Consider the following 111,280-nt stretch of genomic DNA (forward strand, 5'->3'; position numbering starts at 1 on the left):
TGATGGTTTCAGTTGCTCCACACATCCTTAACCAAAAGTTGGTATTGTACAATCCAAATGTTAATTTTTAGAACATCTTCACAACCTTAAGAGTAGGCGATGATTTCTTAGGACACAAAAAGCATCTATCATAAAGGAAAAAATTAAAATCAGGCTTCATCAAAATTTAAAACATCTGCTTTGGAAGACACCATTAAGAAAACAAAAAGACAATTCACAGACAGAGGGAGTATGTTTGCAGTGCAAACATATAACAAAGGACTGGTATCCAAAATATATAAAGAATTCTTGCAATTCAATAATAAAAAGGTAAACAACCCAATTCATTTTTATTCTTTTTCTGATTGCACATCGCAGTTTTGGTTTTTTTTTTTTATTGAAAGACAATACAGAAATGATAAAATGATGTCTAAGGATCCTGGAAATGACAGAGGTCCCCGATGCAGTGACATAAAATCTGGCATCAGCACCTGCAATTTATGTTAGGTCTCCTTTCTTGATTGCTGCATACTCTTTCTGGTGTTCAACCAGCTTCAGGAATATTTGATATTTCGTGTCATAATACCTCTTACCCTCTCATCCAGGAAACACAACTTGCCCAACTTGGCTCATTCTTGCCATGGCCTCCTGTACAGAAGTGAGATCCCCTGAGGCACAGGCTCTCAGATGACCAGCATTCACAAGGACAGATTCCACCTCTTGTGACAGGACCACAGGCCTGCCAGTGATGTCTCCACACATTTGCACAGAAAGGGGATTCTTGCTCAGGCCGCCACACAGGACGAGAGTGATGACAGAGAGCCCGGCTTCCTCCCTGGCTTCTGGACAGAGGCAAGTTCCTGAAAGCAGGTAGAGAATGGCAAGATTATCAAGGTTCTGAGACCGTTTCAGTACAGTGGCCATGCTCTTTAGTATCAGATCTGCTAAGGGAGACCCATTGCCATGGAAATCTGACCAAACATGTAAATCAACAGCGAGGAACCCCATAGGCTGAGCCTTCTTAATCAGATCCACTCTGGTATCTGGCTGTAGCCTTGGCTCGTAGTTCAGGGAAGCTGGTGTGGCCCTGTCCCATGTGGTCTATCAATTTTCCAGTAATGCTCTGACCACCTTCATTCAGCCAAGACTTGGGGACCATGGCTGAAAAACAAGTGCCCCAGACGCCTGGTAGAAAAATCCGGTTTTGTGCCTATCCTCATGTGACAAGATGTTCCACAGATGACGGCCAGCCATGACGTCACTGGCTGTCCCTCACAGGCGTGGCGTTGCCCCCTCACATCTCTCCAATCACTCCCTGGGGACAGAGATGCTGGTGGCAGCCATTTGGGGAGCTCATTCCACCATGAGGACACTGGTGCTGACAGGCACCACCCCAGAATCCTCCCTCTACTAAACAACCCGATTTAAAAATGGGCAATAGATTTGGTCACCTTACCAAAGAAGATATATGAATAGCCAATAAGCCATTAAAGCCACAATGAGGTACATACTGATGTCCTAAAATGGCTAAATTGTACTGCTCTCTAGGTGTGTATTTATGTTTTGGTTGAAAAAGTAATTGAAAATAGTATTATTTTAAAACTCAAAACATCAAATCCTCTCTTCAGATCGTGTAGTGGACATTTGTGAGTGTTTGTTTTTGGCTACCCAAATTTTCTCTTCCTTTGGGGATTTTTTTCCCTTCCTGCCATGTAGAGGTGATATGTATATCTTTTTCCAATTAAGGCTGTGCAGAAGTTTTCCCTGTCACTAGAAGTAAAAGGGAAGCTCTTTCGACTGATAAAGGGTATCCACTAAACATCTACAAACTTTAGAAGAATTCCTACCAAAGTCAAGAATAAGGTATCTATTACCACTGTTATTTTTTTTTAAATTTTATTTATTTATTATTATTATTTTTTTTTGGCTGTGTTGGGTCTTCGTTTCTGTGCAAGGGCTTTCTCTCATTGTGGCAAGAGGGGGCCACTCTTCATCGCGGTGCGCGGGCCTCTCACTGTCGTGGCCTCTCTCATTGCAGAGCACAGGCTCCAGACGCACAGGCTCAGTAGTTGTGGCTCACGGGCCCAGTTGCTCTGCGGCATGTGGGATCTTCCCAGACCAGGGCTCGAACCCATGTGCCCTGCATTGGCAGGCAGATTCTCAACCACTGCGCCACCAGGGAAGCCCACCACTGTTATTAATCAACATTATATTAAAGGATATACTCAATTCGACAAGAAAATGAAATGACATAAAAGATAAAACTATCATAATATTCAGATAATACAAATAGCTACTTAGAAAATTCAAGAGGATTTGCAATCATATATTAAAAGTAGACCAGGGACTTCCCTGGTGGCGCAGTGATTGAGAATCCCCTGCCAATGTAGGGGACACAGGTTCGAGCCCTGCCAGGAGGATCCCACATGCCGCAGAACAACTGAGCCCACGTGCCACAACTACTGAGCCCGTACGCCTAGAGCCCGTGCTCCGCAACAACAGAAGCCACCGCAATGAGAAGCACGCGAACCACAACGAAGAGTAGGCGCTGCTCGTCGCAACTAGAGAAAGCCCTCACGCAGCAACGAAGACACAATGCAGCCAAAAATAAAGAAATATAATAAATTTATATTAAAAAAAAGTAGATCAGAAAGAGTCCTATACATCTTCAATTAGAAAATAGAATAGTAAAAAAAAAAAAAAATTCACAACGGCAACAAAATCTACAGGGTGCTACAATAAATGTAATGTGCATTGGACACAGATGTACATAACATCTATAACATTATAGATGAAAAGTAAGGTTGATTGGGCAAAATTTTACAGGCAGAATGGTCAGCAGTGCAGAGAGGTTCCCCAGACCTCTGAACTTCCTGTAAAAAGAATTGCTGGTCTAGGAGCAGCTGGATATACCAGGGAAAGTGTTTCAAAAAAACACTGTCCTTGTTATATGTGTTAATACAAAAGTTAGGAGGGGTCAGCTATTTAACAATGATGGATTCTTGGCTGGGTAAAGGGCCCTGTTGGACCAGAGCTTGGCTAGATGAGTTCACATGCCGACGAGGCTGGTAACAGCTAGAAGACTTGCTAACTCAGCAATTGGCTAAACTACCAAAATAGGGAGAGTATGAGCTTTCTGGGACACCTGGGTTTGCCTTTCCTTAATATCTAGGCTTTATGGCAGCCAAACACAGTGGTTAAAAGTGCAGACTCTGTTGCCAGACTGTCTGGTTAATCTGAACCCCTTTGTGCCTGGGTTTTCTCATCTGTAAATTGTAGGTAATAAAAATAGCTACTTCATTTGGACTGTTAAAGGGATTACATGGACATATCTAAGGTTTTTAGAACTGTGCCTGGCAAGTAGTAGGCTCTAAGCAAATTTTAGTTATTATTGGTAATAGTTACACAATATTATTGAAATGATTTTTAAAACTATAAACCCAGAAAAATTAAGAAAGCAGGAGGGGACCATCAGCATACAGAATATCTTAACAAATTTTTGGAAGGTGGAAACTCAAATGGAATACTAGTAACCAGTGAAACAGACCAAAGGAGCCCACAGCCTGAATACACATGTAACCCCTGGGAGACTGTACATTGTACAGAACCCTGGAGCAGCTGGGGGCCCAGAATGCTAGGTTGAAGGCAGACAGGAATGATGGGAAGGGCTGAAAATCAAGAGACTAAATTAAAGTCTCTGCATGAGACAGTTGGCTCCATCTACCCCACCATAAGACTATTTAATATTCAGGTGTTATTAACACTGAGGTAAAAAATCAGTGGATTCTTCTCTTCTAAAAAAATGGAATAAACTGTTTCAGCTGACTTAGAGGAGCTAGGGTGGGCCCTGGGCATCCCAAAAGGAAGAATACTTCAAGAACTGACCATTTTATGCTCAAGGAACACCCCAAATGAGCTTTCAGCTACTAGCTCTGACTTTACAGCTAACTTGAAATCATTTTCTGAGGTGTTTCTCTGACGTTGAGGGCTTCTCCAGGGTAAATCTTGGCTCCCCAATCTGTTCTCCATAAAGTAAAGGGCTTAGGTTCAGGTCACACTCATGTGGCTTTTAATCAGAATTTTTAGTCATAATTTTGATCAATCAGCTTTGAAATCGCCTAATTTTCAAACATGAATTGAAAACCGAGGATCATTACACATTTGAGGAAAGTTGGTAATGTGAAAAATGAACAAAAAGGTAACTGGTAATTAGCCTCGGAGGAAACATATCATTCAGGAGGCAGGTGAACTTTATTTGTATTAGTACTGATAAAGATAATTTGTATGTCGGGACCCACAAAATGGGGGCTGCCTCAGTGGCCCGGCCCAAGTCACAAATCTAAACCCAAGTCAGCCTGCACTTACAGGAAACACCTGTCAAGGAAACCTAATATAAACCAATCACAATCCTCCAACTCAGCTTTACCTAGTTTGCCTGACCCTAGAAAACAGGACCTGCTAGACGTTTAATGAATCCCCGACCTCCTAGCCAATCATGCCTCTTCTCTATAAAACCCACTCTTTCCCCCCATCCCTCTGGAGCAGCGCTGTGGGATACTGTGCTCCCCCCAGTCTATGGATTGCTTTCCCTTGACTAAAGGACAACAAACTCATTATTAAGTTGTTTTAATTTTGTCATTTGACAGTATAGGAGAGGTTCATAAAAAAAAAAGATAAGAACTTCAGTGATAAATTTCCATCTGAATAATGGGAATACCAGAAAGAGGGAAAAGAGAATAGTAGGCAGTAGGGAATTACCAAAGAAATTATAGAAGATAATTTCCCAGGGTTGATGGGAGGCCCACACGTTCAGCTTGAAACAAGTCCACTGGGTCCAATGAATGTAGAAAGACCCACACTGAGACACGATAACTTTGAAATTTTATAACCCACAGATAAAAGAGAAAATGCTAAAAGATACCAGAAAGATGGAAACTGCCGTCAAAGAAATAAGACTTATACTAGCACCAGAAACATTAACCAATCTTAAATTATTTAGAATAAAACACTTCTGCTGTGGGACTTTGTAGGTTTTGTGAGACCTTTTGGTTCCTGACTAAGCCCTGCTGACTCAGCACCCTAGACCATTTACTGGTGATTTCTCAGAAAACTGCAACTTGTTTTGAGTTTCAGTTCCTCAAATATGTTCTCACTGCTTCCCATTAAAAGACAAAGAGAGCATTCGTATTTACACTATGCATTCTCCTTCCATTTGACTGGGGCTCCGGATAAACCTCTAGGTAAGTAAATTACCATCTCTGGCAAAAGTGCTGTTCTTCCACACCTAAACTTATGACCCTCTTATTTCTCTTGCTCTTGTTTCTCTCTTTGGAGGCAAGAGGACAGGCACTGGAGTGATACAGATGTGGATTTAAATCCTTTGCACGACACAGCAGCATCACTGGTACTCTTAGCACTTGTAATTAATGAGCATGAAACCTGGAGAGGGCCTTGGAGATCTTCTCTCCTCCTGGAAATGCCCCGGGTACCAGCAAAACTGACCACTGAACTTCGCTGTAGAAGTGCAGGATTGATTCCAGCTGGTTTGTTGCTACCCTGTGCTTATTTATCTCCAGGGAGGCCTGGAGCCATGGTGTTGTCTGTCGGCCAAACCTAAGTGAAACATACTAACTAGCGATGAATGTAGCCCTGTGCTAGGATCTGAGAGACCAGGGGGCAGTCCGTACCAGCTTGTTTGAGACTGGTCAGGCATCCTACTTTGGGCCACGTGACTGGAGCGGCATAAAAGACCCCTCCTCAGGTGACAGTGTGGTTTCCCTGAGACCAAGGTACCTTGCACATATCTAGGTGGTTCATTACCTAAAATGAAGCATGTCCTGAACAACAGAGAAAGGGTCCTAGAAACTGGGGCTGGAGTCTGAGACCTCTCTGATGTTTGCCTGTATTTTTGGGTTTTATTTTTGTACCCGTATCCTCTACCTTTATTAAATTCTGAAGTAAGTATACTATGTAGAGGCTTGTGAGTTTTTTCAGTTATCTGACCCTGTGTACTTGCTGAAGTTGGCAGTGTGAATGGGATAATGGGAACAATTTTTTGTTATTTTTAAAAATTTATTTATTATTTATTTACTTATTTTGGTTGTGCTGGGTCTTAGTTGCGGCAGGCGGGATCCTTTTTTTTTTTTTTTTTTTTTTAGTTGTGGCATGCGGACTTGGAGCATGCATGCAGGATCTAGTTCCCCGAACAGGGACGGAACCTGGGCCCCCTGCATTGGGAGCACGGAGTCTCACCCACTGGACCACCAGGGAAGTCCCGGGAACCGTTTTTGACTTAATTTAAATGCTGGCTCCGGCTTTGTTTAGGAGAAGAAAAGATGAAAAGTGGGAGAAAGACGCAGAACCACTGATGCCAGGTTGGCTGCTGAGGCCATCCTGGTTTGAATTTGCCCTAGTACTATAATTACTCATGGGAAGAAAAGCACAGCAATGGAATTTTTTTTTTTTTTTACTATTTTTTTAAAATTTATTGAAGTATAGTTAGTTGATTCACAATGTTTCAGGTGTACAACACAGTGATTCAGTTATATATACATCTATCTTTTTTTTTAAGATTCTTTTCCCATTATAGGTTATTACAAGATATTGAATATAGTTTCCTGTGCTATATAGTAGATCCTTGTTGTTTATCTATTCTATATGTAGTAGTGGGTATCTGTTAATCCCAAATTCCCAATTTATCCCTCCCCCGCCACCAGCAATGGAATTTAAAGGTGATAGATCCAGAGCCAGAAGAAGCAGCTAAATGAGTTAAAACAGAAATATGGACAGAGGGGAAGTCAGCCAAGAATAGTGAGGCAAATAAGGAAGGCCTCAGCAGCCAGCCTGGCATCCCTGGTTCTAAATCTCTTCCCCACTTTTCATGGTTTGGGCTGCTTTGGCAAAATGAAAGTACTAAGAAAGAGCCCTAGGCTTCCAAGTCCACCAAGCTTTGGCTGGTTCCTTCTGTAAAAGGAAGGAACATGATACCAGAGGGAGAATTGGGCAGACATTTCTTTTGTTCAGAATGTGACCCTCATCTGATATCCACTAAAGGGACTCTACGGGAGAGGGCATGAAGAGACAACTGAAATGAAGGAGCTCTTCAGTCAAAAAGCCAAGTAACCTTGTGGGCTGATAGAGCTTCCTGAGGAACCATTGCTGAAATGTACTGAACATATTAGTGACAAAGGAGCTCTTTTCCTTGCATTAGGTACTGCCAAATGAAGGGCATGCTTGGGCTTAATCAAGATCTTCAATTAGCTGCAGCCGTTGCAGAAATGTGGGTAGATGGGCAAATTCTAAATCAGCTGAGCTGGATTAAGGCGGGGCACATAAAGCAAAGCTGGTAGAGTGGAAATATCCAACTCCACCTGTAGGTATTAAATGGAATACCTTGTTGATTCTTGAAATGTTGAGAATGCAAGCACGCATCTTTGAACTCGTTATATGATGATATGGGTATCCCCTATTTTATGCCTTTAACTTAAGTGACAATTGATGCTGTGATAAGGGGGCCTCCAACTGTTTGGACTCCATAGGTGACCTTACTGTTGAGGGCAGGATAAAGGTCTGCTGTCACAGACCTACTAGCATATTTGCTCTGAATTGGGCTAAATGATGAGCAGAAGATCAATGTTATTCAGAAGAAAAAACGGAAAGAATAAAGGGCTGAAACAAACCTCAGGACTAGTAAACCAGGTGGCGATGTTCATGAACATTTTCTTCCCCTTTTCAGAAAATGGCCACCCAGGAGAAAGCCCCTGATGAGAGGATTTCCCAGTTTGATTATGCTTTGCTCCCGGAGCTGTCTGGTCTTCTAGGCATAGATATGCTTCAATATGTAAAGGAAGTAGAAGAAGAGGAGCAGAAAGAACGAGAAAAAATGCAAAAAGGCTTTAATTCCCAAATGCGTAGTGAAGCAAAAAGGTTAAAGACTTTTGTGACCTATGATGACTACAGTGCATGGACACCCCAGGAGATGGCAGCGGCTGGGTTTTATTTCACTGGCATAAAATCTGGGGTTCAGTGCTTCTGCTGTAGCTTAATCCTCTTTGGTACCGGCCCCCAGAGACTCCCCATAGAAGACCATAAGAAGTTCCATCCGGATTGCGAGTTCCTTTTGGGCAAAGATGTTGGTAACATTGCCAAGTATGATATAAGAGTAAAGAATCCAGAGAACAAGTTGAGGAGGGACGACAAAGCAAGATACCAAGAAGAGAAGACCAGACTCAAATCCTACAAGAAATGGCCATTTTATGCCCAAGGGACAGCCCCAAGGGAGCTCTCAGCTGCTGGCTTTGTCTTTACAGGTAGTTTGAAGTCATTTTCTGAAATATTTTGCTGGAATTAAGTTTAGGTTCCATATTTCAGTTGCAATATTTTGTAAATCTTTCCTCACTTGGTCGATGTGTTATATTAGGTATAAGGTCTCTTTTATTAAAATTCAACTTCAGTAATTTCACTTTAGCTTTATTTTATGTGTAGTACAACACATCAATTTACCAAAAATATATAAAAAATAAGAAAGTGACTTTTCCTAAAATTTTGGACCTTAGACAATACTTGACTGGATTTCTAAGGCCCTGAAAATAAGCTGTGAGGTCAGCCTGACCCCAGTCTCCTTCTCACCCATCCTCCTTTTGCTGCTCTGAAATGATCTTTCTTTGATTCTTTTAATTGCAGCAGTATTGTAGGGTTTTTGTTTTTGTTTTTGTTTTAACCTTAAAGCTAACTCTAACATATAGGGCAAGTTGCATTTCAGAAAATTGTACTTTGTTTGAATTATCCTAGCCACGCCATAAATGTTATGACAGATCTGAGTGAGAATTGTGATAACAAAAACAGCTATCATTTACTGAGTACCTACTTGATGCTAGGCACGGATTAAGCACTAATACTAATCTGACAAACTTGCCCTTTTCCCCCATTTCACAGTTGACTTCATTGAGGCTCAAAGAGTTTAAGAAATGTGCCTAAGGATAACCAACATGGACCTACTGTATAGCACAGGGAACTCTGCTCAATGTTATGTGGCAGGCTGGATGGGAGGGGAGTTTGGGGGACAATGGATATATGCATATGTATGGCTGAGTAACTTTACTGTGCACCTGAAACTATCACAACATTGTTAATCAGCTGTACTCCAATATAAAATAAAAGTTTAAAAAAAAAGAAAATATTTCAATTCATCACAGGTACACTGCATAGTGCTTGGCACACAGTGTATGTTGGATATATGAAATGTTGTTACCATTGTTAATTAATTAATAGCAGAAGCTGAAGATATTCACCTTGATGGTGTTACCCAAGTTGGACCCAAGAAGAAAATTTAAGAGATTTCTGGTATAGAATTCCCCAGATGTCACAGTGTGCTTATCACTTATTTCTTCAAGATGTTATAGTTAATGTCCTAATTGACATAGAGACTGAAGCAGAGTAAAACACAGAAAAAACGGATCTTTCTGTCATGTTCAAAAAGGTTGGAGTCTGTAGTTTGATTGTAATTTGCCTCCCAGTTTGTGTACCATTTACATCTCAAAATGCCTTAAATCTCAAGTAAGTTTTCTTCTTAGTTTTGAAAGCTAGTGAGTTGATCCCTTTGTAGTTTCCCTAAAAACAATTGTCAGAAAAGAAAAATATACTTGTCAAATACAAATGTCAAATGTGAAGAAAAAAAAAAAGGAATGTGCCTAAGTTTCCACTGAAATTTCATAGCAAAGCTACAGCTTAGGTCTTCTAACTGCGCTTTACTTCATGAGTACGGGGATTCCTCTGCTTCCCCACTACTTCAGGGGTCATATTGAGTCCAACAGCTTAGAGTTCTGTGTGGGCCACATCTGAGAGGTGGGGTCCCAGGCTTCGGAAATGGTCACTTAGGGCAGTGGGGCTGTGGATGAGGATTCAGCCAGATGAGAGTGTGAGTGGGCAGATGGGATGGAGCGTGTCTCATTCATGCACAGAGCAGTCAACTTCTGGAGACACCCCTTCTGGACCATCCCATGGCGCTGTTGCCGGGCAATCTAAGTGTCTTCCTTCATATGCAGGTAAACGTGACACTGTACAGTGCTTTTCCTGTGGTGGCTGTTTAGGAAATTGGGAAGATGATGATGATCCCTGGAAGGAACATGCCAAGTGGTTCCCCAAGTAAGTAGATAAATATTTTTTGCTTGTAATTTTTTTTTAAGACAAAACAAAACTAAAGGCAAGAGTCACCTTCTCAGAGTAGAACCTTCAGTTTTGATCTTTCTCTCTCCTAAATTGGAACACTCCAGGATTTATTCAAGCAAGAAAGCCCTGATGATATTGTGAAAATTTTTAATTATATAATTTCAAAATAGTTTCTTACTGTTTTATTATCCAAAATACTAAGATATGTTTTGCCAAGTATAAGTTTCAGGATCTGCCTTAATAAACATGAATAATTTTCATAGGGATGATGTAAAATGGTACATAAAGGAAGTTGGAAAGTAAGACAATGTTTAAAACATTATTACAAATGGTTGCATGCACTGCTGAATATATACCAAATGAAAACATTGTATTTCAAAAACTCAGTAAGAGTTTTGATTATTACAATGGTCTTGAGTTCTCTGCTTAGAAAATGAAGTGTTTTTAAAAATTATTTCTAATGTTACGTTTACTAGTATTTTCTACGTGACTGTATCTACCAAATACAGATTCATTCCTTTAACAATTTTTAAAACTTTCATTTTGGAAAATTTCATATACAAGTAGAGAGAACACTTATCAACACATGGCCAAATCTTATTTCATCCATCTCTCACCCACTTCTTCCCCAGAAATAAAAATAACCAACTTATTTTAAAGCAAATCCCAGACATCATATAATGTCACTTGTTGATATTTTAGTATATAACTCTAAAATATAAGAATATTTTAAAGAAACATAACCACAGTATCATTCTGTCTTCTAAAGAGGATTATCAGTAATTCCTCAATAACATCAAATATCTGAGACAGTGTTCAAATGTCCACATCCCCCCAACTCACTTTCTCTTTGCCATTGGTTGATTTGAATCAGGATCCAAACAAGGTCCATACATTACATTTAGTTGATATATCTCAAGATTTTTAATTTATAGATTTCCTCCTCCCTGACTTTTTCTTGTCACTTACTCATGAAAGGAGCCATGTAGTCTGTCCTGTAAAACTGCCTACACTCTATGTTTGGCTGAATGTTTCTGTGGTGTCATTTAACATGTTTCTCTACTTCCTGTATTTCCTATAATCTAATAATTGGATCTAGCAGTGTGCTTCAGCTCATAGTTTTTTTCTTTAACATATTTGTCATACACCTACCACATGCAAAGAAGTTTCTGGTTGGATCGTAGGTCAACCACAAAACAACTGGGCTGTTCTTTAGGTTTATAAGTCATCTTTCACATGGACAGCCATGCTCACAAAAATGTGTCTGATATGTTAAGTGAAAAAAGCAATATGCAAAATAATGTGTAGTATAAGCCTTTAAAACCATTCAACCTATATATGGACTTGTTTGAAATATATATAGAAAAAGTTAAGAAAATATACAAACCAAACCATCGAACTCTTGAGGTTTGGGTTTGTCAGGAGATGAGGTGGAGAGGGATTTTCATATTTTACTTTGTTCACTTCTATCTTGTTTAAATTCTGGGAAACAAATGTGTATTTCTTTTATGGTTGAAAAGAAAGTGAGGGGGTGGGAGGGAGGAAGGGAACAAAGGAGAGAAGGAAGAGGGGGAGAGAGAGAGATGGATAGGGAGATTGGAAAGGGAGGGGAGCTCTTCCTGACAAGCAGATGAGACAGTTATAGGGATACAGGAAGCCAGATGGTTAAATACTTTGAATGTCATTCTGGTTCCTTGACCAATCAAGAATAGCCACCCAGCCAATCATACTGAGTGTTGGCAGTGAACTACATGGGTGTGTACCGAGTGAATATCAGCCCTGGCTCTTGGGTACCTGTCGTAGCTGTAGCCTTAGCCAATGCTTCACTTATTCTCATGGCCACAATGCTTAGTGTCACTGGGTTATACACTGGGCAACTCCCAGCAGCACCATTCACATCAACCATCATGTGATGGTCTAACACCAACAAGAGTTGCACATCCTGTCTTGGGTGGCCCTGGTACACCTTCTCTGACGTAGGACTGAGGGAAAGGTGAGAAGCATAGGGAGAAGATGTGAGTCCAGCACTCAGCTCCAGAGGTGGAAGAAGCTAAGGTCTGCTGCTATCAATACAAAGGGCAGGGCAGAGCACAGAGGCTCACAGATACACAGAGTCGGCCGCTTCCTGACCCCCCGACCCTAGCCACGTTACTGACCCTCTGAGTCTCGTGTGTAAAAATGAAAATGATAATCCATAGCTGGTAGGGTTGTTATAAGGGTGATAAGTAAAGTATATGGAGCAAATGCCTTGTAAAAACTCCTGTGTATTCCATGACCGTTTCACCTTCCACCTGTTTGTCATCATGAGCTTATGCTTAGCCAATACATTTCAGAGCTGGAATTAGAACTAAGAATTCCCCAGTTTCTTGTTGGTTGTGCTCTAACCTTAGCTGTTTGGGCATTAATTTTGGCTTTGTTTGCTGCTTTTATAAACTATGGACACAATGTCTGAGTCTACTCCTACTCTTTAAAACATAGTACTCAGTGTACTAAATAATTGTAAATAAATAAAATAAGCTGATCTTTATTGTATTTTTTTAAACATTATGTATATATTTGTAATTTATTTGTTATTTATTTTATTTTTGGCTGTGTTGGGTCTTCATTGCAGTGCACGGGCTTCTCATTGTGGTGGCTTCTCTTGCTGCAGAGCACGGGCTCTGGAGCACAGACTCAGTAGTTGTAGCTCGCGGGATCTAGAGCACAGGCTCAGTAGTTGTGGCGCAAGGGCTTAGTTGCTCCACGGCATGTGGGATCTTTGCGGATCAGGGCTCGAACCCGTGTCCCCTGCATTGGCAGGCGGATTCTTAACCACTGTGCCACCAGGGAAGCCCTTTGTTGTATTTTTTTAAAGAAGTAGTATCTATCGAGCACCTTCTCAATCCACACTAAGCATGTGGGGAGGGCCCCGTCCGTCGTGTGCTATGTGGATTGTGTACGGATTTGGGTTGCGTACAGGTTTGGGGCGCTCCTCAGAAGGATCTGTACACCTAAAACCTGGGGACCTTAGCTACCCAGAGTGGTGGCCCTGGAGCAATATATGACGCAACTAGTGGAGTTCACTTTCTCATGTCTGTACAAGAGAACAGTGGCAAGATTGATTACTTCCCGTTAGTGGCAGAACTGGGACTAACATTCTGGCCTCCTGACTCTCAGCCCTCATGTTACTATAACATCACTAGAAAGGAACCTTACATTTGAATGAGAGAGATTTTTTTTAAAGTTAACTTAAAAATTGCTTCTGTTTTGTGGAAAGGGATGTGTTTTTAAAATGTATTCCATATGCTCTTTTTAAAAAATTCAATTTTTTAATTTCCATTGTATTTTTTTACAGAGTAGTGATATATGTTTTTCAGTGGATGAAATTTATTATTGTTTGTTATCCTTACTGCCAGTAACTTTCATTTAACCACAGGAACTAGATATAGTCACCATAGTTTAATTTAACAAAAAAAAAAACCCCTCCAGTCTATATATTACTGTAAATCTGTCTCTTTGATTGAATTATATTTTGTTTCAAGAGAAAAGATAATCTGAAGATTTAGTTTTAAATTATTACACATGTTGTTAATGGAAATAATAATTATATGAGAATAATGATAATTGTCATAAGTTTTGGGGTAAATTTTTTGACAGTTTTATCAAAGTAAAATAAAATTGAGCAATTTAAAGCATACAATGCAGTAAGTTTTAACAAATGTTCATTGTGTCACTGCAGTTATATAAAGATACAGGACATCTCTATTACAGTATCAGGGTAAATTTTAATTCTGTTTATTAATTATAGATGTGAATTTCTTCAAAGTAAGAAATCCTCAGAGGAAATTACCCAGTATATTCAAAGCTACAAGGGATTTGTTGGTGTCACGGTAATTTACAACAGCAAATTTTTTCTCAAGTTGGCTTTTGAGTACCTAATATCTGAATGAGAAGGGGGCGGCATCACTCTTTTGTCATGGGCTCTCCTTCTTTCTTCTTCCCTTATTTCATTCCCCTACCTCTCATTGGGCAGTTTGAAGAAAAGCATGTTCTCTTGGTCAACTAGAGCCCTTAGAATTTTTTTTCAGGGCTGCCTTTTGATTGGTCTGTCTGCCTTCCTGGTAGTCTTCCCCTCTTTGACTGAGGTCACCTCCCCTAGCTTCCCTTGGCCACCCCAATCTGAGTGCCCGCATAAGACATTCAGACCACTGCACACTACCCACAGCGGGCCTCAGAGCTGGTTACTTTATGCTCTATCGGGAAGGCTTCCCTAGTGACAGGTGATGGGAAAACCCAGCTTAAATTGCTTAGGCAAAAATAGCGAATTTATTGGCTAACACGACTCAGATGAGAACCCTGCAGAAAACATGGCCTGAAAGTGGGGGAGGAGTGTTTCTTCAGAGAGCAATCTGGGTGCAATTTTCAGAGAAGAATCAGTTACTCAATACCTAACCACCCTTCTGAATCCAGTTTCCTTCCTATATCTCATACTTCTCATTAGTCAAAGGACCTCTGTGATATCTTGTAACTTAGCTCTTGAGTTGGATCTCTGGAAAAACCGACCCGGAGACGGCTTCCTGTTGAGTATAAATAAACATTCACAGTTTTTTTTCTTCCCTTTACACTGCATAAAAAATTACAACATTAATAGAAATAATAATTAAAGGAATAATTCTCTAACAACACTGCTACTCAATCCAATGAAACTCTTCATTTGGGGGCAGGGGGTGGAGGAGGGAGTTCTTTTAATTTTTATTCATAGATAGTTGTATGCTCCAAGTCGATAACTTGAATCTTTTAAAATTGAGGTATTGATGCATAATATTTGTTTCAGGTGTACAACACAATGATTCACAATTTTTAAAGGTTATACTCCATTTATAGTTACTATAAAATATTGGATATGTTCCCTGTGCTGTACATTAGATACTTGTAGCTTATTTGTTTTATACATAGTAGTTTGTAGGATAACTTGAGTTTTAATTTTCTTCAGGGAGAACATTTTGTGAATTCCTGGGTTAAGAGAGATTTACCTATGGCTTCAGGTAAAGATTCAGACGTATTTCAAAAAGCTTTGCTTGTTTATTTCTTCTTCTGCTTTTTTTTTTCAGCCTAATTTTTTTTTAACCCCTCCATTTTTCTTCTCATTTTATGGTGCCATAGTAATTTTTTTAAAAAACATTTCATTAGAGATTTCTGGTCTCCTGGAGTAACTTAGTTTTTTAACATAAATGAGCATAGGGAAATATGTCAGGGTTGGGTCCTTGACTGAATTTCCTTTAAAACAATTAAGGTTTCTGGATAAAATGGTTTTGAAAACATTCTTACACGGATCGGTGTCTGTTAAGAAATCAAATGTGAAATAACAGAAAATAAATATTGGTCTCTGCCCCTAGTTCCTGGCACAGAGCTCCTAAAATCCATGTAATTTCCTAAGTGATAACATCATGAGGTGCATCTCTTGTTCTAATACTGGATCTTCGACGCTGTCCCTGACACAGGGCTCCTAAAATCCTTGTAGACTCCTAAGTGATAAGAACACTGGGAGCATCTTTGATTTCTAATGAGGTGATTCTGGGTGAGCTCCTGGGTGGCTTCTGGATGGGAGCTGGTCACTGGAAGGAGCAAGCCAAGATTGGAAGCTTGGAAGTTTCAGCCCCGTCCCCTATTCTTCAGAGCAGGGAGGGGGGTATAAGTGGAGTTAGTGATCGGTCGTGCCTGTGTGAGGAAGCCTCCATAAAAACCCCAGCCGTACAGGTTTCCAGGAGCCTTCAGGTACGTGAACACACCCACACTGGGGGTGTGACACATCCCAGCTCCGCGAGGGTAGAAGCCCCCAGACCTCGCTCTGTGAGCCAGTTCATCTGGCTGTTCATCTGTACCCTTGATCGTATCCTTTACTAAACAAACCTAAGTGTTTCTCCGAGTTCTGTGATCCACTCTAACAAATGCAATGGGGTAGGAGCAGTGTTACGGGATTGAGCCTTTAACCTGTAGGATCTGACACTACTAAGCAGACAGTGTTGGAACAGAGTTAAATTGTAGGACACCCAGCTGGTGTTGCAGAGAATGGCTTACTGGGAGAAAACCCCCATACATCTTGTGTCAGAAGTATCGTGAATGGGACAGTAGTGTGAGAATAAAGGAGACACACAGGAGGAAAAGACTGAGGTTTTTCCAGTACATTAAGTCATGTTCCAATTAAAACTCAAGTGACAGCAGGAATCCTGGGGCTAAGTGGAATAATGAAGCAAGCTTTCATCTTAAGGAGTTTCGCAGTATCTAATTTTATTAACATATTTAATAAACATAAGTTGGTTTTCAAATCCTCAAAGGGTGCAGAAGACAGGAACCAAACCCCAGGGGCAGCCCAATGTGGAAAGTCTAATAGAAACCACCCCATAGAGTGGACACCCAAAGGGCAAGAAACAAATCTGCCTGCTCTTAAGGGAGCTGCAAGGCAAATTTGTCTTTCTCAAATCTGATACTAACTTGGGGTGGAAGGGAAGCTCCTCTAGCTTTTTCTTGCTTTATCCTGATGCTATATGATGAAAAGATAATTAGAAAATATTTTATTATAAAAAAATTTGAATCTATATAGAAATAAGACCATAGTAAATCCCTACCATGCATCCACCACTCTGCTTCAACATGTGGTCAGTCTGGCCTTGCCTGTTTCTTCTTTTCTAATTCCCTCCTTCAATTATATTGAAGCAAACGCCAAACATATCATTCTGTCTGTAAATGTGAAAGGATAACTCAAACACTGATACTTGCAATATCAAAGCTTGCTGGTCTCACCATATGCTTTTTATTCAAGTGTGTTGCAATGGCAACATCTTTGCTAACGAAGAACTCCGACTGGACTCTTTCAAGAACTGGCCCCAGGCATCCCCTGTGGGAGCTGCAGCTCTGGCCAACGCAGGTTTTTTCTACTTAGGTGAGTCAGCAGTTTGCCCCAAGCTCTTGCCTTGCTGCCCATTTAAACCCCACATACACTTCATGATCCTGGGCTCATATTTAACTAAGCTCAACAATCCCTACTTCTTTTCATTACTCCTTTTTTTAAAAAAAAACAATTATTTATTTATTTAGGCTGCACCGTGTCTCAGATGCAGCGCATGGGATCTTCATTGTGGCGTGCGGGATCTTTTTTTTTAGTTGTGGCAGGCGGGCTCCTTAGTTGTGGCATGTGAACTCTTAGTTGCGGCATGCGTGTGGGATCTAGTTCCCCGACCAGGGATTGAACCCGGGCCCCCTGCATTGGGAGCGCCGAGTCTTACCCACTGGACCGCCAGGGAATTCCCTCATTATTCCTTATATATTCCCTTTCCTTTCTGTGTCAGATGGCCATACCTACCTATAAGAGGAGCTGGGACGTTTAACTTTTTTTCTGGGTAGCAATGTGCCCAGCTGAAAATTGGGGTTTCTGTTACTATGGGAGAATGAGAGATAACTAGGAGTGTGGATAGCGGTTTTTGCCACACACTCCTTGGAAGAGAAAGTAAGGAAATTCCTTTTAATGATTCCTAAGCATGTAGAATCTTCCGTCGGTTCATAGTATTCTCTCTTGAGCTGCTGGTCATCAGGGAGTTCCACTCTGTAATACACAAAGAGCAGGCAGGTTCCCCTCAGCTAAACCTCTGCCAGAGGTACAATAAGGTGAAAGGATATTGTGTCCTTCCTGGGAACTTGCTGGCCTTCTTCAGACCAAACACACATGCTAAGTTACAGTGGAGGTCCATGTGGACCTTTTACAGAGGGGTCAAGTCAAGAATACCACAGAGCAGTACAGAGTAGGGGAATGTAGTGTTCACTCGAACTAACAGACATGTTCCATTGGTAGAAAAAAATCTTAATGCCTCACAGTCTTAAGCATTTGGAAAGGCGGTGTTCCACCCTTTCTTCCTGCTCTCTCCATTCTGTCTTCCTCTTGCCAGCCTTCCTCTAGGACCCTCTGTCCAGTGTCCTCACCCTCTTCCTTTTGAGCCTCCTCCTCTCCCCACAAATCCTAGGCATCTCACCCTTTCGGGGTCTTGCAAGCTCTAGGACCTCCTATTGTTATCCAGACACAAAGGGAGGTTTTCCTCTGCTCTGGCTTTACAATGCCTACAGGAGTCCAAGAAGAGAAGGAAGATGGTGCATGCTCCATTTCTAGTTCAGTCTTTCGGCAGATCCAAATGCCAATTTCCGTCCAAAGAAATAGAGTCTCACATGAAGACTTGATCCTACTTCTAGTGGGATAAACCTAGCAGTAATGTAGTAAGAGGCATTTGATTCTTCACGAACTTACTTACATGAGAGTTGCTATATTTGCTCATATATATTTTCCTGAGCTCCAAATATTTTCCTTCTGATTTATTCATTAAATAAATAACTTACTGAGTGCCTAGTAAGTCCTAGGCACTCTTCTAGGTCCATGAGATTCATTAGGGAGCAAAACAGGAAAAAATCTCTTCCTTCATGGAACTTCAATTCCACATTCTGATTTGCAAATCTCTTGCTCCATAGAATGAGGAGGGGACAGGGAGAGGGTGTTAATCAGTGCATGGTACAGGTACATAGAAACATTGAATGATACTTGTTCATGACCCCATTGGTGAGAGAAGAGCCCTAAATAGAATATTTCCTCACTGGTGACCCAGTTTGTGACTTTGTCACAAAATCTGATTGAAAGTGCAAGTAGGGTTTTGCTAATAAAGGCCTGGTAGTTATTATGTGTGTCACTTGACAAATACACTGGCCAGTGGCACTGATCAAATTTCCTTACTTCTAGGTAAAAGCGACACCGTCCAGTGTTTTTCCTGTGGAGGATGTTTGTATAAGTTCGAGGAAGGTGATGACCCATTAGAAGGACACACCAAATATTTTCCCAAGTGAGTGGAATGAATGTTTAGTGTCTATGAATCTGGATGTATTGATACTTTAGCAATTTTCCCCTCATTTTATATTCTGATTAAGTCTTTGCCCACCTCTCTGATTCTTACGATGAAGGATGAGTCTTTCTCTCTTTCATGCCCTTGCTTTCATGACCCCTTTCCCATCTAGCCTTCCTCTCACTATAGTCACAGCACAGTTTTGGTTCGATCATTATTTTCACATTACATGTTTACATTATCATGACTTCATAAAGGCGGAGCCTAGTAATAAATAATTTACCTTCCCTCCCTGTACCACTTCCAATTTTTGTAGTAAGTAACAATTGTCTTATTAGTATGTTTGCTTAGTTTTTTGGTTTTTGAGGTGAAATTCACACATACACTATTTAAAAGTGCACAGTCCAGTGGCATTTAGTACATGCACAATGTTATGCAAGCACCCACTGCTAATTCCAAAACATTTTCATTATCCCAAAAGAGAACTCTGTACCCATTAAGCAGTCATTCCCTATCTCCCCAGTGCACCCTAGCTCCTTAGAGCTACCAGTCGGCTTTCTGTCTCTATAGATTTACTGTTCTGGATATTTCATGTAAATGGAAGCATGTAATATGATCTTTTGTATTTGGCTTCACTTAGCACAATGTTTTGAGGTTCATCTGTCTTGTAGAATGTATCAGTACTTCATTCTTTTTTATGGCTGAGATATATGTAATCGTATATGTGTATATATATGTATGTATTTCAGTTTCTCCATCTCCTCGCCAACACTTGTTATTTTCCTTTTTAAAAAATATACCCATTTTCTTAGTTTTAAAATGTATTTAGCACCAGTTCATCTTCAAATTCTCCCAAATGTTTAAATCTTCTCTCCGGTCATTCAAACTTGTAAGATAGCCCACCATTTTCATTTTCTTAAAGGAGTCTGTTGTGAAGTCTCTGACCTGCTTCAATATGAACTATTTGTCCTGTAGTCACCCTAGGATCCTGGGATCATTCTTCACGGTCATTCTAGGGATTCCTATTGCCTCTCTCCTGTGTTGTAGCTCCTGTTTCCTGGATCTACTGTCATCCTCTTCTTGGTTTATTCACTCACTTTGTTGTTGTTTTGTTTTGTTTAATTGTGGAATTGGATTATGTCTTTTTATTTTTTTGATTAATTTTTATCAGAGTATGTTGCTTTACAATATTGTGTTAGTTTCTGCTGTACAGCAAAATGAATCAGCTATACATATACATATATCCCCTCTTTTTTGGATTTCCTTCCCATTTAGGTCATCACAGTGCATTCGATAGAGTTCCTTGTGCTATACAGTATGTTCTCATTAGTTATCTATTTTATACATAGTGTCAATAGTGTATGTGTGTCAATCCCAATCTCCCAATTCCTCCCACCCACCCCCCCTTCCCCCTTGGTATCCATACATTTGTTCTCTATTCCTTTTTCTGCTTTGCAAATAAAATCATCTATACCATTTTTCTAGATTCCACATGTATGTGTTAATATATGATATTTGTTTTTCTCTTTCTGACTTACTTCACTCTATTCATTCACCTTGGAACACTCCTCCACAGTTCCCTGGGAAAGACTGCATAAGCGATACATGTTTTTAGCTTCCATTTAATGCATATATCTGAATATTTATATATTTTTTCTCACACTCATTTGGTAGTTTAGCTAGTTATAGAATTCCAGGTTGGAAGTCATTCTAATTCTAAGTTGTACAGACATTGCTATATTTTCTAATAGCTTCCAATACTGCTGTTGAAATTCCATGTCTTTCTGATTCTTAATCCTTTTATTGCAAACTACTTTTTCCCATCCTGGATGCATTTAGGATTTTCTGTTTGTTTCTAGTGTTCTAAAATTTCATGAATAAATGGCTACTTTTTAATATTTATTTTCTGTAGCTCTTTAACCTTTTTTTTTTTTTTTGGCTTATTTTTCACTCACCAAACTCTTCAAAAATGTTCAACTGTAAGAGAACATTTTTTTGTTTTCACTTTGTAATTAGTAAGTGCTCTTCCAGAAATAAATATTAATACAAACAGGTCTTAAATACTTCCATCTAATTCTAAGATGCTAAAGAGGATACAGTTTTGAAGGTGTTTTGACAGAAGTAGTTGTGTTTTTTTCTTTCTTATTTGGATTTAGTATTTTGTAAATTTTTAAACAGTGGGGATATTCTTCTTAATTCTTGGAAAAATAAGCTAGGATGCAGTCTAATTTTATTTAGAACCTCTTTTGGACTCTATCAACTCCCTTTTTGTATGGCTTTTTATTTTTCCTCTGCCTTTTTTGTTTGTTTGTTTTCTGGTTTTTTTGTTGTTTTTGTCTTTTGGTGCTCCATGTGAGGCTCAAATCTTCTGCCTCTTTTTTAAAATCACAAATTACGATGCATTTAAAGGAGTACCTAAAATATTTATGTATGATTTAAAGGACAATTAACAAAGAAACAAATGAACCCAGCACTAAAGTTAAGAAATTGAATATTATCAAGTCCTTAGAATGCTACTGTGTGCCCACCTTCCCAATTCTGATTATATCCTTGTCCCTCCAATTCAGAGGTAAACATGATCCTGAAATTTGGGTTAATTGTTCCTTCTTCTCCTAATGGTTTCACCAACTACATGTGTATCATTAAACACATTTAACTTTGCCTATTCTTGAAGTTCAAATAAACGGAAGCATACTGCATGGTTTTTCTGTGATGACTGACTTATTTTACTCAAACTTTACACAAAGTTTTTGAGACTCATTCATAATTATGTATAGAGTTGTAGTTCACTTGTTCTCATTGCTATATAGTATATTGTTTTATGAATATATAATTTATCCATTCTATTCTCGATTCAACATCTGGGTTGTTTTCAGAGTGTTGCAATTCAAATAATGCCACTATGAACCCTCTTGTACATAATTCCCAGTACTCATATGTGTTTCTCCAGGATGCATAACCAACCATGGAATTGCAGTGTAATAGGGTTTGCACATATTCAACTTTACTAGATTATGCAAAACTTTTCTTAAAGTGGTTGTACTGATTTATATTCTCACTAGCATAGATGTTTCCATTCTGTCTGCTTCCTCACTAATTTAGTATTGCCCAAATTTTAATTTTGGTCAATCTAATTACTAGTAATGTTGAGCATATTTTCATATTTTCCCATACAGTTTCCGTGTTCTTTTTCTTCAGGACCATATCTTGGCTATTCTTTGCCCTTTCCTCTTTCATATTCAGAGAATATATGAAATGGCCCTCTTTATCTCTCATAGTACTCCTTATTCTTAAGTCTTTATCTGATATTAATATATGTAGCTACTCCAGCTTTTGTATAGTTTTTACATGATACTACCTTTTTTGAAAGTGTTTTACTTTTTTTTTTTTTTGGCCACGCTGCGTGGCTTGAGGGACCTTAGTTCCCCGACCAGGGATTGAACCCAGAGAGCATCGAGTCCTAACCACTGGACAACCATGGAATTCCCGAAATCATTTTACTTTTAATCTATGACTTTATATTTATGACTTTATATTTAAGGTGAGTTTCTTGTAGGCAACATAGTTGGGTCTTGCTTTTTTTTAACAGTCTGACAATATCTGCTTTCTTTTTTGTTGTTGTTGTTTGTTTTTGTTTGTTTGAGTTTTTTTGGCCGTATTGCCAGCTCATGGGATCTTAGTTCCCTGACCAGGGATCTAACCTGGGCCCCTGGCTGTGAGAGCTCAGAGTCCTAGCCACTGGACCCCCAAGAAATTCCCCAATATCTGTTTTCTAATGGGAGTGTTTAGAACATTTACATTTAATATAATTATTAATATGGTTGGATTTAAATCTACTATTTTGCTATTTGTCTTCTATTTATCCCATCTCTTCTTTGTTTCTTCTTCTTTTCCTGACTTGCATTTGAGTATTTTTTAGTATTCCATTTTATCTCTATTGTTGGCTTTTTAGATGTACATCTTTATCTTTTTAGTACCTGCTCTAGAATCTACATAATGCATATTTAACACATCACAGTCATGTTCAAATAATATTATCACAGTTGACATATAATGTATGAACCATATAACAGTATACTTCTATTTTCCCCCTCCTATTATGATTTTGTTTTCATATATTTTTACATCACATATATTCTAAATCTCACAATATAGTGTTATATCTTTGCTTTAAAAATTATCTTTTTTTTTTTTTTTTTAATTCTTTTTGTTGCAATGGTAAATGGGAGTGTTTCCATAATTTCTCTTTCAGATTTTTCATCATTAGTGTATAGGAATGCAAGAGATTTCTGTGCATTAATTTTGTATCCTGCAACTTTACCATATTCATTAATTAGCTCTAGCAGTTTTCTGGTGGCATCTTTAGGATTCTCTATGTATAGTATCATGTCATCCGCAAACAGTGACAGTTTTACTTCTTCTTTTCCAATTTGTATTCCTTTTATTCCTTTTTCTTCTCTGATTGCCGTGGCTAGGACTTCCAGAACTATGTTGAATAATAGTGGTGAGAGTGGACATCCTTGTCTCGTTCCTGATCTTAGAGGAAATGCTTTCAGTTTTTCACCATTGAGAATGATGTTTGCTGTGGGTTTGTCATATATGGCCTTTATTATGTTGAGGTAGGTTCCCTCTATGCCCACTTTCTGGAGAGTTTTTATCAGAAATGGGTGTTGAATTTTGTCAAAAGCTTTTTCTGCATCTATTGAGAGGATCATATGGTTTTTATTCTTCAATTTGTTAATATGGTGTATCACATTGATTGATTTGCGTATATTGAAGAATCCTTGCATCCCTGGGATAAATCCCACTTGATCGTGGTGTATGATCCTTTTAATGTGTTGTTGGATTCTGTTTGCTAGTATTTTGTTGAGGATTTTTGCATCTATATTCATCAGTGATATTGGTCTGTAATTTTCTTTTTTTGTAGTGTCTTTGTCTGGTTTTGGTATCAGGGTGATGGTGGCCTCATAGAATGAGTTTGGGAGTGTTCCTTCCTCTGCAATCTTTTGGAAGAGTTTGAGAAGGATGGGTGTTAGCTCTTCTCTAAATGTTTGATAGAATTCACCTGTGAAGCCATCTGGTCCTGGACTTTTGTTTGTTGGAAGATTTTTAATCACAGTTTCAATTTCATTACTTGTGATTGGTCTGTTCATATTTTCTGTTTCTTCCTGGTTCAGTCTTGGAAGGTTATACCTTTCTAAGAATTTGTCCATTTCTTCCAGGTTGTCCATTTTATTGGCATAAAGTTGCTTGTAGTAGTCTCTTAGGATGCTTTGTATTTCTGCGGTGTCTGTTGTAACTTCTCCTTTTTCATTTCTAATTTTATTGATTTGAGTCCTCTCCCTCTTTTTCTTGATGAGTCTGGCTAATGGCTTATCAATTTTGTTTATCTTCTCAAAGAACCAACTTTTAGTTTTATTGATCTTTGCTATTGTTTTCTTTGTTTCTATTTCATTTATTTCTGCTCTGATCTTTATGATTTCTTTCCTTCTGTTAACTTTGGGTTTTGTTTGTTCTTCTTTCTCTAGTTTCTTTAGGTGTAAGGTTAGATTGTTTACTTGAGATTTTTCTTGTTTCTTTAGGTAGGCTTGTATAGCTATAAACTTCCCTCTTAGAACTGCTTTTGCTGCATCCCATAGGTTTTGGGTCGTCGTGTTTTCATTGTCATTTGTCTCTAGGTATTTTTTTATTTCCTCTTTGATTTCTTCAGTGATCTCTTGGTTATTTAGTAACGTATTGTTTAGCCTCCATGTGTTTGTCTTTTTTACGTTTTTTTCCCTGTAATTCATTTCTAATCTCATAGTGTTGTGGTCAGAAAAGATGCTTGATATGATTTCAATTTTCTTAAATTTACCGAGGCTTGATTTGTGACCCAAGATGTGATCTATCCTGGAGAATGTTCCGTGCGCACTTGAGAAGAACGTGTAATCTGCTGTTTTTGGATGGAATGTCCTATATATATCAATTAAATCTATCTGGTCTATTGTGTCATTTAAAGCTTCTGTTTCCTTATTTATTTTCATTTTGGATGATCTGTCCATTGGTGTAAGTGAGGTGTTAAAGTCCCCCACTATTATTGTGTTACTGTTGATTTCCTCTTTTATAGCTGTTAGCAGTTGCCTTATGTATTGAGGTGCTCCTATGTTAGGTGCATATATATTTATAATTGCTATATCTTCTTCTTGGATTGATCCCTGGATCATTATGTAGTGTCCTTCCTTGTCTCTTGTAACATTCTTTATTTTAAAGTCTATTTTATCTGATATGAGTATAGCTACTCCAGCTTTCTTTTGATTTCCATTTGCATGGAATATCTTTTTCCATCCCCTCACTTTCAGTCTGTATGTGTCCCTAGGTCTAAAGTGGGTCTCTTCTAGACAGCATATATATGGGTCTTGTTTTTGTATCCATTCAGCCAGTCTATGTCTTTTGGTTGGGGCATTTAATCCATTCACGTTTAAGGTAATTATCGATATGTATGTTCCTATGACCATTTTCTTAATTGTTTTGGGTTTGTTTTTGTAGGTCCTTTTCTTCTCTTGTGTTTCCCACTTAGAGAAGTTCCTTTAGCATTTGTTGTAGAGCTGGTTTGGTGGTACTGAATTCTCTTAGCTTTTGCTTGTCTGTAAAGCTTTTGATTTCTCCATCAAATCTGAATGAGATCCTTGCCGGGTAGAGTAATCTTGGTTGTAGGTTCTTCCCTTTCATCACTTTAAGTATATCATGCCACTCCCTTCTGGCTTGCAGAGTTTCTGCTGAGAAATCAGCTGTTAACCTTATGGGAGTTCCCTTGTATGTTATTTGTCGTTTTTCCCTTGCTGCTTTCAATAATTTTTCTTTGTCTTTAATTTTTGCCACTTTGATTACTATGTGTCTTGGCGTGTTTCTCCTTGGGTTTATTCTGTATGGGACTCTCTGCGCTTCCTGGACTTGGGTGGCTATTTCCTTTCCCATGTTAGGGAAGTTTTCGACTCTAATCTCTTCAAATATTTTCTCTGGTCCTTTCTCTCTCTCTTCTCCTTCTGGGACCCCTATAATGCGAATGTTGTTGCGTTTAATGTTGTCCCAGAGGTCTCTTAGGCTGTCTTCATTTCTTTTCATTCTTTTTTCTTTAGTCTGTTCCGCAGCAGTGAATTCCACCATTCTGTCTTCCAGGTCACTTATCCGTTCTTCTGCCTCAGTTATTCTGCTATTGATTCCTTCTAGTGTAGTTTTCATTTCAGTTATTGTATTGGTGATCTCTGTTTGTTTGTTCTTTAATTCTTCTAGGTCTTTGTTAATCATTTCTTGCATCTTCTCAATCTTTGCCTCCATTCTTATTCCGAGGTCCTGGATCATCTTCACTATCATTATTCTGAATTCTTTTTCTGGAAGGTTGCCTATCTCCACTTCATTTAGTTGTTTTTCTGGGGTTTTTTCTTGTTCCTTCATCTGGTACATAGCCCTCTGCCTTTTCATCTTCTCTATCTTTCTGTAACTGTGGTTTTTGGTCCACAGGCTGCAGGATTGTAGTTTTTCTTGCTTCTGCTCTAAAAATTATCTTTTAAATACATTTTAAAAAGAGAAAAAATGTATTTCTTATTTACCCATTGAGTTACCATCCCTGGCACACTTCATTCCTTTGGGTAGAACCAAGTTTCCATCTGTTATCATTTTCCTTTTAACTGAAGAACTTCCTTTAACATTTCTTGTAGTGCTGATCTGCTGGCAACTAACTATACTGGCTTTACTTGTATGAAAATGCCTGTATGTTACCTTCCTTCAGAGTCCTTTTCCTTGATGGGTCTATCTGCATAGTGACCTTGGACAGAAGCATTTGAAGTCCTACTAGCTATTTTCCTGTAGCTACCCTTCTATTCCTGGGCTCATCTTCAAGTAGGAAGATAAAAATGATGTGTCCTCTTGCTTTATCTCCTGCTTTCCTGTAATTCAGCAGCATAAAAATAAACCAAGATAGTTGTTTCTAGTTTTATCATTTACCTACTGACATTTATAGTTCTCACCTATCCAAGTTAATGATTGTGGGTAGAGCTCTTTAGAATTTTCTTCCTTGGTTCTTCAGGCAGACATCATACCTGAATTTAGAAGGTATTTTATGTTCCAGTTTCATGATGTCTAGCAAATTGTTTTTAGAGAGTATGTTTATGGCCATTCTTTAGTCTTCATATTGATGGAGTTTTTTTCTAAAATAAACTTTTTTTTTTTTTAATATTTTATTTATTTATTTATTTATGGCTGTGTTGGGTCTTCGTTTCTGTGCGAGGGCTTTCTCCAGTTGTGGCAAGTGGGGGCCATTCTTCATCACGGTGCGCGGACCTCTCACTGTCGCAGCCTCTCTTGTGGAGCACAGGCTCCAGACGTGCAGGCTCAGTAATTGTGGCTCACGGGCCCAGTCGCTCCGCGGCATGTGGGATCCTCCCAGACCAGGGCGCGAACCCGTGTCCCCTGCATTGGCAGGCAGACTCTCAACCACTGCGCCACCAGGGAAGCCCAAATAAACTTTTTATTTGGGAATAATTTTCGACTTAGAGAAAAGGTGAAAAGATAATACAGAGAGTTCCTATATTCCCACACCCAGTTTCCTCTAATAGTAACACCTTATATTATCCTGGTATATTTGTTAAAATTTAAAAACCAACACTGGTACATTGCTACCAACTCCAGATGTTATACGTATTTCACCATTTTTTCTACTAATGTCCTTTTTGTTGTCATTATTCCAGAATCCATAGATAGAGCTGTCTTCTCTATTTTTTTTTCCTTTAGCTTCATTTTAGTTGGTTTCATGGATGAGTGTTAAATATGCTCCCATTCCACCAAATTGGCTGGTTATGCCCACCATTACTTTATGAACCATTTATATCTCTACTGCTGAGATTTACAGTCTACATGTCTTGTTTGATAAAGACACTGACAGAATCACTGGAAATGTTAATTTTATACTTAATTTTTGCCACTAAAACTCTAACAGTGTTTTTGAAAACCTAATGCAAATGCTTAATTGCATACAACTATTTTTTAAAATTAATTAATTAATTTATTTATTTTTGGCTGCATTGGGTCTTCGTTGCTACGTGCAGGCTTCTCATCGCAGTAGCTTCTCTTGTTGCGGAGCACAGGCTCTAGGTGCACAGGTTTCAGTAGTTGTGACATGTGGGCTCAGTAGTTGTGGCTCACAGACTCTAGGGCTCACAGGCTCAGTAGTTGTGGCGCATGGACTTAGTTGCTCCGCAGCATGTGGGATCTTCCCAGACCAGGGCTCAAACCCGTCCCCTGCATTGGCAGGCGGATTCTTAAACACTGCGCCACCAGGGAAGTCCCATACAATTATTTTTATAACTTTTAACTTTTGTGCTTAGTTGTCAGTTTCTCCAAAATATGAAGTGCTCTGCAGAAGTAATTCCAGACCTTCAGAGCCATGGTGAACTTTCTGACTTAACGGTATGAACACCACCTTGTTTATTTTCAGAGTGTGCGATCATGTGATTAAAAACTGTTTTTGAACAGGAACTGCTCATCATAAAAAAAATAAATAAATGAATTCTACAAATATCTGTTAAGCACCGATCATGTGCCAGTTGCAGATGGGGATGCTACAATAAACAAAACATAATACCTAGTTTCATGAAATGTAGAGTCAATCCCTTCTACTTTGAGGCCCAGACTCGTTTGGACCTAAAAGTTGATTAGCGTCCAGGCTACCTGGATTCCATCTGTGATCATCATTTGGAGGACAGTAAGGTCTGACTTGGTAGTTGGCCTTTCTCAAAGCTGGGAAGATATGTTTCTTTTACAACAGCAACCAACCAACCAACCAAATCAAAAATACAGATTAATAGGTTGACCCCTTTTTAAACTGAGAAATTCTACATAGTTCTCTAGGAGATTAGCCACTGCCAATTTAATACACACACACCCCTTATTTGAGGCTGTATGTTAGGTGTATTATGTTCATCATCCCCCAAAAAGAAAACAAGGTAATTTGTCGTTCACTTGATTCATCTTTGCTCATCCCCCCACCTCCTTTAAATAGCTTATTTTTTTTTTTTTTAATTTTATTTATTTATTTATTTATGGCTGTGTTGGGTCTTCGTTTCTGTGTGAGGGCTTTCTCCAGTTGTGGCAAGTGGGGGCCACTCCTCATCGCAGTGCGCGGGCCTCTCACTTATCGCAGCCTCTCTTGTTGCGGAGCACAGGCTCCAGACGCGCAGGCTCAGTCATTGTGGCTCACGGGCCCAGCTGCTCCGCGGCATATGGGATCTTCCGGGACCAGGGCTCGAACCCGTGTCCCCTGCATTGGCAGGCGGATTCTTAACCACTGCGCCACCAGGGAAGCCCCTAAATAGCTTATTTTTAAAAAATATTTATTTATTATTTATTTTTTATTTATTATGGCTGTGCTGGATCTTAGTTGTGGCATGTGGGATCTTTTAGTTGTGGCACGGAGGCTCATAGTTGTGGCATGTGGATTCTTAGTTGTGGCATGCATGCAGGATCTAGTTCCCTGACCAGGGATGGAACCCGGGCCCCCTGCACTGGAAGCTGGAGTCTTACCTACTGGACAACCAGGGGAGCCCCTTAAATAGCTTATTTTTAAAGGAAGAAACATAACCTTCCTATATCCCAGGTATGTAATATTTAAAAAACTGTTGATAACTAAGATCAGAAGTTGCACCTAATGATTTCTGGAGGGTCCGTCTTGCTCTAGACACTGTGATTCTAACCACCTGGACGGTAATCACGGCCCAAGTCACCCATGGAATGAACTGTTTGGATATCACCCAGGAGCACACGCTTGCGTGTGTTTGCAGATCACTTATTGTTTCATATTTGTAGCACTCCTCCCTGCAACTGGCATAAATACTTGAGGGTGGGTTGGGTTTAGAAAATGTCTGGTCCCTAATTGTAATTCAAAGCCCCACCCTCTTATACAAATGTTGATTTAATAGAGGATTTTCTTTTCAAAGGAAACTACAAGTGAAAGCAATCTTGAAGAGTCAGCAGTGAGTTCTGTAGTGCCAGGTAAGGATCTGGAAGTAGCACATGGGATTATATGAATGTGTACATATATTTCTACGTAGGGGATTTTTTTTTTTTTTTTTTTTTTTTACGTAGGGGATTTTAAAAGAGTATTTATAACTGTGCCTCCTTGCTTTTCTCCACAGAGGTGGCCCATGGTGAAGCCCAGTGGCTTCAGGAGGCAAAGAGTCTAAGTGAGCGCCTGAGAAAAGCCTACACCAGTGCCCCTTTCTCCCACATGTCTTTGCTTGAGGTCTCTTCCTGTCCAGCCACCGATCAGCTGCTGAGTTGTGATCTGTCCCTTGCTTCAAAACACATCATCAGTACTGTGCAGGAGCCTGTGGTGTTGCCTGAGGTCTTTGCTAACTTGAACTCTGTCGTGTGTGTGGAGGGTGAAGCTGGTAGTGGAAAGACGGTCCTCCTGAAGAAAGTAGCTCTTCTATGGGCATCAGGATGCTGTCCCTTGTTACACAGGTTCCAGCTGGTTTTCTACGTCTCCCTTGGCTCTACCAGACTGGACCAGGGGCTGGCCAATGTCATTTGTGACCAGCTCCTAGAGACAGAAGGATCTGTTACTGAAATGGGCCTGAGGAACATCATCCAGCAGTTAAAGAACCAGGTGTTATTCCTTTTGGATGACTACAAAGAGATGGGCTCAATCCCCCAAATCATACAGAGGATGATTCAAAAAAACCATTTGTCAAGGACCTGCTTATTGATTGCTGTCCATACAAACAGGGCCAAGGACATCCGCCGATACCTAGATACAATTCTAGAGATCAAAGCGTTTCCCTTCTGTAATACCATCTATATATTACGGAAGCTCTTTCCAGACAATTTGACCCGTCTGCGGAAGTTTATGATTGACTTTAGAATGAATGAAACATTGCTGGGAATTCAGAAAACTCCCTTCGTCGTAGCAGCAATCTGTGCTAATTGGCTTCGGTATCCTCTTTGTCAGTCCTTTGATGATGTGGCTGTTTTCAAGTCCTATATAGAATGCCTTTTCTTAAAGCACAAAACTGCAGCTGACCTTCTCAAAGCAACTGTGTCCTCCTGTGGCGAGCTGGCCTTGAAAGGGTTTTTTTCATCTTGCTTTGAGTTTAGTGATGATGATCTCATAGAAGTAGGGATTGGTGAAGATGAAGATCTAGCCATGTACCTGATGAGCAAATTCACAGCCCAGAGACTGAGGCCAGTCTATCAGTTTTTGAATGCTGCATTCCAAGAATTTCTTGCTGGGATGAGGCTGACTGAACTCCTGGATTCAGATAGGCAAGAGGATCAAGATTCGGGACTTCGCTATTTGAAACAAATTAACTCAACCATGATGGCTATAGGTCCCTATGAAAATTTTTTGAACTATGTCTCTTGCCACCCTTCAACAAAGGCAGGGCCAACAGTTGTATCCCAATTGCTTCTTTTGGTGGATAATCAAGAGACACTGGAGAATATATCTGAAAATGATGACTACCTGAAGCATCATCCAGAGATTTCAGAGAAGATGCAGTTTCTCAGGGTGTTGTGGCAATACTCTCCAGAAGATTACCTTTCACTGGTTTCAAAACATTTATTGGCTCTGGCTGTAAAAATTGCTTATCGAAGCAACACTGTTGCTGCCTGTTCTCCATTTATTTTGCAGTTCCTTCGAGGGAGAACCCTGTCTTTGAGTGTGCTTAAGTTACCGTATTTTTTTGACCACCCAGAAAGCCTGTTATTGTTGGGGAGCATCCGGGTCTCCATAAGAGGAAATAGGTTACCCAAATCAGATTTTTCATTCCTGGAAAAAAGTTTTGACAAATCCCAGGCACCAACTATAGATCAGGACTATGCTTCTGCCTTTGAACTTGAGAGTGAATGGAAGCAGAATTTAGTTGAAAAACAGGAAACCATGAACCGTTTTCTGAACATGCAACTCAAGGCACCAGCAGATATCAGCACTGGCTATTGGAACCTTTCTCCAAAGCAGTACAAGATTCCCCTTCTGGAAGTTGGTGTGACTGGTACTGACGCTGTGGATCAGGAGATGCTAAGATTTCTAATGAAAGTTTTCTCAGCTTCACAGCGCATTGAACTCCACTTGACCAGCAGCGGGGGTTTTATTGAAAGCATCCGCCCAGCTCTTGAGCAGTATAAGGCCTCGTTCACCAAGTGCTCCATAAGCCAATTTGAGCTGAGTGCAGTAGAACAGGAATTGCTTCTCACTCTGCCTTCCCTAGAATCTCTTGAAGTCTCAGAGACAACCCATCTACAAGGTAAACCTGCACCTGTTTTAGATGACTGTTAGGATGTGTACTTTTATCTTCTCACTCTTAGTTTTAGGTGGATGAAAACTTCTGGAAGTGTGAGACCATAAATCCTTGCTGATTGAACAGATATAAAATAAATCTTTACTAACTTATTTCTGTCAGTAATATGAATTAGTGAAAGGCTTCCAAATAACAGAATGGCTTTCAAACTCTGATAAAAATAATAAAATGACTAATGAAGTCTCTTAATAAACAAATGACTTGTTATTAGTAAAAGAATGATCTATATGTAAATGATGCTTGAGAATTACCCTCATCCCACCTGCTTCATGGAAGAAAGGGCTTGTACTCTGGGACATAAACAAGTGGGAAGTAGTATCTCCCAGTTATTTGTGTCTCCTTTCACTTGTCTAAGCAGTGTTTGAGAGTTTTCAGTGTAGACTTTATCATCTTTCATTAAATTTATTCCTAGGTACCTGTGTTTTTGATACTCTTGTAAATGGTATTTCAATTTTTTCATTTTCTGATTGTTGCTAGTATGGGTTTGATTTTCAGCAGTTTATTAAATGCCTAGATGTGCTTTGCTTTGTATCTATCTTACTTGAGGGTCACTGAACATTTTTTTGGATCTGTGGGTTGATATTTATCATCAAATTTAGAAAAATTTTGTTTTTTCAAATATTTTTTATCATGGTAAAACATACATGAAACTTTAAAAGCATTTTTCAGTATACAATTCAGTGGCATTAAGTACAATTACAGTGTTGTGCAACCATCACCACTGTCCACTTCCAGAACCTTTTCATCATCCCAAACTCTGTACCTATTAAACAATAACTCCTGCTTCTCCCCAGCTGCTGATGTCTCTACGAATTTGTCTATTCTATTTCACGTAAGTGAATCCGTACAATATTTTGTCCTCTTGTGTCTGGCTTCTTTCACGTTTTTAAGGTTCATCCATGTTGTAGCATGCGTCAGAACTTCACTACTTTTATAGCTGAATAATATTTCATTGTATGTATATATCACATTTTAAATCAATTCATCTGTTGATGGACACTTGCACTGTTTATTCTGGCTAAAGTTGCCATGAACATGGGTGCACAAATATTACTTTGAGACCCTACTTTCAATTCTTTTGGATATATACCCTGAAGTGGAATTATTGGATATTAATGATAGTAATTCTATTTTAATTTTCAAGGAAACTCCAAACTGTTTTCCACGCTGGCTGCAGCATTTTTCATTCCTACAAGCAATGTACAAGGGCTCCAGTTTCTTCACATCCTCAATGCTTTTTTGTTTTTTTTAAATCAGAGACATCCTAATAGGTGTGAAATTGTATCTCACGTTGGTTTTGATTTGCATTTTCCTAATGACTAATGCTGTTGAGCATCTTTTCATGTGCTATCGACTGTTAGTGTGTCTTTTTTGGAGACAGTCTATTAAATCCTTTTGCCCATTTAAAAAAATTGAAGTGTAGTTTATTTACAATTTTGTGTTAGTTTCTGGTGTACAGCAAAGTGATTCAGATAGTGTGTGTGTGTGTGTGTGTGTGTGTGTGTGTGTGTATATATATATATATATATATATAAACTTTTTCAGATTCTTTACCATTATAGATCATTACGAGATATTGAATATAGTTCCCTGTGCTATACTGTAGGCCCTTGTTTATTTTATACATAGTAGTCTATATCTGTTAATCTCAAACTCCTAATTTATCCCTCCCTCCCTCCCCTTTCCCCTTTGGTAACCATAAGTTTTTTTCTATGTCTGTGAGTCTATTTCTGTTTTGTAAATAAGTTCATTTGTATCATTTTTTTAGATTCCACGTAGAAGTGATATCATATGATATTTGTCTTTCTGTCTGACTTACTTCATTTAGTATGATAATCTCCAGGTCCATCCATGTAGCTGCAAATGGCATTATTTCATTCTTTTTTATGGCTGAGTAATATTCCGTTGTGTGTGTGCATCACATCCTCTTTATCCAGTCATCTGTTGATGGACATTTAGGTTGCTTCCATGTCTTGGCTATTGTAAATAGTACTGCTGTGAACACTGTGGTGCATGTACCCTTTCAAACCATGGTTTTCTCCTGATACATCCCCAGGAGTGGGATCGCTGGATCATATGGTAACTCTATTTTTAGTTTCTTTTTTTTTTTTTTTTTTTTTGGCTGCGTTGGGTCTTCATTGCCGCGTGCAGCCTTTCTCTATTTGCAGTGTGCGGGCCTCTCATTGTGGTGGCTTCTCTTGTTGTGGAGCATGGGCTCTAGGAGCGCGGGCTTCAGTAGTTGTGGCTCGCAGGCTCTAGAGCGCAGGCTCAGTAGTTGTGGTGCACAGGCTTAGTTGCTCCACAGCATGTGGGATCTTCCTGGACCAGGGATTGAACCCATGCCCCCTGCATTGTCAGGCGGATTCTTAACCACTGCGCCACCAGGGAAGTCCCTATTTTTAGTTTTTTAAAGAACCTCTTTACCGTTTTCCATAGTGGCTGCACCGATTTACATTCCCACCAACAGTGTAGGAGGGTTTCCTTTTTTCCACATCCTCTCCAGCATTTATTTTTGGAGACTTTTTTTTTTTTTAATTTTATTTATTTATTTATTTTTGGCTGCGTTGGGTCTTTGTTGCTGCGCGAGGGCTGCTCTTCATTGCGGTGTGTGGTCTTCTCATTGCGGTGGCTTCTCTTGTTGCAGAGCACAGGCTCTAGGTGTGCGGGCTTCAGTAGTTGTGGCTCGCAGGTTCAGTAGTTGTGGCTCGTGGGCTCTAGAGCACAGGCTCAGTAGTTGTGGTGCACGGGCTTAGTTGCTCTGTGGCATGAGGGATCTTCCTGGACCAAGGCTTGAACCCGTGTCCCCTGCATCGGCAGGCGGATTCTTAACCATTGCACCACCAGGGAAGTCCCTATTTGTAGACTTTTTGATGATGGCCATTCTGACCATTGTCAGGTGATACCTCATAGTTTTGATTTGCATTTCTCTAATAATTAGCAATGTTGAGCATCTTATGTGCTTGTTTGCCATCTGTATGTCTTCTTTGGAGAAATGTCTCTTTAGGTCTCCTGCCCATTTTGTGATTGGGTTGTTTGTTCCTTTGTCCACTTTTTAAATTGTCTTTTTGTTTTGAGTTATAGGAGTTCTTTGTATAATTAAATCTTTATTGGACACTTGGTTTTAAAATATTTTGTCCTGTAGATTGCCCTTTTCACTGTCTCAATAATGTACTTCAATCTGTAAAGTTTCAAATTTCAATGAAGTCCAATTTGTCTGTTTTTCTTTTGTGCTAGTGCTCTTGGTAGCATATCTAAGAATCTATTGTCAAATCCAAGGTCATGAAGATTTATTCCTGTTTTCTTCTAAGAGTTGTATGGTTTTAGCTCTTATATTTAGGTTGATTCATTCTGAGCCAATTCTGTATATGGTAGTGGGAGGTAAGGGTCCAACTTCTTTGCATGGAGAAATTCAGTTGTCCCACCCCCATTTGCTGAGATGTCTTTGTGAATCCAGAGTGTAGTACAGAGCTTCTCATATAGTAGATGAGAAATAAAATATTGCCTGCCATATCAGTAAACAAAGGATGTTGTAGCTATCAGCAATTGCAGCCACCCCCGCTAGTGAGCCCTGCGGAAACTCAGGAAGGAAACAAAGAATACCTGCCATCTAACAGTCATCAGACTGCAGCCACCCCAAAGGGTGCAGCTTGAAGAAACTCAGGATGTGAAAACACAGGATACTGGCCCCAGATAGCTGAGGTGCATATCAAAAGAATGATTTTAGTGACCCCAGACTCTTGCATCTTCCCATACATAGAAAAGTGCTAAATTCCTTAACTTGAGATATCTAGTTTTCTTTTACTAACAGTAATCTTTTGTTCTGACTACCTGCCTTTGTTGCAAAACGCCTATATATCCTAGCTCCCCGCCTCACCTCCTTGGAGCAGTTTTCTCAGGATTACTTGAGATGCTGCCTCCCAGACTTTAAGTCCTAAGAATGTCCACCGAATAAAACATAACTCAAAACTTTTAGGTTGTGCATATTTTTTTTTTAGTTGACATAGATAATCAGTAAATGCTGCAGAAAGCATTATCTTCATATATGTGCTTTCTAAAAAGGAAGTCTTATGGTATATGTGAAAGGTTTTCATTTGAAATATGAAAACAGTTTGATGAATCAAATGACAGTTTGAAATTTTCCATTTGGAACTCTTTAGATTAATAATGGGAAACTGTGTGCTACTTTCTAGATCAACTCTTTCTTAGTTTGGACAAGTTCTTGTGCCTGAAAGAACTGTCTGTGAATCTGGATGATAAACGAGATGTTTTTTCAGTCATTCCTGAAGAATTCCTAAATCTCCACCATATGGAGAAATTATTGGTCCGAATTTTAGCTGAATACGGTCCTTCCAAACTAGGTAAGTGTGGCACTTTGATTTACTTGTTTTTATATCACTTGGAAAACCTACTTGGCCAATAATTTATTTAAGTTAAAGCTTCTGTGGATCTGAGGGTGTAGCCTGTATCCAAGGTAAATTGTGGGACTAGCACTTCTTGTCATTAAAAAATGACAGCTATTTGTAATTATTGAGCCGTTACTACATGGTAGGAATTGTTCTAAGCACTTTATAAATATTAACTCACTTAACCTTCATACCCATTCTACAAGGTAAATACTGTTATATTCTCATTTTTACAGTTGGGGAAATGGAGTTATAGAGGTTAAGTATTGATAATTTGCTCAAGGTCACCCAGATAAGAAAATGGTAAATTTGCAATTAAACACAGGAATTCTGACTATTAAGTCTGACCTCTTAACCAGTGGTATATACTGCCTCTCCAAAAATAGTTTGTAGAGTTCTTTTATTTTGTTTTTGTTCAAGTTGCTCTTACATTGCAACTTAGAGATCTGCCAGATAAGAGGGAAGGAAATCTGATGATTGGTAGTAATCAGAAGCCTTTCCCTGTTTCTCATCAGCCTATTCTCATGGTTGATGAGCAACCTGTACAGCTATCTTTCTTAAATATATCATTTAGCAAAATGACTTAGGTATCATCAATTCCTTAGTTTAGTAAAGACTAAACACTAAAGACTAAAAAAAGGTAAATCTCTACTGAACTGACATGCAGAGCTGCATGCAAAAAAATTTGTAGCTGAAGCTGGAACTAGTAGTTTTCTTATATTTCTCATCAATTTTTTCATCAAATTTGAGTTTTGCTTCAGAGTTGTCACTGCCGTTATGTTTCTTTGCATAGTGTTTCTATAGTGTAAACATCATGTGCAAACTTAGAGACATAAGGATGTTAAAGCTGAAGGTTTTAGCTGAGTCAATGCCATCACTATATAGAGGAGAAAACTGATTCCCCAGAGAGGGTCAGTAATGAGGGTTCACGTAGCTCATCAATTAGTCACAGACCCTGAACCTAAGCCCAATTCATTACATCATGATGCTTTATTTTCATTCACTATTGTTGAAACAAGTTAATAAATTATATGACTAATTCTGATAGAAATTTTCAATCTCTGATGCCTTAAATCTGATATTTTACAGTCAAATTAATTCAGAATTCTCCAAACCTTCGTGTTTTCCATCTGCAATGTAATTTCTTTTCGGATCTTGAGTCTCTCATGACTGTACTTGCTTCCTGCAAGAAACTTGAAGAAATTAAGCTTACTGGACCATTTTTTAAAGCCGCCTCATTTGGTAAGAGCTATAATTGTAAAATTTTGGTTTAAGATGCTTCTGTGGACAGTCATTTTTTAACAGCCAAATTTAAAAAATGCAATTGATGTCAAAGAACAAAACTATTGCAATAAATATCTGATCTTACATGAATTTTCAAGTAAGGTATATTTGTTTCTAGATGTTTAAACATTTCTAGTTATGAGAATTGTTTCCTGAGCAAAGATTTGTGTTATCTACCTGTCATACTAATTAATTCAATCTGAATTATTATATTAATTTCTATCACTTTTAAAATACTCTTTAAACACATTACTTTTTGGTATAAGAAATGTAGCTGACATAACTAAATTTTTCTTTTCCCTTTTATAGTCGTTGTTTTACCAAATTTTATTTCTCTGAAGATATTAAATCTTGAGCACCAATATATTACTGATAAGGAAACACCTGAAAAATTTGGTATGTTTATAAAACAGTGCCTAAAGCTTGCTCTTTCTTCTTTCCCCCACAAAATCCTCCTATTTCGCGTTAGCTATAACAAATTACAACATGTATTAGCTACCCTTGCTCATTAGGAGGGACAGTGCTGCTCAACTTTTACCCTCCAAATGCCTTGATCTCACTTGATGTCTTTCAAAGCAATGTTCTCAGAGTGACTCATTTCTTTGAATACAGATTTGTTTGTTACCGCACTATGCAATTTCTTATTTATTTATTTATTTGGCTGCGCTGGGTCTTAGTTATGGCATGCGGGATCTTCGTTGCCACGTGCGAGATCTTCATTGCGGCATGCTGGATCTTTTAGTTGCAGCATGCGGGATCTTTAGTTGCAGCACTGGGATCTAGTTCCCTGACCAGGGATCGAACCTGGGCCCCCTGCATTGGGAGCGCAGAGTCTTAGCCACTGGACCACCAGAGAAGTCCCAGCACCATGCAATTTCATTGCCAGGTATCCATTCCAGACAAGTTAAATACCTGTTGTTTCAAAGGTTTCTAGAATATAGGTGAAACTATCTTTTAAGGTTATGAAAACTCAGTATATGAAAACCTAGATTTAACAAAATGATAACTATAGAGATTACTTTTTCAACTTATTTTTTTATGATTACAAAAGCAATGTATGCTCTGGAAAAAAGTTCTAACTTTTCTAACAGGTCTTAAAAGATAAACTGAAGCATATTAAAAATTAAGAATTTATTTGAACAAAAATGGGGACTTCCCTGGTGGTGCAGTGGTTAAGAATCTGCCTGCCAATGCAGGGGACACAAGTTGGAGCCCTGGTCCGGGAAGATAGCACGTGCTGCAGAGCAACTAAGCCCGTGTGCTACAACTACTGAGCCTGCGCTCTAGAGCCTGCGAGCCACAACTACTGAAGCCCGCGCTCCAAGAGCCCGTGCTCTGCAACAAGCGAAGCCATGCTAAGGAGGGATCAAAGTGAAAAGTCAAGTTATGAGAGTGGCGGATTGTGAGGATTTAGTGCTAGGAGGAAGAGGCAGAACTCACTAAGGATGACACCAGGCCAGAAAGGAAGGGGGCTGAAGGCATTGAGGAGCTAGGAGAGTATCCTGGAGGCCAGTAGAAGCTTCAGTCTAAAAGAGGAAATGGATAGGAATTCCCTGGTGGTCCAGTGGTTAGGACTGCACTCTTTCACTGCCGAGGGCCCAGGTTCAATCCCAGGTTGGGGAACTGCAAGCTATGTGGTGCAGCCAAAAAAAAAAAAAAAGGAAATGGAGATGTGATAGGCCTTTTGGACTTCAGTACAGGAGAGACTGGTTGGGGAAGGGTGGAGGAATGGTTGTCTAGAGGTAGCAATGAAGATCAAGGTGTAGGCTGACCCCTTTCTCTAGCCCTTGGAGAGAAAGAGGAATAGCCTCTATGCTACATGGGGACTCGTAGAATGTGCATGCTTTTGAGACTTTCAATTACAATTGTTTGGGAACACAGTACAGAGAATAGCTTTTTTATCTCTTCTGATATAGCCTACACTTTAGGTTCTTTAAATAACCTGGAAGAATTGATCCTTCCTACTGGGGATGGGATTCATCAAGTGGCCAAACTGATCATCCAGCAATGTCAGCATCTTCAATGTCTCCGCATTCTCTCATTTTTCCAGACTTTGGATGATGACAGCGTGGTGGAAATTGGTGAGATACCCTCAGATAAACTCTTTCAGCTCACATGAAAGCCAGTGGTATTACTCAAGCTTTCTGCTGCAAAATGTCTACAAAAACATTCGTCCCTCTAAAAATGTTCAACCCACTTCCTCATTTTTGCTATCATATTGTTCCCTCTAATGTTCTGTGGATTTTGGTTCATTCTGGTCAGATTTAGAAGTAAAAGACAGCCTCCCACTTGAGACTACACAAGCCCTCAAGTCCACTCTTAACACCTAGTGTTTCAGACACCTGGCCACATACCCACCATGTACTCATTTTTATAGTACTTTTTTAAAAATAGAAAATTAATACACATAAAGAAAAGTACAAAATCGTAAGTGTACAGCTCAATGAGTTTTCAAGTGAACATACTTAAATCTTGTTACTCATACTTGTGTAACAATTACTCGTTAGGTTACAATATAGAATATTACATCCCAGAAGCCGCCTTTGTGTCCCTTCTGACACTGCATTCCCCTCCTTCCCAAAGGTGACCACCATACTGCTTTCTTTCACCATAGATTAGTTTTACCTGTTTTAAAAATATATGTCACGGAATCCTCCACAGTATGTGCTCTTGTGCCTGCCTCTTCGGGCTCAACATACTTGTGATACTGATTCATACTGATGCGCGTGACTATAGAGTTCACTGATTTTCACTGCTGTATATTATCCCATGTATGACTATACGTACGCCAATTTATTTATCCATTCAACTGGATATGTGTTGGCTACTATGAATAATGCTGCTATGAACATTTTATACATGACTGTTGATGCATATACGGAGGTATTTCTAGGGTGGACTTTGAGTCATTTGGTAAATATTGTTTTCCATAGTTGTACCAACTTACATTCCTACCAGCAGTTGTTTCACATTCTGGCTACTGCTTGGTACTGTCAGACCTTTAAACTTTAGCCATTCTGATGAATCTGTCGTGATATCTCATTGTGGGTTTTCTATTGGTATACGTTTGTGTTATCATTGGTTCAGTTTGGGCAAGTTACATTTTTCTAAGGATTTAAAAACTTTTCTAAAATTGCCCATAATATTTATTTATAATTTTAAAAATATCTGTATGACCTGTGGTGATAGTCCCCTTTTCATTCCTGATATATTCAATACTTTTTTTTTTACCTGATTGGTTTTTCAATTTTATTAAATTTTTTTTCTCTACACATGTTTTTCATTTATTCTGCTTTTACCTCTATTATCCCCTGCTACTTTCTTTGGATATAATTTGCTTTTTTTGTCCTAATTTCTTTTTCTTTTTTTTTTTTTTGATATCCTAATTTTCTGAGATGGATAGTTAGAGCACTAACTTTGGCTTTAGCTCCCTCTCACAAGTTTTAGTGTCATATTTTCATTCTCATTCAGTTCAAAATATTTTCTAATTTCAGTTGTCATTTTATTGCCACACCAGTTATTTAGAGATGTATCCCTTTTACTTTTAATCTTTCTATGTCCTTATATTTAAAGTGTGTCTCTTGTAAAAATATACAGTTTGGTTTTTTTAAATGTAATTTATTAATCTTTAATATTCCAATTAGAAGTAAATCTATCTAATGTACTTATTGTTAAATTTATGTATCTTTATTAAAATTGGGCATTTTCTACTTTAAGTGATGGTGGTAGAAGAGGTTGGTTCAAATAACCTAGTCTACCAGTATTGAAAGAGAAGTCCTTATGATTCTGTTTTCATAAATATTTTGCTTTTATATTTATAGCCAAGGTAGCAATCAATGGAGGTTTCCAGAAACTCGAGAATCTTAATCTTTCAATCAACCACAAGATTACAGAGGAAGGATACAGAAACTTCTTTCAAACACTGGACAACATGCCCAACTTGCAAGAGTTAACTATTTCCAGGCATTTCAAAGAATGTATCAAAGCTCAGGCCACAACAGTCAAGTCTTTGAGTCAGTGTGTGTTACGACTGCGAAGACTCACTAGACTTAACATGTTAAGTTGGCTCCTGGATGCAGAAGACATCACACTGCTTACTGCCATGATAGAAAGGCATCCTCTATCTAAACACTTCACCCTTCACTGGAAATGGGTACTGCCATTCTCTCCAATCATTCAGAAATAGAAGATTTAGCTAAAAACTGCTAAATCAAGAAAAAATTTTGTCAACAATTTAAAAAACCTAATTATCCAAAAACTTGTTATTAAATACTGCATACAAAAGAATAAAATGCATAAGGCATGTAATAAAAAAAACCAAACTCGCTTACCCATTACTGAGCTTAAGAAACAGATTATTACCAGTAACTCTGAAGTCCCTAAATGATCCTCCCCAACCAAAGATCAGACCTTTAATCAAGCATCAGGGTCAGCATCAGGCTTTCAGGCTAACTATGGTAAACAGTAACAAACAAAGCCACAGGGAAGCGGGTAGGGAGAGGTGTACCAATCTATCTTAAAGCCACCGTATGAAAGGAGTATTCAAGTTATTAGAAAATGGCTAACTTAAGGACTGAATCACTTTCACACATAGGTGAAACAAGAGATATTCCTTAATGCTTGTAGGGTCTGTTTTGTACATTTAATTAACTTTGGTATAGTAGGGTTTACTTACACCTTCCCTTTACCAACTGTGTTGGATATGAAGAAATAGGATTTAGGGAAAATGCTTGTATTCTAGAGGCTTTTGATTCAATGCTTATTGTAGAAGCAAAAAAGTGTAGAATAGAATTTAGCATTATTGGAAATTAGCTAAATCTGTGTTTTCAAGAGTCTTGAGTATCAGTGTTTTTTTAGATAACCACATGTTTAAGAGTCCAACATATGCATTTATAATGGCCTTAAAACTTTCTTATGAATCCACTTTGCTCAGGGAGAACATATTTTTGTCAGTGACTTCATAATGTTCAAGGTATTACATTTGATGTGAATGTCTACATCTGTGCCTGTGTCCAAAATTTCATTCCTACCAGTTAATCTACAGTTTTCTGAATGGTTAGAAGGCCAATCCAAATTCATAATGCTAGTATAAGCTGGAAAACAACCATTCTTTTACCTTAATTTTTATTTTTACCATGAAACACAGGGACGGTATATATGGTATGATTCCATTTGTTTAAAAACTATACTCTCATGTTTCTAGATGCATTAAGAATTTCTGGAAGAATACACAAGAAAATGTTAATAGTGGTAACTATTTTAAGTGGGTAGAAAGGGGACAGGAAGGCATTCTTTTCTACTTTTGTCCTTTTTGTACCGCTTTCTGTTTTACAAGTAGCTGTTTTTATTTTTATATTTAAAGCATAAAACTAGTTTAGCATTACAACATTAATAGTTGCTCTGGAGGGTGAGATTACTAGAAGGTGAGATGGATTATCTTCTTGTCTGATTTTATATCTAATGCTTTTGTAATCAGAAAGGTTTTAAGTTTTGTATGAGTCCAATCAGGAGATAGAAACCACACAGTAATTTGGGGAAAGTTTACTATAGAGAGTTATTCACTGTAACAGGAAACTGGATAATGAGGATTGATTATGAAATTGAGAACTCTAAGCAGGTATAGGGAATAGCTTATGGCTCTTCATGCTAGGCTGAGACACAGCACCCAAAGAAAGTACCCCAGGGCTGAGATCTAGACTTCGACAGAGAAGGCACAGCCATGGACAACAGAGAGGTTGGCTTAATGAAAGAGGTGCAGCCCAAGAAGGTATAAGCTTGGAGCACTTTGCTTAGGAAGTGTTTTGGGGGTGCCAGGAAAAGCCATCCACGTGGGGCTGCTGAGTGCTGCTGGCCACTGGGCACTGCTGAAGCCAGGCACTGCACAAGGCTGTAGAAACCATGTGCTGCAGAAACCATGTGCTGTAGAAACCATGTGCTGCAGAAACCATGTGCTGCAGAAACCATGTGCTGCAGAAACCATGTGCTGCAGGTGTCTGCTAGAGAGGCACACTGGACCCAAGAAAAGTAGTCCCCTGCCCCTCCTGTGTCTCACCAGCACCCTCTACTGACAAAGCTTTACACTGTACCTGCTGACAAGGGAGGGGTAGTTACAGGGTCCAGATTCATTATTGCAGAGTAGGCAGTGAAGGCTGGATTTGGACATGAAGGCAATAACGTCATAAGCGGTACAAGTATTACTTACTACATTTCATAGTTCAGACCTAAAGGAAAAAGAATCTAGTTAAATTTAAGATTGACTGAGAGCATATATATACATGCATGTTCATACCTTCATAGAAAACTTCTTAAATAAGAAACTGGTTATGATGATAGATTCCAGAAAGGGGAGCAGGATAGCTAGTGGACACAGTAGGGAGGCTTACTTTATCCTGCATATAATCATCTGAATTCTGTACCGTATACATGTAGTATTAAAAATGATACTTTAAAAAATAACAGGACTCCATGCAAATTATTTGTCCAGAGCTTTTGCCAAGGGCTTCTAGTATAAAGCAGGGGGCAGTGGGAATTCCCTGGTGGTCCAGAGGTTAGGACTCTGTGCTTTCACTGCTGAGGGCCTGGGTTCAATCCCTGGTCTGGGAACTAAGATCCCATAAGCCACGTGGCATAGCCCAAAAAAAAAAAAAAAAAAAAAAAAAAAGCAGGGGGCAGCAAAGTATGACCACAGCCTATAAGCTAAGAATGTTTTTTTACATTTTTAGAGGCCCACAAAGCTAAATTAATTTACCCTGGCCCTTTACAGAGAATGGATTACTTCTGGATCATAAGATCACTATGCCCTTTATTCCAGTATACATCAATTTCCACAGGACTCCTAGATCATCCCTCATTGCCCTGACACTCATCCTTATGTTTCAAAACTTCTCCCTTTCTGATCACATATCCCAACCTTCTCCAACTCCCCAAATCCTTCCCCTGTGCTCACATGAGTAACATCTCCCATATCCTTTACCTCTTTTCTAAACATTCTCTTCACCTTCTTGTTCTAATTCCCATATTTTTTAAACCTTTTTTTCACCATGACCCACAGTAAGAAATCTTACATTAAAAAATTTACACACATACACATATATACAACACAAGATTCACAAAAAATTCTAAAGCTATGTCAAATATAATTTTACTAATACCCAAATATAACAAAAATTCAGAAATACAAAGATTCTTGAAAGAGTTATTTACATGTGCTGTCTTCATCTGTTCTTTTCCATTCTCTACCACCTCCTCCATTGCACCAAAACAGCCCTTATGAGGGTCACTGCTAAATTCAACAAATACTTCTTAGTCCTCATCCTATGTGACTTGCTAGCAGCATCTGACCTATTGGTAGCTTTGATATGGCCCATCACTCCTCGAAACACTTTCTCCATTTGGCTTCCAGGGCATCACTCTGGGTTTCCTCCTAATTAATTGCGAGCTCCCTCTCAGTCTGTTTTACTGCTTCTCGTATCTCATCTCTAAACATTGGGAGTACCCCAGAGTTCTCCTCTAACATCTCTATTGATATGCACTTCCTCGGCTATCTCATCCTGATGAACGGCTTTAAATTCTAGGTCTATGCTAACTTCTAAAATTTCATCTTTATCCCAGGTCTCTCCTTTGAACACTTTACTCATATCCAACTCCTCAGACTACACAGGTCCAAACCCAACTCCTTCTCCTTCCTTTCTACAAAAGTACTCTTTATGCAGACTTCTCCATCTCATTACTTTATATAAATTTATTTATTCTTGGCTGTGTTGGGTCTTCATTGCAGTGTGTGGGCTTCTCATTGTGGTGGCTTCTGTTGTTGCGGAGCACAGGCTCTAGGCATGCAGGCTCAGTAGTTGCGGCTCACGAGCTTAGTGGCTCCACGGCATGTGGGATCTTCCCAGACCAGTGCTCAAACCCGTGTCCCCTGCATTGGCAGGTGGATTCTTAACCACTGCGCCACCAGGGAAGTCCCCATCTCATTACTTTATTCTCCCACTTGCTCAGGCCAAAAACCTTGGGGGGTCATTCTTGACTCCTTTCTTTCATACTCCACATGGAATCTACTGGCAAATCCTGAGCTCCACTTGGAAAATACACTCAGATCCAAGCCCTACTCGGCCTGCTCTCTCTCCCTTGAAACTTATGGTCTATTTTCAACAAAGCAGTCAGAAGCCTCTTTTTTGTTTAAATTATTATTTTTTGGGGCCACGCTGCACGGCATGTGGGATCTTAGTTCCCCAACTAGGGATCAAACCCGTGCTCCCTGCAGTGGAAGTCCAGAGTCCTAACCACTGGACCCCCAGGGAATTCCCCCCAGACGCCTCTTTTTATGCATCCGATCATGCAACACCTTTGGTTCAAAACCTTCCAATGGATTCCCAAGAAACGCTGAAGACCTTGCAATGGCCTACATATGACCTTAATCTCTCCTCCTTGTTCACTTCCACTCCAGCCAAGCTGGTTTCTTTGCTGTTCCCTGAACATGCTAAACACACTCTTGTCTTAGGACCTTTGCACCTGTCATTTTCTTTGCTCGGGAGGTTCTTCACTTATGTGAATGGCTCTCATTTTCTGCAGATCTCTGCTCAAATGTCATCTCAATTAGGAGTTCCCTGTCCTTTTTTTAAAAAGCATCCCTGCTTCCAATCCCACTCTGCCAGCTCCCTTTCCTGTTTCCCTTTTCTCTGTGACATGAATCACTACATGACACCTTATAAATTTCACTTGTTTACTAGCTAGTTCCCACCACTTTAAGCAGGAACTTTCATCTGTTTTGTTCCCATGCACCTAGAACAGTGCCTAACCCAAAGTTGAATAAATATTTGCTGAACTGAATGACTTTCCTGAACCTACAACTACTCTCCAACTGTATTAGGTACAATACTAAGGGAGGTAACATCCAAAAATCTTAGAAAGCAAATAAGCTACCTTCATAACTAAATTTAACCTGGCATATTTTAGACAATTAATATAAAATATTAGCTAATTGTCATGAAAAATGATAAAACTCTACTTACCCTGTACAAAAAAGCTTAAGCCATAGAACATTCCATTCTGCGAAGCTTACTTACCAGGCACTTGAATATTCACTTATTCAAAAAATACTGGGCAGCTACTAATATGCTAGGCACATGCAGTTTGCCCAAGCAAAACCTCTGAAAGAAATAGCACTTACATATTAACATCTTCTCCCACAGCTAAATGGACTAGGGAGAATCTCAGGCGTATGAACACCAATCCTTTAGACTAAACTGAAACAGTACTATGTTCTACCTCTCCAGAGAATCTGAACTGAGACACACAGATATAGTCAAATGGATGGTAGATGGAACTGCAAGGTAATGATGAAGAGAGAATGGCCTGGGCAATCATGTTAGGCAGTGTGCATGAGGAGGGTGTGGAGGAGGCTAGAAGAGAGGCAGACAGATAAGAAAAGGTGCAGGAGGAGAATGACAATATGACATCCAAGCAACAGCACACAGCCTTGGTTCCTGACTGGCCAGGTCCAGTCCTCTGACATTCAGCTTCAGCTAGGCTTTGTTCCCTAACCTCGGATCATCAGCAACATTGTTTTACAATTGGTTGTATCTTTACAATACTACCCTTTACCCAAATAAGCCTGAGTAGTTTTCTCTACATCTTTAGACAGACTCCAACCTACCATATATATTCCAAAGAAAAATATTCAGATAGTCAAGGTTTAAAAAAAAAAAAAGTTATTTATTTTTAAAGGCATTAATAAAAATCTTAACATACTTACTAAGAAAGTTATAATATACAAACGGGTTCAGTTGTGATTTTGACAGATTGAATTTCTGCACTGTGTGTGACCTTGAATTTCTTTTAATCACTCACATTTCCATTGTTCAGTTATTCAAACTGATTATTCCCTCAAAATAGCTAACTGGTTATTTTAAGCATAAGTCACATGCAACAAGGGGAGATGAAGAGGACATGCACCCATCCAAGTGTTCGTGAAGAAAATGATGAAACTTCTGTTCACATTGACCAGGGCGCATCAATATACCATCCTCCTTGGGAGACAGCTGCACTGAATCTGAAAGATAAAAAGTCTACATACAATTATGAAATTTAAAAATCTATTTTCTTATAAAATCATAAAGAAGAAAACAGAAAGCAACACACTCATCATGGTAAATAAAACTAGAATAAAAATATGCCAGTGTAAAAAACAATACTAATTTCAATCTTTATGGGATAGTTAGATATTTAGACAAATTAATTGTGAAATTCATGTGAAGGAATAAATGGGCAAGAGTGTTTTTTTAAAAAATTCTTAAGGAGCACTGGTATTTGATCTGTCCTAACAGAATTTAAAACATATTAAAAACAATGATCAAAATTATGTGTTAAAAAAATAGTGATTAGAACAATACAAACAATATTCTATAACTACAATACAATAAAACTAGAAATTAAACCTAACTGAAATTAAAATTAACCTAAAAATTAATTAACTGAAATTAATTGAAATTAACTTGAAATTAAAACATTTCTAGAGTTAAAAACAAAATTTTGAAATTTGGAATATCTAGAAAATAAGAATTCTACAGAATACAACTAAATTGTCAGAGAAAAATTTATGGTCCTAAAATATCCATTTTAATAAACAACAGATAGGAAGAAAATTTTTAAAAACTTCTAAGGAAAGCAGAAAGTGGAAATTAATTCCGAGTATATCATCTGGACCCAATGAACCCAATTTTAATTTTTGAGTTTTTTTTTTTAGATCTTAGTTCCCCAACCAGGGATTGAACCTGGGCCACGGAAGTGAAAGCACCGAGTCCTAACCACTGGACTGCCAGGGAATTCCCAATTTTTGAGTTTCTTATTCGATCAGTTCTATTTGTCCTTACATTCATGACTCACTCTTAGAGGTCTGCCGAAGAACAAAGAGAAAATTTCTTTATTTAAAAAAATAAACAAATAAAACTCCTATCTAGCAATTATGCTGTAACTCTACTGGACTCTTTTATAAATCTACAATATAGAATCTTAGTGACTTTATTATCCCTTATCTTGAAACATTTTGTTATTCTTCATCTCAGGATATATTTTATTTTAACTCATTGTGGTAGCCAGTCTTCAAGATGGTCCCCAATGATTCCTGCCCTTGTCTAATCCCCTCCAGTTGGCTGTGGGCTGCACTTACGTCAAAAGGATAGAAAAAGGTGGAAGTGATGGTGTGTGATTCAGAGACTAAGTTATAAAAGTACGTGTGGTGTTGCTCATTCTGTACTGGATCACCCAGTCTGGAGAAGCCAACTATCAGTTTGTGAGGACTCTCAGGCTGCCTATGGAGAACCCCCGGTAGCAAGAGGGCCTCTTGACAACAACCATCTGGGTGAGCTTGAAGCAGATTCTCCAGCCCCAGCAGAACTCTGAGATGACTATTGCCTTGAGGCTGACAACCTGATTTGCAGCCTTAGGAGAACCACCCACCTCAGCTGCCCCTGCATTCCTGACCCACAGAAACTAAAGATAAATAAATAAATATTTGCTGTTTTAAGGTGCTAAATTTTAGGGTAATTTGTTACGTAGCAATAGATAATACATTCACCAGTGACCTCTAGCTATGCATAAGAAAAAAGACTAAAATAAGGACATGAAAGGATGGAATCACCTAAAACGATGATGAAATAAATCATTAGTAGTGAAATAAAGCATCACTATTACACCATCCTTCAGTTTTCTTTTCTGTTGTCCAAAGTACTGGATTATCTTTCAAGAAGTTTTAATGGAACTATGGAGACACAATCCTTGTAGTCTCTCTCTTTTTTTTTAAAGCTTTCCCTGAACACAGTTGAGAATTCAGACTTTTTCATTTTCTGTCCATAATAGCAAAGAGAACAAAATCGACAGAGAAAGTCATTTCAAAATTATTAAAGCAATTAGAAGATGAATGTAAAGGGATAGAGAGTAACATCTAGGCCAGCGGCTGGAAAACTATGGCCTAACATATTTACTACCTAACCCTTTAAGAAAAAAATTTTGATCTTTATTCTGGACCAATAATGGTGAAATTGTTCATATAAGTAAAGTCTCAGACGATGAGTCTTCAGATGACATATTCTACTTAGGTGAATTTTCCCAAACTCAAGAAATGATATACTTTTTTTTTAAACTTTTAATTTTATATTGGAGTATAGTTGATTAATAATGTTGTGATAGTTTCAGGTGTAAAGCAAAGTGACTCAGTTATACATATACAGGTATCTATTCTTTTTCAAATTCTTTTCCCATCTAGGTTGTTACATAATACTGAGCAGAGTTCCCTATGCTATACAGTAAGTCCTTGTTGGTTATCCATTTTAAATATAGCAGTGTGTACATGTCAATCCCAAACTCCCTAACTATCTGTTTCCCCCACCCTTCCCCCCTGGTAACCATAAGTTCGTTCTCTAAGTCTGTGAGTCTGTTTCTGTTTTGTAAATAAAGGAACTGATATATTTCTCAGGACAAAAAAGAAAATATGGTAGTATCATTTAGTTAGTCCTTCAACAGGAAGGACTTCATTATATAATATTTTATGATTAAAAACCTGAACCATCCCATTTTGCTAAAAGGACATGTGACAATATTCTTTCATCTTTTATAATGCTTGTACACTAAAATTTACTTACAGTTTGTGGACAGATATGGAAGACAGATGTGTAAACAAAGTAATTGGAAGGTAATAAATATGTAGAAATGAAAAACAATAAGATCATTCTAACTGGTATCTATAAAAAAAATGAAATGTTTTGCTATTAGGCAACAAAGAGGATAGCTATCATCTGTCTATCCAACAAATAGAAGCTTTCAAAAGTACTGTTTTGACGAACCAAGTGCATGAAGAATCAAGGTAACGATAAGCTAGAACACAGCAGAGTTGCATTTGAAATTTAGAGTCAGTCGTGGATGGATGTAGAGACTGTCATACAGAATGAAGTAAGTCAGAAAGAGAAAAACAAATATCGTATATTAACGCATATATGTGGAACCTAGAAACATGGTACAGATGAACCAGTTTGCAGGGCAGAAACAGAGACACAGATGTAGAGAACAAACGTATGGACACCACGGGGGGAAAGCGGCGGGGGGAGAGGGAGATGGTGGGATGAATTGGGAGATTGGGATTGACATGTATACACTAATATGTATAAAATGGATGACTAATAAGAACCTGCTCTATAAAAAAATAAATAGGGCTTCCCTGGTGGCGCAGTGGTTGAGAATCTGCCTGCCAATGCAGGGGACACGGTTTGAGCCCTGGTCTGGGAAGATCCCACATGCTGTGGAGCAACTAGGCCCGTGAGCCACAACTACTGAGCCTGTGCGTCTGGAGCTTGTGCTCCGCAGTAAGAGACGCCACGATAGTGAGAGGCCCGCGCACTGCAATGAAGAGTGGCCCCCGCTTGCCGCAACTGGAGAAAGCCCTCGCATAGAAATGAAGACCCAACACAGCCAAAAATAAATTAAATAAATAAATAAATAAAATAAAATTCAAAAATTCAAAAAAAAAGAAATTTATTAGAGTCAGTATTTATAAGATAAATATATTTCAGGTTCATGCATAACAGCCAATGAACAGTTAGTTGCATTCAAAGAATATTATCTGATTTGGAGATATACATAAACATTCAATACTAGGAAAATACATAATAAAAATTGGGGTTTGCTGTATTTAAATTCTCATTGAAATTGCTAACAAAACTATTTTCACTCTTTATTGTGTAAACTGTAAAATGACTTGAAATTACATAGAGTCAATTCTCATTATTCATGGCAGTTATATTTTTAAAAGTCACCACAAACAATGAATTTGTGAATACTGAGCCATTACTCCTAGAAGAAACACAGGGCTAGGTTCCTGCAAGCCTCTGGTCACATTACCAGCTGATCAGTACATAACCTTATGTGTGTTTCTGTTGAAAGACACACTATTTCATATATATTGTTGATTCAATAACACTGAACTCATAGCCAACAGCACTACAACTCATGCCTGAACACATCTAACACATGTATTCTCCCTGTAAGGCACATCACAGCCTTCTTGCACTTGGGAACATTAGATATCACTACAGCACAATACTTGGGGGCTATTTTAAAGAGTGAAGTCAAAAGGCGCAAAAGACAGAAAAATGTAAAAAGCGCAGAACTAAATAGATTGTGAAAATGACCTTTGTTTATAGTATGAAAGCTGAAACAAGAAAACAGGGCACTACATTTTCAGCTTTATCTCAGCTGAAAATGTCTGTCAGGTGACTCAAATTTTTCACCCTCTGCATGTGTCCATGAATGATGGTGAAAGCTCCACAAATAATGACTTCGGGATTACAGATAAATTTTAGCAAGCTAGCAAATTTGCAAATATAGAATCTATGAATAATGAGGATTATCTGCAGATAAAATTTTATAAGCAAAAGTTGAAAAGAGAAAGTAAGCACAAATATCTAAAATGATAATGGAAAAATTACCACATAGGTACAGGAAAAAAATTAAACAGCAGAAGCATTAGAAGAAAAGTCTGAAAAGGCAGGATGATTCTGACTATATGAAAATTAAGCACTATGACTACATAAAAAGCAAATATTTCTGTCAAAATGACAACCACTACAACCATAAGCAAGGCCAAAATAAATGACAAGCTAGGAAAAAAGTATTTGCAACTCATATCACAAAGAATTCTTGCAAATCAAAAAGGAAAAACACACATCCCAGTTGAAAAGTAGGCAAAGGTGATGTTTCTCAAGTTTTCAGAAAAGATACACAGTTCTCTTAAATACAAGAAAAGGTGAACTTCACAATAATAAGATAAATAAATTATAAATACAATGAGACAATCATTTCCAACTATTAGACTGACAAAGATCCAAAGGTCTGATAAATTATTGGCTAGACTGTGGGAAACAGCGACTCTCACACAATGTTGGTGGAAATGGAAATTAATACAATCTCTACTGAGAGCAATTTGGCAAAAATCTTTTAAAATTATAAATGTGTATCTTCTTCAATCCAGGAGTTCTAATTCTAGAATCTAATTCTTGATTCTAATTCAATCTATTTAGATAATCTTAAGGATGTATTCAGACAAAAAGAATTATGTAAAAGAACACAGACTGTAGTATTAAATAGCAAACAACTGGAAGCAACCTAAACTTCCATCCGTAAGAGCTCAATCAAATAAGTATGGTACAAATCTATATATAAGAATATCTTGCAAATGTTTAAAACAAGACAGTTTTACATACTGATATGAAGTGTTCTCCAAGAAATACTGAGGAAAGAGTACTTACCTATTATAAAGCACTATACGAATTACCTATAAAAATGGAAAAATAAAAAAGTTTAAAGGAGTTAGATGATAGATATAGCTTACCAAGTGTACCTTCATTACATATTATTTATTTTTTATCGTCAGTAAAACACAGCACAAAAATAGAATACAAAAGAGTATACTGTGAAGTTCATAATTCAAAAAGATACATGTACCCCTATGCTCACAGCAGCACTATTCACAGTAGCCAAGACATGGAAACAACCTAAATGTCCATCGACAGATGAATGGATAAAGATGATGTGGTACATATATACAATGGAATATTACTCAGCCATTAAAAAGAATGAAATCATGCCATTTGCAGCAACCTGTAAGGAGCCAGAGAGTATCATACTGAGTGAAGTAAGTCAGAGAGAGAAAGACAAATACCATATGATATCACTTATATGTGGAATCTAAAATACAGTAAGTCCCCTGCATAACGAATGAGTTCTGTTCCAAGAGCGTGTTCGTAAGTCCAATTTGTTTGTAAGTCCAACAAAGTTAGCCTAGGTACCCAACTAACACAATCGGCTATATAGTACTGTACTGTAATAGGTTTATAATACTTTTCATACAAATTATACATAAAAAACAAACAGGAAAAATAAAACTTAAAAAAATATTTATATTTATGTATGTATGTATGTATGGATGGATGGCTGGCTGGCTGTGTTGGGTCTTCGTTGCTGCCTGCGGGCTTTCTCTAGTTGCGGCAAGCAGGGGCTACTCTTCGTTGCAGTGCGCGGGCTTCTCGTTGCAGTGGCTTCTCTTGTTGCGGAGCATGGGCTCTAGGCACACGGGCTTCAGTAGTTGTGGCACGTGGCCTCAATAATTGTGGTGTGCAGGCTCAGAAGTTGTGGCTCGCGGGCTCTAGAGTGCAAGCTCAGTAGTTGTGGTGCACAGGCTTAGTTGCTCCGCAGCATGTGGGATCTTCCTGGACCAGGGTTCAAACCCATGTCCCCTGCATTGGCAGGTAGATGCTTAACCACTGTGCCACCAGGGAAGTCCCCCAAAATAAAACATTTTTAATCTTACAGTATAGTACTTTGAAAAGCACAGTAGTACAGTACAGCAGCTGGCAGAGAGGGGCACATTCACATCTTTGAAAGTCTGCAACTTGAAGGTTCGTATGTAGGGGACTTACTGTATGACACAAATGAACCTATCTATGAAACAGAAACAGAATCACGGACATAGAAACAGACTGGTGGTTGCCAAGGGGGAGGGGGTTGGGGGATGGATGGAGTGGGAGGTTGGGGTTAGCAGATGTAAGCTTTTATATATAGAATGGATACACAACAAGGTCCTACTGTATAGCACAGGGAACTATATTCAGTATCCTATGATAAACCATAATGGAAAAGAATTTAAAAAAAAAGACTATATCTATGTATAACTGAGTCACTTTGCTGTACAGCAGAAATTAACACAACACTGTAAATCAACTATACTTCAATAAAAAAATATTAAGAAAAATAATTTAAAGGAGTAAGATGATCTATCAATATCTTACCAAGTTTAACTTAATTACATATTTATTTTTTTACTGTCAGTAAATGTACACAGCACAAAAGTAGAAAAAATACAAAAAGGTACACTGTGAGGTTTCCCTCACCTCCCTGTGTCTTCCAGTCCCTCTTCAGTAGCAACTAGACTATCGCCGTGAGATGATAATCAACGCACATACATGCATACATGTAAATGCATATTGACACAAATGGCAGGTAGCATAATACACACTGTTCTGCACCTTACTTTTTTCATTTAAATATATTTTCCTATCAGATTGCTATACATAACAAGCAACAATGTAGTTTAAGAAAAACACACACACAGAAAGAATTAAAAGAATAAACTGAATAATGTTCAAAAACTGATTCAAACTATTTGAGAACTTTTATTTTATAACATGAATAACGATGGAGAAACAAATAATTTAAATAAACTATAACAAGTAGATACTCTAATAACGATAAGTGTAAAGGATGAGGGCTTTAGTAACTATTTATTCTTTTGGGGAAGCAATATGACAACATATGATGATCTACAGCACTATTTAGATTCTGAGGCCCAATACATGAAACTAATCAACAATTCACAAAAATAATTCTATGGAACTACAAACAAAAAAAGCCCAAAATAGACCTACTACTGTCACAGAGAAGTATATATATATACACACACACACACACACAGACACACACACATATACACACACACACACATACCAATAACCCCAAATTTGGCATATGAACCTTATGTACTTGAGAGATAGAGTGTAATATCATTGTTTAGCACATTTTGTTTTAACCATCACAACAGATTAATCTTTCAGAAATCATCCAACAACTGAAAATTAATTGTTCCAAAATGAAAAGGTGATGCGATGAACTGTGCCATCCAACCAAGTATTCAAGAAAATGATAGGGCTTCCCTGGTGGTGCAGTGGTTGAGAATCTGCCTGCCAATGCAGGGGACATGGGTTCGAGCCCTGGTCTGGGAAGATCCCACATGCCGCGGAGCAACTGGGCCCGTGAGCCACAACTGCTGAGCCTGCGCGTCTGGAGCCTGTGCTCCGCAATAGGAGAGGCCGCGACGATGAGAGGCCCGCGCACCGCGATTAAGAGTGGCCCCCACTTGCCGCAACTAGAGAAAGCCCTGGCACAGAAACGAAGACCCAACACAGCAATCAATCAATCAATCAATCAATAACCCCCCCCCAAAAAAGTTTAAAATCATAGCCATTGAGATGTTAAAAAAAAAAAAAAAAGATAAAATGTTTGTTTAAAAATAGGAGGAATAGCTGGTAGTGTACTTGTTTTCCTGTTATAGGTTATAAAACTGGGCACAATTTATGATGCAACTGTTTCCAGGCATTGGGCAACAGAGAGCACAGGGTGAGATTCTTGAGAAAGGGAAACAGGTGAGCTTTGCATTCACCTCCTTTGGCTGGACACAATTTCCAAACTGCAGCATGAAAGGTGGAGCCTGAGTAGAGAGTACTGTTCTTCCTGGGTGGGTGGAAGAAACGGAGATTGGAGTCTAGGCTCTGGAATAAGGCAGCTGGAATTTGAGGAGGTAAGGTCTAGAGAGGAGGGACTTAAAGAGAAGGAGCCCCAGAAATCTGTGTAGGATTTCCACTTAGGTCCTTGCCTAGATCCTAAATTATGCACATGTAGGACAAGACTCCACAGAGGCTGGCAGAAGCAGTTGCTGGGGGGCTAAGAGCTGGAGAGAGAGTTCTGAAGTCATACAGAGTTCTACCACTTACTATGTGGTCCAAAGCAAGTCATTTGGGAATAATAATAGTAACTAACTTGAGAGTGCTATTAAGATTCAATGAAATAACAATGCCTAGAAACACATAGTAATCATTCAAAAAATATAGCTATTATTACTTGTAAAGGGAAGAAAAATATGATGTGACAGTTTCTAGTTTCCTTTACAATAAAAACCCAACTAACACAGAGCTAAGAGTCTACTGAAACAAAGTTCTATAAAGTAAGATTTTTTTTTTCAAATTTAATTTAAATTTTTATTATAAATTTTACAGTAAAAGTAAAATGAACAACATCCTAGAAGTCAAAATTCTACCTACAGGTAAAGGCAAGAGTAGGGAAACTACAGAGTCCAAATTTTACCAAACAACGTACAATTTTCCAGATCAGCAGCTTAACTGGAAAAAACATGAAGTCTGTAAGCAAACAAATTTCAAATCAAATCCCTGCTCCCCTAACTAACAACTGAGTGGTATCAAACAAGGTAGCTATGCTATCTTTTTTTTTATATATATATATATAAAATAAGATTTTATTTACTCTTAACCAGAAGTATCTATCTAAACACAAAGACTCATTAATATTCAGCTACACTGCTTCACATCTTTCTTCTTCTGCCTAGAAACCAAGTTTTATTTAAAGTGGAATGCAGCTCAACTCTAAATTATATGCCATTTTAAAATGTAAAAGGTCAATTTACGTGTCACAATAACTAGTGATGAAAGGATCAGAACTTCTAAGCTCAGAAAATTACTTTCTCCTACAGTATGGAGGTTTCTTAAAAAACTAAAAATAGAGCTACCACATGATCCAGTAATCCCACTCCTGGGCATATATCCAGAGAAAACTCTAATTTGAAAAGATACATGCACCCCAATGTTCATAGCAGCACTATTTACAATAGCCATGACATGGAAGCAACCTAAATGTCTATTGAAAGATGAATGGATAAAGAAGATGTGATATATACATATACAATGGAATATTACTCAGGCATTAAAAAGAATGAAGCAATGCCATTTGCAGCAACATGGATGGACCTAGAGATTATCATACTGAGTGAAGTAAGTCAGACAGAGAAAGACAAACATCATATGACATCACTTACATGTGGAATCTAAAAAAATGATACAAATGAACTTATTTACAAAATAGAAATAGACTCACATAGAAAACAAACTTATGGTTACCAAAAAGGAAAGGGGGAACAGGGGTAAGTTTGGAATTTGGAATTAACAGATACACACTATTACATATAAAACAGATAAACAACAAGGACCTACTGTATAGCACTGGGAACTATATTCGATATCTTATAATAACATATAATGGAAAAGAATCTGAAAAAGAATGGGTATACATACATGTATATGTATAACTGAAATCACTTTACTGTACACCTAAAACACTGTAAATCCAACTATACTTCCATTAAAAAAAATTTAAAAAAAAAGAAAAAAAGAAATTAGTTTCTCCAAAAGCTTCTCCAACTATATTACTTGGTGTCTTCAAAATATGTTACATATATAATCTCAGGACAATAGCTGAACCCACAAGTAATAATAATTTAAAACATTCCTGTGCAAAAGAGTACATACTATATGATTGCAGTTCTAAACTAAGTAAAACTAATCTTTGTTCATAGAGGTCAGAATGGTGATTGCCAGGATAGGTAAGTGTGGTGAATGACTAGAAAGGGGTACAAAGGAACTTCTGGACTGAGGGAAATGTTCTTTTATCTTGATGTAGTAACAATGGTATACCTTCTCAAAACTGATCAAACTCTTCACTTTAAATCTGTGCATTTTTAAAAAAGGTTTATTTATTTATTTAATTTTTGGCTGTGTTGGGTCTTCATTGCTGCGTGCAGGCTTTTCTCTAGTTGAGGTGAGAGGGGGCTACTCTTCGTTGCGGTGCGCGGGCTTCTCACTGCGGTGTCTTCTCGTTGCGGAGCACGGGCTCTAGGCATGAGGGCTTCAGTAGTTGTGGCACGCAGGTTCTAGAGCGCAGGCTCAGTAGTTGTGGCGCACGGGCTTAGTTGCTCTGCAGCATGTGGGATCTTCCCAGACCAGGGCTTGAACCCATGTCCCCTGCATTGGCAGGCGGATTCTTAACCACTGTGCCACCAGGGAAGTCCCAATCTGTGCATTTTATTGCATATAAATTAACCTCGAAAGAAGTATTTGGAAAAAAAAATGAGAGCAATGTAAAAATGTTCTTGAATCCTCTTGAAAGGCCACAATTCATACATAAAAATGATAAAACGCCAAGTATTTTGTGAAATACCTGAATACTGAATGTCTTCTACTGATTGCTATATATAAACATGGATTTCTGCAGAAGCAGGAGTTGCTTTGGTTAAACTTTCAGAATTTTATTTCTGAACTGAATTCACTGTTTTCCATTCACCAAGAGCTTCAAACAACACATAACTTAAGTTCATAACCATTAACCCTGTAGTTTATTTCTGTTAATGGCAACCATACAGAAAAGCTAAACTTACAACATGACTGTGATAAAGTAATCTCTGGCTGCTCCTTTAATGAAGGTACTCTTCAAATATGACATCTCACCTTCTATTTGCCTATCTTCTGAATATAGGTACAGACCATGGAATTTTCCATCTAGGATTCTTCATAACCACAAGGACAATTACTACAGTGAAAGCCAGAAAACAAGCTGTTTTGACTTCATTTTCTCTCTTCTTTGACATTCCCTCCAATCTGTGCTCTAAGCCCATTCTAGACTTCAAAAAACTGTGCCAGATATGGTAGACATGATGAAGAATGAGATGTAGTGCCTTGCCTCTAATGACAGAGGAAAGACAGATATATAAACAATAAAGATAATATACTGTGAAAAACTATGTAATAGAAATAAGCAGAGAACAGATTCAAAGAGGGGAACTTACATGGATGGAGAACAGATAACAGTGGTATGACATTTGGGCTAGCCTTAGGCCTTGAAACACACTGCCTTAATGCTTCTAGCTTGTGCATTCTCTGCCTGGAATACTTCAGTCCAATTCATCCCCTGCCTAGTTTTTCTATTCTCTTTAGACTTAGCTGAATAACCTAGCTGAAGAACTTCAATTGAATAAAACCGACTTTAATCGAAGAATGAGATACAGGTAACTACACTTTTAAATGTGAGGATTTATATAATTTAAAAAATATCCCTCCCAGGAATGCATAGATTTTGAAAAGATGTTTTTTGAAATTTGCTTTTCAAGGCAACATGGAAACATCCACTAAGAATCATAATGTCCACAACCTTTTATTAAATAGTCACAACACATAAAGTTACCCTAACGTTATGACAGAATAGAATCGAGTACTACATATAAGAAGGTATTACTAATGTTATTGAGAATGCCAAAAGCTACTGAACTAAAGGAACAGCGGCATAACATACAGGCAAACAAGCTGATAGAAAGAATATGTAAAAATATTAAAAATGTGATATTAAGTGGGGATATATATACACACACACATGCACAAAATACTGATGACAAACATCAAAATATGGATGAATATGGACCAAAAGTGTAAAATAATATGTAAAAAGGGAATACAATAATAGACACATAGATCTTACTAATTTAGTTAAAAATACTGAACATTTTTCTTATGTACTTTTCAAACACACAGAAAATAGAAAAAAATAGTACAGTGAACACCCATATGAACACCACTTAGATTCAGTAACAGCCATATATGCTTCATGCACACACATATATACATTTTTCTAAATCATTTAGAAATGTATTACAAACACTGTAACACTTCACTTCTAAATACTTTAGTATGCAAATTTAAAGACATTCTCCAGAAACTACAACACCCTTATCACAGCTCATAAAATTAGCAATAGTTATCTAATATCATTTAAAATCCAGTCTATATTCAAATTTCCTCAACCCCCAAGTCTCTTATAAATAGCTTTTCAAAACCAGGGTCTAATGAATAATGAAGGATGCCACATTGTATTTGGCTGTTATATCTCGTCACTTTTAATCTGGAATAGTTAGTTACCCACTCCATGTGATTTTTTCTTTCATGACAGTGACTTTTTGAAGAAAGGAGGCCAGTTATCTTCTACAACATTCCACGTTCTGGACCTCTCTGATCATTTCTTTTGTGGTGTCATTTAACTTGTTGCTCTATCCCCAGTATTTCTGATAAATGGGAAAGTAGATCCTAAAGGTTTGTTTAAATTCCAGTTAAACTTTTTTGACCATAACACTTCATAGGTAATACAGTGTATTTCATACTGCATCTCAAATGAAAAAGCAAGTCTGACTGTCTGATTACAGTGACGCAAAATTTCACCTCTGATTCTAAGGATCTCTTTATTATAAAGGTATGTTTTCCTTTCAATACAACCAACCAACAAGTATTTGCTGAGATGATACTTTGACATCATGAGAATTCTAGAGGGGATTTAGATCAATCTTTCATCAAATAGTTTTTGCATCAAAACGTCTTTAATATTGTTTTACACTAACTTTTCTACTTTTCAGTATTTCAATTTTTAAACATATATTTTCTACAAACTACAAAATTTATAAAAAAGTAAGATTCTCTTTTATAATGATGGCAGACTTACTCCTTAATTGAAATGTGAGCACCTTCTTTCTTTTTGACTTTGTTTGAAACCCTGTAAGGAAAATAAAGGAATTTAGAAGCATAGAACACGGGAGAAAATATTTGCAAACGAAGCAACTGACAAAGGATTAATCTCCAAAATGTACAAGCAGCTCATGCAGCTCAATATCAAAAAAACAAACAACCCAATCCAAAAATGGGCAGAAGATCTAAATAGACGTTTCTCCAAAGATATACAGATTGCCAATAAACACATGAAAGGATGCTCAACATCACTAATCATTAGAGAAATGCAAATCAAAACTACAATGAGGTATCACCTCACACAGGTCAGAATGTCCATCATCAAAAAATCTACAAACAATAAATGCTGGAGAGGGTGTGGAGAAAAGGGAAACCTCTTGCAGTGTTGGTGGGAACGTAAATTGATACAGCCACTATGGAGAACAGTATGGAGGTTCCTTAAAAAACTAAAAATAGAATTACCAAATGACCCAGCAATCCCACCCTGAGAAAACCATAATTCAAAAAGAGTCACGTACCACAATGTTCATTGCAGCGCTATTTACAATAGCCGGGACATGGAAGCAACCTAAGTGTCCATTGACAGATGAATGGATAAAGAAGATGTGGCACATATATACAGTGTAATATTACTCAGCCATAAAAAGAAACGAAATTGAGTTATTTGTAGTGAGGTGGATGGACCCAGAGTCTGTCATACAGAGTGAAGTAAGTCAGAAAGAGAAAAACAAATACCGTATGCTAACACATAAAAAAAAGAAAAGGAAAAAAAAAGAAAAAATGGTTCTGATGAACTTAAGGGCAGGACAGGAATAAAGACGCAGACATAGAGAATGGACTTGAAGACACGGGGAGGGGGAAGGGTAAGCTGGGACAAAGTGAGAGAGTAGCATTGACATATATACACTACCAAGTGTAAAATAGCTAGCTAGTGGGAAGCAGCTGCATCGCACAGGGAGATCAGCTCGGTGCTTTGTGACAACCTAAGGGACAGGGAGGGTGGGAGGGAAACGCAAGAGGGAGGGGATATGGGGATATATTATACATATAGCTGATTCACTTTGTTATACAGCAGAAACTAACACAACATTATAAAGCAATTATACTCCAGTAAAGATGTTAAAAAAAAAAAGAACACACATTTTATACAGAAGTGAACATTTTGTTTCACATAAGACATTTCATTAATTCTCTTTAACAAAATATCATCAGAAAATAAGTCTACAGCCTTCAAATGTACTTTAAAAGTGACTCCAAAGTAAACAATTATTAGGCTGCAATTAAGAAAGTTTTCTTCTTTCACTAAGTCTGAAGATGTTCCTAAGCCAACTTATATCCTATTTTCTGTCAAATAAAATATATAATGTGTCATACTCATTTATTAAAATAAAACCATTAAAAACCAGTACTCACTAGACAAAAATACTTTAGAAGTTAAAAAAAAAAATCAAGACTCAAATATTTACTGTTTTTCCTGGTTATACTTAGCACAAATGTCCTACTCCTCTCTTCTCTCTTCCGGCCTCAATGCCTTCTATCCTTCCCTACATATATACTAGCTTTCGACTTCACTATGAATCTATATCTTTGAGGCCACAAGATGTATTAAAGGAGACTTGTTACTAACAAGTACCAAAGTTAGAGCCTGTGCTATGTTATTTCAATAACATTACTCTCATTCATCTGCATTCTGCTAGGACTTCTAGAAAAAGAAAAATGTATAGGTTAAGAGCTAGACCCAAATCCTGTCTGGCTGCTCTTATGGGAACAGGTTAGTAATGGAAAAGTTGTCAATCATGTATGCTTCTGTGGAGCAATGGTTAAGAATCGCTACCTGAAGGCAACGCTCTCTAAAACACACATAAGCTATTGGAAAACATGACAATGAACAGTAGCTTCTTCTTTTTAATGGTAAAAATTTCTAAGAGACAAAAATGCAAGATCTAGGAAATGGCAATTTGTTTACACATCTGAATATGAACATAGGTTTATATTTTAATTTATGCAGATATACAAATAATACTGCAAAAAGTAAAGATCATTTCTCTGGAACAAGTTAATCATAGCTTAGCCCTGAATTTGTGGCAAATATACTGGACAAGGCTGCTTTCCTAGGAACTGCTGCTTGAACTCACAAAAGAAACAGAAACATCTGCATTTTGTTGGTTAGGACTAGAGTTCAAAGTCTGTTGAAAATCTGCTAGGTTTTAATAACAGTACAATCAAGTATGTGAAATATGAATGTTTATGAGTACAATTAACCAACTTTAATTTTCATCCAGGTCATCCTTCAAATCAAATATATTCTGAAACGTTAGAACACTCATATTTTTTAACTGCTGCTAGAGTTATCAAAGAAGAAAGCAATAAGGTGTATAACTATTTAAGGCTGTGGTAAAACAAACATTTTCAAGTTGCGCCAGTGGCAATACACATGGAAAGAATTGTGGAAAGGCAGTCAACAGTATCAAAAGCTACTAAAATGTTTAAAAACTAAACTAAAATAAAATGTTTATACTTTCTGACCCAATAATGATAATTCCAGATGTCATAAGGAAATAATCTGCAAGAAGCTTTATATATAAGAATGGTTATCTAATTACCAGAGGAAAAACTTGCTAATGTTCAACATTTAGCAAATGATGAACTTATTCTGAACCAGACTTACTATGAACCAGGCACTATTCCAGATGCTAAAGATCCAAGGTTATAAGACAGACAAGGTCCCTGCTCCCGTGGAGCTCACATTCTACTAGAAGGAGACAGATAAACAGGTAAAGAAAATCATACCAAGAACGATAAATGCCACACAGAGAATCTAAGTGGGGTGATATAATAGAGAATGAGGGCGGATCACTTCTAGCTTAATCAGGAAGATGAAATTTCAGTTGAGATCTGAGTAAGAAGCCAGACAAGTGAAATACAGGGTAATAGCTTTCCAGACTAAAGAATAACGAGTGCAAAGGCCCAGAAGAAGGTATAAATCTGGACATGAGCAAGAAAAGAGGCCAGTGTTGCAGGAGTGTGCTGAGTAAGAAGAGTGTGGAGGAACTTCCCTGGTGGTCCAGTGGGTAAGCTCTACGCACCCAATGCCCGGGTTCGATCCCTGGTCGGGGAACTAGATCCTGCATGCATGCTGCAATTAAGAGTCCACATGCCGCAACTAAGAAGACTGCATGGTGCAACTAAAGATCCCGCATGGTGCAACTAAGACCCCATGCAAATAAATAAATAAATACTTGAAAAAATAAAATAAAATAAAATATCACTCTAGCTGCTGTATTCAGAATGGATTTGGCAGGATGGGACATGAAATTTCGTAAGCAAAAAGAATACTTGGGATCTGCTGCAGTAAGGTGAGAGATAATGATGTCTTATCCAGAATATATAAAGAGCTATTACAACTCATCAACAAAAAGACAAACAACCTATTTAAAAAAATAGGCAAAGGATGTGAATAGACAGTTCTCCAAAAAAAGATATATAAACGGCCAACAAGCACATGAAAAGATGCTCAACATCATTTAGTCATTAGGGAAGTGCAAATCAAAACCATAATAATGTATCACTTCATACCCACTAGGATGGCTATAATCAAACAAGGAGACAATAGTAAGTGTTGGTGACGATGTGGAGAAACAGAAACCCTCACACATCACTGGTGGTTATAATAAAATGGTGCAGTCACTTTATTTATTTACTTATTTATTTTTTAAAGACTTCTTTTTGATGTGTACCATTTTTTTAAAGTCTTTATTGAATTTGTTACAATATTGCTTCTGTTTTATGTTTTGGTTTTTTGGCCGAGAGGCATGTGGGATCTTAGCTCCCCGACCATGGTTCCGCTACAGTGATCTTTTGAGCCAGCAATTCTACGCCTAAATACATACCCAAGAAAACTGAAAACATATGTCCATACAAAATTTTACATACAAATGTTGGTAACAGAATTATTCATTGTAGCCAAAAAGACGAGACAACCCAAATGTCCATCAACTGATGAATGGATAAGCACAACGTGGTACATCCATGCAATTAAAAGAAATGGGGACCCGAACGAACTTTTTGGCCAACCCAATATATCCTGGTTAAAAAAAGAGATGATAGGGCTTCCCTGGTGGCGCAGTGGTTGGGAATCTGCCTGCCAGTGCGGGGGACATGGGTTCGAGCCCTGGTCCGGGAAGATTCCACATGCCGCGGAGCAAATGGGCCCATGAGCCACAATTACTGAGCCTGCCCGTCTGGAGCCTGTGCTCCGCAACGGGAGAGGCTGCAATGGTGAGAGGCCCGCGTACCGTGATGGGGAGTGGCCCCCGCTTGCCGCAACTGGAGAAAGCCCTTGCACAGAAACGAAGATCCAACACAGCCATAAATAAATAAATAAAATTAAAAAAAAAAAAAAAAAAAAGAGATGATAGTATCTTGAATGGGTATTAGTGGAGAAAAATCAAAGTGCACTGAGTTAGGATCTGTATGGAAATAGTCAACAGAACTTTCTTACAAATTGGTTATAAAAAGCGAAGGAAAGTGAGGAATCAATCAATGCTAATTCCACATTTGTGGCTTGAGAAACTGGTGCTGGCAGTGCATCAATGTCACTGCTTACTGAGATGGAAAGGCTGTGGGAATAGAGGTGTATGAAATAACACTGACAGTTCGGTTTTGGCTATATTTGGTTTGAGATGTACCTAACAGACATTCATGTGGTGAGGGAAAATAGGCAGTTGGATAAACAAGTCTCAAATTCAGAGCTAGACATCTGAGAACTTCCAGTACAGACATGCCATTTTAAGTCCTAGAGCAGATGAGGTCACCTAGTGAAAGTTTATAGTTAGAGAAGAGAAGGGGGCTATGGGTTGGGCATAAGGAATCCCACACAGATATTGGGTAGAGGAGGAAAAGCTGTTAAAGGAGTCTAAAAGGAGCAGCCAAGGAAGAAGGTATAAGACTAGTAGATTAAAACGTGTTACTGAAGGCAGGAGAAAAAAGTCTTTCAAAAGTGTAGTCAAATATATTAAAATGTTGCTGAGAGGTAAGAGACATAAAGCAGAGAACTGACCACTGAGTCAGCAATCTGGAGGTAAAATCTCAATACAGGGCTCCCCTGGTGGCACAGTGGTTAAGAATCCACCTGCCAATGCAGGGGACATGGGTTCGAGCCCTGGTCCGGGAAGATCCCACATGCTGTGGAGCAACTAAGCCCACATGCCACAACTACTGAAGCCTGCGTGCCTAGAGCCTGTGCTCCACAACAAGAGAAGCCACCACAACGGGAAGCCTGCGCACCGCAACGAAGAGTAGCCCCCGCTCACTGCAACTAGAGAAAGCCGGCACGCAGCAATGAAGACCCAACACAGCCAAAAATTAATTAATTAATTAATTAAAAAAAATCTTTAAAAACAAAAAAATCTCAATACAGTAGGAAAGACAGAAGTCTACGTGACAGGCCTGAAGAGAATGTGAGATAAGGGAGTAAAGAGGACAACTAGAGGTAATTTTTGGAAGAAGTTTGTCAATGAAGCGGAGGAGAGAAATGATGTGATCACCAGGGAAGTTAGAAAGAATATAGTTGAAGTAAATGGTCAGTAAATTTTTTTTTTTTTTTTTTTGGCTGCACAACGTGGCATGGGGGACCTTAGTTCCCCAACCAGGGATCGAACCTGTGCCCCCTGCAGTGGAAGTTTGGAGTCCTAACCACTGGACTGCCAGGGAAATCCTAAACTAAATTCTTATAGAATGTCTTTATATATAGAAAGATGAACATAAAAACAATACATTTCTTATGAGCACTCATATATACCTGAACACAGAGAAAGAGATTTTGATAGGCTATACGGCAAACTAGTATCAGTGGTGACCTCTGGAGAAGGGTAGAAACTGGGCCTGGCTTTTTTTTTTTTTTTTTTAATTTTTATTGGAGTACAGTTGATTTACAATGTTGTGTTAGTTTCTGCTCTAGAGCAAAGTGAATCAGGTTATACATATACATATATCCACTCTTTTTTAGATTCTATTCCCATATAGGTCATTACAGAGTACTGAATAAGAGTTCCCTGTGCTATATAGTAAGTTCTTATTAGTTATCTATTTTACACATAGTAGTGTGCATATGTCAATCTCAGTCTCCCAATTTATGGGCATGCCTTTGGTCACCAACAGGATTTTTGTCTCACCTTTAATTTTTGAAAATTTTACAAGGTTTTACGTTTATCACTTGTAATTAACAAATATATATTTTTAAAGGATACAAAACAATGTAAATGGTATGAGGACAAAACTATATTTAAAAAGTCAGTCATGTAAGACTAAAGAGATATGACAACAAAAGGTAACATGTGGCCCTGGACTGAATTCTAGATTAAAAAAACAACCTTCTTTTGTTGTAAAGGGCATTCATAAGACAACTGGCAAAATTTGAATAAGGCCAGTAGATAAGATCATAGTATCAGTATTAATCGATTTAAGTTCCTGATTTGATAACTATATGGTGATTATACAAAAGAATGTTCTTGCTTTCAGGAAATACATAGTGTATTTAAATGCTAGGGGCATCGTATCTGCAACTGATTCTGAATAGCTTCGGGGGGAAAAATATAGATAGATACAGAGAAAGAGAGAGAAAGAGAGAGGAGAGAGAAGGAAAAATGAAATGAATGAGAATGAGAAACCTAAAGGGGTAAAAAGTTGACATTTGGGGAACCTACACATGGAAATTCTTGTACTATTTTTGCAACTTTTCTGTAAGTCTGAAATCATTAAAACAACAACACACTTGTATTTTGTTTTGGTTACCTACCAAAGCTGAACCTTCACATACCATGTGATCCAGCAATTCCACTCCTAGGTATATACCCAAGAGAAATGAAAACGTACATCCACACAAAAACCTGTACACGAATGTACGTAGCAGCATTATTCATTACTGCCAAAAAGTGGAAACAACCCAAATGGATAAAATGTGGTATACACAACAGAGTATTATTTGGCAATAAAAAATGAAGTACTGATACATGCTACAACACAGATGGATCTAGAAAATATTATGCTGAGTGAAAAAGGATACACACAAAAGATCACATACAGTACGATTCTATTTATTCAAAATGTCCAGAATAGGCAAATCCAAAAGAAGATAGAAAGTAGTTTAGTCATTGCCTACTGCTGGGAGGTTGGGGAAAATGAGGGTTTGTGATTTTCTTGGGGTTGGGGGGTAGATAATGAAATTATTCTAAAATTGATTGTAGGGACTTCCCTGGCGGTCCAGTGGTTAAGACTCTGCACTTCCAATGCAGGGGGCGCAGGTTCAATCCCTAGTCAGGGAACTAAGATCCCACATGCCGTGCAGTGTGACCAAAAACAAATAAAATGAAATGAAACAAAATGAAATGAAACGAAATGAAATAAAATAAAATAAAATTGATTATAGTGATGGCTACATAATTGTGAATAAAAACTAAAACCACTGACCTGTGGTTTCATACACCTCTATTCCTGCACTTTAAATGGGTGACCTGTATACCATGTAAATTGTATCTTAATAAAGCTTAATTATTAAAAATATTTAATAGCCCCAAATTGGAAACAAACCAAATGTCCATCAACGGTTAAAATGAATAAACAGATTATGGTATATGTATACAATGGAATGAAATACAGCTACAACCACACACAACAATGTAGATTAATCTCACAAATGCTGAGCAAAATAAGCCAGCCATAAAGGAGTATATGTGTGATTCTATTCACAAAATTAAAAAAATTGATGACATTATAAGTCAGGAAAAGGGTTACCCTTAGGAAAGGGATTGGTAATGACTGGAAGGGGATAAAAGGAAACTTTAGGATTGTGGTCTTTTTCTTGATATTAGCGCTGATTACACAAATGTGGTCACTTTGTGAAAATTCATCAATCTGTAGACTTCTAATATGTGTACTCTTCTGCTTGCATATTTCAATAAAAAGTTTACACTAACAACAACAACCAAACAAAGCCATGAACGTTTGCGTAATATGAACCTGAAAACAAGGCAAAATATGGTGCATCTGGGTACTAGAACTATGGATGAATTTTGCCCCCTCTATCTTTCCTGTCTAAAAAGTTTAAAAATAAACATAACTTATGCCAATACTTTACATATAATTATTTTTCAAAATACAGTTGGCCTTCTGTATCCACAGATTCCACATCTGCAGATTCAACCAACTGCAGATCAAAAATATTAGAAAAAAGGAATTCCAGAAAGTTCCAAAAAGCAAAACTTTAATTTGCTACACACCAGCAACTACTTACATATCATTTACATTGTATTAGGTATTATAAGTAATCTAAAGATGATTCAAAGTAGACAGGAGAATGTGTGTAGGTTATATGCAAGCAGTATGCCATTTTCTATAAGGGATGTAAGCATCCCTGAATTTTGGTACCTGCAGGGATCCTGGAGCCAATCGCCTGCAGATACCGAGAAACGACTATATTTCATAATTTACAGAAAACATGCAGAGAAATTTGAAGTGCAGAAGGGGGAAGCTTAGAAAGTTATCAGATGACTGGTCTCAAAACACATTACGAACTATTAATTTAGTTTCCATTATCATTTCGGTCATTAAAAGGGGAACTTCATCATATCGTACAAATATATCAGGGTTATACAACAGCTGAAGAGTAGCTTTAAAGTAAGAATGTTGGTGGAGGAATGTACAGATGATATACTTATAAAATAATTACATCTTCAAGTCAGTTGTTTAGTTTCTTCTATATATTAGTTAACTAAAAATTCAAGTATCACATCATAATCTTAGCATGCCATATTAGTTTCATTTTTAAAAAACTTTAAAATTTCCTGCTAAATTACAATAGAACATGTCTGCAACAGATGGATGCATAAAACGAGAAGTTTGGAGCCTCAGTCCCTAAGGTCCAGTTTGGCATTTATCACACCAGACTTTCACTGTGCACAAAAATAACCTATTTTTTGGTCTTTCTTTTCCTTTTTTTTGGGGGGGGGGGGGCTGGGGGAGTGGGGGGTATTATCCTTTCTTTTTCCATCTCCTACAACCCATTTTATTTCAAATCAAAACAGAAAGACTAATGAGATTGGAAAATAATTTAGAAAAAGTTTCATTAAATTAGAAAATGTACACATTCGTCCCTTGATAGCCATGGGGGATGAGTTCCAGGATACACCCCCATCCCGCCCTGCCACTGAACACCAAAATCTGCAGATGCTCCAGTCCCTTATATAAAATGGCACAGTACTTGCAGGTAACCTATGCACATCCTCTCATATACTTTAAATCACCTCTAGGTTACTTATAATATCTAATACTATGTAAATAGTTGTCAGCATGCAGTAAATTCAAGTTTTGCTTTTTTGGAACTTTCTGGAATTTTTTTCCTTCGAACATTCACAGTTGGTTGAATGCATGGGTGCAGAACCCATGGATACAGAGGGCCAACTGTAATAAAAATAACCCAATAATATGAAAGGTTTTTAAATGCACTACAACTGTACTTAGTGGGGACAATACAAGAGTAATTTTAGCCTTAGATAGCTGTATTGTTTAAAACTGTAAGGTACAGACATACCTTGCTTTATTGTACTTTGCAGATACTGTATTCTGCACAAATTGAAGGCTGGGGCAACCCTGTGTTGTCAGATAGTAGCTAGCTTTTCTCAGCAATAAAATATTTTAAAATTAAGGTATGTACACTGTTTTTAAGACATAATGCTATTATATACGTACTAGAATACAGTATAGTGTAAACATAACGTTTATATGTACTAGGAAACCAAATAATTCATGACTTGCTTAATTGTGACACTCACTTCATTGCAGTGGTCTGGAACTGAACCTGCCTATAGTTTTCAACTCTTAGGATATACCTAACATAAGAAACCACTTTTTAGTCACAAACGAAACAAAGTCACAAAACCACAAAGTGACTGTCAGGAAAGATGCTGAGTGATCACTTACCATATAGTAACCAGTATGATAACCACTCATGTACCAAGAGATTAACATACTTCCCAAAGCATCAGCATCATCCAGAGAATCTGGACATATGGGAGGTGGTGGGGGAATTATCTGGAAAGAGAAAGATACACTTTAAAATCAGTAGACAAAAACATAAGGTCTGGAAACCTATTTTATGTACAGAATGCTGGATGTTAGTTGTATCTTTTCCTACATTCCATGTCATCTCCTAGTTAAAATTTTTTTAAAAATCTGGGATTTGGAGAAAGCCAACCAGTAACAACAACAAGAGACCAATAAAATTAAATTGAACAAGAATCAAAAGGCAACAGGTCACATAAAATATTTAAACATTTTGCTTTCATTAGACCTATTTTTCTGTGCCATTATGAAGCTATAGGTAAAAACCAAGGATAAATACTTCCATGGTTTTCCTCAAAAAACACCCACACAGCGTTTCAAGTAAAAGTTCTGGCTAGAACATCTGCACTGCCCCCACCCCAACGCAGTCTGCCGAAAAGTGTCTTTGTATTTTGCCTATTGTTGATATCTAAAAGTTTGCCATTAGATATCTGGACAGTCTACGTGATCAGACCATGCCTGGAAGGGTAAAACATTAATCTTAAGGTACGGTGTAATTAAATCCTTTTGGATAGGCGCTATCTCCCTTAGAATGAGATACTGCTGCCAGGAAGGAAGGATGAATAATATGGGCTATAAGAGGACTGAGTCTGGGTAGCAGAAGGTCATTAAAAACAAAAACCCTGGGACTTCCCTGGTGGCACAGTGGTTAAGAATCCCCCTGCCAATGCAGGGGACACGGGTTCAAGCCCTGGTCGGGGAAGATCCCACATGCCGCGGAGCAACTAAGCCCGTGTGCCACAACTACTGAGCCTGCGCTCTAAAGCCCGCGAGCCATAACTACTGAGCCCACGTGCCTAGAGCCCATGCTCCGCAACAAGAGAAGCCACCGCAATGAGAAACCCGGGCACCGCAAGGAAGAGCAGCCACTGCTCGCCGCAGCTAGCGAAAATCCGCGCACAGCAACGAAGACCCAACGCAGCCAAAAATAAACTTAAAAAAACCCAAAAAACAAAAACAAAACCCTGAAGTTTAGTCCAAATTTTTACCCATCAGAACTTGGCTGTGACATTTCCGAACTACCTATGTTCTGCTAAATCCCAAACTGTGTATGAAAGCAAAGTTTAATCTGAATTCTTTTGCACTTACTGGTGGTCCAGAAGGAAATGGAGGCGGCCAGCATGACGGGAAGGGTGGCGGCGGCGGTGGGCCACTGAATTTTAGACCTGGCTGTAAAGAACATTTCAAAGAAAGACCAATTTAACAGTTTCAATATGTAAAGAGCAAAAAAGAATTCAATGTCAAAAGAATCGAAATAATTGCCCAGAATAATATCTATATTATTCATATCAAAAAGGTTAAACAGAATTTCACGTACCAAATGCTGAAGTCATACAGACTCATAAATTTAGATTTTTCTCGTTTCCTTTCTATGTAGACATTCAGACAGTAAAGCCAAAGTAAGAAAAATTTAAAATTACCTAATAAATCAGAGACCGTACACTCAGCAAGACATTTCCATCATAAAAGACCGTATCTCCCGCAATTTCATTAACTAAATTGCATAATCTATTGGACGTCCTTTCACGTACATATGCTAATTTAGCGCATATATTATAAAAATTACTGTCTCTCACTTAACAAGAAAAATCAGCCCCCTGAGACCAATGAAGCATGTTCGTTATGTATATAAATTAAGAGGTCTGACCATTCTGAAAAATGTAATAGAATATAAACCTCAACAAGGAAGCTCTCAACAGGGAATTCTAAGGAAAAGTTTTAATGTCACGCTTGATTTTAAAAATCTTTATTATTATCACTGCCTGAAGAAATCAATGCTTTATACAAAACTACTGGACAGGGACTTGGATTCCATGATATAACCTAAACTAAAAATCCTTTTTGTTTAAGTTGATTTGCTACTGATAACCAAAAGAACCATGAATAAAAACAGTATTTACATTTTGCTCTACAAAACAGTCTGGGAGCTTCTTTGGATTTCACCTGTATCAGATGTAAATATTGTGTTCTCTTCCAATTTTTATATACCTTATACAAGTGACACAGGGAACTACAGCACAACATCCAGCTGATGATAAAATATTATACTTTCAAACTTAAGTTTGCTAAACTATTTTTTTTAAATTAATTTTTATTGGAGTATAGTTGCTTTACAATGTTATGTTAGTTTCTGCTGTACAGCAAAGTGAATCAGTTATACATGTACATATATCCCCTCTTTTTTCAATTTCCTTCCCATTTAGGTCACCACAGAGCATTGAGTAGAGTTCCCTGTGCTATACAGTAGGTTCTTATTAGTTATCTATTTTACACATAGTACAGTATATATGTCAATCTCCAAAAGTTGGTTAAGTTATTACTCTAATATACCTAATACTCTATAAAAATTGTTAGGAAAGGCTTTCATTATAAACTATTCTGCATTACTATCTTATTTCCTTTTCAAAGAATTCTCAGGTATGTATTTACAACATCTATGGAAAGCTACGAAAGCTTCATGAGGGAAATCCCTAGCGGTCCAGGTGGCCCGGGTTCAATCCCTGGTCCGGGAACTAAAATCCTGCAAGCTGCAGGGCGGGCGCAGCCAAAAAAAAAAGTTTCGTGAGAAAAGTTACAATTCACTTAATGGAGGGGCTGAATGTTCCAATACTATATTAACTATTTCCTGGAAAACCTTTTCTGGGTAGAAGTTTACCTTTCCTGGTCCCAGACCTGATCCTGGCATATGGGGTGGTGGAGGGAGAAAAGAGTTCCATGGAGCAGCTTTTGACTTGATGCTATTTGGTTTATTTACAGGAGACCTGGAGGAGTTCTCGCTTTCATCTGTTGAAATTTGACTTTCATTTTCATTCTTTTAAGAGAAAGAAATACATGTATTTTTGTTATAAAGGCATCATTAAGAAAAATATAATGCTTCAGTGGACCAAACTGACAACCAGTTTTACTGCTTAATTTCTCATCTAGTTTCTGCTTCCAAGAATTCCATTTTTTTATCCTTACCTCCCGAGCATTCTGTTCTATATTATTAGCTACTTCAGAGGTTGTGGAAAGTAGATCAGACAGATTTTGCTCCTCTCTATTTCCATATCCAGTGTAAATGACAACACAGGTTTCTCTCTTAAAGTCAATCGAGGCAATGGTAGCTGGGTAAACACAGCCATCTTCTGACCAAATGGCAGCACATTTGTCACCAACTTTCCACTATAAAAGAAACCAAAGATAGACACACACACACACACACACACGCACATTTCTTTAAAAGAGGGTAAACTATAATCTTGTTTCGGTGGGGTAGGGTTGGGGGTGGAGGGGATAGTCTCCAGTTAACTGTTCTGGGAGGCAGAATGTTATAGTGAAAAAACTTGGGGCCAAAACCACAGAAATCTGAATTCTAATATAAATATAACATGACGTAGTCCTGCCGTTTATATAATCATGGACCAGTTTCTTAATCTCCTTGAGTCTTATCTTCCTCATCTGTTAAGTGGGTGTAGTATAATCTGCCTCACATATTTGTTGTGAAGAACAGAAAGGAGGGGAAACATGTAAAGTGTCCAGTACGCTAGCCCAGCACATAGCACGTGCTTATCAAACATCAGCTCTCTTCCCCCTTGGTAATGATGAAACTAAAGCAACTAATGAGACACCAAAATAATTAGCCTCTATGTGGACTGTTTTAAATAGCAGAAATGACTCTACCCAGAATATCTGGTCCCCAGGTATTAACAGTTTTAGGATTTTTGAAGGAAAAAAAAGGATACCTCTCTCAGTTTTAGAAAAGTCAAACACTGCCAATTCAGTTTAAGCCTTCAGGTACTTCTTCCAAGTTGCACTGCCTTCCTCCCCTCTACCCCCAACACAAACACTGTCCTGAATTTAGTATTTATCATTTCCTCCTAATTCTTTATATTAACATGCATGTTCCTAAACAATAGAAAGTTTAATAGGTGCTTTAGAAATTTTATGATTATATGTCAATAGAAAACACTGTCCTAATAATTTAAAGGTATTTTATACTATTTAATAAGGACAGTAACAAGAAATTCTTTGAAGTTAAATCTCAAGGTTTTAAAATAACCTGCTTCAAGGGAGTTGTGGTATTCTTTCTTTGGCTTTTATTCTTCTTAGCAGGTTTTCTTTTAGGTGTGCCTTTTGGTTTTTCTGAAACTTCGGAAATGTCACCGTTCTTTAGAGCGTGCTATGAAAACATGAATAGAAACGTACATGTTACAGGGTGATATATTGAAAAAGTCACAATATAACTCAGTCACTATAAACTGGTCTCCAGGCCCCACTGTCTCAGATAGCTTCTATTTCCTCTTTTCACTATCCCACATGCTACAGAAACTGCTCTTGAAGGTACCATATATCTGATAATCAGCTCTAAGGACCCTTTTAAGCAAGTCTCCTCACTCTCAACCTTTCCATAACATTAGACTCTGTCAATCATTTTTCTTTTTGATAGTCACAACATTTTTGATGACATAGCAATGTTGGGTCCTAATGCTTTTATTACTTCTCTGATCAAGTCTAAAACTTGGGCACTCCCAACAAGAACTGGCCATCCTTCTTTACCAGCTTATGATCATCTATTCCTATTACTTCAATTATACTTTCTATGCAAACAAACTTCCAAAGCTATTATCCAGCTCTGACTTTTCTCCTTAGTTCAACACTTCCAATTACCAATTTCATATCTTCACATTTACCTCAAATGCAACACAATTAAAAGTAAACTCTCTCTTGCCCAAATCAGTTCTTTTTCTCTGCTCAGTCTACTTCCCCATGCAATATCACCAACCCCGTCCCACATCGAGCCCCATTTTAATCTGCGTTTTATAGAACTCTCTTGGTAACTCTGCATTAGTGTTATTTCTAGTCTAAATGTATGTTGGAAAGCATGTTATTGACAAATTTAGAGTTCAGCTTCAAGGATGACATACAGATCTGACCTTTACCTCATGCTACAGGAGTGACTAGGGGTGGAAGTGGACTCCATGCTTGGTGCTCTGTATGAGTGTATGCTCTGTGCCTGGACTACTGATGGCCCATGTATGATGATCAATAAGACTAAGCACCTTAGTGGGGAAAATGATGATATTGGACAACTGTGTAAATGTCTTGTTTGAGCCACAAAAAAACAGACTTTGCCCTGCAAAAGAAATGTATATTCCTTGACATTCATCACCATCAGGAACACTTGACTTGACACCTCATAGGATCTGGGGAGGATTACATTAATTTAATGTATGTAAAGCACGTGGAACAGTGCCTAGAACACTGTAAACAGTCTGCAAGTATTCATTACTGCACTAGGCTATTTATCCTCAATATTATTTCAATAAAGGCTTGTTAAATGTTTCAAAAGTATCATTCAGATTGTCCTTCCACTAATCTGAATTAGAAGACCACGATAGTTTGATACAGTCTAAACACATTAAAAATTATAAACGTTTAAAACTCTGCTTAAATTGCCTCTGTTAAAGGGATGACATATAGACTGGTTACCAACTTCTAAAGGGAGATAACTAATTTATCTAACCTGTTATCTTTTAATCTTCAAAATTAGACTGAGTAATATGTACTTTAACATTTTACTGTAAGTGTGCTATCATTTTTTTCCCCGAATGAGTACACGAGGAAATAAGGAAAAGAATAAATAAGCATTTCATACCTTAAATGAAGCTACAGCTTTATCATAAGCTTTTATCAATGCTGTATCATCCCAAATGTCAGAATCATCACTCTGGGAAGGGTAAAGAATAAAAACAATTCATGTTTGGTTGGGTTTCATCAAAAATGTGTGTTAGTAACAAGTAATAAGAGCTATCTTAATTCAGACATAATGAAATTACATTAAAGATGGGTATTTTAAATCCTAAATAAACCACAAGAAGCCTACCTGCTTAGAGATTATGGGACATTACCCCCAAAGCTAGACATACGTAAATGTTCTAAGAGTGCCATGAAGTAAACACTCCACAATTTAATTCCTATCCACCAACCATAAGTGGATCTGCTCAAGGGTAATCCACGTTTCAGTCTTTTCTAAGAGCAGATAAAGGGTTTAGTTTGGCAGAACGGGAAAACAACCGGCCACCAGGGATTTAAGACATACTGTCACACAAAAGAATAATATAAAATAAATATGATAAAATATTAAAACATGAAGTACAAACAAATGTTTTAATTCAAAAGTGGGAAGGAGAGGCTGAGAAACACTCTTGCCATAAACCCCTCTCCTGGTGTGGAGACCCACAGTCAGGAGTGAACTCAACCTGGAGCTTTTCCCTGAGGAGCAACGGGTCTGAACTCCAAATTGGGCACCCTAGGTTTTAAGACCAGCACCTGAGAGATGAGTTCCCAAAACATCTAACTTTAAAAACCAAGGGGATTCACGTCTGCGAAACCCACAAGGGAACAGTGACTGAAAGGGTTCCCATGCTTGGAATCACCCCTCCCCTCCAACGACCCAGCGCAGAAGCAGCTGATTGAGAGGCGCCCAGACTTGCTGTCAGAGGCTCATTTGCTTATCTTAAAGTGCTGACCTGCAGAGTAGGCATTTAATTTAACATACATCTAGGGACCTGCTGGGACACTAAGGACAGAGGCTAGCAGCACCATCGTTATGCTATCTGCCTCATCCAGCCAGCAAGGGCCATCTTTGCCCTCTGCTGCTCTCCACAGCAGCAGTAACTCCTAGAGGGGAGCTTTTATGCACATCTCATGTCCCAGTTTTTATGTCTGCTGTCCTGGTTTTTACAGCTGCAGCCCAGGGTGGGGCTTACTGTGTTCTTGGGGTCCCGTGGGACTGTTAACAATCAAAGAGAGTCCCAGTTTTTATGTCTGGTGTCTTGGTTTTTACAGCTGCAGCCCAGGGTGGGGCTTACTGTGTTCTTGGGTCCCATGGGGCTGTAACAATCAAAGAGACAGTCCTTGGCGGGCTACCACCCCCAGGAAACTGCACAGACAGCAGACTGAAACACACCCCATTCTTTCTGTGAAAAAGGCCTATTTGCTTGTAAAGGAAATTAGTCTTGAGGAGGAGGCTTCTAGTTTGGTGCATAGCTAGGGATCTACAGAGATGCTCAGAGGCTCCTGTATGCAACATCTGCACTCTCTCTCTGCCTGGCTCAAGCTCACTGCATCTCCCAGAAAGGAGCTTAATGTAATGTGACATCAAAGACAAAATGTGAAGGGGAGTAAAAATGTAGAGCTTTAGAATGAGTTCAAATTTAACTTATTATCAACTTAAAATAGATGGTAATAAATATAAGTTTTTATATGTAAGACTCATGGTAACCACAAGGCAAAAACCTATAGGAAATACACAAAAGATAAAGAGAAAAATATCTAAGCATACCATTAGAGAAAATGATCAAACCACAAATGAAGAGAGAGGAAAGAAGGAAACAGAAGAACTACAAAACCTCCAGAAGAAATTTAACAAAATGGCAATAAGTACATACCTATCAATAATTACTTAAAATGTAAATGGACTAAATTTAAATTCTCCAATCAAAAGACACAGACTGGTTGAATGGATAAAAAAACAAAACTCACCTATATGCTGCCTACAGGAGACTCACTTCAGATGTAAGAACACACACAGACTCAAAGTGAAGAGATGAAAAAGATGTTCCATGCAAATGGAAATGAAAAGAAGGCTGGGGTAGCAATACTCCTAAGACAAGTAGACTTTAAAACAAAGACTGAAATAAAAGGTAAAGAAGAGCACTACATAATAATAAAGGTGTCAATCCATGAAAAGGATACAACATTCAGCAATATTTATGCACCCAACACAGGCGCCCCTAAATATATAAAGCAAATATTAACAGACCTAAAGGGAGAGACAGACAATACAATAATGGCAGGGAACTTTAACACCCCAGCAACGGATATATCATTCAGATAAAAAATCAATAAGGAACCATCTGCCTTGAAAGATATGTCAATCAGATTAACTTAATGGATATATACAGAGCAACAGAAATACACATTCTTCTCAAGTGCAAAAGAACATTCTCCAGGATAGATCATATGTCAGGACACAAGTCTTAATAAATTTAAGAAAATGGAAATCATGTCAAGCATTTGTCTGACCACAGTGTATGAAAGCAGAAACCAATTATAAGAAAAAAACTGGAAAATTCACAAATACGTGGAAATTAAACAACATGCTACTGAACAACCAATAGGTTAAAGAAGGAATCAAAAGAGAAATAAAAAAATACCTTGATACAAATGAAAATAGAAACATAACGTACCAAACTTAGCAAAAGTAGTTCTAAGCAGCAAGTTCATAGTGATAAATGCCAATATCAAGAAACAAGAAGACTTCCCTGGAGGCACAGTGGTTAAGAATCCGCCTTCCAATGGGTTCGAGCCCTGGTCCGGGAAGATTCCACATGCCGTGGAGCAACTAAGCCCGTGCACCACAACTACTGAGCCTGTGCTCTGGAGCCCTCGAGCCACCAAATACTGAGCCCACGTGCCACAACTACTGAAGCCCGTGCGCCTAGAGCCCGTGCTCCACAAAAAGAGAAGCCACCGCAATGAGAAGGCTGCGCACAACGAAGAGTAGCCCCCGCTCGTCGCAGCTAGAGAAAGTCTGCGTGCAGCAACGAAGACCCAACACAGCCAAAAAGAAAGAAAGAAGAAAAAATCTCAAACAACCTAAGTTTCACCTAAGTATTAGAAAAAGAGGAACCCAATGAAACTCAAAGTTGGTAAAAGGAAGGAATTAACAAAGATCAGAGTGAAAATAAATGAAACAGAAACTAAAAGACAACAGAAAAGATCAATGAAACTAACAGTAGGTTCTTTAAAAAGATAAAATTGACAAACCTCTAGATGGACTCACAAAGAAAAAAACATAGGACTCAAATAAATATAATCGGAAATGGAAGTGGAGACATTACAACTGATACCACAGAAATACAAAGGATCTTAAGTAACTACAGTCATCCCTCAATATCCGCAGGGTACTGGTTCCAGGACCCACCATGGATACCAAAATTGATGCTTGCTCAAGTCCTTTATATAAAATGGCATAGTATTTACGTACAATCCTGCATGCTTTATTGTTAGTAATACCTAATATAACATAAATGCTATGTAAATAGTTGCTGGCATACAGCAAATTCAAGTTTTGTTTTTTGGAACTTTCTGGAAATTTTTTTTTACCCAAATATGATTGATCTGAAGTCGGTTGAATGTTCAAATGTGTAACCTTAGGATATGACTGTACTATGAACAATTATATGCCAACAAATCTGACAACCTAGAAGAAATGGACAAAATTCAAAGAAACATACACCCTACCAAGAGTGAATCACGAAGAAACAGAAAATCCCAATAGACCAATTACTAGTAAGAAGATTGTTAGAGGCCTTTGATTATTAATTGAAACAAAAGTTCAAGACCAGACAGCTTCACAGGTCAATTCTTTCAAACATTCAAATAAGAATTAATACTAATCCTTCTCAAACTTTTCCAAAAAAAAATAGAAGAGGAAGGAACACTTCCAAACTCATTTCATGAGGCCAACATTACCCTAATATCAAAACCAAACAAGGACACCACAAAAAAAGAAAACGACAGGCCAACATCCCTGATTAACACAGATGTAAAAATCCTCAACAAAATATTAGCAATCCAAATTCAACAACACATTTAAAAGAATCTTATACCATGATCAAGTGGGATTTATCACAGGGATGCAAGGACGGTTCAACAGTCACAAATTAATCTATGTGATACATCACATTGACAAAAAGAAGGATGAAAATCGTATGATCATCTCAATGGATGCAGAAAAAGCATTTGACAAAATTCAACATCCATTTATGATAAAAACTCTCAACAAAGTGGGTACAGAGGGAACATACCTCAACATCATAAAGACTATATACATGACAAACTCACAGCTAACATCATCCTAAATGATGAAAAGCTGAAAGCTTTTCCTCTAATATCAGGCACAAGACAAGGATGTCCATTCTTACCACTTTTATTCAACAAAGCATTAGAAATCCTAGCCAGAGCAATTAGGCAAGAGAAATAAATAAAAGGCATCCAATTTGTAAAGGAAGAAATAAAAATGTCATTATTTGCAGATAACGTGATATTATACATAGAAAGCCTTAAAGACCCCACCAAAACACTGTTAGAATAAACAAATTTGTAAAGTTGCAGGACACAAAATCAATACATAAAAACGTACTGAATTTCTATACCATAAAAACAAACTATCAGAAAGAGAAATTAATACAATCCCATTTACAACTGCATCAAAAAGAATAAAATACCTAGGAATAAACCTAACCAAGGAAAAGAAAGACTTGTACACTGATAACTATAAGATATTATTAAAGTAACTGAAGAAAATAGAAATAAATGGAAGGATATTCTGTACTCATGGATTGGAAATATTAATATTGTTAAGATGTCCATACTACCTAAAGCAACCTACAGATTCAATGCAACCCCTAGCAAAATCCCAAAATTTGTATGGAACCACAAAAGACCCCAAATAGCCAAAGCAATCTTGAGAAAGAACAACAAAGCTGGAGGCACCATGCTCCCTGATTTCAAACTATATTACAAAGCCACAGTAATCAAAACAGTATGGTACTGGTATAAAGACAGACAAATCAGTCGTACAGAATAGAGTGCCCAGAAATAAAGCCACACATATATGGTCAATTAATATATGACAAAAGAGCCAAGAATATATAATGGGGAAAAGACAGTCTCTTCAATAAATGATGCAAAAAAAAAACCTGGAGAGCCACATGCAAAAGAGTGAAACTGGACCATTGTCTTATACCACATATAAGAATTAACTCAAAATGCTACTGTAAAGGACAGGAAACTATTCAATATCCTGTGATAAAACATAATAGAAAAGAATATGAAAAAGAATGTATATATATATGTATAACTGAATCACTTTGTTGTACAGTATAAATTAACAACATTGTAAACCAATTATATTTCAATAAAATAAATTTTTTAAAAAAGAATTAACTAAAAATGGATTAAAAACTTAAATGTAAGGCCTAAAATCATAAAACTCCTAGAAGAAAACATAGGCGGTAAGCTCCTCGATATCAGTCTTGGCAATGATGTTTTTGGATTTGACACCAAAGCAAAAGCAACAGAAGCAAAAACTAACAAGTGGGAATACACCAAACTTAAAAGCTTCTGCATAGCAAAAAAAAAAAAAAAAAAAAAAATCAACAAAATGAAAAGGCAACCAACTCAATGGGAGAAAATATTTGCAAATCACTTATCTGATAAGGGGTTAATATCCAAGATTTGTAAAGAACTCATGCAACTCAAGAGCAAAACCCCAAACAATTCAACTAAAAATAGGCAAAAGGGACTTCCCTGGTGACACAGTGGTTAAGAATCTGCCTGCCGATGCTAGGGACATGGTTCAATCCCTGGTCCGGAAGATTCCACATGCTGTGGAGCAACTAAGCCTGTGCACCACAACTACTGAGTCCATGCACCATAACTACTGAAGTCCACGTGCCACAAATACTGAAGACCGTGCACCTAGAGCCCGTGCTCCGCAACAAGAGAAACCACCAGAATGAGAAGCACGTGCACCACAACGAACAGTAGCCCCCGCTCGCCACAACTAGAGAAAGCCCACGTGCAGCAAAGACCCAACACAGCCAAACATAAACAAAATAAAATAAATTTATTAAAAAAAAAAGGGCAGAAGATCTGAATAGACATTTTTCCAAAGAAGACATACAGACGGCTAACAGGTAAGTGAAAAGATGCTCAACATCACCAATCATTAGGAAAATGCAAATTAAAACCACAGTGATATATCGCCTCACACCTGTTAGAATGGCTATTATGAAAAAGACAATAACTGGGCTTCCCTGGTGGCACAGTGGTTAAGAATCTGCCTGCCAATGCAGGGGACACGGGTTTGAGCCCTGGTCTGGGAAGATCCCACATGCCGCGGAGCAACTAAGCCCATGTGCCACAACTACTGAGCCTGCGCTCTAGAGCCCACGAACCACAGCTACTGAGCCTGTGTGCCACACCTACTGAAGCCCGCGTGCCTAGAGCCTGAGTTCCGCAACAAGAGAGGCCACGCAATGAGAAGCCTGCACACCACAATGAAACAGTAGCCCCTGCTTGCCGCAACTGGAGAAAACCCTTGCACAGCAACGAAGATCCAACGCAGCCAAAAATAAATAAATAAATTTATTAAAAAAAAAGAAAAAAAAAAGACAATAACAAGTGTTGATGAGGATGTAGAGAAAAGGGACACTAGTACACTGTTGGTAGGAATGTAAACTGGTGCAGCCACTATGGAAAATAGTATGAACGTTCCCCCCAAAATTAAAAATTTTACAACAGACAAGATATGGAAACAACCTAAGTGTCCAACAATGGGTGAATGGATAAAGAAAATGTATACAGGGACTTCTCTGGTCGTCCAGTGGTAAAGAATCTGTCTTACAATGCAGGGGACGTGCGTTCAATCCCTGGTCAGGGAACTAAGATCCCACATGCCGGGGCAACTAAGCCCATGCGCCACAACTAGAGAAGAGAAACCCACATGCCACAACTAGAGAGAAGCCTGTGTGCTGCAACGAAAGATGCTGCATGCCTCAACGAAGATCCTGCATGCCACAACTAAGACCCTACACAGCTGAAAATAAATTAAATAAATAAATAAATAATAAATAAATCTTTAAAAAAGAAAATGTACACAGGTTTCCCCCACTATATGAAAGTAGTGTTCCTATGAAAGCTTTTGTAAATGGAAATGGAGTAAAGCAAAGAATCAATTATGTCAGAACACAACTTGCTAATGGATAAACAAAATAAATCAGGATAAAGTACAGATGCTCACAGGCACAGTTCAAAGCTATGGTGGCTTGATGCTGAGATGTTGAGTGTAGCTCCTGGGGAAGGAGCTTGGTGGTGCCACTCTCACTGCTTGGGTTGCCTGCTGCCTCTATAATGGCTTGCTGCAAAACAAAACACTGAATGTTATTTTTGCTTTTCACTTTTTTTTTTTTTTTTTTCCCTAAAAGCAAAAATCCTCTTTGGATTTCAGTTAGTGAAAATAGTTACTAATGTAGGTCTTTTACAAAAGTGAGGTGGTATAAAGCAAACTTTTAAAAAGCAGGGGATAACTGTTCATATACAATAGAATATTATTCAGCCATAAAAAAGAAATCTTGTCATTTGAGACAACATGAATGGATCTTGAGGTCATTACACTAAGTGAAGTAAGTAAGACAGAGAGACGAATACCATGTGATCTTACTTATTTGTGGAATTTAAAAACAAAAAACAGAAAAAACAAAAAAAACCCAACCTCATAAATACAAAGAAAAGATGGGTGGTTTCCAGAGGTGGGGGTGGAGGGGATGGGGGAGGGGACTGAAACAGGCAAAGGGGGTCAAAAAGTACCAACTTCCAGTTATCAAGTAAATAAGTCATGGGGATGTAATGTGCAACACGGTGCCTATAGTTAGTAACACTGTATTGCATATCTGAAAGTTGCAAAGACATAAAATTCTCAACACAAGGAAAAAAAATATTATAACTATGTATGGTGGCAGATATTAACTAGACTTATTGTGATCATTTTGCAATATGTATAAATAGCAAATCATTATGTCATACAACTAAAATTAATATAATGTTATATGTCAATTATACCTCAATTAAAAAAAGGAAAAAAAAAGGGAAAGGAATGTATGGTAGATGATCATGGAGGAAACAGGCTAGGAAATAAAAACTAAAAGGATCTGGATAGATAGAAAAGAAAATAGAAAGCACTCCAAGGACAACCATGAGCCAAAAGAGCATGTAAGCAAAAATAAACACACTGACTGTATGATTCCACTCATATGAGGCTCCTAGGTAGTCAAATTCACAGAAACAAAGTAGAATGGCAGTTACCAGGGGCTGTGGGAGAGCAGGAAATAAGGAACTGTTCAATGGGTAGAGTTTTGGTTTTGCAAGATTAAAAAGTTCTGGAGATCTATTGCACAACAGTGTGAATATACTTAACACTACTGAAGTGTACACTTAAAAGTGGTTAAGATGATAAATTTTATGGGTTTTTTTTTTTACCACAATTAAAAATAAAAATAAAACAAATTGTATTTGACAGATCAGTGAAGCAACAAGTCCAACTAGACTCATTCTTACGCTATAGAGTAGTTGAAGGTAAGTTTGGATACATAATGTTGGTGATGGGAAGACAGGTTATAAAACACCGTCAATTAGTATGTTGGATTTTGTACAATATTAGTCAATCAATGAGCTCCAAAGAAGTTTGCTATAAAACTCATTTAGTTGTAAAGTGAATTTTTGTCATTTTCTTGTTAATCTCCATTATACATAGAGAAATATGTTCTGATATAAAACTGTTAATCTTGCTATATGATAAAAAGTACTTAAAAATGATTAAGTCATTTTGCAGGTAAGGAAAGTAATCACAAACAGGTAATTGACTTGTTCAAGGTTATGCTGCCCCTTGGAATGGGAGATGTTTCTTAAAGCAGAAGATATATTAATTCTGCAAATGGAAAAGGTACTACTACTGTATCAATAGAAGTGGGCACTCTTAAAAGTAGGATACAAATACATAGGAACCCAAACTCATCACATACAACTGTTATAAGACATTTCAAAATGAACAGCAAACAAAGACATCCATACAAAGCTATTATGAGAAGAAACATTTTAGGTGATAAAACTTCTCAACTGACAATCACAAACAGAAGAAAATACAATAACCATCTGAAATTAAATTGTCTTAAACTAGCATTAGCAATATGGAAAAAAAACACCTTGAATCAAAATTTCTAAAAACTCAGATGAGAAAAGAAGGCAAAAGGGAAACAGTCAAATGAGGAGTTAAACAAAATCAAGAACGAAATGGAACAAAAAGTAATACTGACTGCAAGGTACCCAAAGAAGAATACATTTGACTGAAAATCTAATGGGTACCAAGGAAAAGACATGAAAAAAAAAAAAGAAAAAAAAAATAAGTGAAGTGGAGACTGGCAAAGAATATTTAACATACGTATAAATGGGGTCCCTGAAGAATAAAAGCTAAACAAATAAATAAACAAAAGTCTCTAAAAAGAATTCTCAGAGCCTCTAAGCAAAAAGATCAAGTCATTTACAAAATACAGAAAACTAGTCAGTATTAGACTTCCTCATAGAAATTTATGGGAAAAAAGTATGAGCCAAGGATTTTATATACACCCTAGCTGTCCTTCAAGACTAAGTTGTTGTGTTGTTTTTTTTTTTTTTGGCTGCACTGCACGGCTTGTAGGATCTTAGTTGCCCGACCAGGGATTGAACCCGGGCCCTTGGCGGTGAGAGGGTGGAGTCCTACCCACTGGACTGCCAGGGAATTCCCAAAAAGATACTGTTAAGAGAATGAAAAAATGAATGAAATCACAAACAGGTAGAAAATATTTGCAAATTACCTATCTGATAAAGGTTTTGTATCTAGCATACACAAAAAAACTCTCAAATCTCAACAAAAAATAAAATAATTCAATTTAAAAATGGGCAAAAGATTTGAACAGACACTTTGCCTAAGAAGATACATGGATGGCAAATAAACACATGAAATGACAATCAACATCATCAGTCATTAGGGAAATGCTAATTAAAACCACAACAACAAGACACCACTACACATTAGAATGTCTAAAATTAACAAGACTGACCATACCAAGTGTTAGCAAGGATGTGGAACAAATGGAACTTTTCATACATTGCTGGTTGAAACGTAAAATGGTACAATCACTTGGAAGAAAAGTTTGGCAGCTTCTTAAAGAATCAAAATAGTGGACTTGCCTGGTGGTGCAGTGGTTAAGAATGTGCCTGTGAATGCAGGGGACAGGGGTTCAATACCTGGTCCAGGAAGATCCCACATGCCTCGGAGCAACTAAGCCCGTGTGCCACAACTACTGAGCCTGCCCTCTAGAGCCCACAAGCCACAACTACTGAGCCCACATGCCACCGCAACTACTGAAGCCCGCACACTCTAGGGCCCGTGTGCCACAACTACTGAACCTGCATGCTGCAACTGCTGAAGCCCACGCACCTAGAGCCTGTGCTCCGCAACAAAGGAAGCCACTGCAATGAGAAGTCCGCGCACCACAATGAAGAGTAGCCCCCGCTCACCACAACTACAAAAAGCCCGTGCACAGCAACAGAGACCCAATGCAGCCAAAAATAAATAAATAGATAAAAATAAATAAAAACAATAAAATTCAACTTAAAAAAAAAACCAGAAGAATTAAAATAGGGAGTTCCCTGGTGGTCCAGTGGTTAGGACTCTGCACTCTCACTACCGTGGGCCTGGGTTCACTCTCTGGTCAGGGAACTAAGATCCCACAAGGCATGGGAAAAAAAGAAAAATAAAAAAAATTAAAATATATCTACTCCATGACCTAGGTGTTTGCCAAAGAGAAATGAAAGCATATGCCCATACAAAGTCTTCTGCACTAATACTCATGGTGGTTCTATTTGTAACAGCCCCAAACTGCAAGCAACCCAAATGTTCATGAACAAGTGAATGGATAAACAAATTGTAGTATATTCGTGCAACAGGATCCTACAGCAATGAAAAGAAATGAATGACTGATATACACAAGAAAATGGATGAAACTCAAAATAACTATGCTGAGTAAAAGAAGCCAGATAAAAAAGATTCCATATTTGTAAAATTCTAGAAAATGCAGACTAACCAATGGTGGCAGAAAGTGGATCGGCAGTTGTCTGGGGACAGGAGATGAGGAGGGACGAAAGGGAAGGATTACAAAGGGGTGTAAGGAAATTGAACCATCCCACACACTGGGACCACGTGGAGAAGCCGAGACAACGTGAAGAAAAGAGATGACCTGTCAATCCCTAGCAGCTCAGTCCCCAGCTACTGTAGCTCCGATTCCTATGTGGATGCAACTACACGAAATGTCTGAAGGAGAACTGCCCACCAAGGCCTTCACAAATTCCTGACCCACAGAAACTATGAGAGAGAATAAAAAATGATTACTGTTTCAAGCCACTAAGTTTTGGGTGATTTGTTACACAGCAATAGCAAAGAGAACAGACCATCAGGACTGCCTTTATATCTGTTTCTCAGTCACCAAAAGAAGCCCACCTCCTTCCTTGCAGGCATTTCAAAATGAAATGTTTTCTTCTCCATATCCCTCAAATTACTGTACCAGAGATGGGGAAGGAATCTTCCTTGTTCCTCACTTCCACTTCCAGATTATTCTTCCTCCCTAAAAACTCCCAGGTTTGAAAATCCTGTCACCAAACTCCACTGTCCACTATCCCTCCTCATTGCAATCATCTGTATCTTCCTGGGTCACTCTTCCTCATTCCTTGAGGTTTATATCCCAGTACTCCCTCCAACACTAATCCTGTCATAATTTTTGGTTATTTAAAAACCCATGTACAGGGACTTCCCTGGTGGCGCAGTGGTTAAGAATCCGCCTGCTAACGCAGGGTACAAGAGTTCAAGCCCTGGTGTGGGAAGATCCTACATGTCGTGGAGCAACTAAGCCCATGCACCACAACAACTGAGCCTGAGTTCTAGAGCCCGTGAGCCACAACTACTGAGGCTGTGCACCACAACTACTGAAGCCCGCGCACCTACAGCCTGTGCTCCGCAACAAGAGAAGCCACCAGAATGAGACGCCCTCGCACCACAACGAAGAGTAGCCCCCACTCGTCGCAACTAGAGAAAGCCCGTGCGCAGCAACAAAGACCCAACGCAGGCAAAAAAATAATTAAATAAATAACGATAAAAAAGTATTACTCAAAAATAAACCAAATAAATTAAGAGATAATTTAAAAAAAAAAACCCATGTACGTGATCCTTCCAATACCCTACCCTTACTACGTCTTTAAACGCTTCGCTACCCATGACCTTTTATAGTACCCAATCTCAGCTACTCACTTCTATGGTCTTTATTATAACCATTAATTATAATCTCTCCATAAACTCAACTGCAAGAATCCTACTCTCCAACTACCACCTTCTAGGCTCTGCAACTTATTCCTTCCAGTAGGTTGATGATGACAATCATTCCACTTCACTGGGACTGGTAAAACAGTGATCCTCAACTTTTTAAACTGTTTCTCACCATGGTAATGACCTCACTTCCTTTCTTAGCCAGCTTTAATTCCACCATCGGTCATTAAGACAACTCCCTGTACCGCCCCCTTCTCACTTCATACCAGGTAAAACTACAACCCTATTAATTTCACCTATTCATTTACTTTGTGTCTGCCTTCACACACCTGAATTTGAATTTAGCTAGCGAAAAATACTATCATGCTGCCTAGTCTCTCTTTTTTAAAAAATAAATTTATTTATTTATTTATTTCTGTCTGCATTGGGTCTTCGTTGTTGTGCACGGGATTTCTCTAGTTGTGGCGAGCAGGGGCTACTCTTCGTTGTGGTGCGAGGGCTTCTCATCGCGGTGGCTTCTCTTGTTGCAGAGCACAGGCTCTAGGCGTGCAGGCTCAGCAGTTGTGGAGCACAGGCTTAGTTGCTCCGCGGCGTGTGGGAATCTTCCCGGACCAGGGCTCGAACCCTTGTCCCCTGAATTGGCAGCGGATTCTTAATCACTGCGCCACCAGGGAAGTCCTATCTAGTCTCCTTTAAACTCATAACCACAAATCTGAAGTAGGCCTTTAATGTTGCCTAGCAACATTTCCACTACATTTCCCTAACGCAACACTCATCCACTCTCCTAGAGGTTTACTTCCTACCTTCTCTCTTCTCTAACCTCCGACACCTGCCTCCTACCCCCTCCTCACTAGCAGGCTGATGACCTTGCTTCTTTTACTGAGAGAACAGCAACAATCAAAACAGAATTTTCATAATCTCCTGTCACTATACCTGCCCATCCACACAAATCTGTACCCATATAACTGTCACCACATGAACTGTCAATATTTCTAACAAAGACTAAATCCATTCCCTCTTACTACGCTAGAATGTTGCTTGTGCAATTCTCTTCCTTCCTGCAACGTCAATTATACCGTCCTTACTGGATCTTTCCTATCAGCCCAGAAACATGCTGAAACATTTCTCCCAACTTAAAAACAAAAACACAATTAAGAATCCTCTTTATCTCACTTACCTCTCCATCCATTGGTCAATTTCTCTATCTTCCAGTACCCACAATAAAACTTGAAATATTTGCTCACATATGTTGCCTTGAATTTCTCCTCTCCGACTCTCTAACTCGCTCCAATCACATTTCAGCCAAGAATGAGTTCTAATCTTACCCCCTTATAAACCTGCCTTACTTGCAGTCTTCCTCATCTCAGTAAAAGGCAACTTCATCTTTTCAGCTGTTCAGAGCAATCCTGGAGTACTGACTTTCCTCTCTCAAGCCTGTATTATCGTATACCCGTGCACAACCTGTTGCCTCTGATTTCAAAATATATCCAGAAGCCAAGTAACCTGCTGTCCAAGTAACCTGCTGTCCACTGCTAACAGCGGGATTATTCCAAGAGACTCCTAACTGGTTTCCCTGCTTCGCCCTGGCCTGCCCCCGCACACCTCGCAGTCGGAGAGAGAGGTGGAAGACCAAGGCACAATCTAGTAGCAACAGGGCCTAGGCTCAAAGTCATTAGGGAGCTCAAAACTGGGCGAGGAACGAGCTTGCGGCTGAGGCTCCCAAGTGGGGAAACATGTAGAAACAGGCGGACCCACCGCCCCGCAGTGAGCCGACTGGCCGGGGAAAGAGCGCGGGGGGCTGGTCGGGGAGAATGCCGGCTGCGACCTCACCTGGCCTGTGCCGCGCCGGAACAGCACCGAGTCTTCCAGCTCTGGGACGCCGCTGCTGCTGCCGCCGCCGCCGCCACCCATCGCCATGGCTAACCTGCTGCCGGGTACGCAGCGTGGGCTAGGTCCCTCGGCGAGTGACGACTTCCGCCGCCCGGCCTCCTGAAGCGGAAGAGCATGGCGGCCCGAGGGCCGCCGGCCGGCGGGGAGGAGTCTCCGCGCTCTCCGCCCGCGGGCGCCGCCTACCCCTGTCGGCCGCATTGGTGTTTCTTCTCCGTATCCTCTCAATTCTTTGATTTCACTTTTTCGTCTGTTCCTAGAGTGACTCGACCAGAGTTTTTTTTTGTTTGTTTTAAACAATAAATCCTCTTAGGAAAATAGCGTTCGTTGCAGGTCACTTAGAAAATATGGGTAAGCAAGCAGTAAAATAAAAAGCAGTCCCTTGGTAACCAATAATAATATAGCTACCATTTTTAAAAAGTGCTTTTAAGAGTTTTATATACTTATTTTAATTTTATTTTCACAACCCTATGAATTAGGGGCTATTTTCTCATTTAAAGATGGGAAACAGAGGCACAGAGCGTTTACACAAATGCCTGGAATCCAGCATCTCTGTAACATTTCCCAGCCTTGGCATTAGGTTAATATCTCTTATCCCAAATCTTCTCTAGTAACTTTTTTTTTAAATTTATGTATTTATTTGTTTGTTTATATTTATGGCTGCATTGGGTCTTCGTTGCTGTGCGGGGGCTTCTCATTGCGGTGGCTTCTCGTGCTGCAGAGCACGGGCTCTAGGCACGCGGGCTTCAGTAGCTGTGGCTCGCAGGCTCTAGAGCTCAGGCTCAGTAGTTGTGGTGCACGGGCTCAGCCGCTCTGCGGCATGTGGGATATTCCCGGACCAGGGCTCGAACCCGTGTGCCTTGCATTGGCAGGCGGATTCTTAACCACTGCACCACCCGGGAAGCCCTCTAGTAACTTTCTGAATTTAAAAACATGAGATGAATTGTTGTATTCTGTTTAAGAATGTGCTTTTTGTTTGCTCATTTTTTCATGTTTGTCTTTACATGGGTCAAGCAGGCTTTTACTTCTTAGTACGAGCTTACCCTCTATTTTTCCAGTATTCTTTATTAAACATTTAGGATTGCTAAATGGCTTCCAAGTACCTATTGTAATTTTTTTTTTTTTAAAGGTCACCCAGGGAACTTTGATGGCTTCCTTTGGCTTCTGTAGATACCAGAAATAGATGTATTTTTTAAAAGCTCACTTAGATTTCTTCAATCATAATTCTCACAGTGGCATATGATGCAGAAATTTAAACAGTTTGGAACCAGGTTTCTTTTTATTTATTTATTTTTTAGATAGAATTTACATACCATAAAATTCATCATTTTAAAGCATGCAATTTAGTGGGTTTTGGTATGGTCACAAGATTGTGCAGCTACCACCACTATCTAATTCCAAAACATTTTCATCGCCCCCAAAAGAAACCTTGTATCCATTAGAAGTCACTCCACAGTCTCTCCTCCTTTCACAACCACTGTCTCTATAGATTTACTTGCTCTGGATATTTCATATAAATGGAATCTCATCACATGTGACCTTTTGTGTCTTTTTTCACTTAGTATAATGTTTTCAAGGAGGAATTCACTTTAATGAATTTTAAATGGCAAGTTCTTTGTTGAAAAAGTATTTCTACTTATCAGGAAGTAGATAAGTAGATTTCCACCTACCTTGTTCCTCAACAAAAATGAACCTATGGCATTTTTGTCCTCAAAGAAAACATGTTCTTTTTTTCTTGATGGTGACATCCAGATTTGAATCACTATACGTATTTTACAGTTATTCCATATGGTAGACAAAGCACTCAAAGCATAATGTAGAGGATTTCCAAAGGAAACCGTTTCATCAGATTTGAAGGCACTTAACGTAAACATTAAATTTAACTTTATGATCATGGGGGGTTGCCAATCTGAGTACCGTGCCTGGCACCTGGCAGGTTCCCCATACACATGGCTGAATGTGTAAATCCCCCAGCTGCAGGAACAGCTCCATTTTCTGAGGCCCCAGGATCCTCTTACAGGCTAGTCCTCATGGTTCTGCCTTGTACACACAACACTTTATTTTCGTATTCTGTTTTCCCTGCTAGCAGCCCCTGTGACCAGGCGTCTTCATGTTGTTATCTCTGTTCCTCCTACCAGGCCAATCCAGAGTAAGTGGTGCCAGAAAAGTTTGGTAAATCAATGAATTGTGGGAACCCAACCCAGCTCTGGCACTTTTGTCTGCAGGCTAGTCTACCAGATTCAAAAAGAGGAAGGTTATTCACAAGTGCATAAATTGCACTTGCATAAGAAAGAATCTCATTAAGTAGACCTCCATAAAATTCAAATTTTGATGATCTGGCCATATCCGAGGTGAAGCTTACCCAGCTTTATAAAGAATTTGCTGGAAAGTCACGTAGATAGTCCAGAATATTTTTTAGAAAGCACTTATCTGCCCCCAGGTGAGCAGGAAAGGAAGCTGGCAGGTACATGAGAGGCCCCAAAGAGGGTCTGTTGGGCCATTTCTTAGCATCTGATCCAATTGGTGAGGAAAGTGACAGCAGTCCAAAAAGGCTCAAAGAAACAGAACTCTTTCCTGGCAATAGCTCTTTTGCCTAAAGTAACCTTCCCACTGTCACATGGTGCAGTTTTAAAGTTATGGTGAAATGCTAACAGGCAGTTTGGATTAAAGTTAACAGCAAATCATGGCTTCACAGATTAATTGCTGCACAAATAAATTGATGTATAAGTATTTGCTTTTAAATCTTACATGGCAAGAAGTAAATTAGAAGTCAAACCATTTTTTTCTCTGAAGAACTAAAAGGACAGAATGTCTTTGATGACCTTGAGAACAGCATACTGGTTTCAAGGCAGACTGTTGTTGTGTAATCTAACCAACAATGATGTAGAACATTTTAAAAATTTATTTATTTTATTTTTGGCTGCGCTGGGTCTTCGTTGCGATGCGCAGGCTTCTCAGTGCGGTGGCTTCTCTTGTTAAGCACGGGCTCTAGAGCGCGGGCTTCAGTAGTTGTGGCACACGAGCTTAGTTGCTCTGTGGCCTGTGGGATCTTCCCGGACCAGGGCTCGAACCCGTGTCCCCTGCATTGGCAGGCGGATTCTTAACCACGGCGCCATGCTGTGAAGTCCCTGATGTAGAACTTTTCTTAACACGGTTATAAAATAAATCTTAGAAGAAAAAAAAATTTAACTTCATGAACTGGAACCAATCTTTGTGCATATGGAATTCTCATACCAAAAACCTACATTTGGTGACTCTTGGAACTTGCCGATGATAAAATAAAGGATTCAAATGACTAGTGATCAAGTTTCCAGTTAGGATAATATATATTGGTATTGTCATGTAGAATAGCGAATAAACAAAAGAGAAGGCCAAAATTAATTAGTTCCTTACCCTTACCTTACCTTCAGAGTCTAGGGTCAGGAGATCAGAGATGTGTCAGTGATTTGTGTACAAGAATGCTCACTGATTGGGATTGACATATATACACTACTGTGTATAAAATAGATAACTAATGAGAACCTACTGTATGGCACAGGGAACTCTACTCAATGCTCTGTGGTGACCTAAATGGGAAGGAAATCCAAAAAAGAGGGGATATACGTAAACGTATAGCTGATTCACTTTGCTGTACAGCAGAAACTAACACAACATTGTAAAGCAACTACACTCCAATAAAAAAAAAAAAAAAGACTGCTCACTGAACTATTACCGCAGCAGAAAGTTGAAAATTCCAAATGATGTTTTGGAAGAATATTTGAATGATATTATGGACAAATGGTAGTATAATTCATAAATGACACAGATCTAATTAGTCATCCAGTATGTAAGGCTTGGATTCATTACCCTCACATCATATACCAAAATACATTCTAGGTGACTTTTATAAACTTGGGATGGAGATTTTAAGATAGAAATAAGAAACTATGCAAGGATTGAAAACTCGAATACATTTTGGGGGTTGGGCAGGTAAAGGAGATGCATTAAAGAGGAGTAAGCAATAAGGGGTGGTGGGTACTGTAATCAGTTACCTCGAGACTATCCCTCCACCCCACCCCCCCACTCATTCCACCCACTCCCTGCCCAAAGGCATTCAAGTTCATATTAAAAATTTTGGGGGGGAGGGGATGGGGGAGGGATGGAGTGGGAGTTTGGGTTTAGCAGAAGCAAGCTATTATATATAGAATGGATAAACAACAAGGTCCTACTGTATAGCACAGGGAACTATATTCAGTATATTGTGATAGACCATAATGGAAAAGAATATGTATATATGTATAACTGAATCACTTTGCTGTACAGTAGAAATAAACACAACATTGTAAATCAAGTATACTTCAATGTAAGAAAAAGTGGAAAAAAAATTTTTTAACATGTCACGACAAGTCTGTGGGCTGTCAGTCTGCATCTTCAGTTAATAAAGAAACTAGGCATTTAATTAAAAATTACGATGAGGTATCACCTCACACCGGTCAGAATGGCAATTATCAAAGTCTACAAATAATAAATGCTGGAGAGGTTGTGGAAAAAGGGAACCCTCCTACACTGTTGGTGGGAATGTAAATTGGTACAGCCATTATGGAGAACAGTGTGGAGGTTTCTTAAAAAACTAAAAATAGAGCTACAACATGATCCTGCAATCCCACTCCTCATGGGCATATATCTGGAGAAAACCATAATTTGAAAAGATACATGCACCCCAAAGTTCATTGCAGCACTATTTACAATAACCAAAACATGGAAGCAACCTAAATGTCCATGGACAGATGAATGGATAGAGAAGACGTGGTATAGGGCTTCCCTGGTGGCACAGTGGTTGGGAATCCGCCTGCCAATGCAGGGGACACAGGTTCGAGCCCTGGTCCAGGAAGATCCCACATGCCGCAGAGCAACTAAGCCCGTGTGCCACAACTACTGAGCCTGCACTCTAGAGCCTGCGAGCCACAACTACTGAGACTGTGTGCCACAACAACTGGAGCCTGTGCTCCACAACAAGATAGGCCACCGCAGTGAGAAGCCTGCGCATGGCAACTAAGAGTAGCCCCCCCTCGCCACAACCAGAGAAAAGCCTGTGTGCAGCAATGAAGACCCAACACAGACAAAAATAAAATAAATAAAAAGAAAAAAATGATGTGGTATATATACACAATGGAATATTACTCAGCCATAAAAAAATGAAATAATGTCATTTGCAGCAACATGGATGGACCCAGAGATTAACATACTAAGTGAAGTAAGCCAGAGAAAGAAAAATATATTGCTTATATGTGGAATCTGAAAAAAAAAAAGATACAAATGAACGTATATGCAAAACAGAAATAGACCCACAGACATAGAAAGCAAACTTATGGTTACCAAAGGGGAAAGGGAGGGGATAAATTAGGAGTTTGGGATTACCATATACACACTATTATATATAAAACAGATAACCAACAAGGACCTATTGTATAGCACAGGGAACTATACTCAATATTTTGTAATAACCTATAAGGGAAAAGAATCTGAAAAAGATTAGGTATATATATGTATAACTGAATCACTTTGCTGTACACCTAACACAATACTGTAAATCAACTATACTTCAATTAAAAAAAAGAAACTAGGCATTTGATCATGTGAATAAAAATTGTGGCAAAAGCAACATAAATAAAATGAAAGGACAAACAATAGTTTAGAAAATATTTGTAACATAAGAGAAACGAATATTCTTTTATATTAAAGAAAAACTTTGTCAAATAAAAATAACAGCAAAGCAAGCTATTCATAGAAGAAAAAACCAAAAGGGCCAATAAATATGAACATATGCCCATACTCTGAAAGCTCTGTATTCTGTCTGCTTGGATTTATATCCTTAACCTGCCACTTACTAGCTGGGCGACCTTGGGTAAATTCTTTAACCAAAATCTCAATTTCTATGAAATCTATAAAAATGGACATAACCGTAGTACCTACATGTGAAGACTAAGTGAAACAAAAAGCATAAAGCAGAGAGAAAAAACATAGGTATTTCACAAAAAGGAAAATCCATGGGACTTTCCTGGTGGTGCAGTGGTTAAGAGTCTGCCCCCAATGCGGGGGGCCTGGGTTGGATCCCTGGGCAGGGAACTAGATCCCACATGCATACCCCAACTAAGGGTTTGCATGCCACAACTAAGGAGCCCACGTGCCGCAACTAAGACCCCATGCAACCAAATAAATAAATATTAAAATATACATATATAACACCCCCCCAAAAAAAGGGAAAATCCAGGGAATTAATTTCTCCGCAGTCCAGTGGTTAGGACTCAGTGCTTTCACTGAAAGGGCCCGGGTTCAATCCCTGGTTGGGGAACTAAGATTCTGCAAGCCACATGGCCAATCAATCTGATAATAAAAATAAATAAAAATTTAAAAAGAAAGAAAATCCAAATGTCCAATAAATATATGAAAAAATGCTCAACCTCTCTGGTCAGAGAACTGCAAATTAAAAACTAAGATACCAGGCGCGGAGAAGTCTGCAAAACAAGAGGCGGAGGATTGCGTTAGCGACGGACCAGTTCACGCCGGAGCCGCGGGCAGCAGCGTCACGGTCGGACCCGGCCACTGCGCGGTACTGTGAGAAAAAGCTACCGCCAGGTGGACGCGCCGCCGCCGCCGCCGCCACCGCCGCAGCATCATGGGGAAGGGCGACCCCAACAAGCCGCGGGGCAAGATGTCCTCGTACGCCTTCTTCGTGCAGACCTGGCGGGAGGAGCACAAGAAGAAACACCCCGACTCCTCGGCCAACTTCGCCCAGTTCTCCAAGAAATGTCCCGAGAGATGGAAGACCATGTCTGCCAAGGAAAAATCCAAGTTTGGAGATATGGCAAAAAGTGACAAAGCTCGCTGTGACAGGGAGATGAAAAATTATGTTCCTTCCAAAGGTGACAAGAAGGGAAAGAAAAAAGATCCCAATGCGCCTAAAAGGCCTCCATCTACCTTCTTCCGGTTTTGCTCCGAACATCGCCCAAAGATCAAAAGTGAACACCCTGGCTTATCCATTGGAGATACTGCAAAAAAAGTGGGTGAAATGTGGTCTGAGCAGTCAGCCAAAGGTAAACAACCCTATGAACAAAAAGCAGCTAAGCTAAAGGAGAAATATGAAAAGGATATTGCCGCATACCGTGCCAAGGGCGAGAGTGAAGCGGGAAAGAAGGGCCCTGGCAGGCCAACAGGCTCCAAGAAGAATGAACCAGAAGATGAGGAGGAAGAGGAAGATGAAGATGAGGAGGAAGAGGATGAAGATGGGGAATAAATGGCTATCCTGTAATGATGTGTGTGGAGTGTGCGTGTGTGCTTAGGCAGTTGTTTTGCTAAGAATGTGAATTCAAGTGCAGCTCAATATTAGCTTCAGTATAAAAACTGTACAGATTTTTGTATAGCTGATAAGATTCTTTGTATAGAAAATACTTTTTTAAAAATGCAGGCTGTAGCTTTTTGAGGGGTTACTACATACAGTTAGATTTTAAAGCTTCTGATGTTGAATGTTTCTGAATATTTAATGATTTCTTTAACTTCTTGACTTGTGTATGGTAGCACAGCAAACTCATAGAAATTAGTATCAATAGTAAATTTGGGGTTTTCTAGAATGAGAATGTTGCATTTTGTTTTTTAAAAAAAATTTTGTAATAAAATTATACTAAAAAAAACCTAAGATACCATTTTTCACTTGGGTCGGCAAAATTATTAGAGATTAATAATATCTAATGTTATTGAGGACATGGGGATATGAAGAACTAAACTCTTGTTGGACAATATCTGTTAAAATTACAAACAAGTATACCTTTGCCCTAGGGATCCTATCTTTAAGAATTGATTCTTAGAGAAATAAATGCACCAGTACATGGGGATAAGGATGCCGATATACATTACAGAACTGTTCATAGTGACAAAAGCTTCCAAACATCCTGATTGTCCACGAGTAAGCAAATGACTGGATAAATTACTGTACAACCATACCATGGTTAGACCTGTATGCACTGACCTGTAGCCATGGCTATTTTCAAAAAAGTACCAAGTTACAACTAAGTTTCCCATTTTTGTTTAAAAAAACTCCCCTGTACTGGGTTGAATGGTGGTCCCCAAAATGATATGTCCACCAGACACCTATGAATGTGACCTTATTTGGGAAAATGGTTTTGCTGATGTAATAAGGATCTTGAGGTGAGATCACCTGGATTAGACTGGGCCCTAAATCCAGTGACGAATGTCCTTAGAAGAGACAGGAAGAAGACAGAGAAAAGAAGACCACGTGAAGACAAAGGCAGAGATAGGAGTTATGCTGCCACAAGCCAAGTAAAGCCTGGAGCCTCTAGAAGCTAGAAGAGGCAAGCTAGGATTTTCCCCTAGAATCTTCAGAGGAAGTCTGGCCCTGCTGACACCTTGCTTTTAGACTTCTGGCCTCTAGAAGTGTGAGAGAATAAAGTTCTGTTGTTGCAAGCCACCAAGTTTGCGGTGATTTGTTATGGCAGCCCTAGGAAACTCCCCACCTCCCTTAATTTTATATATATATATATATATGTATGTATGTATGTATGTATATATGTATGTATATATATATATATATATATACACACACACACACGTTTACATGAGCAATGAGAGAAATACACAACTATTTTATATACCCCAAATATGACCAAGAATTCCACTCCTAGGCATATATTCAACAGAAATAAGTGCTTATGACCACCAAGAGATATCTATATAAATGTTATGGCAGAAATATTCATAATAGCCGCAAACTAAGAGCAATCCAAATGTCCATGAAAAGTAAATAACTAAATCATGGTATCTTCATGTAACAGAATGCTACACAGCAATGAAAGACTGAATTACTGCTACACACATGACAGAGGAGTCACAGAGATACAATGTCGAGCAAAGAAGTCAAACTCACAAGAGTACATACTAGATGGTTCCACTTATATGAAATTTAAAAACAGGCAGAACTAATCCATGGTGATAGGTATTATCTGATACAGGGTATAATCTAAAGTGGTCACAGAGAGCCTGTTAAGGTGCTAGAAATGTCTACATATCTTGATCTGGGTGGAATATTTATATGTAAAGGTCAATCAACATGTACATTTAAAATATATGCTCTTTATTATCATTTCACTGGAATAAATACCCAGGAGTGCAATTACTGGGTTAGATAGAAAGAGTATGTTTAGTTTTTTAAGTAACTGCCTAATTTATTGCTAAATTTCTTTTAGCCCTTTTGTTGCCTTTTCCCAATTTTCTATAACGAGTAGGCATTGGATTTTGGGGCTTTGAAAGTTGATAGAGATAAGAATGCTCTAAGCTTCGTCATAGTTTCCCACACCACACACAATCACTTACTACCTCCACGATTTGCCATATCATTTATCTGTATTTTTTAACTCCAGTCATAGCCTTGGAATAAGAGTATTGGACTGCTCAGCATCCATTCCCCTTTCCTTCTGGCAACAGAACCCCAGGTTTGTTTGGGGGACCAGCTAGTCCTCACTGGATAGTCTTAGTTATACCGTCAACTTAGGCAACCTGCACTCCTCTCACTGAGGAGTGTGAACATAACCCAAACTAGTCCATTTGGAGGCACTGTGTGTGACATAAATACTAAAAATGGTTGTCAGAATTTCAACCTGCTTTCAGCACTGTGGGAAAGAACTGTCTCATAGTACCTGGAGCTGTTCTAACTCTTGACCTTCCCAAAGCCTTGAGTCTTCAACTTTTCCTTGGACTCTGGAGTGTCTCATCCTTTCAAATAATTGTTGTAGTTATTAATAAGTTAACTAATGATTCTATTTGCAAACAGAAATTTCAATATACCATGAAATCACAAGTTAGATGTGGTTAAATTTCTTCAAACATACATTAAAATACATAACTCTACATTAAATGTCTATTCGTAAGCCAGCCTAATAGATACTTTGAGTGGTACAAGGCCAAATGAGCCTTGATGCCTTCCCCCACCCAAAAGTCCTTGACAAAAGCCTTTGTGACACAAGTTTATAAAAGGCAAGTATTCAATAGGATTGTGTCTTTTTTTCTTTTTTGGCCTCACTGAGCATCTTGCAGGATCTTAGTTCCCTGACCAGGGATTGAACCAAGGCCCCCCGCAGAAGTGCTGAGTCCTAACCACTGGACCGCCAGGGAATTCCCAATAGCACTGTGTCTTGATTGTAGCCAGGTTGGAAGGCAATTTCGTGCAACCACCAAACCATAGTGCCAGGAAATGTTCCTGTACTGATATACCAGCAAGCAAAGTCACATCCAACTGATAAAGGAGCAAGAGTAGTATGTCACATAGGAAGTATTTCTATAAAAGTTATGTTATTTTAAAATCAATTTTCCCAGGCAAATGCTCCAATAAAAGGCTACCTGTGATCTTTTGATGTGTATTAGCTAATTAGGGCTATCTAAAAGGTTTTTGTTTGGTTTTAAGGAGCAAAAGGAAAAGCCTGTAGTAGGTTTTAAATCTTTCTGGAATTTATAGGGAAGTGCATTTGAGCAACTTATAGTCATTCTTCTTTTCTCAGTGATATTTTCATGACTTGGCCATCTGTAAAGACAATATATTCCAATATGTGATTACTATATAGCAAGTAGTACTTCAGTAGGTAAAGTTGTAAGAAGCAGTTTAATAAGTGTTTTTACTCAATTTGATCTAATAGAAAACCATGATTGACAATTCCATAGAAATAATTCAATTTTTCAATTGAATTTTTTTTAATAGGTCCTCATCACCAAAGGCAATTAAGAATTTACCTAAAGAATCACGTTGAAGTTAAAAATTAAATGCTTTATCTGAATAATGAGTTCATTTAAGTAAGTGCCGTAAAATTTAATCAAGAACATTGAATTTTGGATTTAATTTTTTTTTTTTTTGGCCACGCTGTGTGGCATGTGGGATCTTAGTTCCCTGACCACGGATCTAACCTGCACCCCCTGCAGTGGAAGGGCAGAGTCCTAACCACTGGACTGCCAGGGAAGTCCCCTGCATTTAAATTTTAATGATTAATTACAACCTAGAGATCTTCCTTACCCTAATACATATGTTCTTTCGGACACCATAGTTTTTCCTAGATTTTTAAGAATTAAAATTTTAAAAGCCCAAAGACATTCCACTACACAGGATATTTTAAACATGGAAATTATTCATTTTTAAAAAAAGGAAATAAAGGATATGGCTTAAAGCATAACAAGCTCTTTGTACTCAAGGCTTACCATTCTGTATAGAAATTCTGAAGACAGAATTACAGAAATCAGACCCATAAAGAATCTTTGTGATACAAGCAGACTTCTTCATTATACCTTTTTTTAATTATTTTATTTTTTAAATTTATTATTTTATTTATTAATTTTTGGCTGTACTTGGTCTTTGTTACTGCACAGGCTTCTCTAGTTGTGGCGAGCGGAGGCTACTCTTCCTTGCGGTGTGCGGGTGTCTAATTGCAGTGGCTTCTCTTGCTGCGGAGCACAGGCTCTAGGCGCGGGCTTCAGTAGTTGTGGCATGTGGGCTCAGTAGTTGTGGCTCGTGGGCTCTAGAGCACAGGCTCAGTACTTGTGGTGCACAGGCTTAGTTGCTCCACAGCATGTGGGATCTTCCTGGACCAGGGCTCGAACCGTGTCCCCTGAATTGGCAGGCGGATTCTTAACCACTGATCCACCAGGGAAGCCCTATTATATCTTTTATTAGAATGTAACTTAAGCTGTTGTAATCCTTTTGCCCTCATGATCACCCAAAAAATAGAACAAAGCTTTACTTTAACTGAAAATCTGTGTTAATAGGAAGATAACTCAGGCTAAAAAACTTCACGTTTGCCTCATTCGTATTAGGCACATGCAGGATTCCATCCTATTTAAGGGCGGTACCATTGGTACATGATCTATCACAAGATCACCAGAACCATCATTAACTCATTATTGACCAGGGGATTTTTGCAGAGACTAATGCCTGTGTCCAGTAATTTGTTATATGAATGAATATTGAAACATCTCCCGTGACTTCCCTGGTGGTGCAGTGGTTAAGAATCCGCCTGCCAATGCAGGGGACGTGGGTTTGAGCCCTGGTCCAGGAAGATCCCACATGCCGTGGACCAACTAAGCCCATACACCACAACTACTATGACTGCGCTCTAGAGCACGCGAGCCACAACTCCTGAAGCCCGCAAGCCTAGAGCCCATGCTCCGCAACAAGAGAAGCCAATGCAATGAGAAGCCTGTGTACCAGAACAAAGAGCAGCCCCCACTCTCTGCAACTAGAGAAAGGCCCAACGCAGCCAAAAATAAATAAATTAATAAAAAAATAAAAATTAAAAAAAGAATCTGCCTGCCAATGCAGGGGACACGGGTTCGATCCCTGGTCCGGGAAGATCCCACATGTCGCAGAGCAACTAAGCCTGTGCACAACTGCTGAGCCTGCGCTCTAGAGCCCATGAGCCACAACTATTGAGCCCGCATGCCACAACTACTGAAGCCCGCGCACCTAGAGCCCACGCTCCACAACAAGAGAAGCCACCGCAATGAGAAGCCCGCACACCTCAATGAAGAGTATCCCCCACTCATTGCAACTAGAGAAAGCCCACGCAGCTACAAAGACCCAAAGCAGCCAAAAATAAATAAATAAATAAATAAATAAATTTATGAAAAAAAAAAAGAAAGAAAGAAACGTCTCCAGTCAATAACGTTAGGGTAACAAAAGACGTATTACTACGTCTCTGGTCAATAATGTGTTAAGATATTACGTAACTCTTGAAGATATGTCCATTCATATAGTGGCAGACATAATAGATGATCAGTAAAAACCTGTTGAATTGCATGATGTGAAAAATGAAGTATTTGAATACTTTAAAGTTATTTATTACTTCAATGGTATTTTTATTCTTTTTGTAATAATTATGCATATTTACTTCAGACAGAACAAGGTCTCAAACCTCAGTTTCTCTAAGTTAATGTATTTCCAAATTTAAAATCCTCAAGTCATAAATTTTTGAAGAGTCTCAGAACAGGCTAAAATTGGCAAGTATATATAGTAAAGGCAGTGGATCAGCCAGTAAAAGCTAGTATGAAGATTAAAAGACAAAAGTGGCAAAATAAACTATAACTACAATTAGTAGTTAAGTAATACACAAAATAAAAAGATGTAAAATATGATGTCAAAAACAAAGTGTAGGGGCTTCCCTGGTGGCGCAGTGGTTGAGAATCTGCCTGCTAATGCAGGGGACACGGGTTCGAGCCCTGGTCTGGGAAGATCCCACATGCCACGGAGCAGATGGGCCCGTGAGCCACAACTACTGAGCCTGCGCGTCTGGAGCCTGTGCCCCGCAACGGGAGGGGCCGCGATAGTGAAAGGCCCGCGCACCGCGATGAAGAGCAGTCCCCGCACCGCGTTGAAGAGTGGCCCCCACTTGCCGCAACTAGAGAAAGCCCTCGCACGAACCGAAGACCCAGCACAGCCAAAAAAATAAATAAATAAATAAAAATAAAAGTAGCTATAAAAAAAAAAAAAAAACAAAGTGTAGGATGTGGAGGCTTGTGCACTGTTGGTGGGTATGTAAATTGGCGTAGCCACTGTGTAAAACACCATGGAAGGTGCTAAAAAACTAAAAATAGAAGTACCACATGATCCAGCAATTCCACTCCTGGGTATTTGAAGAAAATGAAAACACTAATTTGAAAAGATGCATGCAGTCCAATGTTCATAGCACCACTATTTACAATAGCCAAGATATGGACACAATCTAAGTGTTCATCAACAGATAAATGGGTAAAGAAGATGTGGTCTGTGTGTGTGTATACACACACACAATTAAATACTCAGCCATAAAAAAGAATGAAATTTTGCCATTTGCACCAAGTATGGACTTAGAGGGTATTTTGCTGAGTGAAATAACTCAGACAGAGAAAGACAAATACTTATGTTATCACTTATATGTGGAATCTAAAAAATAAAGTAAATTAGTGAATATAACAAAAGAGAAACAGACTCACAGATATAGAGAACAAACTAGTGGTTACCAGTAGGGAGTGGGAAGGAGGGAGGGGCAAGACTGAGGTAGGGGATTAAGAGGTACAAACTACTAGGTATAAAAGGAATAAGCTATAAGGATATATCACAGGGGATATAGCCAATAATTTATAGTAACTAGTTTTTTTTTTTTGGCTGCACTGCGCAGCAGGCGGAACTTCCCTGACCAGGGATCGAACCCTTGCCCCCTGCATTGGAAGCGCAGTCTTAAACACTGGACCACCAGGGAAGTCCTATAATAACTATTAATGGAATATAATCTTTAAAAATTGTGAATCACTATGTTGTACACCTCAAATTTATATAATATTGTAAATAAACTATATCACAATTAAAAAATAAAAACATAAAATGTGGGAGGGGGAGAAAAAATGTAATGTTTTTAGAATGCGTTCGAACTTAACCACAAACCAAAAACTTAAAATAGATACACAAGCTATAACACTAAAGAAATATAGTTTATATATAGTTATATAGAACATATATAACTCTATACAAAATCATCAAACTACAAGGGAAGAGACAAAAGAGAAAAATAGGGAACAGAGAAGAACTACAAAAACAACCAGAACAATTAACAAAATGGCAATAAGCATATAACTATCATTTATCACTTTAAACGTAAATGGACTAAAGACACAGGGTGGCTGAATTGATTTTAAAAAAAAAGACCAATCTATATGCTGCCAACAGGAGATTCACTTCAGATTTAAAGACACACTGACTGAAAGTGAAGGGACGGGAAAGGATATGCCATGCAAATAGAAACAAAAAGAAAGCTGTGGTAGCAATACACATATAAAACAAAACAGACTGTAAATAAAGATTGTAATAAGAGACTAAGAAGGGCCTTTCATAATGATAAAGGGGTCAGTCCAAGAAGAGGATATAACATTCATAAATACCTATGCACTCAACATAGGAGCACCTAAATACATAAAGCAAATATTGACATAAAGGGAGAAATTGATAGCAATACAATAATAGCAGGGGACTTTCATATCCCACGTATATCAAATGGATAGATTATCCGGACAGACAAATCAATAAGCAAACACTGGCTTTAAACAACACATTAAACCAGATGTACTTAATACATATATACCGGACATTCCATACAAAAACTGCAGAGGGGGAAGAGTCAAGATGGCGTACTTGGGCTTCCTTGGTGGCGCAGTGGTTGAGAATCTGCCTGCTACTGCAGGGGACATGGGTTCGAGCCCTGGTCTGGGAAGATCCCACATGCCAAGGAGTAACTAGGCCCGTGAGCCACAAATTACTGAGCCTGCGCGCCTGGAGCCTGTGCTCTGCAACAAGAGAGGCCGCGACAGTGAGAGGCCCGCGCACCGCGATGAAGAGTGGCCCCTGCTTGCCGCAACTAGAGAAAGCCCTCGCACAGAAACGAAGACCCAACACAGCCATAAATAAATAAATAAATAAATTTAAATTGTTTAAAAAAAAAAAAAAAAAAAAAAAAAGATGGCGTACTAGGAGGACACGGAATCCGCATCTCCGCACAACTAGGGCACCTAGCAGGCACCAGTGGGGGACCACGGACACCAAAGGGGACGGGAGGAACCCCCACGTGGGGCGTGGGGGGAGTGAAGGAGGAGGAGAAGTGGAGGCAGGACGGGACTGGTACCCCTGAGGGGCGGCTGGGGGAGGGGAAGGGATCCCACGCCTGAAGGGGTATATTGGGGAACCATTGGGAGGGCAGAGGATCAAAAGGGACTGTGGTCAGGTTTCCCCTGCCCACTTGGACCCCCAGGAACCTGTTCAGATCCCAGGCCTGACCCTCTGCCCACCTAGGTCCCCTCCAGCCATGCGGGTCCTGAGGGAGTGGAAGGGAGGGAAGGGGGAGCAAAAGTAAAGGCTGGACCTCCAGGACTGGCACCCCTGAGGGGTGGCTGGGGAGGGAAGGAGTTCCTACAACCAGCGGGACCCACCCATGGTTAGGGGTCCAGCGGCAAAGGGGAAGACGTTGGGGGAGACGGTGGGGGGGGCACTAAGGGAAGGAAGGGAACGTGGCCAGTGCTTTCCCTGTCCATTTAGGTACTGGGGAGCCTGTTGGGCTCCCAGGCCTAATCCTCTGTCCTCGGAGCCTCCCTCCTGCCGTGCAGAACCCAAGCTCCGCCCCTACACGCCCACCCAGGGCCCTACTTCTACACTTGGAGACCCCCTCCAACAAGCTGGGCCCAAACCCCACCCACACACCCTCACTCAGGGCCCTACCTCCAAACTCCAGAACTCAACATTCCAGAGACCTTCCTTTAGACATGCTGCCTCTCCCCTTCCGCGCAGGTCCTAAGCAGAGGCACCGCCCCATGCCTGAACATCGCCCCGCCTACGCCCTGCCACATGCTCAAACGTCACCCCCCCCTCCTGCCTAGGTCCTGCCCCACCTTAAACCCCACCCCTGCCTAAGTTCCACCCCTCGCCTAAACTCCACCACCAGAGCCAAGGCTTTTTCTTTTTCTTTCTTCCTTTCTTAGATTGGGGTTCTGTTTTGCCTTGTTGATTCATTGTTGTTGATTCTTTCATATTTTTAATTTTCCTAATAAATCTTTTATTTTTCTAATTTTATTTTATTCTTTATACTTTGTTAGTGATTTCTCCTTTTGGCTTGTTTCCATCCCCCTTTTTTTTTTCTTTTTTCTGTTGTGGTTTTATTTTACCTTGTTGCAGTTGTTTCAATTATAATTTTTCCTAATATACTTTTTATCTTTCTAATTTTATTTTATTTTTTATTCTTTGATATTGTACTGCTTTTTTTTTTTTTTTTTTAACCCCACCAAAAAGCTTGCGTGATCTTGGTTCCCAGGCCGGAGGTTGGACCCAGGCTCCTTTGGTGGGAGCTCCGAGTCCAAACTGCTGGACTAACAAAGAACCTCAGACCCCAGGGAATATCAATCAGAGTGAGGCCTCCCAGAGGTCCTCATCTCAGCACCAAGACCCAGCTCTATCCAACTGCCTGCAAACTCCAGTGCTGGACATCTCAGGCCAAACAACCAGTAAGACAGCAATACAGCACCACTCATCAAAAAAAAAAAAAAAAAAAAAGAAATGACAAAAAAATATGTTACAGATGAAAAAGCAAGGTAAAAACCTACAAGACCAAATAAATGAAGACGAAATAGGCAATCTACCCGAAAAAGAATTCAGAGTAATGATAGTAAAGATGATCCAAAATCTCGGAAACAGAATGGAGAAAATACAAGAAACATTTAACAAGGATCTAGAAGAACTAAAGAGCAAACAAATAGTGATGAACAACACAATTACTGAAATTAAAAATATTCTAGAAGGAATCAATAACAGAATAACTGAGGCAGAAGAACGGATAAGTGAGCTGGAAGATAAAATGGTGGAAATAACTGCCAGGGAGAAGAATAAAGAAAAAAGAATGAAAAGTATTGAGGACAGTCTCAGAGACCTCTGGGACAATATTAAACACACCACGATTTGAATTATAGGGGTCCCAGAAGAAGAAGAGAAAAAGAAAGGGTCTGAGAAAATATTTGAAGAGATTATAGTCAAAAACTTCCCTAACATGGGAAGGGAAATAGTCAGTCAAGTCCAGGAAGCACAGAGAGTACCATACAGAATAAACCCAAAGAGAAACACGCTGAGACACTTATTAATCAAACTATCAAAAATTAAATACAAAGAAAAAATATTAAAAGCAGCAAGGGAAAAGCAACAAATAACATATAAGGGAATCCCCATAAGGTTAACAGCTGATTTTTCAGCAGATACTCTGCAAGCCAGAAGGGAGTGGCAGGACATATTTAAAGTGATGAAAGGAAAAAACCTACAACCAAGATTATTCTACCCAGCAAGGATCTCATTCACATTCGATGGAGAAATTAAAACCTTTATAGATAAGCAAAAGTTAATAGAATTCAGCACCACCAAACCAGCTTTACAACAAATGCTAACAGAAAGTCTCTAGGTAGGAAACACAAGAGAAAGAAATGACTTACAAAAACAAACCCAAAACAATTAAGAAAATGGTAATAGGAACATACATATCAATAATTACCTTAAATGTAAATGGATTAAATGCTCCAACCAAAAGACACAGACTGGCTGAATGGATACAAAAACAAGATCCATACATATGCTGTCCACAAGAGACCCACTTCAGACCTAGGGACACATACAGACTGAAAGTGAGGGAATGGAAAAAGATATTCCATGCAAATGGAAATCAAAAGAAAGCTGGAGTAGCAATTCTCATATCAGACAAAATAGACTTTAAAATAAAGACTATTACAATAGACAAAGAAGGACACTATGTAATGATAAAGGGATCAATCCAAGAAGAAGATATAACAATTGTAAATACTTATGCACCCAACATAGGATCACCTCAATACATAAGGCAAATACTAACAGCCATAAAAGGGGAAATCGACAGTAACACAATCAGAGTAGGGGACTTTAACACCCCACTTTCACCAATGGACAGATCATCCAAAATGAAAATAAATAGGAAACACAAGCTTTAAATGATACATTAAACAAGATGGACTTAATTGATATTTATAGGACATTCCATCCAAAAACAACAGAACACACTTTCTTCTCAAGTGCTCATGGAACATTCTCCAGAATAGACCATATCTTGGGTCACAAATCAAGCCTTGGTAAATTTAAGAAAATTGAAATCATGTCAAGTACCTTTTCCGACCACAATGCTATGAGACTAGATACCAATTACAGGAAAAAATCTGTAAAAAATACAAACACATGGAGGCTAAACAATACACTACTAAATAACCAAGAGATCACTGAAGAAATCAAAGAAGAAATTTAAAAATACATAGAAACAATAACAATGAAAACACAACAACCCAAAAGCTATGAGATTCAGCAAAAGCAGTTCTAAGAGGGAAGTTTATAGCAATTCAATCTCAACTCAAGAAACAAGAAAAATATCAAACAAACAATCCAACCTTACACTTAAAACAACTAGAGAAAAAAATAACAAAGAAAACCCAAAGTCAGTAGAAGGAAAGAAATCATAAAGATCAGAGCAGAAATAAATGAAATAGAAACGAAGAAAACAATAGCAAAGATCAATAAAACTAAAAGCTGGTTCTTTGAGAAGATAAACAAAATTGATAAACCATTAGCCAGACTCATCAAGAAAAAAGGGAAAAGACTCAAATCAACAGAATTAGAAATGAAAAAGGAGAAGTAACAACTGACACTGCAGAAATACAAAGGATCATGAGAGATTTCTATAAGCAACTATATGCCAATAAAATGGACAACCTGGAAGAAATGGACACATTCTTAGAAAAGCACAACCTTCTGAGACTGAACCAGGAAGAAACAGAAAATATAAACAGACCAATCATAAGCACTGAAATTGAGACTGTGATTAAAAATCTTCCAACAAACAAAAGCCCAGGACCAGATGGCTTCACAGGCAAATTCTATCAAACATTTAGAGAAGAGCTAACACCTATCCTTCTCAAACTCTTCCAATATATTTCAGAGTGAAGAACACTCCCAAACCCATTCTATGAGGCCACCATCACCCTGATACCAAAACCAGACAAAGATGTCACAAAGAAAGAAAACTACAGGCCAATATCTCTGATGAACATAGATGCAAAAATCCTCAACAAAATACTAGCAAACAGAATCCAATGGCACATTAAAAGGATCATACACCATGATCAAGTGGGGTTTATCCCAGGAATGTAAGGATTCTTCAATATATGCAAATCAATCAATGTGATACATCATATTAACAAACTGAAGGATAAAAACCATATGATCATCTCAATAGATGCAGAAAAAGCTTTTGACAAAATTCAACACCCATTTATGATAAAAACTCTCCAGAAAGTAGGCATAGAGGGAACCTACCTCAACAAAATAAAGGCCATATATGACAAACCCACAGCCAACATCGTTCTCAATGGTGAAAAACTGAAACCATTTCCTCTAAGATCAGAAACAAGACAAGGTTGCCCACTCTCACCACTATTATTCAACATAGTTTTGGAAGTTTTAGCC

General features: G+C 38.6%; 3 protein-coding genes and 1 pseudogene across 9 annotated transcripts; 2 read left to right on the forward strand and 2 right to left on the reverse strand.

Moving 5' to 3' along the window:
* Positions 1-516: 516 nt before the first annotated feature.
* LOC118892488 lies at positions 517-3,554 on the reverse strand (annotated as a pseudogene).
* Positions 3,555-4,975: 1,421 nt separating this feature from the next.
* On the forward strand, positions 4,976-44,425 carry LOC118893564 (NLR family apoptosis inhibitory protein). 3 transcript variants are annotated; one of them, XM_036849241.1, is made up of 15 exons: positions 4,976-5,219; positions 7,715-8,288; positions 10,023-10,122; positions 13,934-14,015; positions 15,119-15,170; positions 16,946-17,065; positions 18,902-19,001; positions 28,361-28,442; positions 29,969-30,023; positions 30,167-32,275; positions 36,520-36,687; positions 37,822-37,974; positions 38,326-38,412; positions 39,933-40,097; positions 41,838-44,425. In XM_036849241.1, the coding sequence occupies exons 2-15, from the start codon at positions 7,718-7,720 to the stop codon at positions 42,200-42,202; spliced, it is 4,209 nt and encodes a 1,402-aa protein (XP_036705136.1). In that variant the 5' UTR covers positions 4,976-5,219; positions 7,715-7,717; the 3' UTR covers positions 42,203-44,425. The 3 variants fall into 3 exon arrangements, with proteins under 3 accessions (XP_036705136.1, XP_036705137.1, XP_036705138.1); XM_036849242.1 differs by having other exon boundaries at positions 10,068-10,122; XM_036849243.1 differs by lacking the exon at positions 16,946-17,065.
* Positions 44,426-47,715: 3,290 nt separating this feature from the next.
* Positions 47,716-91,309, reverse strand: LOC118893202 (survival motor neuron protein). 5 transcript variants are annotated; one of them, XM_036848485.1, is made up of 10 exons: positions 91,156-91,309; positions 76,999-77,070; positions 75,403-75,522; positions 74,325-74,525; positions 74,020-74,175; positions 72,453-72,533; positions 71,223-71,333; positions 61,225-61,275; positions 53,313-53,338; positions 47,716-48,067 (listed from the first exon to the last, which is right to left on the reverse strand). In XM_036848485.1, exons 1-8 carry the CDS (start codon positions 91,240-91,242, stop codon positions 61,228-61,230), a joined length of 876 nt encoding a protein of 291 aa, XP_036704380.1. In that variant the 5' UTR covers positions 91,243-91,309; the 3' UTR covers positions 47,716-48,067; positions 53,313-53,338; positions 61,225-61,227. The 5 variants fall into 5 exon arrangements, with proteins under 5 accessions (XP_036704380.1, XP_036704381.1, XP_036704382.1 ...); XM_036848486.1 differs by having other exon boundaries at positions 47,716-48,083; XM_036848487.1 differs by lacking the exon at positions 53,313-53,338.
* Positions 91,310-97,752: 6,443 nt separating this feature from the next.
* On the forward strand, positions 97,753-98,485 carry LOC118892990 (high mobility group protein B2-like). The gene has a single exon (XM_036848097.1). The coding sequence runs from the start codon at positions 97,868-97,870 to the stop codon at positions 98,483-98,485; it is 618 nt and encodes a 205-aa protein (XP_036703992.1). The 5' UTR covers positions 97,753-97,867.
* The last annotated feature ends 12,795 nt before the right edge of the window (positions 98,486-111,280 follow it).

The sequence above is a fragment of the Balaenoptera musculus genome, chromosome 3 (genome assembly GCF_009873245.2).
Source record: "Balaenoptera musculus isolate JJ_BM4_2016_0621 chromosome 3, mBalMus1.pri.v3, whole genome shotgun sequence".
NCBI classification, from domain to species: domain Eukaryota; kingdom Metazoa; phylum Chordata; class Mammalia; order Artiodactyla; family Balaenopteridae; genus Balaenoptera; species Balaenoptera musculus.

Excerpts from the sequence above, each read along its gene's own strand:
- LOC118893564 (XM_036849241.1), top strand. The coding sequence starts at position 7,718 with ATGGCCACCCAGGAGAAAGCCCCTGATGAGAGGATTTCCCAGTTTGAT. Across the intron at positions 10,123-13,933 it reads CATGCCAAGTGGTTCCCCAA|ATGTGAATTTCTTCAAAGTA; the intron begins GTAAGTAGATAA and ends TATTAATTATAG. Across the intron at positions 36,688-37,821 it reads ATACGGTCCTTCCAAACTAG|TCAAATTAATTCAGAATTCT; the intron begins GTAAGTGTGGCA and ends GATATTTTACAG.
- LOC118893202 (XM_036848487.1), bottom strand. The coding sequence starts at position 91,242 with ATGGCGATGGGTGGCGGCGGCGGCGGCAGCAGCAGCGGCGTCCCAGAG. Across the intron at positions 75,523-76,998 it reads AAGCTGTAGCTTCATTTAAG|CACGCTCTAAAGAACGGTGA; the intron begins GTATGAAATGCT and ends ATGTTTTCATAG. Across the intron at positions 71,334-72,452 it reads CATTTCCTTCTGGACCACCA|ATAATTCCCCCACCACCTCC; the intron begins GTAAGTGCAAAA and ends TTCTCTTTCCAG.
- LOC118892990 (XM_036848097.1), top strand. The coding sequence starts at position 97,868 with ATGGGGAAGGGCGACCCCAACAAGCCGCGGGGCAAGATGTCCTCGTAC.